This window comes from Rhinolophus ferrumequinum, chromosome X (genome assembly GCF_004115265.2).
Source record: "Rhinolophus ferrumequinum isolate MPI-CBG mRhiFer1 chromosome X, mRhiFer1_v1.p, whole genome shotgun sequence".
Classification (NCBI taxonomy): domain Eukaryota; kingdom Metazoa; phylum Chordata; class Mammalia; order Chiroptera; family Rhinolophidae; genus Rhinolophus; species Rhinolophus ferrumequinum.
In genome coordinates this window covers 52,443,188-52,587,366 of record NC_046284.1, presented here as the reverse complement: position 1 = coordinate 52,587,366, position 144,179 = coordinate 52,443,188, and the positions used below count along the sequence as shown (strand labels likewise).

The following is a 144,179-nucleotide window of genomic DNA, read 5'->3' as shown; positions in this document are numbered from 1 at the left end:
GGAGATTAATTGGTGGCCTTAAGCCAAGATTGGTGCTGCTTTTTTTTGTTTTGTTTTGTTTTTGTATTTTTGATATTTTCACCTTGTTGAGTGTGGGTTATCAGTTGTTTTTACATGTGAGTGTATTTTTTTCTTTGTTGTTTTTGTTGTTGTTGTTATTGTTGTTGTTGTGCTTGCTGATTTCCTTTGTTCAGAAATTGCCCTACACCAGGGCCCAGCCCAAGAGGCACAAGATTTAATACACCCAGAGGCCAACTCCAGATCAAACCAGAGTATTACTGGGTTTGACTTACAAGTGACACACCCAGAGAGAATTCTGTACAGGCACAAGACCCCATAGGGGCCAAACCACATCTGGGTGGTAAACCCTCACTGAGCAAATCATCCACAGTGGGTAGAGCCAAGTCTCACAACTAGTCAGCCTAGGAGTCAATCCTACCTCTGACAAGCAAAAAGCAATTAAAATTCAACTTTAACAGGACAATGCACACAGCACAAGGGTCACCTTTGGTGCACACACACAGGAGACTAGGGAAGTGGTGCAAGTCAAATATAAAGGACACATACTACATAAGGTAACCCAGCAAAAACCAAGAAACCTAGAGAATCTACCTAATACATTGAAGAAAACACAGAGACTCAGCCAGAATGGGGAAACAAAGAAACATGTCTGAAATAAAAGAACAGAAGAAACCTCAAGAATTGGAACAAAATGAAATAGAGGTAACCAACCTGTCAGAGACAGAGTTCAGAACACTGATGATTTGAATGGTTAAGGAGATTAGTGATGACAAGAAAAAGGATAGAGAAATCATACTGAACACCCAGTTAGAACTAAAGAATACAATAACTGAAATAAAGAACACACTTGAAGGAAATACCAGCAGGTTAGATGAGGCAGAGGATCGAATCAGGGACTTAGAAGACAAGTTAGCAGAGATCACCCAAACGGAACAAAAAGAAAAAGAATAAAAAGCTATGAGAATGGTTTAAGAGACCTCTGGGATAACATCAAGCACAACAACATGCACATAATAGGAATACCAGAAGGTGAAGAGAAGGAGCAGGGATCGGGACGGAGAAGGTGAAGGATCGAGAACATATTTGAAGTAATGATGTCCGAAAAATTCCCTAACCTGTTGAAGGAAACCGACATACAAGCCCAGGAAGCGCAAAGAGTCCAACCAGAATAAACCCAAACAGCTCCACACCAAGACACATTATAGTGAAAAATGACAAAATTGAAAGACAAAGAGAGAATCCTAAAAGCAGCAAGAGAAAGACAGCGGGTTACATACAAGGGAACTCTTGTAAGACTTACAAATGACTTTTCTACAGAAACTTTGCAGGCCAGGAGGGAGTGGCAGGAGGTACTCAAAGTGATGGAAAACAAAGGCCTACAACCTAGACTGCTTCATCCAGCAAGGCTATCATTTAAAATTGAAGGAGAGGTAAAGAGCTTCCCAGAAAAGAATAAGCTAAAGGAATTATTACCACCAAGCCAGCAATCCAGGAAATTTTAAAAGGGCTTCTGTAAACAGAAGAAAGATGAAAACAATCTAACTACAAATTTAAAAATGGCAATAACTATGGACATATCAATAATAATTTTAAATGTAAATGGCTTAAATGCTCCAATCAAAAGACACAGGAAGGCTGAGTGGATAAGAAAGCTAGACCCATGTATATGCTGTATACAAGAGACTCACCTCAGATCAAAAGACACACACAGGCTGAAAGTGAAGGGTTGCAATAAGATATTTCATGCAAAATGAAATGGGAAAAAGGCTGGAGTTGCAATACTTACATCTGACAAAATAGACTTTAAAATGAAGAATATATTAAAAGACAAAGATGGGCACTATATAATAATAAAGGGATCGATCCGACAAGAGGACATAACCCTAGTAAACATCTTTGCACCCAATATAGGAGCACCTAAATATATAAAACAGATATTGATTGATATAAAGACAGAGATCAACAGCAACACTATCATAGTAGGGGACGTCAACACACCTCTGACAACAAGGGACAGGTCTTCCAGACAGAAAATGAATATGGAAACAACAGCCTTAAATGACACATTGGACCACTTGGATTTAATTGATATTTTCAGAGCATTTCACCCAAAGCTGCAGAATACATGTTTTTCTCAAGCGCACATGGAACGTTTTCCAAGATAGACCATATGTTAGGCCATAAAACAAGTCTTGATAAATTTAAGAAAATTGAAATCATACCAAGTGTCTTTTCTGACCACAGTGCTATGAAATTAGAAATGAACTACAGGAAAAAAACTGGAAGACACACAAATTCATGGAGGCTGAATAACATGTTACTAAATAATGAATGGGTCAAGCAGGAGATCAAGGAAGAAATCAAAAGGTATCTCGAGACAAACAAAAATGAAAACACGACAACCCAAAATCTATGGGATGAAGTGAAAGCAGTCCTAATAGGGAAATTCACAGCAATGCAGGCCTACCTAAAGAAACAAGAAGAATCAGCAATCAACAGTTTATCTTCACACTTAAGGGATCTGGGAAAAGAAGAGCAAAATAAGCCCAAAGGGAGTACAAGGAAGGAGATAATAAAGATCAGAGCAGAAATAACTGAGAGACCAGAAAAACAATACAAAAGATCAATGAATCCAAGAGTTGGTTTTTAGAGAAGATAAACAAAATCGACAAACCTTTAGCCAGACTCATCAAAAATAGAGAGGACCCAAATTAATAAAATCAGAAATGAAAGAGGAGAAGTGACAACAGACACCACAGAAGCACAAAAAAAATTTTAAAAATTACTATGAGCAACTATATGCCAACAAAATAGACAATCTGGAAGAAATGGACAATTTTCTAGAAGCATACACCCTTCCAAGGCTAACTCAAGAAGAAATGGAAAACCTGAATGGACTGATTACCACCAGGGAAATTGAATCAGTAATCAACAAGCTCCCAACAAACAAAAGCCCTGGACCAGATGGCTTTACACGTGAATTTTACAAAACATTCAAAAAAGAATTATCACCTATTCTCCTCAAGCTATTCCAAAAAATCCAGAAGGAGGGAAGGCTCCCAAACACTTTTTACTAGGCCACTATCACCCTGAACCCCAAATCAGATGAAGACATTACAAAAAAAGAAAACCAGAGGCCGATGTCTTTAATGAACATAGACGCAAAAATCCTCAACAAAATATTAGCGAACAGAATTCAGCCATGCATTAAAAAGATCATACACCATGATAAAGTGACACTCATTCCTGTTATGCAAGTGTGGTTCAAAATCCACAAAGCAATTAATGTGATACACCACATTAGCAAAATGAAAAATGCAAATCATATGGTCATAACAATAGATGCAGAAATAGAATTTGACAAAATCCAGCAGGCATTTATGATAAAAACTCTTAAGAAAGTGGGAATAGAGGGACCTTATCTCAACATAATAAAGGCCATAGATGATAAACCCAGGGCCAACATCATACTCAATGGGGAAAACTAAAACCATTCCCCTTAAGATCAGGGAAGGTTGTCCACTTTCTCCTCTTCTATTCAACATAGTGCTGGAAGTTCTAGCCACAGCAATCAGACAAGAAAAAGAAATAAAAGGCATCCAAATTGGTAAGGAGGAAGAAAAATTGTCATTACGTGCAGATGACATGATATTAGAGAGAACCTGAAAGACTCCACCAAAAAACTATAAGAACTGATAAATGAATTTGGTAATGCAGCAGGATACAAAATTAATATTCAGAAATCAGTTGCACATGTATATACCAATAATAAAATATCAGAAGGAGAAACTAAGAAATCAATCCCATTTACAATTGCTTCAAAGACTGCAAAATACCTAGGAACAAATTTAACCAAAGAAGTAAAAGATCTGTACTCAGAAAATTATAAGACATCGAAGAGAGAAATTGAAGAAGATACAAATAAATGGAAAGACATACCATGCTCATGAATAGGAAGAAATAATATCATTAAAATATCCATACTGCCTAAGGTAATATACAGATTCACGCAATTCCTATCAAGCGACCAAGGACATTTTTCACAGAAATAGAACATATAATCCTAAAATTTATGTAAAACCATAAAAGACCCCAGATAGCCTGGGCAATCTTGAGAAATAAGAACAACGTGGGAGGTATAACAATAGCTGACATCAAATTATACTACAAGGCTACAGTAATCAAAACAGCATGGTACTGGCATAAAAACAGACAAATAGATCAATGGAACAGACTAGAGAGCCCAGAAATAAATCCATGCCTATATGGCCATTTAATCTACGACAACGGAAGCAAGAGTGTATGGTGGGGTAAAGACAGTCTATTCAATAAATGGTGCTGGGAAACCTGGACAGACACATGCAAAAATATGAAGTTGGGCCACCTCCTTACACCATATACAAGAATAAATTGAAAATGGATTAATGACTTAAATGTAAGATCTGAAACCATAAAACTCCTAGAAGAAAATATAGGAAGAAACTTCACAAACATTACCCGGAGTAAGATTTTTACTGATATATCTACTTGGGCAAGGAAAGTAAGAGAAAAAATAAACATGAGGGATTACATCAAACTTAAAAGATTTTTCACAGCAAAGGAAACTATCAACATAAAACAAAAAGAGATCCTACTGAATGGGAGAACATATTTGTCAATGATATATCCAATAAGGGGTTAATATCCCAAATTTATATATATAAAAAAAAAAAAAAACTCACTCAACTCAACTCCAAAAGAACAAACGACCCAATTGAAAAATTGGCAGAGGACATGAAGAGACATTTTTGTAAAGAGGACATAATGGATGGCAAACAGACACATGATAAAATGCTCAACCTCACTAATCATTAGAAAAATGCAAATAGAAACCACAATGAGATACCACCTTAAAATGGCTACCCCTGTCAAAATGGCTATCATCAATAAATCAACAAAAAACAAGTGCTGGCGAGGATGTGGAGAAAAGGGAACCCTTGTGCACTGTTGATGGGATTGCATATTGGTGCATCCACTATGGAAAACAGTATGCAGGTATCTCAAAAATCTGAAACTTGAACTACTTTATGACCCAGCAAGTCCATTCCTAGTATCTATCTGGAGAATAGATACCAGATAGATATCTAGGAATGGAATTTTCTAATTTGAAAAAATTTATGCACCCCTATGTTTATTGCAGCATTATACACAATAGGAAAGATGTGGAAACAACTGAAATGCCCATTGGTAGACGACTGGATTAAGAAACTGTGGTACATTTATACAATGGAGTATTATGCAGCCATAAAGAAGAATGAAATCTTACCATTTGCAACAACATGGATGGACCTAGAGAACACTATGTTAAGTGAAATAAGTCAGACAGAGAAAGACAAATACCATATGATCTCACTTATATGTGGAATCTAAAAAAAGAATGAATGAACTAATCAGAAATAGTCTCAGAGACACAGAGGAAAAACTGAGGGTTGCTAGATGGGAGTGGGGTTGGGGATAAGGGGGAAGGTGAGGGGATTAGAAAGCACAATCGGTAATCACAAGATTGCCACAGGGATACGAAAGTGTATTTGGGGAATGTAATCAATAATGTTGTAAAAATTTTGTAGGGTATCCGATGGACAATTGTCTCATTAGGGAGACCACCTCAGGGATGATGTAGATGCCCGATCACTGCACTGTACACCTGAAGCTGAACAATAATGAATGTCAACTACAATTTTATATATATTATATATCTATATCTATATCTATATCTATATCTGTATCTATATCTATATGTGTATATATTATGTGTGTGTGTGTATATATATATATATATATATATATATATATATATAGTTGCAAGAAGCGGAGTACAGCATTAGGAATAGAGACAGTGGAAATGTAATGGCAGTGTGCGATGTCAGAGGGGTAGTGGATGTGGGGAGGGGGGTTATCACTGTGTGAGAGATACAAATGATAAATGTCTAACTATTACATTGTTTTGTACACCTGAAACTAATAAAAATGTTTAAAAAATTAAATTATATAGACTTACAATTAAATAAATTAAAAGCAAAGGCAATAGATATTCAAAACTAAAAAACAAACAAACAGCATGGTACTGGAATAAAAACAAGACACATAGATCAATGGAACAGAAGAAAGAGCCCAGAATTAAATCATGCCTATATGGTCATTTAATCTACAACAATGGAAGCTAGAACTTATGGTGGGGTAAAGACACTCTATTCAATAAATGGTGCTGAGAAACCTAGACAGCCACATACAAAAAAATGAAGCTGGACCACCTCCTTACACCATATACAAGAATAAATTGAAAATGGATTAAAGACTTAAATGTATGATCTGAAACCATAAAACTTCTAAAAGTAAATACAGGAAGAAAGTTTACAGACATCACCCGGATTAAGATTTTTACTGATATATCCCCTCGGCAAGGGAAGTAAGAGAAAAAATAAACATGTGGGATTACATCAATGTAAAAGTTTTTTGACAGCAAAGGAAACCATCAATAAAACAAAAAGGGATCCTACTGAATGGGAAAAGATATTTGCCAATGATACATCTGATAAGGGGTTAATATCACAAATTTATTAAAAAAACTCACTCAACTCAATTCCGAAAAAACAAACAACCCAATTAAAAAATGGGCAGAGGCCATGAAGAGACATTTTTCTAAAGAGGACAAATGGATGGCAAACAGACATATGAAAAAATGCTCAACCTCACTAATCATTAGAGAAATGCAAATAAAAACCACAATGAGATACCACCTCACCCCAGTCAAAATGGCTATCATCAATAAATCAACAAACATCAAGTGCTTGCAAAAATGTGGAGAAAAGGGAACCCTTGTGCACTGTTGGTGGGATTGCAGATTGGTACAGCCACTATGGAAAACAGTATGGAGGTATCTCAAAAATCAGAAAATGGAACTACCTTATAATCCAGCAATTCCACTGCTAGGTATCTATCTGGAGAAATCCAAAACCCTAATTCGAAAAAATTTATGCTCCCCTATGTTTATTGCAACACTATACACAATAGGCAAGGCATAGAAAAACCGAAATGCCCATTGGTAGACGACTAGATTAAGAAACTGTGATACATTTATACAATGGAGTAGTATGAAGCCATAAAGAAGAATGAAATCTTACCATTTGCAACAACATGGATGGACCTAGAGAACATTATGATAAGTAAAATAAGTCAGACAGAAAAAGACAAATACCGTATGATCTCACTTATATGTGGAATCTGAAGAAAAGCATAAATGAATGAACTAATCAGAAACAGTCTCAGAGACATAGAGGAAAAACTGAGGGTTGCTAGATGGGAGTGGGGGTGGGAATAAGGGGGAAGGTGAGGGGATTAGAAAGCATAATCGGTAACCACAAGATTGCCACAGGGATAGGAAAGTCTATTTGGGGAATGTAATCAATAATGTTGTAAAGATTTTGTAGGGTACCCGATGGACACTTCTCTCATTAGGGAGACCACCTCAGGGAAGATGTAGATGCCTGATCACTGTACTGTACACCTGAAGCTGAAGCTGAACAATAATAAATGTCAACTACAATTTTATATACACATATATATACACATATATATACACATATATGTGTGTGTGTGTATATATATATATATATATATAGTTACAAGTGGAGTACAGTATTAGGAATAGAGACAGTGGAAATGTAATGGCAGTGTGCGTTATCAAAGGGGTAGTGGATGTGGGGAGGGAGGTTATCACTGTGTGAGGGATACAAATGATAAATGTCTAACTATTACATTGTTTTGTACACCTGAAACTAACAAAACACAAACAAACAAAAAGAAACAGCATGGACCTTGGAATTATACGTGTATCTGGAATGTGGTCTGTAACTTACTGCCTGTGTGATTTTAGGGAATACTTAATCTCTCTGAGCTTCAATTCCATCATGTGGTAGTCACTAGTGATGTTTGCCAAGTGTTTCCGTTTCTCCCCTGTTCCAGGCAGCTGGTAGAACTGCACATGTTGCTGGACCCCTTTTATATGCGTGGGGATGTGCATGTGACTCTTTCTGCCTAAGGGATGGGGGCAGACCTGTGTTATTTCTGGGACAGAACCTATGGTGGTTGGTTTGAGACCCTCCCCCCCCAAGAGCTCAGGCACAGTGACTGACCATTTTCTAGACCATGGCTGCTCTGTCCGTTTGTGTCTGCAAATCATTCCCATAAGAATCATTTAGACCCCGAAAATCCACCCTCCTGTGATCCATGTGCACACCTGCCATGGACATGAACTAGGAGTGAGGAATAAGCCACTGAAGTTGGGGATTGTCTATCTCCACGAAATATCACAGCCTCTCTTTTCTCATATCTCATCTCTAAATTAAAGTAACAGCTCAATTTTTTTTTTGACAATGCAATAACTTATATGGTGAGGTTATCATTGCTTGACATATACTAGGAACTGAAAATGGCGGCTATAACTATTAAATAATGGTAAAAACTGTTTTTAAAAAAAGTGTGAACAATTGGTATAAAATGAGAAATATTGCATCTGCTCATCCCTACAGCTAGCTAAGTTGCATCTAGCTCTAAGAGTGGGGCATCATACCTGTTGCTATAGATAAGACTTCCTAATGACTTGCACTTATGCACTTATTTCTTGTCATCATGATATCAAAAACATACCTTTAAATTGGGGGAATGTGAAGAATGAATAAGTGGAAAGATTAAACAAGAGAGAGAATGACTGACAAAATAAGATAAAATGAGTTGAAGAGCAATAAGTAGTTTCTTAATGAGAAGTACAGATTATAAATATTAGGAAACATATGTCACATTGTTCTTAGCAAACAGAGGTGTGAGGTATTCATGTGCTCAAATTAGTTTGAGCAGGGTCTACTAAAGTGTTTTCTGAAGAACACTAGTACCTCAAATGGGCTATTGGAAAATGTTCCATTCCCTTGTAAATTGAAGAAACTACCTGCTATAGACTGAATGTTTATGTTTCAACCTAATGGCCAACGTGATAATGCTTGGAGGTGTGGCTTCTGGGGGGAATTAGGTCGTGAAGGAGGTGTCCTCATAAATGGAATTAGTGCCGTTATAAAAGAGACCCCAAAGAGCTCCGTTGCCTTTTTTGCCCTGTGAGGACACAGCAGTAAGACAGTCATATATGAATCAGGAAGTGGGCTCTCACCAGACACTGAAACTGCTAGTGCCTTTCTTTTGGACTTTCCAGCCTCCAATATTGTGAAAAATAAATATCTGTTGTTTATAGGCCACTCAGTCCATGGTATTCTGTTGTAGCCGCCAGGACGAACTAAGTAAGACACCACCCCTCTGTTTGAGATTCAAGTTGTATATTATCTTTTAAAAGTACTACAGTAGGGAAATCCTTTTACCTTCATTTCTGTACATCCCATGTTTCTTTAATGGAAGAACACATTTTTGTTCTTGTTGTCTCTCGGACATAGTATCTTGTAGTACGACCTGGGAAGTGCTGAAATGGAAGAAAAATACGGTGGATATAATGTAATAAAAACCAGACAAGTGATAATGTTCTGTAACTAGTTATCAAACAATATTTAAATTACCCATAAATGTAAACACAATCCTTTATTTGCTGAACTTTACTCATTCAATACCATCGATATGATTTTTACAAAATGCAAGTATCAGCTATAACTTTACTTAGTATGTTTTTCTTAAAAAAATAACTGTTTCTTCCACACGAAGAAAAGGAGGGTATTTGCAAGGTGTCTAAGAAGGGATGGTTAGAACCACTACGCTGTACATCTGAAACTGACATAAAATAATATTGAATGTCAACTGTAACTGAAAAAATAAGTAATGTTTTTAAGAAAGGAAGCAATAGCTGAAACTAATAAAAATAAGAAAAAAACGGTAGTAATGGTTAGAAAATCAGAGCTGAGTGTCTCGTTGGACTTGTTTAAGCCATTTAAACATCCCAAGCGCAAATATATTAGTGAATCCTGCCCCACATGCGCTTGAAAAATACTACTGAGCAGCAAAGCAAATATAAAAAATAAATTCTGAATCTCGCCATGATATTTTCTTTCACACGTTTACTGAAAAAATTCAAATTCTTTTCAAAAGAGTCTCTTCTTCCTTCTATCGATAGAATCAAATAAGAGACAGAAATTAAGAACAGAGTTGGACTCGTCTGTACAAATCAGCGTCTAGGAGGTCTCTGGTATCCTTCATAACATCATGGTCAGAGGAGAGCAGAGTAGGCCATCATACTCTACAGACAGTGAATATTGCAGGGTGATAAGCAAGATCAGGGCTTTGATGTGGGGACGGGGACGGGAAAGGGGAAGGGAATTTCATCTCGTTTCCAGAGCCTGGCCACTGAGAGAAGTCCATGAACTCTCTCCTGCCACCAATTCTGTGAGAAAACTTCCAGTACCTGCTGGCGTTCTTACTACCCGAGTACCGCCCACCACAGTAGGATATAAATGAGTGAAAAGTTTGGGATCTGAACCAGTTTCGTCGAAATTCCCCTGGTACCAGGGTAAGGACGACAGTTTTAACGGTTTTCGGAACCTACGGGTCTGACTTCTCAGAAAGCTAAGCCGATCTTCAGTTCAGGAGAGTTTCCACACAAAGGGCAGACCTTCATACAGATTGTAGGGAGTCACAAGACTGCAGGATCCACGTAATCCACAGCTGTGCAACGGCACCCTACATGATGTCCAGGGTTTTGCGCGTCACGGGCCACAAGACGGAAAGACCCAAGGGTCAAGAGCCCTCAATCTTCGCGTGACTGAGAGAGCTGAGTCTCATGTGATCATCGTGTGATCATAGTGTGGTACGTGACCACAGGACATACATGACCAACAGTGATTGGGTAGCGGCAGTGCTCACGTGACTGCAAGGGCTTTGCCTGCCATATCATGGTCGGAGCCACGTAGCTGCTGACTTAGGTAATCACAGAGTTGTAGCCCACAATCTTCATGTGATAGAACTGGCTGAGCCTGACATGTGACCATTGGGGGATACATGACCATAGCACCCACATGACCCTGCAAAACTGTTCGTTTATGTGATTTTGAGGGCTGAGACTTCCACATGCCACTAGCTAGTAAGGGCCCTGTGACAGGAAGAATCCACATGGTGGGCAGGGTTTAGGAGTCTACAATGCTCTGGTAACTTGAAGAGCTGGATCTACCACATGACCATAGTAGCAACAGGTCCAGAGGTACCATGTGAGCCCAGGATTTAAGAGCTCATGGTGCTGATATGACCAGTAGTTCTGGGTTTGCCACATAACTGTAGTGTCCACATGATGGCAGTATCCATGTGATCACAGACTTAGGAACCCATAATGCTCACAAGGTGGGTCAGTTTCATGACAACAGGGCACAATGATAATAGGATTCTGCTCCTGATCTGCATGTTTTAGGAGAACATTCTCTTCATCAAACCTGGAGATCTGAAATTGTCCACGTTCCTGGGCTCCCCAGTGATTGGTGGTGCTTTCAGGTGACCTTCCTCAACACACAGGCTTTAGCTTCACCTGCCCCCACCTCTTCTTTAATGTGTTATGAGTGTTTTATACTAACACATGAAATTTAATACATAAATTAATACACAGCAGTGAAATAGGTCCTCCCTAAAACCATAACCATTGCCATATTCTAGCGACTACTTCAAAAGAGTAAGTTCTGGGTACAGGTAAGTGTTGTCGACTTCATTTCATGCGACTCTGAAGGAAATCTGTTTCTGGGTTCTCCTGATTTATGTTGTTTCAAAGCTCTAAATGTTTTCTTTCAGCTTATTTTCAAATACTAGGTTAGGGTAGAGTTTCCATTTACTTTGTGTTTGCATTTTTTCTGGTGTGTTTGCATCCTACAGGTCTTGCCTTCCAAGGTGCTACTTTTACCTTCACAAGTTTATTTTGCTGTCATAATATTGTGTAGGATATGCTTTCTCTGGATTCCTCCTCCGTCAGCCATTTTCTGAACTTTCCTTTCCCCTTACCTACAATGTGTCGGCTCTGTTCAATTTGATTTCTAAAACTAGCAGTTTTCTTTCTGTATGGGGCTTGCTCTTCTGGAATAAACTACCTATTAGATGGATAGTTCTGAAATCTTCAAGGGCTTAGTTCACTACACCACTCTGTTCTATTGCTGATTTTGTGCAGTTTTTTCCACTCGTAAATCAGAACCTGTGATGACTTCGCCCAAAGTTTCAGTTGCTCTCAAATCTATTTTCCCAGTTTAATCAAGAAACAATGATGTTTCAGATTAGAGTTGTGGCAGTGACAATGAAGAGAATTGGACGTGAACAGAGATGCCTGGGTGAGATGATCAAGGGGCGCTGCCTATGGTCTAATGTAAGAATAAAGAGGTGCTCAAAATGGTGTTTGGCTTGAGCAACTGGATGATGATTTTAAAGGAATGGGAAAAACTGAGAGATGAATGATTGGTAATGGCAAAAGCCATTTGGCTATATTAAGTTTGAAGTACCTATTAGCTAGACAAGTTGGATATATCAAAGAAATAGTCTGAACTGAGAGGAAAAGGTCTGCTTAGATGTCACTTTCTTTACAAAGCCTTTCCAAAATGTCTACTTCCCATCCCTTTAAGCCTGTTATCCTTGCTACCCACAGCATCCATCATCACTTCTATTGTAGCCTTCATCAAATTTATGTTGCACTTTCCTGTTTATTGGTCCATTTTCTATGTTAGACTGTGAGCTGCTTGTGGAATAGAAGCTATCTACATTCTTCATTTTTCTCCCTCAGGTTCCTTCCTGGCTCAGTGCTGACAGGCAGCTCTTCTTACTTATTCAATGCATGCATATAGCAAGGTAGTCAATTCCATTTCCTATAGCTCCAATTACTGAAAATTATTTTCTAAATTCAGCCAAAATTTGCCTCACTCTATCTTCTATTCAGTTGAGGATATACCTAGGAAACTAGATGTTATTAAATTACTTGTCTGAATACTGACTTTGATCATTTGCCTTAGATAATATGTGCTCTTATGTATGGATGAGCATACTTGTATTAGTCTTTCAAACCAAACATGTAATCCCAGCACTGTTCTCGCATGTAATATCTTTTTTTATTAGTTTCAGGTACACGAGACAAAGTAATACTTAGACGTTTATCATTTATATCCCTCACACTGGGTGAACCCCCCTGCCCCCATCCACTATACCTCTGACATCGCACACAGCCATTATATTTCCACTGTCTCTATTCTTAATGCTGTACTCTGCTTCTTGTAAGTATATACACACATATACATATATATGTGTATATACATATATGTATATATATATATATATATATATATATATATATATATATATAAAATTATAGTTGGCATTCATTATTGTTCAGCTTCAGGTGTACAGTGCAGTGATCAGGCATCCACATCATCCCTGAGGTGGTCTCCCAAATGGGACACGTGTCCATCAGATTCCCTACAAAATCTTTACAACATTATTGATTACATTCCCCAAATTAATTTTCAAAACCCCGTGGCCATCTTGTGGTTACTGACTGTTTTCTAATCCCCTCACCTTCCCCCTTATCCCAAGCCCCCCGCCCATCTAGCAACCCTCAGCTTTTCCTCTATGTCTCCAAAACTGTTTCTGATTAGTTCATTCACTTATTCTTTTCTTTAGATTCCACATATAAGTGAGATCATATGGTATTTGTCTTTCTCTGTCTGACTTATTTCACTTAACATAATGTTCTCTAGGTCCATCTATGTTGTCGCAAATCGTAAGATTTCTTTCTTCTTTATGGCTGCGTAATACTCCATTGTATAAATGTATCACAGTTTCTTAATCCAGTCATCTACCGATGGGCATTTCGGTTGTTTCCATGTCTTGGCTATTGTGTATAGTGCTGCAAAAAATATAGGAGTGCATAAAGATTTTTGAATTACAGTTTTGGATTTCTCAGGATAGATACCTAGGAGTGGAATTGCTGGATCATAAGGTAGTTCCATTTTCAGATTTTTGAGATACCTCCATACTGTTTTCCATAGTGGCTGCACCAATCTGCAATCCCAACGGTGCACAAGCGTCCCTTTTCGCCACATCCGCGCCAGCACTTGTTGTTTGTTGATTTATTGATGATAGCCATTTTGACTGGGGTGAGGTGGTATCTCATTGTGGTTTTTATTTGCATTTCTCTGATGGTTAGTGAGGTTGAGCATTTCTTCATATGTCTGTTTGCCATCTGTATGTCCTTTTTAGAAAAATGTCTCTTCATGTCCTCTGCCCATTTTTTAATTGGGTTGTTTGTTTTTTGTAGTTGAGTTGGGTGAGTTTTTTATAAATTTCTGATATTAACCCCTTATCAGATTCATCATTGACAAATATCTTTTCCCATTCAGTAGGATCCCTTTTTGTTTTATTGATGGTTTCCTTTGCTGTGAAAAAACTTTTTAGTTTGATGTAATCCCACATGTTTATTTTTTCTCTTACTTCCCTCACGCCAGGGGATATATCAGATATATCAGTAAAAATCTTACTCCGGGTAATGTCTGTAAAGTTTCTTCCTATATTTTCTTCTAGGAATTTTATGTTTTCAGATCTTACATTTAAGTTTTTAAGCCGTTTTGAATTTATTTTTGTATATGGTGTAAGGAGGTGGTCCAGCTTCATTTTTTTGCATGTGTCTGCCCAGGTTTCCCAGCACCATTTATTGAATAGACTGTCTTTACCCCACCATACACTCTTGCTTCCATTGTCGTACATTAAATGGCCATATAGGCATGGATTTATTTCTGGACTCTCTATTCTGTTCCATTGATCTATGTGTCTGTTTTTATGCCAGTACCATGCTGTTTTGATTACTGTAGCCTTGTAGTATAATTTGATGTCAGGTATTGTTTTATCTCCCACTTTCTTCTTATTTCTCAAGATTGCTGAGGCTATCCAGGGTCTTTTATGGTCCCAAATAAATTTTAGGATTATGTGTTCTATTTCTGTGAAAAATGTCGTTGGCAGTTTGATAGGAATTGTATTGCATATGTATATTGCCTTAGGCAGTATGGACATTTTCATTATATTAATTCTTCCTATCCATGAACATGGTATGTGTTTCCATCTATTTGTATCTTCTTTCATTTCTTTCTTCAGTGTCTTATAATTTTCTGAGTACAGATCTTTTATTTCTTTGGTTAAATTTATTCCCAGGTATTTTATAGTCTTTGGAGCAATTGTAAATGGGATTATTTTCTTAATTTCTCCTTCTGATGTTTTATTATTGGTATATACAAATGCAACTGATTTCTGAATATTGATTTTGTATCCTGCTACTTTACTAAATTCATCTATCAGCTCTAATAGTTCCTTGGTGGAGTCTTTAGGGTTCTCTATATATAGTATCATGTCATCTGCATATAATGACAATTTTACTTCCTCCTTACCGATTTGGATGTCCTTTATTTCTTTTTCTTGTCTGATTGCTGTGGCTAGAACTTCCAGCACTATATTGAATAGAAGTGGAGAAAGTGGGCAACCTTGCCTTGTTCCTGATCTTAGGGGGAATGGTTTTAGCTTTTCCCCATTGAGTATGATGTTAGCTGTGGGTTTATCAGATATGGCCTTAATTATGTTGAGATATGATCCCTCGATTCCCACTTTCTTAAGGGTTTTTATCATAAATGGCTGCTGGATTTTATCAAATGCTTTTTCTGCATCTATTGATATGATCATGTGATTTTTATTTTTCATTTTGTTAATGTGGTGTATCACATTAATTGATTTGAGGAGGTTGAACCACCCTTGCTTACCAGGGATGAATCCCACTTGATCATGGTGTATGATCTTTTTAATGTATTGCTGAATTCTCTTCACTAATATTTTGTTGAGGATATTTGCATCTATGTTCATTAGAGATATCGGCCTGTAGTTTTCTTTTTTTTTGGTGTCTTTGTCTGATTTTGGGATCAGGGTGATAGTGGCTTTGTAAAGAGTGTTTGGGAGTCTTCCCTCCTTCTGGATTTTTTGCAAGAGTTTGAGGAGAATAGGTGATAATTCTTCTTTGAACATTTTGTAAAATTCACCTGTAAAGCCATCTGGTCCAGGGCTTTTGTTTGTTGGGAGATTGTTGATTACTGATTCAATATCCATGGTAGTAATCAGTCTATTCAGGTTTTCTGTTTCTTCTTGAGTTAGCCTTGGAAGGTTGTAGGCCTCTAGAAAATTGTCGATTTCTTCCAGATTGTGAAATTTGTTGGTGTAGTTGCTCATAGTAATTTCTTAAAATTTTTTGTATTTCTGCGGTGTCTGTTATTACTTCTCTTCTTTCATTTCTGATTTTATTAATTTGGGTCCTCTCTCTTTTTTTTTAACGAGTCTGGCTAAAGGTTTGTCAATTTTGTTTATCATCTCTAAGAACCAACTCTTGTATTCATTGATCTTTTGTATTGTTTTTCTGGTTTCTATTTCATTTATTTCCGCTCTGATCTTTATTATCTCCTTTCTTGTACTCCCTTTGTGCTTATTTTGCTGTTCTTTTTCCAGATCCCTTAAGTGTGAAGATAAACTGTTGATTGCTGATTCTTCTTGTTTCTTTAGGTAGGCCTGCATTGCTGTGAATTTCCCTCTTAGGACTGCTTTCACTTCATCCGATAGTTTTTGGGTCATCGTGTTTTCATTTTCATTTGTCTCGAGATATCCTTTGATTTCTTCTTTGATCTCCTGGTTGACCCATTCATTATTTAGTAACATGTTATTCAGCCTCCATGAATTTGTGTGTCTTCCAGTTTTTTTCCTGTAGTTCATTTCTAATTTCATAGCACTGTGGTCAGAGAAGACACTTGGTATGATTTCGATTTTCTTAAATTTATCAAGACTTGTTTTGTGGCCTAACATATGGTCTATCTTGGAAAACGTTCCATGTGCGCTTGAGAAGAACATGTATTTTGCAGCTTTGGGTGAAATGCTCTGAAAATATCAATTAAATCCAAGTGGTCCAATGTGTCATTTAAGGCTGTTGTTTCCATATTCATTTTCTGTCTGGAAGACCTGTCCCTTGTTGTCAGAGGTGTGTTGACGTCCCCTACTATGATAGTGTTGCTGTTGATCTCTGTCTTTATATCAGTCAATATCTGTTTTATATATTTAGGTGCTCCTATATTGGGGGCAAAGATGTTTACTAGGGTTATGTCCTCTTGTCCGATCGATCCCTTTATTATTATATAGTGCCCATCTTTATCTTTTAATATGTTCTTCATTTTAAAGTCTATTTTGTCAGATGTAAGTATTGCAACTCCAGCCTTTTTCCCATTTCATTTTGCATGAAATATCTTATTGCAACCCTTCACTTTCAGCCTGTGTGTGTCTTTTGATCTGAGGTGAGTCTCTTGTATACAGCATATACATGGGTCTAGCTTTCTTATCCACTCAGCCTCCCTATATCTTTTGATTGGAGCATTTAATCCATTTACATTTAAAATGATTATTGATAGGTGTATAGTTATTGCCATTTTTAAATTTGTGGTTAGATTGTTTTCATCTTTCTTCTATTTACAGAAGTTCTTTTAGTATTTCTTGCAATGCTGACTTGGTGGTAATAAATTCCTTTAGCTTATTCTTTTCTGGGAAGCTCGCTATCTCTCCATCAACTTTAAATGATAGCCTTGCTGGATAAAGCAATCTAGGTTGTAGGCCTTTGTTTTCCATCACTTTGAGTATCTCCTGCCACTCCTTCCTGGCCTTCAATGTTTCTGTAGAAAGGTCATTTGATAGTCTTATGGGAGTTCCCTTGTATGTAACCCTCTGTCTTTCTCTTGCTACTTTTAGGATTCTCTCTTTGTCTTTAACCTTTGCCATTTTAACTATAATGTGTCTTGGTGTGTACCTGTTTGGGTTTATCCTGGTTGGAACTCTCTGCACTTCCTGGGCTTGTATGTCGGCTTCCTTCACCAGGTTAGGGAAGTTTTCGGACATTATTACTTCAAATATGTTCTCTATCCTTTGCTTCCTCTCTTCACCTTCTGGTCTTCCTATGATGCACATGTTGTTGCACTTGATGTTATCCCAGAGGTCTCTTAAACCATCTTCATTGTTTTTTTTTTTTTTATTTTTTTCTTTCTGTTGTTCTGTTTGGGTGATCTCTGGTAACTTGTCTTCTAAGTCGCTGATTCAATCCTCTGCTTCATCTAACCTGCTGTTAACTCCTTCAAGTGAGTTATTTATTTCAGTAATTGTGTTCTTTAGTTCTAACTCGTTGTTCATTATGATTTCTCTATCCTTCTTTATGTCGTCTCTAAGCTCCTTAAATATTCTTATCATCAGTGTTCTGAACTCTGTCTGTGATAGGTTGGTTACCTCTGTTTCATTTGGTTCCATTTCTGGAGGTTTCTTCTGTTCTTTTATTTGGGACATGTTTCTTTGTTTCCCCATTCTGGCTGACTCTCTGTGTTTGCTTTGATGTATTAGGTAGATCCCCTAGACTTCTTAGTTCTTGCTGAGTTATCTTTTGTAGTATGTGTCCTTTATATTTAACTTGCACTAATTCGTTCTTCCCCTCTACGTGTGCTCCAAAGGTGACTCTCGTGTTGTGTATGTTGTCTTGTTAAAGAAGATCGTTAATTGCTTTTCGCTTGTGAGTAGGTGGTGTTAACTCCCAGGCTGACTAGCTGTGAGACTTGGCTCTGCCCACCGCAGGGTGTTCTGCTGCATGAGGGTTGACCACTTAAATGTGGTTTGTCCTCTGTGTGTTCTTGTGCCTGTAGAGAATTCCCTCTGGGTGTGTCAAACCCAGTAGTACTCTGGTTTGGTCTGGAGTTGGCCTCTGGGTGTGTTGAATCTTGTGCCTCTTAAGCTGGGTCCTTTTAGGGCAATTTCAGAACAAAGCAAATCACCAAGCACAACAACAACAAATTAAAAATCAAATACATTCACATGTAAAAACAACCGACAACCCCCACTCAACAGGCAAAAGATATCAAAGATATAAAGACAAAACAAAAGAAAAAGCAGCGCCAGTCTTGGCTTAAGCCCACCAAGTAATCTACAGGTTGTCCTCTGCTGTACCAAAGAGTCCTCTGCATATTGCGCAGGCAGAGCCGGTCATCTGGTGCCCAGAGTGACCTTGGAACTGCAGATTTAGATGTGTGGGGCTGAGGGGTCTGGATGGTAGTTTCTACAAAGTCAGTGAAATTCCTGTCTTGCCTGCATACACGCGCACTGAGAGTAGCACCAACAGCCCTGTCTCCAGTTCTCCTGAGTCTTAGGGCACTTCTTCCGTGTGTGTGTGTGTGTGTGTGTGTGTGTGTATGTGTGTGTGTGTGTGTGGCAGGCGAGAGATTTCTGAGCTGCTGAAAGCCCAGAGCTGCGTCTGCCACTTCCTGTTGATCCCTGGGAGTGCCTCCGCCGTTGTAATTGCCTTGCATTAGGCAGGCCAGAAAGTGTGGGGGCTGGGGATGGAGAGGTCTTCTCTCTCCCAGCCCAGCTGTGTCACACTCTTCCCGCAGGCCAGAAATGTGGTGGCTGGGGGTGGAGGAGTCTCTTCTCTCCTAGCCCAGCAAAAATCACACTCTTCCCAGCCTCTTCCCTGGGTCAGAGCTGCACGCCAGTCTTCCCAAAGCCTAAGCACTAAGACTCCTCTGTAATCTGACACTACTCCTCAGTTCAGGGGCCAGTTTAAGTCTCTGGAAGTGCGGGGGTAGGATTGGAAGAGTGTGGGGAGGGTCCCACGTATGGAGTTTGTGTCCTTTGTCCAGCCTAGGGCCCAACTGGAGGTCTCACTGAGGTTACTGCCTCAAATGCTGGATATGCTGCTCCCTCGGTGGGAGAGATCAGCTGTGGGCACAGCGAAAGAGCCGGTCACCTCCTGGCTTTTGTGTTCTCTGTTCCCTCCTGGGATCCCCTGCGTCTCTGCAGCTGCGGATGCTGGGTGCGTTTCCACCACTGCAGATGCAGGCGTGTTTCCACAGCCGCAGATGCGGGTTGCGTCCCCACAGCCGCAGATGCGGGCTGCGTTTCCACAGCCACAGGTGCGGCTGCGTCTCTCCTCTGCTCCCTTCCCTCTTCCTCTGCTCGCCCAATTTGCCCACCTTCAAGTAATCCTTGCACAAGTCTCTTAGCTATTCTGCGTGATGAGCAGAGAGGCCTTTGATGGGTTATAGATGTCCCGTTTGTGATAAGATCCAGAGGAGAACTCAAAAAGTGCACCCTGCTGCCGCCATTCCTATGATGTCCACTCTTGCATGTAATATCTTACACTACGCCTCCCTAAATATGTTTTTGTATTCTTTTCCACAGCCAAATGCAGGATTTAATACTTATACTATTAAATTTTATCTTACTCGATTCAGTACTCAACTCCAGAAATGGAGATCTTATTGGATCCTGCATATGTATTTAAGTATCTTGACTTACACTTTTACCTCCAAGTGCTGAGAGACAGAAGTGGGTGTGGGGACAGAGCCCTAGAAAGCAGTTTCCAGGCTTTCGGCCTCACATAGAAAGGTGCTGGCTCAGGTAGTAAATGGCCATCGACTGTGATCAAATGGCCATCAGCTGTGGCTAGTTGGCCGTCAGCTGTAACCAGTGAGCCATTGGCCACTACTATAACTGCTGTGGCTATGCTAGCAAAAAGAATGGGGGCTAGCAAGAAGATGGTGGCTGAGCCTGCAAGCGGCGCAGTGAGGGTTGAGAATTGTGTGGCTCCCACTTCCTGTGTCTCCAACCCAGCCGCCGCGCGAATATAGTGACTCCCTTATCTATGACTCCGTGGGTGTTCCTTTTTGGCCTCACCGTGTCTTGCGTTCTTATGTGGGGAGTGGGAGTTGAGACCCTGCATGACACCCTGCACGACACCCTGCACGACACCCTGCACGACAAATGGCACAGCGAGCAGGGTACGGTGCCGGCCAAAGCTCTCCAAAAGGCGGTGGAGCAGTTTGTGCGTATGAACACTCAGTCTCAGGAAGACCAGGAGGAGCAGCTGCCAGAGAGCTGGAACCCCGTGGAGGGGTGGAAAGACGTGGACAGTTCCCCAACCAACAAGGCCAGAGAAAGCGAAGATCGTTTCAGCCCTGTGGGCTGGGAAGTGTTTGCTGAGGCAGCCAGGATGCCGGACTTGTAGTCCCAGGAGGAAACACTTGCTGAGTCCTCCGTGGGAGCTGAGGGTGAGGTCAAGGTCATCCCTCACCCCCAGGACAGCCGTGGCGAATGACTATGGACTATGGGGAATTGCCTTCCATCCCTAATTTAATGACTGTTTGGGAACATACCACCATGTAGTGGAACTGGCGGATGTTTGTTTTTGTGTCTTGACCAGCTGCCATCAAGAATATGTAAGCACCTTGACTGTGAGCCGCTGTTGTTCCAGCACTGTATCCTGAGAAGCCTGGAGAGAGTGGCAGTGCCCTGAGAGCCCTGGCTGAGTCCAGGAAGTCTGGCTGTGCCCAGAGAGAGTGGCAGTGCCCTGAGAGCCCTGGCTGAGTCCAGGAAGTCTGGCTGTGCCCAGAGAGAGTGGCAGTGCCCTGAGAGCCCTGGCTGAGTCCAGGAAGTCTGGCTGTGCCCAGAGAGAGTGGCAGTGCCCTGAGAGCCCTGGCTGAGCCTAGGAAGTCTGGCTGTGCCCAGAGAGAATGGCAGTGCCCTGAGAGCCCTGGCTGTGTCCAGGAAGTCTGGCTGAGCCCAGAGAGAGTGGCAGTGCCCTGAGAGGCCCTGGCTGTGCCCAGGGAGACTAGTGGTACCCTAAGAAACCCAGGAAGTCTGGCTGTGCTCAGAAGTACTGGTGGTGCCCTGAGAAATTCTGGCTGTGCCCAGAGAGTGGCACTGCCCAGAGAGCCTGGCTATGTCCAGAATATTGCATTCACCTCCAGGCTCCTCGCACAGGGCCCCTCACGGAAGACGCTTGTTGCATAGACTGTGAGGCGAGACCCTGTAGGGCTGGAGTGTGGGGACAGAGCCCCAGAAAGCAGTTTCCAGGCTCTTGGCCTCACATAGAAAGGTGCTGGCTCAGGTAGTAAATGGCCATCAGTTGTGATTGGATGGCCATCAGCTGTGGCTAGCTGGCCGTCAGCTGTAACCAGTGAGCCATTGGCCACTACTATAACTGCTGTGGCTATGCTAGCAAAAAGAATGGGGGCTAGCAAGAAGATGGTGGCTGAGCCTGCAAGCGGCGCAGTGAGGGTTGAGAATTGTGTGGCTCCCGCTTCCTGTGTCTCCAACCCAGCCGCCAGCGCGAATATAGTGACTCCCCTATCTATGGCTCCGTGGGTGTTCCTTTTTGGCCTCACCGTATCTTGCGTTCTTATGTGGGGAGCGGGAGCTGAGACCCTACATGACACCCTGCACGACAGTGGGGAGCAAAGCAAATGTGCCAAAGTCGGGCTCCAGGTTCTTGTCTACAACTACAACCCGAAAATAATACTGGTTAACAGAAAATTTATTTTATACTGGGCTTAATTTAACCTAGTTTATTTTTGGCCAAAAAAATTTTGTCCCAAAACTTTTAAAATCACTTTGTAGAGCGAGTCATTGGTGACTTCTCCAAGGATGTAGTGAACACCAGACCCATAGCCCTACTCCAACTTGCCACACCACCCAGTTGAAATGGTTTTAATGTTTAAAATTTGAATGACTTACCCAGTATTGATTAAAATTGTGTGGCTGATTTAATGAATCATTGATCTATTTATTTTGAAAAGATCACAGTAATTTGGTATCTTAGTGAATATTCTTATGATATATAGTTTTTGAATTCCCACCCCCAGGTTTAAAAACACAAAAATGGTCTTCTGCACAAGAAATGATCAATTCTAAACATGCTTACAATTCAATTTATTTTGCCTCACATTTTCTGTGGAAAAAAAATGCTTTTTTTGGCATGTGCAGAAAAGAAAATTTGCCTTGTTTGTGGCTAATTGACAGTCCATTTGCTCTACTCTGGTTTTTCACCGCCCCCCCGCCTTTTTTACCCCCTTCTTTTCACCAGTACACCAGATGTGTGAAGAAGAGGGGAAGTGATATGATAGCACCAAATAATCTTATACCAACAGTCTTGTGGAATCCAAGTTAATTTTGGGCCATCTAACTCCCTTTGGGACTATTCATTCAACCAGGTATAAACCCAACCAGTCATATTATGCTTCAGCTCATATTAACCATTTTATTAAAATCTCAAGAAAAACCAACTATTAAATGCCTTGCCTAAAGATACATCACCATCTAAATTTATTTACTTTATTGATAGGATTAACACATCAAGGGAATACTATAGCCTATATTTTCCTATCCCTGATGATTCCATGTTGGATTCTGATGACATTCCCACAAGGTCACACAGCAACTTGATGGTACAACTGAGACCAGATCCTGACATTTGGATTCCCAGGCTATTGTTATTCTTTCTACTATACCATGGTGATGCTCAAACGCTTACAGGAGGGGCTTATCATAAAAAAGGGAGCACTAGAGTCAAAAAAATAATCAAGAGGAACAAATTTAAAGGTAATGCACCCTCACAGCCCTCTCCCACTTATAAATTTTTCCTTCTTCTGTATATAGTTGATCATATTTCCCTAACTGAAAACTGAGCTCAAGTCTAAATATCAGCTTCTACTAAGCAAGACGTACAAGAAATAAAATTATTACAACTTTATAATGTGATTTCCCCAGAGGTGCAAACTGTTTACTTATTTCCCCTCTCACTCCCAAAGTAAAATAATCTTTGGATGGGAAATGATCATGTACATAAAACAATATGTAGAAATTAAACCACTTTAATATAATATAAACATTTCCAGAATATAGACTGATTTTTGTATCAGTGCTTTTAAAACTATACATCATCTAAGCTTATTATAGACTGTTTCGTTTTCCACTTTCAGAACTAGAAAATACAAAAATACACTGAAAATTAGATTTAACGAACAAAAAAATCAGTCTAAATTGCTTCATACGTTTTTCCTGGAGGAAATCAAGAAACAAAGAAACACACAACAACCATAAAATATCACCAACACTAACACAAACTCAAATAAGGAATGGAATCTGTAATGCCTGGTCATTCTTTCATTTAAAATAAATGATCTCCCATGTGTAAATAATTCACTATCACAGCAATTTGGTGAATAGAAGTAGAGACAGCCTCGTTAAGGTAAATTACATTATACATGAGAAACGTGTAATTTTGCTTTTCTTTTTTTGTTTTTAAAGAAAATGAGGAAAAGTAACTTCAGGAAAAAGCATACTGAATACTTTTACTTCACTTGGCTTTTGTTAGAGGTTAAAGTCATTATCCACTTAGGAAAATTCAAATAACATAAACTGCATGAAACCAAACTCTTCAATTTATTTCTTCAATTCAACCTTAAGAGAACAAAACAAAAAAAGTTCAAAATCCAAGAATAGACGCATCCCAAAGGATTCACTCTTCTGTCTTTTCTTCAACAGGTTTCCTTTTATCTTCTTGTTGTGTTCTTATGTTCTTCTTTCTCAGAGACTAGGTTTAGGTTCATTTGTTTCTTCCTTTAATTCAGTCTCAATTGTTACACACACACACACACACACACACACACACAGAATCAATCTAAGCTTTCCTGAACTGACACTGACTGTATCCACCTCTCTCTTTCTTTCTTTACTGAATGTTTTGTTGTTGTTGTTGTTTTGTTTTTTGTTTTGTCTAAACCCATACTCATAAGATGTCTTCATCTTCAGGTAAATACAACTTAAAGTTCAAAATCCAAGAATAGACTCATCCCAAAGCATTTCCTCTTCTGTCTTTTCCTCAACAGATTTCTTTTTCTCTTTCCTGTGCTTCCGTTCTTCTCTTGTAGAGGGTACACCATGACTTTTTTTCTTTCTTCGGTGCTTAAGCTTTCCTGAAGTGACGCTGACTTTATCTCCCTCTCTTTTCCTTTGTCGGATGTTCTTGTCCTTGTCTAGATCCATATCCCCGTAACTCTTTTTCCTTTTATGCTTGGACTGCTCTTTCTCTGGCCTTTCTTCGCCTTCCTCCAGGTGCCTTCTTCTCCTTTGATGTCTCCGTTTATGACCTTTTTGAGGGTCACTGGTATTGTTTTCTGAGGAGAGGTACTTGTAAACTTCACATTCTATACTGTATAAGCCAGAGTTATTTTCTTGCTGACTAAGGCTCAGGGGTACTGGTTTTTCTGGGAAATAGTCTCTGTTGGTTTGACAGTAGGTCATAGAGTCTAGTTTCTGTCTGCTGTCATGAGCTGGTAAGCAATGAGGTAACTGGTTTTCTACTGCTTGTGAAATATTGTATGATTCTGGGTAGGTCTGGAAAGTCTCAAACGGGAGTCTTTGCTCAAACATTCTATTTTTGGATCTGGACTCAACCATTTCTCTGTACTTATGGGTTTCCATAGAGCTATCACTTATCTTTCTGAAACAAGTCTTTGGCTCTAGTCCTCTGGCTTTCTGCACTTTGATGTAATCTTCAAGTTCATCTTGGAAAGAGTCATATGTCTTCTTTGAATAAGCTGGTAACCACTGATGTAATTGTCTTTCCACTGGTGAAATATTGTACGGTCGTTGGTAGGTCTGGGAAGTCTCAACTGAAAATCTTTGCTCATACATTCTTTGTCTGGGTCCAGAATCAACTTCTCTGTACCCATGTGTTTCCATAGAGTTTTCTCTTATCTTTCTGAAACAAGTCTTTGGATCTAGTCCTCTGGCTTTCTGCACTTTGATATAATCTTCCAGTTCATCCTGGAAAGAGTCGTATGTTTTCTTTGAATAAGCTGGTAAGCAATGAGGTAACTGGTTTTCCACTGTTTGTGAAATATTGTATGATCCTGGGTATGTCCGGAAAGTCTCACATGAGAGTCTCTGTTCAAACATTCTATGTCTGGACCTGGAATCAACCACTTCTCTGTACCCACGGGTTTCCACAGAACTCTCTTCCATCTTTCTGAAACAAGTCTTGGACTCTGGTTCTCTAACTTTTTGCACTTTGATGTAATCTGCATATTCCTCTTGGTAACAGTCTTGTGTCTTCTTTGAATTCTTCACGAGATTGATAACAGTGGAGTCTCTGCAAAGAAGACAGTAGAAAGTTCTTGTTACTAAACTATTTTATTCTGAATATTTTCTTTGCTTTCAAAAAGATTAGTCTGAAAAAAACAAACAACAAAACCACAAACAAACTTTAAAAACCTACCTCAGTATAAAAACTATAAATCATGACTTTTTATACCAAAAAGAAGCAGCAGGAATAGACAGATATCTCCTGGGTATCCCACAATTTTTTACACGTAAAAACATTTTCAGGCCTGGGAGGAAGATGGGTACAGAAAAGCAGACATATCTGTAGCACTTAAAATGTAAGGAATGTTGGGATGTGTGGGAAAGGACTGACAATATTTAATATCCTGAAGATGGTCTCATCTGAGTGTCACATTGTTTGAAAGTTTTGATTAGTCAGTTCCTTGAATAGATGGCTATTTATTCTGGAAGACTGAGGTTTTTTTTTAAGTCTAAATGAAGGTTAATTTGATGAGTCGGACGATTTAGCTCCTAAGTATTTAGACTCAAAATATAAATCTTTTCTACTAGAATAAAATAAAACAATGTAACAGAAATACTATGCTTTCATTTTAAAAGCAATAGACCAAATATACAATAGTTACGTGCTCCTCTGTCCTATTACCTGACATACTCAACCCCCAATTGTCCACTCAATCCGCTCCTCCTTAAAATAATAGAATAGAGTGGAATAAACTTTTACTGAGCTCCTACTATGTTCCAGGCCAGGCACCTTACAGGTATTTTTATATTTCATTATAACCACTGTGTATCAGAGCTGTCCAAAGTTACATAGTTGGTAGAAAAATAGATCTGGTACTCCAATCCAGATCTGTCTAACTGCAAGACCTTTGTTGTTAACTATTATACTGCACTGGAAGGATGATGACAAGATCACCGAATCCCTGGAACTAAGCCAACCTACCTTGATTATGTGAATTTGTATGGTTAGCTAGGGAATGATCCTTTAGCATCACTCCAAAGAAGAAAAATGCTGTCTGGTTAGGAGGGTACCAATCAGCAAGCTCTACCAGTACACTATCATGGTTAGAGAACTTCCAGGGGGATGCTACTAGAGTGCAGTATGTTACAAATCCACCAGCCATACCCAGGATTAACTCATAGGGAAATGAATGCCTAGAAAGTTTGTAAAATACATGCAAGGGTACTTGACAGAAGCCCTGGTCTTTGGTGTCACAGGAGCATTTTGGCAAAAAATACTTACTTAGTTTGGTGTTCACTTCCTTGCATATGGGACTGGAACATTTCTAAAGATGTAAAGGTGACGTTGCAAATATGACAAACGTAGGTTCTCATACTAAATGCTGAAAAAAACAGAGAGTTCAAATTAAGAAGATCAATATGGATACACTTAGAATCACACAGCTGGACAAGAAATTACTGGAGGTCATCTACTTGAACTTTCCCAATTTAAAGAGAAGTCCCAGAGAGGTCAAATGACTTGGACAAAGTCACAGAGCCAGTTAGTAATAGAGATAGCCTCTTAGAATCCATGTTTCTTAATTTAAAGCCCAGAATTCTTTACACTACACTGACACTGTTTCTCTACCCTTGGCATCTTTCCCTAGAAACTGCTATTTGCCTGCTTATTGTTGCTACGTGGAAGTGCAGCAGGCACTTCAAATTTAGCATCCTCAGCCAACCTTTGCCTCTTAACCCCTCAACCATCCTCTTTTGCCCCTAATTCTCTTTACACCCATCCAAAACCTGAAACATCCCTAAAGATTAAAGACAAATAAAAGCAAATTTTCACTCTCTTACCTGAAATCACTGTAGCGCATTAGTTTACCAAAAGTAACTTCCACAGACAGATTTTAGGAAGGAGAGAGGTTTAGTGAGACCCACTCTCAGGACAAAAGCTGAAAGCAAAATTCTAAAACAATACTGCTAGTTACCACTTCAAAAGAGTCAAGAACTATAGAATAGGTATACTAGTGAGCTCTCTATTCTGATTCTTAGGTAGAATTGGAAGCAGGGGATAATTTTTATTTTTTAAATCTCATCATCCTTCCCCTTTCTCTTTGATCAAAAGAAGCAAATTAATAAATTTCATAAGCCAAATATAAAAACAATCCCACCTTAAAAAAGAGGCAATAAATTGGTGGCTGGAGAGATTTTAGGGTCAAGCAAGGTCATCTTTTAAATCAAACAGTGACTTAATCATTTAAAGGATGCTAAAACAATCATTACCAAGTATATTCACCTTGTCAAAAGCAAAGATTATTCATAGAAACGAGAGACTACTGTCAAGAGGAAAGAAAGAAGAATATGAACTAACTTTGAAGAATATGAGGACTCTGCTCACTCTTGACAAATACTCTGTAGTGGGCCCAAGAGAGAGCTCAGCAGTTTATGTCAAAGGCTGAATGAATGATTACTCAAAACTATCCTCTCTCATGTGCTCTGATTTTGTGCTCACAAAGTCACTTTCCGACTAGAATTTGGTTCCCCATGTTCTTTGATACCAAAAAGAGGATACCCTGGGTGATAAATATGTTTTTAAAACTGTGGGAACTGGATATGTGTGTGTGTGTGTGTGTGTGTGTGTGTGTGTCTATATATATATATGGCGAGAGAGAGAGACAAAAAATGTATACACGTTTTAAGAAAGGAAACTATTAAAATTGTAATACTCAGTACAAAAGATGAATACAAGTCGTGTATACATTTTTTTCGCACCCCTGGTATATAGCTCCTCCTACCTTAAATCAATACCAGAATGACAATGTATGAACTTAAACTACAGTGTTTCCCAGAGTTCTCTGATAAGAATCACACCTGGGGTATTAGTTAAAAATACAGATCTCCAGGCCCTTTCTCTGGAGAACATGATTCACTGTCTCTGGGGCAGGGAATTTGTATTTTAACAATACCCCTGGTACTATCAGAGAATGTGTGAGAAACGTACTAACTGAATACCTTTCCAGTTCCTTGGTTATTTCTCAGCATCTTCCACATTTGTCTGTGGTTTGGTAAGTCCCTGATTTGAGACTGATCAACTTGGAAGATTCTGGAGTTCTTGCAAAGCTAAGGATTAAATCGGGGTTCTGCATGCTCGCAACAATGCTTTTCAGGAAATTGTAACTATCCTGATGCAACTAGTGTGGAAATTAAAGCTTAGATTCACTTGGCCAATACCATACATTTTGAGGGCACCCAAGTTAATGCAAGATATGTGGGAGTCTCAGTTTCCTCTCTATTAGTTCTTCCCAGTACTGGCTACATACACATTAGAACCATGTAGAAAACTTTAAATATAATCATATTACAGCTGCACATCAGACCAATTAAATCAGAATCTCTAGGGGTGGAACCAGGCTTTCTTTTTGAAAGCATTCTAGATGATTTATCTGCGCAGCCATTGTTGAGCACCACTGTCCTAGGTTATCAAGCCAATGATCTTCATTATGATTATAAACTCGGATTATATTTGAAAGGTTTTACATATTTGTTTAGTGCTTATAAAGTATATTATATCTAATGTTCTCCTCACTTCCTCCCTTTCTTCACAAATTCATCAGAAAATTATAATATAAAATTATACAGGGGTTTAGAGGAGCTGCAGGTCACATATGGGAGATCCAGAGTCTGTTCTGGAACTGTGATCTAGTTACTATTATCTTAGCCCTTGTCTTTTTCACACACTGACGTCTGTTTTCACAGCATAGATTAGGGAAGTGCATGTCTTTATAGTCTAACATTGTGGTTCTCAGTCTTGGCTCTGTATTGTAATCGCTTGGGAACTTAAAAAAAAAACAAAACACGAATGTGTAGGTCCTAGGGATTCTAATTTAATTGATTTGAGGGATGGCCTGAGCACTGGTATTTCTAAAAGCTCCCTGCATTATTCTAATATGTAGTCAAGGATGAGAACCATAAGTCTAATATCGTAAATGGGGAAAAATCAATTGAGAGCTACATGTAAGCAAAGAAATGCAACTTAATGGGGGATTTATCATATGAAGAAAAATTTTTAAATGTCCAATTTATCTGTTTTTATATTATGACAGGAGAACAAAATATTAAAAAAAAAAACCCTAACATTTGTTGAGGACTTATTCTGTTATGGGTATAATATATACTGCTTCATTTCATTCTTTTCAAATCCTGGGAAATAGCCTTATTTTCATTTTATATCTGAGGAATCTGAGGTGCAACTGGGCAAGTGACTTCAAACATGTCTCTGAATCTATATTTATCCCTGTACATGACTCTGCCTCTCAATAACTGCCTCTCAATAAACAATTAGCAAATATTGAGAAAAACTATATACTAGTTACCATATAAAGCACTGAAAAGGATATTAGAGAATATAATCCCTTGTCTCAAGGAGCCTAATTCAATTAACAGGTTATAATTAACGCACTTGTCCATGAATAGTAAAGCCTATGAGAAATCAGAAGAAAGGGAGAATACCAAGAGCTAGCGCAGTGAGAGAAGTTGTTGTGATGGATCTTGGAGGACAAGAAGGACTTGAATTGTAAAGAAAGCAGGTAAGGGCATTCCAGGTGAAAACAGTATCAGGGATGGCAGAGACGAAAATGAGCATGATGTGTTGAATTCTAATAATTTGTTTCACAAACACTGAGCACCTATGTGGCACCAAGCATCATGCTAGATGCTAAGGGTACAAGATGAGTAAAATGGGCTGGTTGCTTACAAATCCAAGTGAAAAACAGAGACACAAACAGAAGATTTCAATCTCATTTGGTAAAAGAGAGATATGCTTATGGGATACAGGAGCCCCAAGAATCAGAGGCATTGAGCACAACTGGGGGTCTGAAAAGGAATACTGGAAGAGATGATGCAAGATAGGCAGGAGTCCCAGTTTCCTCTAAATTAGTGGTTCCAAGTTAAACTTGGAAGGATGAAAAATAGTTAACTTGATGAAAAGAGTTGGTAAGAGTATAGCTGGCAGAGGAAAGAGCATAAAAAAGCAAAGAAGTGATTCCAAGAACTCCTTAAAATTTGGAATTGTTGTAGAATACAGTACAAGGGGGAGAACAAAAGGGTGTCAGATCAAAGAGAGACATACCGTGTTTCCCCGAAAATAAGACCGGGTCTTATATTAAGTTTTGCTCCAAAAGACGCATTAGGGCTTATGTTCAGGGGATGTCATCCATCCTGAAAAATCATGCTAGGGCTTATTTTCCGGTTAGGTCTTATTTTCGGGGGATCACGGTATATGTTATGCTAAGGAGCCTAGACTTTTTGTTCTGTGTTTTGGGAACTCTGAAGTCATTTAAGTGTAAGTGACACGATCAGCTGTGTGTTTTATTAGAGAAATCTCTCCTCTAGCTGCAAAATGGAGGAGAAATTTGAGAGGAGCAAGCCTGGAAGTAAGGAGACCACAGTTGTGTAAATATAGGAGACCAGGCAAGAGAGAAGTAGGGCATGGGCTAGAAAGGTCATAGTATGTGTAGAGAGGAACAGGGAGATTGGTGAAGTATTTAGCATTAAAACTGGCAAAACTTAGTGACTGAATGTGGGAGATAAGGGAAAAGGAGGAATATAGGGGAGTCAGTCTAAAATAACTCTCAGCATGTTGGTTTGGCAACTGAGTGGGTGGTGATCCTATTAACTCAAACTGCAAATTCAGAAGGAAGTGTTATTTTAGGAGGTGGAAGAATAAGCAACGGTTAGTTTGAGTTTGGACACACAGAGTCTGAGGTATCTGTGATATTTCCATGTAAGGGTGTCCAACAAGCAGTTAGATATAGGAGTTTGGAAGGCAAAAGATAGATCAGAATGATTTTGGAGAAGTCAGAGCAAGGGGATAGTTAAAACAACAAGAGTAAATGAGATCTTCTGAGGACAGTCTATGGATGGACATATGAATATAACACAATGACAAAACCTTGCAAAGTGCCACTTTTTAAACTAAGATGGTAGAGAAGGAGGGGGCCCTGAAAAGGTCACGAAGTAAAGGACAGATTTATAAGAATGAATAGGAGAGTGATGTCAAGGAGCTAAGGAAGTAGAAATTTTTAAAGAGGAATGACTAGTGAATGGAATAAAGCTGTCTATTGGATTTAGAAATTTAGAGGTCACTATGACCTTGTGAGGAATAGTTTCAGTGGAGTGGTGGAACAGTGGTGTGGAGGGCTGGGGGATGTGTGTCAACAAATGACAGTGAGTTGAGGAGTAACGGTGAAGACAGTTAAGAGTATATATATTTGGGAAAACAATAACAGCAACAAAACTTGGCTAAGAAGGGAACAGTAAAGTGTAGCAGTTAAAGGGGAACTCATGGTTAAGGGATGATTTGGTTAAGGCAAGATACTTGGTAATTCACATTTGATGCTCTATTTTTTCTTAATAAAATAAGGAATAAGCTTGCCTAATAGGTGTGAGGAGGGAGAGAGTAGAACAGTGGAAGAGAGTCTTGGATAGTGGTGTAGATTTAAAAATCATTGCTAAGAAGAAAGGAAAAGGAAAGGAAAAGAATTAAGTAGGATTAAAAGTCCATACAGGTAGGATACCAAGACTCTGTACAGGTACCCAATCTCTAGCCTTATATAATTTTCCATACCATCACTCAGTATCCTGAATATAAAAGTAGAAAAGGTGGGCTGTGCAAATGATCCAGAGTTAAAATCTTGCTATTAGGGAATGAGAAAATAAGAATGAGGTATAAGTAAAGCCTTTCAGAAGGTTGTTGCAGCATTAAAGTGTAAGATGGTGGTAGTGGAAATGTAATGGAAGGGTACACGGACAGAGAAATAGTTCTAAGAAGACTTGGTAAGACTTGCTGATGGATAGGATATAGGGAAATTAGGTAGTCAAAGATGCCCTCAAAGATTCAAGTGTAGGTGACAAATAGTGGTACTACTGACAAAGAAAACTTGGGAAATTCAAGTTGGTTTTAGAGAAGATTAGTAATTCAATTTTAGATATGCTGAGTTACAGGTGAAGATGAAACATCTAAGTGCAATAATGGGGCTAGAAATTAGTAAGATAAGCAAAACAAATACAATAAATCAAAAAATACATATATGCTTCAGTTCCGTATCGTTATGGTAGCCATTCCTGTGCTAAAATAAGGTCTGGGCTGGATAAGAGACATGGAGAAAGCAGTGAGGATGATGAAGAAAGAGAGAAAGAGATGAGATACAGTAGAAACACATATAAACAATAGCAGATGGAAAAGAAGGCAGAGACAGAAGGGAGAAGATGGGTGAAGAGCAAAATAGTTAAGGTAGCACATGTTAAATTGTTTTTGTCTTACCACTTTCTTACTTTTATAATAGGGGCTTCTGCTGTTAACTGTGATTCTCATTAGCTAATTTAAATTCTTCAGCTATTTTTTAATCCTCAAATGTTTACTGTTTTCAAAATGCAATAGTCAAGGCAGGGTTGAAAATCTGTCTTTTGAGCTCTAGCTTCAGAGATTAGTGTAAAATGACTTCAATGACTGGATTGATTTATGCTGATAATCAGCGGCCCCTTCCTGACCGGATGAAAATTTCATCCAAATCCTCCTCCTCTTATTCTAATAACCCTGAAACTTCAGAGTGCACACACTTCTCATAGCTGACTCAGTTCCAACTTTACCTAATACCACTAATGTCAGATACCTTCAGCCCAACGAGAAAAAACAAAAACAAAAACCTCTCAACAAGTGGAAGTTTGTCATTTCTACAAACATCTACTACTTTCAGAAGGCCTAAGACTTCTACTTCGACACTTGCCTAAATCAACATTCTTTAAAATCCTAGATTAAAACGCAGATCTCTGTGTAACTTTTGGGGATATGTTCAATCACATTAAGTAGGAAACTGAAATAGTACACAGGGTTAGCATTCAATATATAAAGATGAACAGTTCACTGGTTCATATGTTAGACTAATCTTTACTGAGGTAAAACTTTCTGGGTCTCATTTTCTAGAAAAACAACAGACAGAACTAGATAGACTCTAAGTTCTACTTATCTAAAATTCTATGATCCCATGAGTACTATCAACCTCCTACTCAACAAGAATAAAAGTGCATATACATAAGCTAGTATGTATTATAAAACATAAACTTCCTATAAAAGAGTTTTGTGATATTTTTTACTGTTTACCATTTGCATCTGATTTTGCTGGAAGAGGTTCCTCTCTTATCTTGTCTACAAACTTCTTCCTAGCTTCATTTCTTTTGTGTTTTTTCCCAACATAATGTTGTTGGGCCATTAATGGACTATTAAAGGAAGCAGGACAGAGCTTGCAATACTTGTTTGGATTATTCAAATCCAAAGCAGTGCTGGAAGAGGAAGGCATGGTCTTGTCTTTAATCCCACCTGGAGGAGGCTTGACAGCAAGGGGCTTCAGAAATGTTGACTCTGCAGTAGTAATAGGCACACCTGCTGAAACAGTCATGATGAGAAGTGATCAACATGTGTTCAGCTATTAGAGCTGCATTGATTATAAAGTATTAGGGAAATTCAGAATTCTTTTAAAACCCACTATCTTTGGACTTTTTCCACTCAGCTGTTGGATAAAGGTACTCAGACTAAAAATAATTTCCTTCTGTGAGAAAGGAAATTTGAATTCAAATCTGCCACCAAGTTTCTCCAACAAAGATACAGAAGCATCAGGCATTGACTAATTATATTACTTTGAAAAATCAATGAAAGTATGAGAGCTGTCTTAGGATGGTTCTTGAAATTAGTGAGGGTAAAACAGATGGTAGCTGAGAACCATACGATTTCACTGATATGTGGTATGTAAAACTGAAAACAAGAAAGGAACAAGACAAATGAAGAAACAAAAACTCATAGACACAGACAATAGTTTAGTGGTTACAAGAGGGTAAGGGGGAGAGGGGTGGTAGATGAGGGTAAAGGGGATCAAATATATGGTGATAGAAAGAGAACTGACTCTGGGTGGTGAACACACAATGTGATATATAGATGATGTATTACAGAATTGTTCACCTGAAACCTATGTAACTTTATTAACCGTTGTCACCACAATAAAAACTTTAATTAAAAAAAAAAGAAAAAAGAAACAGGTGGTAGCAACTTCTACTGTGTTTCCCCAAAAATAAGACCTAACCGGAAAATAAGCCCCAGCATGATTTTTCAGGATGACATCCCCTGAACATAAGCCCTAATGCGTGCTTCTTTTGGAGCAAAAATTAACATAAGACCCGGTCTTATTTTCGGGGAAACACAGTAAGTTGGTGTCTTTCTTGATTAGCAGTAAGTCATCCACACAGCCCCTATCAGTTTCAGCCAGGAAATGCTGCATCACAACTATATAGTGAATACACTGGTCTGAACACACATATGAGACAATGTTTTAGAAAGTACTAAAGCAAAAAAAGAATGAGAAAGATGCCAAGGGGAAGAAATAAGTAAGAGCTATGATGTTATGATTTGATTAGAAACTGGAGAGCTCAGGCTGCTGATTGTTGTTTCTTTATAGCCCCATAGCAAATCACTTGCTTTTGTCTGGATTTAATAAACTGTAAAGGAGAGGTCATAACATTTCTTAAAAGTTAGTTAGCAATTATAATCTCCACATTAAATGACAAAGAAACAGAAAGACATTAACTGGGCAGAAGAAGAAGAATCAGTTTATCGCCCAGAAGTGAAAGTCTCCCCGATAAAAAATGGATGGCAAGGTTGGGAAAAAATTACAGGGAGACCCTGTATTGAAGCTAAAGAGGTAAATGTAATCTTACCCATCTCTGGCTGTAATCCTGATGCAGATACCTGATCACACACCTCCATTAGTTGCTTCGATTTTTTAGCATGGACTTTCCCCACATAGTGAGACTGAGCAACAACTGGGGAGCTAAAAATCATGTTGCAGAGATCACAAAATTTGTTTCTGTCAACTACTTCACTCTTATGCACCTAAAATAAGCACAATCTTGTTAGAGAGATTCAATAAGTCAAAGTTTAGAATTACGACATCAACATAGACCACTCACCTGAAAACTTCTACCATCCATCTTCATTTTCTTACTAGGCACTTCATTTTGTTCTCCATGCATTTGAAAATAAAACATAACATTTTGAGCATGTTTTTCACTCTGAAAAAAATATATATGACTTTGTTTATTCAATAACAGAGGCACCCAAAATTTACACCTCTTTGAATTCGAGGACAACACCTATGAGTTATAATATATTTGGTGTGTACAAAGTTGATGAAAGAGCTTCACATGCTTTCAGATCTCTCAATCTCAGTGAGAAATGAAAACAATGCTATGACTTAGAGGCCGATAACATTTAGGCTCTTGTTTTTGACAGAGACTCCCAATTGCTGCCTAATATTCTTTTCCTTCCTTAGTTATACATCTTGGGCAGTATAACCAGCTGAAAACCTGCATGTTCCAGCCTCCCTTTCAGCAAGATGTAACCATGTGAGTAGATTCTGGCCAATAAGTTGTAATCTGAAGTGTTGGGTGGAACTTCTGGAAAGCCTCCTTTACAGGCTGGAGGATGAGCCCTTCTTCTAACTTTCTTCCCTCCTGCTTCTGGAATTAACATGTAAAGGTCAGTCTATGGGGTATCTTGAGGACAGATGCTAGTTCATCAGAGCAGAAAGACAGAAAATGTCTAGGTCCCTGATGATGTCATGGAGCTGTCATATCAGCCCTGCACTGCCTACCTTTCAAATTCTTTTATGTGAGGAAATAAACCCTTCTAGGTTAAGCACATTAGAAACCTCTCTGAACAAATGTATAACAAAATACATAACAACAACCAAAAACTTGGTGTAGGTAGAAGGGAATCGAACATTCCTGATCATGTATTGTAAGGCAATCACTCTCTATCCAGAATTTTAAATTGTAAAATATATCCATCATATAGAAAAGCACAGGAAATAATATAGCTGAAGCCCATAACCACTGTCGAGTTTTAACAGATGTTAACATTTTGCTATATTTCTTTCAGATCTCCTTTTTTAAAAAAGGTATCATTTTACATATACATTCCTGTCTCCTCATGCCCATAATCCTTCATCCTCATTCTCTCCCTATAGGTTACCACTATCTTAAAGTTGGTATCATTTCCTTCAAGCTTTTATTCTTTTACTACATATGCATGTACCCATGAACAGTCTTATATACTGTCATTTAAAAGTTTTTATGAACATGGAATCATTCTATTCATGTCCTTTTCAACTTGCTTTTTATAATCCAGTATTATATTTCTAAGATATGCCCATATTGATCCATATAGCTCTAGTTCATTCATGTTAAATGCTGCATAATATTCCACTCCATATGCTACTGAAGGAGTTACATGTCTATTTATTTTGCTGTTACAAGTATTTCTGTATTTATATCCCCTTATATACATTCTGAAGTGTTTCTTTAAAGTAGATACCTGTAAGTGGAATTTTTGACTTAAAAGGTATGAGGATTTTCAACTATAAACAGGTATTATAAAATTTCTCTCCAGAGATTGAAGATGGCAGATTGGGTAAATGCTGTGCCTGCTGCATCCCAGGATCACACCAAAAGTGCAAATAATTCTAGAATAATCAACCTTAAGAATCATCTGAACACTAGCTGAACAGAACCACTATAACTAAAGATATAAACAAGGCTACATCGAGAGTGGTAGGAGGGGCAGAGACACGAAACAGGCTGACCCCAATCCCACAGAGAGAGGTTGAATGCTAGGCAGGTCACCTCAGTGGCAGAGGTCCCCTGAAGAGGGAGGGGCTCCCCCCGCCCCACGAAGGGCTCCCGAGCCCAGGGGTCCTGTGCCAGGAAAAGGAGTTCCCATGGCATCTGACAGTGAAAATCAGCAAGGACTCTGTCCGCCCTTCCAAGTGGGGCAGAAGGTGGCTGGAAACGCAGACACCCACTTGTAGAGCGAGCACACAGACTCGCTTGCTAATGGGCACTCACCTGGTCTCTGGCGGAGGGGGTAGCAACTCGGGAGGCCCAGGGATGTGTGAGGAAAGACTGAACTGAGTGCCTTTGACGCAAGAACTGGAGGGACGGGAGCCAATGTTGACCCCGGGTGGAGCCTGCACACATGTGTCTTACAGAGGGGCACCATCGTTTCAGGGTTAAGCCCTTCCCCAAAGGGCAAGTCTGGGACCACATTGGTCTGGTGCAACCTGCACGTGCAAACTGCCTTGGTAACACCCTGGGTCCCTACCCTCTGCACAGCTGGTGCTATGTTGCCCAGGAAACTCGTGACTGTGTGACTGCTGGCCCCACCCCACAGTCTGCAGATTAAAGCAGGCAGAGTGCCTGTGGTGGCCCAGAAACATTTGCGGAGGACGTTGAGCCAAGACCTGCACTGCAGCATAGACAGGCCGTGGCTTGAGGAACCTGAGATGGTCAGTGACTGACTGATGTTCTCAGGGCATTTTTGTGGAGTGTTCCTGGACCCAGCACCAGGGCAGAAGCCAAGACTTCACTGAATTTGTAGAAACCACTGGCCACACCCCTTGGCTCGGTGGAACCCCGCCCCTCGCACCTAAAGCTGCATTGCCAGGGGCACTCTAGGCACCTGGGCCACAGGCCCCACCCCCAGAAGCCCTGGAGGAGGGTTTCTACAGCAGTGGACAATTGGACAATCTGCAATGGCCTGGGGAGATTTTGGTGGTGAACAGTGACACAAAAACTGCACCACAGACACTGGGAGACAGCTCTCAGGAATTTGTGACCCTGAGGTGGTGGCGGGCTGCAGTGGTCTCAGGGTGCTGTGCAAGGTGTTCACAGGCTGGGCACTGGCATAAGAACTGAATCTGCATTAATTTTGTAAAAACCACCAGTCACGTCTCGTGACTCCATTTGAACTCCACTCTGCCCAGCTAGTGGGGCATAGCTTAGGGCACTCTCAAAACCAGGTCAACCAGCCCGGGATGCTCACCTAAGGAGCCTGTCACAACAGCTGGGCCTTACGGGCACCTGGCAGGTGGCAACAGGCCTAGGGGGCCCTGGGCTTTTTGCTAAGCTTTCTCAGATCCATTTTTGGTAGCAGCTAGCCTCAGTTCACAGCAAGGCCACCCCCACATGCTTCAAGGTCCAGCACAGGTAGCGGCCAACCACATAGAGTTTTAGAGTTTTGAAGTTCCTACCAGGTAGCTATAGGCCAGTAACAGGCAAGGCTAAAATTGCCCTGTAGGGTAGCCTTGCCCAAGAGACACCAGAAACAACACACCAGAGGCCAGCTTCAGACCACACGAGAACACTACCTGGTTAGTCCGACAAGCGGCACACCCAAAGGGGGGTCTAAACAGGCACAAGAGCCCACATAGGTGAAGTCTCCTCTGAGGGGTCAGCCCTCACACAGCAGCTCATACACTGTGGGCACAGCCAATCCTCACAGTCAGTCAGCCTTAGAGTCAACCCCACCCACCCATGTGCCAAAAGCAATCAAGGCTTAACTACAACCGGAGGGCACACACAACACAAGGGACACTCCTGGAACACGCACAGGAGATCAGGGAGACTGTGCCATTGTATCACACAGGACACATACTACATAAGGCAACCCAGCAAAGACTGAGAGACACTGGAGATCTATTTAGTACATAGAAGCAAACACAGAGCACAGCCAGAATGAGGGGGAAGAAAAATGTCCCAAATAAAAGAACAGGAGAAACTTCCACAAATGGAACTAAATGAAATGGAGGCAACCAACCTACCAGAGACAGAGTTTAAAACACTGATGATAAGAATGCTTAAGGAACTTAGTGATAATTTCACGAAGAGTTAGTAAACATAAAGAAGGTCATTGAAACCATAAAAAAGAACCAGTCAGAAATAAAGAATACAATAACTGAAATGAAGAATATGCTAGAAGAAATCAATAGCGCACTAGATGAAGCAGAGTCAAATCAGTGATTTAGAAGACAAGGTAGGGTGGCCAGATGGCTCAGTTGGTTAGAGTGCAAGCTCTTAACAACAGGGTTGCTGGTTCGATTCCCACATGGACCAGTGAGCTGTACCCTCCACAACTAGATTGAAGAAAACGAACTGCCAGAGGGGTGGCCGGATGGCTCAGTTGGTTAGAGCGCGAGCTCTTAACAAGGTTACTGGTTCAATTCCCACATAGGATGGTGAACTGCGGCCCCTGCAACTAAAGATTGAAACGGCGACTGGACTTGGAGCTGAGCTGTGCCCTCCACAACTAGACTGAAGGACAATGACTTGACTTGGAGCTGATGGGTCCTGAAAAAAGACACTGTTCCCCAACATTCCCCAGTAAAAAATTAAAAAAAAAAAGAGAAGAAGAAGAAAACAAGGTAGCAGAATACACCCAATTGGAAAAAAACAAAAAGAAAAAAGAACAAAAAAATAATGAAGATAGTTTAAGGGACCTGAGGGACAACATCAAGTGCAAGAACATTACAGGAGTATAGGAAGGAGAAGAGAGGGAGCAAGGGATCGAGAACATATTTGAAGATATGACTGAAAACTTCCCTAACCTGGTGAAGGAAATGCACAAGCCTAGAAAGCGCAGACTCCCAAACAAGATGAACCAAAAGAGGCCCACACTGAGACACATCATAGTTAAAACGGCAATGGTTAAAGACAAAGAAAGAATCCTAAAAGCAGCAAGAGAAAGATAACTAGTTAGTTACAAGGGAGCTCCCATAAAACTATCAGCTGATTTTTTCTACAGAAACTTTGCAGGCCAGAAGGGAGTGGCAGGAAATACTCAAAGTGATGAAAAACATTGGCCTACAACCAAGATAACTTTACACAGCAAAGCTATCATTTAAAATTGAAGGAGAGGTAAAGAACTTCCCAGATAAGAAAAAGCTAAAGGAATTCATTACCACCAAGCCAGTATTATAGGAAATGTTAAAAGGACTTCTTTAAACAAAAGGAGAAAAAAAAAGTAATGAAGACCAAAAATACAAATGTCATTAACTATGTCCCTATCAATAATCAGTTTAGGGACGGCCTGGTGGCTCAGGCGGTTGGAGCTCCGTGCTCCTAATGCCGAAGGCTGCCAGTTCGATTCCCACAAATGGGCCAGTGGGCTCTCAACCACAAGGTTGCCAGTTCGATTCATCGACTCCTGCAAGGGATGGTGGGCTCCACCCCCTACAACTAAGATTGGACACGGCACCTTGAGGTGAGCTGCCACTGAGCTACGAGATGGCTCAGCTGGTTGGAGCACGTCCTCTCAACCACAAGGTTGCCGGTTTTACTCCCGCAAGGGATGGTGGGCTGCGCCCCCTGCAACTAGCAACGGCAACTGGACCTGGAGCTGAACTGCACCCTCCACAACTGAGATTGAAAGGACAACTTGACTTGGAAAAAAGTCCTGTAAGTACACACTGTTCCCCAATAAAGTCCTGTTCCCCTTCCTCCCCCCCAAAAAAAAATCTTAAAAAAAAAATAATCACTTTAAATGCAAATGGATTAAATGCTCCAATCAAAAGACATAGGGTAGCTGAATGGATAAGAAAACAAGGCCCAGCTATTTACAAGACACCCACCTGAGATCAAAAGACACACATAGAATGAAAGTAAAAGGATGGAAAAAGACATTTCATGCAAATGCAAATGAGAAAAAACCTGGTGTAGGAATACTTATATCGGACAAACTAGACTTTAAAATGAAGACTATACTAACAGGCAAAGAAGAACATTACATAATAATAAAGGGATCAATCCAACAAGAGGACATAACCCTAGTAAACATCTATGCACCCAACATAGGAGCACCTAAATATATAAAATAAATATTGACAGACATAAAGGCAGAGATCAACAGTAACACAATCACAGTAGGGGACTTTAACACCCCACTGACAAATGGACAGATCTTCCAGATAGAAAATCAACATGGAAAGAGCGGCCTTAAAAGTCACATTAGACCAGATGAATTTAATTGATATTTTTAGAGCATTTCACCCCAAAACAGCAGTATATACATTCTTTTCAAGTGCACATAGGACACTTTCAAAGACAGACCACATGTTAGGCCAGAAAACAAATTTCAATAAGTTTAAGAAGACTGAAATCATATCAAGCGTCTCTTTTGCTCACAGTGCTATGAAACTAAAAATCAATTACAAGAAAAAAACTGAAACATGAATACATGAAGACTGAATAACATGCTACTAAATAATGAATGAGTCAACAATGAGATCGAGGAAGAAATCAAAGATATCTTGAGAAAAATGAAAATGAAAACACAAGACCCAAAATCTAAGAGACACAGCAAAAGCAGTCCTAAGAGGGAAATTCATAGCAATGCAGGCCTACCTAAAGAAACAAGAAAAATCTCAAGTCTACAGTCTATCTTTACACCTAAGGGAACTGAGAAAAGAACAACAAAATAAGCCCAAAGTGGCTACAGGCGCACTCCCTGTGGCCCACAGTCCTGCCCGAGGGATCACCATATAATATGGATGAACCCAGCATTCGAGGCAGAGACCTACGGTGAGAACTGTGGTTTAAGCTCTTACTGCCAGGCAGAAAACAAAAAACAAACACACAGATCCTGGCCGACTCACCTCCCCTGACTCCTTGAGTTCACCCCATCCTCAAGCTCCCAGTGTTAGAGCAGGCTCCAAAAGAAACGGCAGCACTGCCAGATTGAAGAACAGAATATTTACAGCCCTAAGAATTGGGGCGATGGTCCCATAGCCGAAAACGCACATTCCAGCAAAAGGCAAAGAGCTGCAGGGGCGAGACAACTGGGGGCTGGTAGTTGCCATTGCTCTGACCCACGAACGTGCACCAGCTGCCTCTAACAGCCCACCCTACCACCACTTTTCTGGGCAGATCACTGTGAGGGCAGCAAGAGCCACTGAGACACACAGGCTCTGCATGGGGCTACAGGGGCACTATTGGGATTTCAGAAGCTCAGAACTCTATCACCCACCACATCCTCCCACGAAGGCAGTGACCTGAGACCCAGGTGACTTGCTCACAGAGGAGAAGCCCACCTTCGACCATGTGAGAAGCCAGAACAGCACAAGAGAAAATAAAACGCTATAGCATGAGAGAAAATAAAAGGCTGCGGCAGGATAGAAAATAAAACAATCCAGCAACACCAACTGGAAAGCAAAAGAAAGATCTCTTCACACGAACCTGCTGCAGAACCCACTCCTGTAGAGGCCTAGAAAGACAAATAATAATTCATTAATTGCCATGAATAACCAAGGTAACAAGGCAGCTGAGAAAGAAAATGAAAAGTCTCCATAAAATGAACTTACAGACATGGAAATATGTAACTTAAATGACAGAGAATTCAAGGTTGCAGTTCTGAAAAAAACTCAGAGATGCAAGAAAACACAGGTAGGCAGTTTAATGAACTCAGAAACACAATCAAAGAACAAAATGAATATTTTAGCCAAAGAGATTGAAAGTTTAAAAAAGAACCAAATAGAAATTCTGGAGATGAAGAAATCAATAAAAGAAATGAAGAATGAAATAGCCAGTTCAGGTAATACAGCTAAACAGATAGAGGAAAGAATTAGTGATAGCGAAGATAGAAATCTGGAAATGACACAGATGGAAGAAGAGAGAGACTTGAGAGTTAAAAGAAATGAAAGAACTCTACACGAACTTTCTGACTCCATCAGAAAGAGCAACATAAGAATAATGGGTATACCAGAAGGAGAAGGAAACAGTCTATTGAAACAAATCGTTGAGGAGAACTTCCCAAACGTGTGCAAAGAACTGGATCCTCAATTACAGGAAACAAACAGAACACCTCATTACCTCAATCCCAACAGGCCTTCTCCAAGGCACATTGCATTGAATCTGTTAAAAAATTAATGACAAAGAAAGAATTCTTAAGGCAGCCAGGGGAAAAAAAGCAGTAATCTACAAGGGAAAGCCAAAGAGGCTATCATCAGATTTTCTGCAGAAACTCCATGAGCCAGGAAGGAGTGGAATCAAATATTCAAACTATTGAAAGTAACAAATTATAGGAAAAGAATAATATATCCAGCAAAGCTATCCTTTAGATAATAAAGTCCTTTCCAGACATACAGGAGCTGAGGGAATTTTCTAACACACAACCTACATTACAGGAAATACTGAAGGAGGCTACTCGACCTGGAAAAAAAAATTCGCAATAATACAGAACCACGAACAATATTACGAACAGGCAGACAGAAGCAGGAAATGGTAACCCCTACGCAAAATAGGACAATATACACTTAAAGATAACATAAAGGGTAAAGAAGGGTAAAAAAAAACCATTTTGATGACATGTGAAAAAAGGAAAAAGAGAACAAAGACAACTTGCTACTGCTACTCAGAAATCAACTAACAGCATAAGTAGGAATAACTTGTGACAATAGAAACACAAATGGGGAAAGAGTAAAGGTCTGAATCTACAAAGGAAAATGGAGATAAGATGCATGCTGAAGAAAAGGACTACTGTGTATACGAAACTTTCTTTTACATAAACTTAATGGTAACCACTCAAAAAAGAAAAAAATCCAGAACTGACATATATAACATACCAAAAAAAAAAAAGAAAGAAAGAAAAAGAAAAATGAAACAGAGGAAAAATCATATTAGAACATCACCACACTAAAAGAACAGATAGCAACAAAAAGTTAAAGAAACAATGGAGATACCGAGATACAAGAAAACAAAAGACAAAATAGATATAGGTAATCCTCGTATATCAATAATCACCCTAAATGTAAATGGACTGAATTCACCAATAAAAAGTCACAGAGTAGCAGATTGGATCAAAAAACAAAACCCAACCATGTGCTGCCTCCAAGAGATGGATCTCAGCTACAAGGTCAAATACAGACTCAAGGTGAAAGGGTAGAAATTGATACTCCAGCAAATGGTATCCAGAGAAAAGTAGTTGTAGCTATACTGATATCAGATGAAACAGACTTCAGGATAAAAAAGGTAACAAGAGACAAAGATGGACATTTCATAATGATAAAGAGGACTATACCAAAAGAAGACATAACAGCCTTCAATATTTATGCCCCCAATTAGAGAGCACCAGAATATTATAATATACAAAGCAACTACTAACAGAACTACAGGAAGACATCGACCAAAACACAATTATAGTAGGGGACCCAAATAAATCATTGACAGCTACTCATAGGTCATCCAAACAGAAAATAAATAAGGAAATATCACCCCTAAATGACACGTTCGACCAAATGGAAATAATCGACATTGATGGAGCACTTCATCCTAGAACACCAGACTATGCATTCTTTTCAAGTGTACAGAGGTCTGACAATTAAGTTTGGGAACTCGTTGCAACAATGTTGCTAACCTTTTTGATATCAGAGGGATTATTCATTATGAATTTGTACCAACTGGACAAACAGTTAACCGAGTTTTCTATTTGGAAGTGCAGAAAAGTCTGCATGAAAAAGTTAGAAAACGTGAACTTTTCGCCAACAATTCATGGCTGTTGCATCACGACAATGCACCAGCTCACACGGCACTGTCTGAGAAGGAGTTTTTAGCCAGTAAACAAATAATTGTATTGGAACACCCTCCCCACTCACCTGATCTGGCCCCCAATGACTTCTTTCTTTACCCGAAGATAAAGGAAATATTGAAAGGAAGACATTTTGCTGATATTCAGGACATCAAGGGTAATATGATGAGAGCTCTGATGGCCATTCAAAAAAGAATTCCAAAATTGCTTTGAAGGGTGGAGTAAGTGCTGGCATCGGTGCAAAGATTCCCAAAGGAAGTACTTCAAAGGTGACCATAGTGATATTCAACAATGAGGTATGTAGCACTTTTTCTAGTATATGTTTGTGAACTTAATTGTCAGATATTGCACACAGAACATTCACAAGGACAGACCATATATTGGGACATAAAACTAGCCTCGGCAAATTTAAGAAGATTGAAATCATACCCAGAACATTATCTGATCACAAGGCTTTGAAATTGGGTATCAATGGCAAAAAGAAAGCAGGAAAACCCACAAATATGTGGAGATTAAACAACATACTTTTAAAGAACGACTGCGTTAAAGAAGAAATAAGAGGAGAGATCAAAAAATACACAGAAACAAATGACAATGAAAATACATCCTATCAAAATTATCTGGATGCAGCAAAAGCAGTAATAAGAGGGAAATTTATATTATTACAAGCCTATCTGAAGAAAGAAAAATCCCAGATAAATAATCTACATTATACATTAAAGAACTAGAAGAACAAATTAAATCCAAACTCAGCACAGGAAGGAAATGATAAAAATCAGAGCAGAACTAAATGAAATGGAGAATAAAAAGACAATAGAAAAAAATTAATGCAACAAAGAGCTGGTTCTTTGAAAAGATTAATAAAATTGAGAAACCCTTGGCTAAACTCACTAAAATAAAAAGAGAAAAGACACAAATAAACAAAATCAGAAATGAAAGAGGAGAAGTTACCATGAGCACAACAGAAATAGAAAGGATCATACAAGAATACTATGACGGACTATATGCCACCAAATTCAATAACCTAGAAGAAATGTACAAGTTCTTAGAAACATATACCCTTCCTAGACTGAATCACGAAGAACTGGAAAATCTAAATAAATCAATCAACAGTAAGGAAATGGAATCTGGGATCCAAATCCTTCCAAAAGCAAAAAGTACAGGACCAGATGGCTTCAATAGTGAATTCTACCAAACATTCAATGATGATTTAATACTTGTCCTTTTCAAACTCCTCCAAAAAACTGAAAAAGAGACAATACTTCCTAATTCATTTTATGAGGTCAACATTACCCTGATACCAAAACCTGGTAAAGATAACACAAAAAATGAAAATTACAGATCAATATCTCTGATTAATACAAATGCAAAAATCCTAAACAAAATACTAGCAAATCAAATACAACAATGCATTAAAAAGATTATTCATCACAACCAAGTGGGGTTCATCCCCCGGGCACAAGGATGGTTCAACATCCGCAAATCCATCAATGTGATACATCACATAAACAAAATAAAGGACAAATATCATATGATTATATTAATAGATGCAAGAAAAGCATTTGACAAAATACAACATCCATTTATGATTAAAAATAAAATGGGTATAAAAAGAAAATACCTTAACATAATTAAGGCCATATATCACAAACCCTCAGCTAATCTCATAATTAATGATGAAAAATTGAAGTCGTTTCCTCTATGTTCAGGGACATAACAGGGCTGTCCCCTATCTCCTCTGCTTTTCAACATAGTGTTGGAAATCCTAGGCAGAGCAATCAGGCAAGAGAAAAAAATAAAAGGCATCCACATTGGGAATGAAGAAGTTAAACTGTCACTTTTTGCAGATGACATGATCCTTTATATAGAAAATCCTAAAGACTCTACCAAAAAACTATTAGGAAAATAAACGAATACAGTAAAGTTGCCAGCTACAAAATCAACATACAAAAATCCATTGCATTCCTATAGAGTAACAATGAAATCTCAGAAACAGAAATTAGAAAAAAAAATCTTTTTGGAATTGCAACAAAAGGAATAAAATACCTAGGAATAAACTTAACCAAGGATGTGAAAGACCTATATGCAGAAAACTATAAGACAGTTTTAAAAGAAATAGAAGAAGACACAAAGAAATAGAAAGACATTTCATTCCATTCTCATGGATTAGAAGAATCAACATAGTTAAAATGGCCATATTACCCAAAGCAATATACAGATTTAATGCAATCCCCATCAAAATCCCAATGGCATTTTTTAAAGCAGTAGAACAAAAAATCATCAGACTTCTATGGAACCACAAAAGACCCCGAATACCAAAGCAATCCTAAGAAAAAAGAAAAATGCTGGAGGTACCACACTCCCTGACTGGCTTGTACTACACGGCAAAAATAATCAAAACAGCATGGTATTGGCAGAAAAACAGACACATAGACCAATGGAATAGAATTGAGCACCCAGAAATAAAACCACATAAATATGGACAGATAATTTTTGTCAAAGAAGCTAAAAACATACAATGGAGAAAAGAGCCTCTTCAATAAATGGTGTTGAGAGAATTGGAAAGCCACGTGCAAAAGAATGAAACTAGATTGCTATCTGTCACCATGTACCAAAATTAACTCAAAATGGATCAAAGACCTACATATAAGATCTGAAACAATAAAGTGCATAGAAGAAAGCAAAAGTACTAAACTTACGGACCTTGGGTAAAAAAAAAAAAAATGATGTTATGAATTTGACCTCAAAGGCAAGGAAAGTAAAGGCTAAAATAAATAAGTGGGACTATATCAAACTAAAAAGCTTCTGCACTGCAAAAGAAACCACCAGCAAAACAAAGAAGCAACCAACTGAATGGGAGAAGCTATTTGCAAACAACGACTCCCATGTGGGGCTAATATCCAAAATATCTGAGGAACTCATACAACTCAACAACAAAAAAGACAAACAATCCAATTAAAACATTGGCAGAGGACATGTACAGAACATCTCCCAAAACAACATACAAATGGCCAACAGATCTAACATTAAAAATTGCTCAACTTCACTAGCTATTAGGGAAATGCAAATCAAAACCACAATTAGATATAACCTCACAACTGTTAGAATGGCTATCATCAACAAGACAAATAATAACAAGTGTTGGAGAGGCAGGGGAGAAAAAACAACCTTCATATACTGTTGGTGGGAATGTAAATTGGTATAGCTGCAATGAAAAACAGTATGGACGTTCCTCAAAAAATTAAGAATAGAATTACCATATGACCCAGCAATCCCTCTCTTGGTTATCTACCCAAAAATTCTGAAAACATTTATACATAAAGACAAGTGTGCTCCAATGTTCATTGCAGCATTATTTATGGTGGCCAAGACATGGAAACAAAAGTGTCCTTCAATAGATGATTAAAGAAGATGTGGTATGTATACACAATGGACTACTACTCAGCCATCAGAAAAGATGAAATACTGCCATTTGAGACAACATGGATGGACCTTGAGATCATGATGCTAAGTGAAAAAAGTCGAGAACCATATGATTTCACTCAAATGCGGGATATAAAACCGAAAGCAACAAAGGAACACAACAAACAAATAAAGAAACAAAACTAATAGACACCGACAACAATTTAGTGGGTAAGGAGGGAGGATGGAGGTGGGACAGTAGAAGAGGGTAAAGGGGGTCACATATATGGTGATGGAAGGAGAACTGTCTCTGGGTGGTGAGCACACAATGTGATATATAGATGATGTATTACAGAATTGTACACGTGAAACCAATGTAATTTTACTAACCATTGTCACCCCAATAAATTTTATTTTTAAAAAAAGGAGACTCAAGGATGATAAAAAGAAAAAGAAAGCCCAAAGTGAGTACAAGGAAGGAAATAATAAAGATCAGAGCGGAAATAAACAAAATAGAGACCAGAAAACAATACAAATGATCAATGAAACCAAGAATTAGTTTTTTTTGAAAAGATACACACATTTGACAAACCTTCAAGCAGATTCATGAAGAAAAAAAGAAAAGACACAAATAAAATCAGAAAAAAAGAGAAGTGCCAATTGACACCACAGAAATATACTTAAAAATTAAGAAAATACTATGAGCAACTATATTCCAACAAATTAGACAATCTGGAAGAAATGGATGAATTTCTAGAAGCATATAATATTCCAAGGCTGAAACCAGAAAAAACAGAAAATCTGAAATGGCCGATTACTACCAATGAAATTGAATCAGTAAGCAACAAGGTCTCAAGAAAAAGTCCTGGACCAGATGGCTTCACAGGTGAATTTTGCCAAACATTCAAAAACGAATTAATATCTATTCTCCACAAACTATTCCAAAAAATCCATGAGGAGAAAAGGCTCCCAGGCTCATTTTACTACTCCACCATTACCATTACCCTGATCCCAAAACGAGACAAAGACATTATAAAAAAAGAAAACTATAGGCCGCTATCCCTAATGAACATAGATGCAAAAATCCTCAACAAAATATCTGCAAACCGAATTCAGCACTATATTAAAAAGATCATATACCATGATCAAGTGGGATTCAATCCTGGTATGCAAGGTTGATTCAATACCACAAATAAATTAACGTGATATCTCACAAAAATGAAACATAAAAATCATATTGTCATATCAATAGATGCAGAAAAAGCATTTGACAAAATCCAGCAGCCATTTATGATAAAACCTCTCACCAAAGTGGGAATAGAGGGGACATATCTCAACATAATCAAGGCCATATATGACAAACCAACAGCTAACTCAATGGGTAAATGCTAAAAGCATTCTCCTTAAGATCAGGAACAAGACAAGGATGCGCACTCACCACTTTTATTCAACATACCGCTGGAAGTTCTAGCCACAACAATCAGTCAAGAAAAAGAAATAAAAGGCATCCAAAATTAGAGAGGAGGAAGTAAAATTGTCCTAATTTGCACATTATATGATACTATATAGAGAGAACCCCAAACATTCCACGAAAAAATCTACTAAAACTGATAAATTAATTTAGTAAAGCAGCAGGATACAAAATTAATATTCAGAAATCCATTGCATTTTTATCTACCAATAACGAACTATCACAAAGAGAAATTAAGAAAACAATCCCATTTACAGTTGTATCAAAGAAATAAAATACTTAGGAATAAATTTAACCCAGGAAGTAAAAGACCTGTACTCAGAAAATTATAAGACACTGAAGAGAGAAATTAAACAAGATACAAATAAATGGAAACATACACCATGCTATGGATACGAAGAATACAGTTAAAATGTCTATACCACCCAAAGCAATATGTAGATTCAACACAATTCCTATCAAAATACCAGTGACATTTTTCACAGATATAGAACAACCAATCCTAAAATGTATATGGAACTAGATCTTCGGAGGGTATCATAGGAATGGCGGCAGCGGGGCGCACTTTCTGAGTTCTCCTCCGAATCTTATTACAAACGGGACCTATAAACCATCAAAGAACTCTTTGCTCATCACACAGAACAGCTAAGGGACTCGTGGAAGTATTACTTGAAGGTGCGCTAATTGGGCGAGCAGGGGAAGGAAGGAAGGGAGCGGAGTGAAAACGCGGGGGCCCCCGGCGGGATCTCGGCCGGCAGCGGCGGCGGCGGCGGCAGCGAAATCCGAGGTGGCACCCGCAGTTCCGGGCACGCATGGGATCCCAGGGCGGAACGGAGAGCACAGAGACCAGGAGGGCTCAGCTTAAGAGGCACAAGATTCAACATATCCAGAGGCCAACTCCAGACCAAACCAGATTACTACTGGGTTTGACCTACAAGTCACACACCCAGAGGGAATTCTCTGCAGGCACTAGAGCCCATAGAGGCCAAACCACATTTAAGTGGTCAAGCCTCATGCAGCAGAATGCCCTGCGGTGGGCAGAGCCAAGTCTCACAACGAGTCAGCCTAGGAGTTAACCCCACCTACTCACAAGCAAAAAGCAATTAAAGATATTCTTGAACAGGACAATATACAGAACACAAGAGTCACCTTTGGAGCACACGCAGAGGAGAAGAACGAAGTAGTGCAAGTCAAATATAAAGGACACATACTACATAAGATAACCTAGCAAGAACTAAGAACTCTAGGGGATCTACCTAATACATCAAAGCAAACACAGAGAGTCAGCCAGAATGGGGAAACAAAGATACACGTCCCAAATAAAAGAACAGAAGAAACCTCCACAACTGGAACCAAATGAAGCAGAGGTAACCAACCTTTCAGAGACAGAGTTCAGAACACTGATGATAAGAATGTTTAAGGAGCTTAGAGAAGACATAAAGAAGGATGTAGAAATCATAACGAACAACCAGTTAAAACTAAAGAACACAATTACCGAAATTAAGAACTCACTTGAAGGAATTACCAGCAGGCTAGATGAAGCAGAAGATCGAATCAGCAACTTAGAAGACAAGGTAGCAGAGATCATCCAAACGGAACAACAGAAAGAAAAAAGAATAAAAAACAATGAGGATGGCCTAAGAGACCTCTGGGATAACATCAAGCGCAACAACATGCGCATCACAGGAATACCAGAAGATGAAGAGAGGAAGCAAGGGATTGAGAACATATTTGAAGTTAATAATGTCTGAAAACTTCCCCAACCCGATGAAGGAAACCAACATACAAACCCAGGAGGTGCAGAGAGTTCCAACCAGGATAAACCCAAACAGGTCCACACCAAGACACATTATAGTTAAAATGTCAAAGCTTAAAGACAAAGAGAGAATCCTAAAAGCAGCAAGAGAAAGACAGAGGGTTACATACAAGGGAACTCCTATAAAACTATATAAATGACTTTTCTACAGAAACATTGAAGGCCAGGAGGGAGTGGCAGGAGATACTCAAAGTGATGGAAAACAAAGGCCTACAACCTAGATTGCTTTATCCAGTAAGGCTATCATTTAAAGTTGATGGAGAGATAAAGAGCTTTCCAGAAAAAAATAAGCTAAAGGAATTTATTACCACCAAGCCAGCATTGCAAGAAATACTAAAAGGACTTCTGTAAATAGAACAAAGATCAAAACAACCTAACTACAAATTTAAAAATGGCAATAACTATGTACCTATCAATAATCACTTTAAATGTAAACGGATTAAATGCTCCAATTAAGAGACATAGGGTGGCTCACTGGATAAGTAGCAAGACCCTTGTATATGCTGTATACAAGAGACTCACCTCAGAACAAAAGACACACACAGGCTGAAAGTGAAGGGCTGGAGTAAGATATTTCATTCAAATGGAAATGAGAAAAAAACTGGAGTTGCAATACTTATATCTGACAAAATAGTCTTTAAAATAAAGAACATATTAAAAGATAAAGATGGGAACTATATAATAATAAAGGGATCGATCGGACAAGAGGACATAACCCTAGTAAACATCTATGCACCCAACATAGGAGCACCTAAATATATAAAACTGCTTTATGTCAGTACTGACTGACATAAAGACAGAGATCAACAGTAACACTATCATAGTAGGGGACTTCAACACACCTCTGACAACAAGGGACAGGTCTTCCAGACAGAAAATCAATATGGAAACAACAGCCTTAAACGATACATTGGACCACTTGGATTTAATCGATATTTTCAGAAGATTTCACCCCAATGCTGCAAAATACACGTTTTTCTCCAGCGCACATGAAACATTTTCCAAGATAGACCATATGTTAGGCCACAAAACAAGTCTTGATAAATTTAAGAAAATTGAAATCATACCAATTGTCTTCTCTGATCACAATGCTATGAAATTAGAAACGAACTACAGGAAAAAAACTGGAAGACACACCAATTCATGGAGGCTGAGTCACTTATTACTAAATAAAGAATGGGTCAAGAAAGAGATCAAGGAAGAAATCAAAAGACATCTCGAGACAAACGAAAATGAAAACACCACGACCCAAAATCTATGGGATGCCGTGAAAGCAGTCCTAAGAGGGAAATTCATAGCTGTGCAGGCCTACCTAAAGAAACAAGAAACATCACTAATCAACAGTTTATCTTCACACTTAAGGGATCTAGAAAAAGAACAGCAAAATAAGCCCAAAGGGAGCACAAGGAAGGAGATAATAAAGATCAGAGCAGAAATAAATGAAATAGAAACCAGAAAAACAATACAAAAGATCAATGAATACAAGAGTTGGTTCTTAGAGAAGATAAACAAAATTGACAAACCTTTAGCCAGACTCATTAAAAAAAAGAGAGAGAGGACCCAAATTAATAAAATCAGAAATGAAGGAGGAGAAGTGACAACGGACACCGCTGAAATACAAAAAGTTTTAAGAAATTACTATGAAATTACTATATGCCAACACATTTCACAATCTGGAAGAAATGGATAAATTTCTAGAGGCGTACAACCTTCCAAGGTTAACTCAAGAAGAAACAGAAAACCTGAATAGACTGATTACCACCAGGGAAAATGAATCAGTAATCAACAATCTCCCAAAAAACAAAAGCCCTGGACCAGATGGCTTTACAGGTGAATTTTACAAAACGTTCAAAAAAGAATTATCACCTATTCTCCTCAAGCTCTTCCAAAAAATCCAGAAGGAGGGAAGACTCCCAAACACTTTTTACGAAGCCACTATCACCCTGATCCCAAAATCAGACAAAGACACCACAAAAAAAGAAAACTACAGGCCGATATCTCTAATGAACATAGATGCAAAAATCCTCAACAAAATATTAGCGAACAGAATTCAGCAATACATTAAAAAGATCATACACCATGATCAAGTGGGATTCATCCCTGGTATGCAAGGGTGGTTCAACATCCGCAAATCAATTAATGTGATACACCACATTAACAAAATGAAAAATAAAAATCACATGATCATATCAATAGATGCAGAAAAAGCATTTGATAAAATCCAAGAGCCATTTATGATAAAAACCCTTAAGAAAGTGGGAATAGAGGGATCATATCTCAACATAATAAAGGCCATATATGACAAACCCACAGCTAACATCATACTCAATGGGGAAAAGCTAAAACCATTCCCCCTAAAATCAGGAACAAGACAAGGTTGCCCACTATCTCCGCTTCTATTCAACATAGTGCTGGGAGTTCTAGCCACAGCAATCAGACAAGAAAAAGAAATAAAAGGCATCCAAATTGATAAGGAGGAAGTAAAATTATCATTATATGCAGATGATATGATACTATATATAGAGAACCCTAAAGACTCCACCAAGAAGCTATTAGAGCTGATAGATGAATTTAGTAAAGTAGCAGGATACAAAATTAATATTCAGAAATCAGTTGCATTTGTATATACCAATAATAAAACATCAGAAGGAGAAATTAAAAAACAATCCCATTTACAGTTGCTCCAAAGACTATAAAAAACTTGGGAATAAATTTAACCAAAGAAGTAAAAGATCTATACTCAGAAAATTATAAGACACTGAAGAAAGGAATGAAAGAAGATATAAATAGATGGAAACACATATCATGTTCATGGATAGGAAGAATTAATATAGTTAAAATGTCCATACTGCCTAAGGCAATATACATATTCAATGCAATTCCTATCAAACTATCAACGACGTTTTTCACAGAAATAGAACATATAATCCTAAAATTTATATGGGACCATAAGAGACCCCGAATAGCCTCAGCAATCTTGAGAAATAAGAACAAAGTGGGAGGTATAACAATACCTGACTTCAAATTATACTACAAGGCTACAGTAATCAAAACAGCATGGTACTGGCATAAAAACAGACACTGATCAATGGAACAGAATAGAGAGTCCAGAAATAAATCCATGCCTATATGGCCATTTAATCTACGACAATGGAAGCAAGAATGTGCGATTGGGTAAAGACAGTCTATTCAATAAATGGTGCTGGGAAACCTGGAGAGACACATGCAAAAAAATGAAGCTGGACCACTTCCTTACACCATATACAAAAATAAATTCAAAATGGCTTAAAGACTTAAGTGTAAGATCTGAAACCATGAAATACCTAGAAGAAAATATAGGAAGAAACATCACAGACATTACCCGGAGTAATATTTTTACTGATATATCCCCTCACACGAGGGAAGTAAGAGAAAAAATAAACATGTGGGATTATATCAAACTAAAAAGTTTTTTCACAGCAAAGGAAACCATCAATAAAACAAAAAGGGATCCTACTGAATGGGAAAAGATATTTGCCAATGATATATCTGATAAGGGATTAATATCACAAATCTATGAAAAACTCACTCAACTCAACTCCAAAAAAACAAACAACCCAATTAAAAAATGGGCAGAGGATTTGAAGAGACATTTTTCTAAAAAGGACATACAGATGACAAACAGACATATGAAGAAATGCTCAACCTCACTATCCATCAGAGAAATGCAAATAAAAACCACAGTGAGATACCACCTCACCCCAGTCAAAATGGCTATCATCAATAAATCAACAAACAACAAGTGCTGGCGCGGATGTGGAGAAAAGGGAACGCTTGTGCACTGTTGGTGGGATTGCAGATTGGTGCAGCTACTATGGAAAACTGTATGGAGGTAACTAAGAAATCTGAAAATGGAACTACCCTATGATCCAGTAATTCCACTCCTAGGTATCTATCCGGAGAAATCCAAAACTCCAATTCAAAAATCTTTATGCACTCTTATGTTTATTGCAGCACTATACACAATAGCTAAGACTTGGAAACAACCGAAATGCCCATCGGTAGATGACTGGATTAAGAAGCTGTGGTACATTTATACAATGGAGTACTACGCAGCCATAAAGAAGAAAGAAATCTTACCATTTGCAACAACATGGATGGACCCAGAGAACATTATGTTAAGTGAAATAAGTCAGACAGAGAAAGACAAATACCATATGATCTCACATATATGTGGAATCTAAAGAATAGAATAAGTGAATGAACTAATCAGAAATGGTTTTGGAGACAAAGAGGAAAAACTGAGGGTTGCTAGATGGGCGGGGGGTTGGGGGTAAGGGGGAAGTTGAGGGGATTAGAAAACAGTCAGTAACCACAAGATGGCCACGGGGTTTTGAAAATTAATCTGGGGAACATAATCAATAATGTTGTAAAGATTTTGTAGGGTATCCGATAGACATATGTCCCATTTCGGAGACCATGTCAGGGAAGATGTAGATGCCTGATCACTGCACTGTACACCTGAAGCTGAACAATAATGAATGCCAACTATAATATTATATATATATATATATGTATATATATATATATATATATAAACATATATATATATGTATATATAGGTATGTATACATTTACAAGAGGCAGAGTACAGCATTGGGAGTGGAGATAGTGGAAATGGGATGGCTCAGTGCAATGTCAGAGAGATAGTGGATGGGGGGAGGGTTGTCCACAGTGTGAGGGATATAAATGATAAACGTCTACGGAAAACAAACAAACAAACAAACAAACAAACAAACAAAACCTCATAGACAAGACAGACAATAGTTTAGTGGTCACCAGAGGGTAAGGGGGGTGGGAGGTGGGAGATGAGGGTAAGGGGGATCAAATATATGGTGATGGAAGGAGAACTGACTCTGGGTGGTGAACACACAATGTGATTTATAGATGATGTGATACAGAATTGTACACCTGAAATCTATGTAATTTTACTAACAATTGTCACCCCAATAATGTATATGGAACTATAAAAGACCCCGAATACCCACGGTAATCCTGAGAAATAAGAACAAAACGGGAGGTATCACGGTACCTGATTTCAAATTACACTACAAGGTTACGGTAATCAAAACAGAATGGTATTGGCATAAAAACAGACACATAGATCAATGGAACAGAATAGAGAGCCCAGAAATAAATCCAGGCCTATATGGTCATTTAATCTACGGCAAAGGAAGCAAGACTTTACAATGGGGTAAAGACAGTCTATTTAATAAATGGTGCTGGGAAAACTGGACAGATATGTGCAAAAAATGAAACTGGACCGTCTTCTTATGCCATGTACAAGAATAAACTCAAAATGGATTAAAGACTTAAATGTAAGACCTGAAACCATAAAACTCCTAGAATAAACTATAGGAAGTAAACTAGCAGACATTACCCTTAGTAATATTTTTACTGATATATCCCCTTGAATAAGGGAAGCAAAACAATAAATAAACACATGGGACTACATCAAACTAAAAAGTTTTTTCACAGCACAGGAAACCATTAAAAAAACAAAAAGAGATCCTACTGAACGGGAGAAGATATTTGCCAATGATACATCTGATAGGGGGTTAATATCCAAAATTTATTAAAAAGACTCACACAACTCAACACCAAAAATACAAATAAACACAATTGAAAAATGGGCAGAGGACCTGAAGAGACATTTCTCCAAAGAGGACATACAGATGGCAAATAGACATATGAAAAAATGCTCAACATCACTAATCATCAGAGAAATGCAAATAAAAACCACAATGAGATACCACCTCACTCCTGTCTGAATGTCTATCAACAATAAATCAACAAACAACAAGTGTTGGCGAGGATGTGGAGAAAAGGGATCCCTTGTGCACTGTTGGTGGAATTACAGATTGGTGCAACCACTATGGAAAACAGTATGAAGGTTCCTCAAAAAAATAAAAATAGAACTACCTTATGACTCAGCAATTCTACTCCTGGGTATTTATCCAAAGAAATGCAAAACACCAATTAAAAAAAAATATGCACCCCTATGTTCATTGCAGTGCTATTCACAATAGCCAAGATATTAAAACGACTGAAATGCCCATCAATAGACGATTGGATAAAGAAACTGTGGTACATTTATACAATGGATTATTTCTCAGCCATAAAAGAGAATGAAATCTTACCATTTGCAACAATATGGATGGACCTAGAGAACATTATGCTAAATGAAGTAAGTCAGACAGAGAAAGACAAATACCATATGATCTCACTTATATGTGGAATCTAAAGAAAAGAATAAATGAGCAAACAAAACAAATAGGCTCAGAGATGCAGAGAAAAAAACTGATGGTTTTTAGATGGGAGGGGGGTTTGGGAGTGAGGGAGAAGGTGAAGGGATTAGAAAATACAAATTCATAGTCACAAAATAGTCACAGGGATGTGCAATACAGTGTGGGGAATGTAATCAATAATGTTGTACAGATTATGTAGGGTGTCAGATGGGTACTGGACTTATCCGGGGGATTACTTCATAGACTGTGTAAATGCCTGACCACTGCGCTGTATACATCTGAAGCTGATGTAGAATAATATAGAATGTCAACTATAATTAAATATATATATATATTTAGTCACCGGATGTAAAGTATAGCGTAGGGAATATAGTCAATGGTATTTTAACAGCTATATACGATGTCAAAGGGGTAGTAAACTGGGAGGGGGGCTATCACTTTATGAGGGGTGTAAATGTCCAATCATTAGGTTGTTTTGTAAACCTGAAAGTAATATAAAAAATATTTTAAAACATTTATCTCCAAAAATGTTGAAGCAGTTTACAATTCCAAATGCAACATATATGAGTGTTTCTGTCTTCTTATATTCTCCTGAAGTGTTAAGTGCTATATTAATTTTGCCAGCATTATGGTTTTAATAAGCTAGCTCATTATCACCTTAACTTGCATGTCCTGTATGATCACTAGCGAAGTTGAGTATCTCTTTTACAGCCTGTTCATATCACTTTCCCATTTTTCTATTGGGTTGTTTCCTGTTTTAATTGATGTGTGGTCCTTTATCTATTCTAGACACTAATCCTTTGTTAGTTACATGAGTTATAAATTCCACTCAATCTGTGGTTTGTCATGTAACTATTACGATGATTATTTTGTCATAAAAAATTTGCCCTAGCAGATATCATGACTTATTTTAAAGCTATAGTAATGACGTGAAATTACTGTAGAGAGGAGCAAACAGAGCACTACAACAAAACAGAATAGACTCAAAACACACACACACACACACACACACACACAAACACACACGAAAATTAGTATATGATAGAGGTGGCACTACAAATCAGTGGGGTAAGGATGACCGGCCAAATAAATAGTGCTGGGACACCTGGCTATCTGTATTTTTAAAATGTTATTACCACCCTACATGTGTGAAAATCAGTATCAGATAGATTATACACTTTAAAGTAAAAATAAAATTTAAGAGTCTTAGAAGGAAATATGGGGGATGTCAATATGACAAAAGTACAGAGAATGGTTTCTTAAACATGTAAGTAATACATACAAAGGGAAATAGTAATAAGTACAACCTCATCAAAATTCAAAACTTCTATAGTACTGTTCTATTTTACATGTACAATAAATACTATACTGAAATAGTCTGACACTATTAACCAAGCTATATACCAAAGAGGAAAAAAAAATCACCTTTTCAAGTAGAATATTTATACGGAAATGCTTTCAAATATGTGGAAAGTCATGTATGGTTTATACTTATGATTTGACGAGCTTAAGCACCAAACTTACATATGGCAGTGAAATTTAAATTTAAAAATATGCTATGTTACATAATATGTTTTTTAGTCATTAAAATATTACAGAGGAAAACACTGTAATGATAGGACAAAGTGTCCAGAATATGCTCTTATATGAAAAACGCAAGTACAAAATAACATATACAGTTCTCTTTTATAAAAATGTGTGTGTGTGTGTGTGTGTGTGTGTGTGTGTGTTCAGAAAGCACACTGGAATCATATAAACAAAAGAGAAGTTAAATGATACAGCTGATAAAATTATGATTGAGTTTCATTTTCTTGTATTTTTGTACATTTTCTCCACTGAATAGCACTTTATAAGCCCATAAAAACTACTTTTCAAATTTAAATTCACAGGGTTCCAACTACAATTATCATAGAGCCCCTGGATTGTGTGTCTCTCTTTACTAACTCTAAATCTTTGAGCTATGGAGTCTGAAGATCAGCTAGGTACTCTCACATATCTGATTTCATTTAATTCTCACAAGTATAGTAAGAGAGATTTACTTACACACACCACGAATTTTACATGTTCAAGAAACATGCTGAGAGGTAAAGTGACTTGCCCAGGGTTACACAACAATGGTGAAGTCCTGAACCTAGGTCCTGCCAATCCACAGCCAACACAATTTCCCTATCTATAATTATAGTAATTGAATCCCAGTGAATATAAGGACTAAAGTATAGTTGCCAGTAAGATTTGCAATGGGCGAAACAAGATGTTTTAAAAAGTAGAGCTGGCATTATATTTCTTTTAAGTAAATGTATCTAGTACTTTTAGTAACCCAGATACCAGATATGAAAAAAATCCAATAGCTCATCATATGATGTAGATATCAGAGGCCATGGCAAATGAAAAGAAAAAAACACTGGACTGAAATCAGAAGAAATCATTTTTTAAGCTTAGTCATGCCAATGACTAGCTACAGAAAATCACTGTAACTCTGGGTATCAGTATTCTTTCTAGTCAATAAACCAAAGGAGTTGGAACATTAAACATTCACTCTTTTAGCTCTAGAATTCTATGGTTTCATGACTAAAAATATGTCGCTAAGTCAAGTACAAGACTGGTTCATTTTGTTTTATAGCCTTCATTTACTGTAAAGGAAGAATCTGGAGTTCTATAATATCCCTTAATTCACATTAACAGTTTCCTGCTCAAGTTTTATAACACTTCCCTTACATTTCCCACAGGGAAGGATACAGTGGCTTGATGAATACAAAGGGATACAGAAGGGTGTGAAGAAAATAAAACAAGCTTTGAAGTCAAAAATAATTTAAACTCAAATTCCCCAAACTTAAGCTAGTAGGTTACTGTCCCTCTCTGAACCAATCTCCTTATCCATTAAAGCGAAATAATACCACCTGCTTCACAGGTTCTTATAAGAATCAAAACAGATAACATAGGAAGTTTACCTGCTACATTTAAAAATTTACTTTAGACTCTATTCCCATTCCTTTTAACTTACCTCATAATGTGAAATCCTTTGTGATTCAAACTGTAGCACCACTCCACATACATTACAAAAGTTATCTGTAAAAAGTTCAGCCTTTTCCTGTTCATTCCAAGTTGCATCTGTGAACAAAACAAAGGGAGGAGAATGGTTAGAAGTAACATTTTCATTCTTCAACTATACATTGTTTCACATACCACCTCAAATCCTAGTGCTTGTGGAGCCACAATAATAGCTTTTTGCTTATCAAGTATGCAATTTAGTATGGGCATAGTAAGTCTGCCGCTAATGTGTGATATGGCAAGAGTTACTTATTTAGTGTAAGTCTAGGCTATATCTTTCCATAGGAAAAGTTATGGTGGTACCAGTAACTTCATGAGCTTCATGGAATGATTTGAGGCACCAATAACGACAGGCAGGATTAAAACACACAGCCTTGGAATTTTGTGTTTTATAGCAGACAATCCCAAGAGAGACGTTGTTATAAGACTGTCACGTATTTGGACTTATGGCTCCAATGTTATCAAAAAATCACGTGGAACTGAGACAGGTTAGTTAGCATGCCCCTAGGTAGACAGGGAGGTCCCCAGTGGAATAAACAAAGACAGCTATATCCCAAACCTCCAGGTTTTGAAATCCCTCCTTCACTCCAGGACAAAATGTAACAAGGCCTTGAGGTTAATCATAAAATTCCTTTTGGCCTGACAAACTGAGCAGATCTGATAGATAAGAGTGGGTTATTTTGCTAATTCCTTCAGGATGGGCAAGCAGAACAAACCTGGTAGACGAATTTCATTAAAAGGTGCCAGTTTCCTTCTTCAAACAGTTCCCCTTCCCCAAACAGGCAAGGGAAGATAAAAAAGTAAGAGCTTTTGCCTCAGGCATGGGGCACCCCCATTCGGGACCCCCTCCCGCTTGGAAGCTCTGACCCTTTGCTTTCAATAAATGATCCTCTTTTAAAAACTCTTAGCCTCTCCTGGGTCCGTGTTTCCATTTTTCGGTCTCATGAGACACGATCCCGGCACTCACTCACTCAAAAGTCCCCTACATCATTTGGGGACCCACAGAGACATATTCCTACTTCAGAACCACAAACAAACTTTGCCCATAGTGGGCAAGCATACTCCTTCATTGTACAAACACTAACACACTCATCTGGTCAAACAAGTTTCACATGCCCCCTCCAAAGCAATGTTCATATACTAACATCTAGAAATAATGCTATAGTATTTCTCACTATGATAAATAACACATACCAAAACTTTCTGCATTTATATTTGAGGTCCATATGTCTATCTAAAGTTCTTAACAGCTGCAATGTATTCTGCCAAAGTTTATTAGTTTATTTAATAGGGTATAAATCACAAAATATCAAAATTTTGCTTGTTATTTGGCTATTTAAATGAAAAAGCTTATACTCCATATACTTTCATGGCAAAATGTCAATTATATATTAAATGGATAAAAATTACAGAACAATAAATATAATACATCCAATTCCCAACGCTAACAAAAATTAAATATATACCACATATCAAAATATGGAAAATATAAATTAAATTTAAAAGTGGTTAACTTTGAAAAGTGGGGCTACAAAAGGAACAAAGGGAGAAAACTGAACATTTTATTCTCTGTACAACTGTCCTAATTTTTGCAAAAAGCATGTAGGACTTTCTATTTAAAAACCTTTAGGGATTTATTTTAAAAGTTATGTTGGGTATCTTCAACTAGGCTTAAATTTCCGTACCACTGTATGAACAACAAAATAAAAAGGCTTACTTTAAAAATTGCAGAGTTCAAGAATAACTGTAATTAGGAACATGTCAGAAATGACTTGATGAAAAGTTAAAAATTTATCCCTATAACATATAATATCTCTTCTGAATTATTTTTTAAAATGTAGGATTTATCTAACTTTGACTCTAAAATCAGCATGGTAAAGAGTTTAACCAAAATGTATTTCAGGACTTCCCTTGTTTCAGAATTAAACACTATATGCCATCTGAGCATAGTGGTAAGTTCTTGAACTTACTATTAAAATCTTTAACAATAAGGTAATATATTGTGGTGGCAATATAACTTACTACAGAAGGGAAGTTTCTTTTAAGAAGACAAAAGGAAACTACTAGACATTCGAGAATTCCTAAAATTTAACACTCATGTCTTTCCTAGATTAACCTTTAATTCCAGACTTCACCACTTCCAATAATCAAAGTTTGAAATGACACTCGAGTTGGGAACTACCAAGGATGAGTATTTTAACTCAGCCTTTCATTACAGGTTTCCCAGATCATTTCCATGAAGCCCATGAAGTTACTGGTGCCCCTATAATTTTTCCTTTAAAATGGGATTGCCTAGACTTAATTGCCTTTAAGTAGTTTCCTCAAACAAGTTCTTGGTCTCTTTATCTTTGTTAAATGTCATAATATTCCAGGCTCAAAATCACAGCCATTCTTCTCTCCAGCAAATCACAGTTTCAAATCAAATCTAGCTTATAATGTTATTTCATATCCATCTCTTTCTTTTCGTTTCCCATAACACTACCCTAGTTCAGGCCCTCAATGCCTTTGGGCATCATTTAGCTTTATTGATATTTACTGAAGTTAGTTTCAAAGTACTACGGTAGACATTTTGGAAAGAGATAAGAAAAAAAATGAGCACTTATTGAAAGCCTTTTATATGTCAAGCAAAATAACTCTAACAACTACCAATTTGTACAGGGATGCAAAGTACAATATAAGGAATATAGTAAATAATATTGTAATAAATATGTATAGTACCAGGTGGGTACTAGATTTATTAGGGGGAATCACTTCATAAATTATACAAATGTCCAACCATTATGCTTTACTGCTGAAACTAATGTAAAATAATACTGCATGTCAACTATAATTGGAAAGTAAGAAATATATAAATAGAAATTTAAAAAATAACTCTTTCACTTTTAGTTCTTAAAACAAATCTGCAAGGTTAAGTAGCATTTCCCACATTGTGAAGGTCAGGAAATTGGGACTCAGTGAAATCAAAATAATTTGTCACATGTGTTATTTGGTGGAGCTGAAACTTAAAAAACTTTGCCTTGATTTTTTTCTATTATACATACATAATTGTCCCACATGTTAGAAATGACAAAGCAAGTGAATAATTCCTAACCTCAAGGAATTTACAACTTAGTAAGGAAGATGTGTATAGAAAGAACTACGAAGTGTGATGAAACAATATGATGAATGTTTAAATAAAAAACATTTATTACAGTAAAAGACACATTGCTATTAACCCCCCTCAAAATACTCCCCCTCACTTCGAACACAGATGCCCATAGTTCTTGCCACTTTCTGAAGCAGTTCTCAAAGTCCTGTTTTGTGAGTGTCTTTCGTTAATCTGTCATGGCTGCCTCGACGTCCTGCATAGATTCAAAACATTTACCTTTTCATGGTCATTTTGACTTTGGGGAAGAGCCAGAAGTCACATATTGCCAGATCCAGTGAATAAGGTGGATGAGGACACACTGTAATGTTTTTGACAGAAATTGCCATACCAGAAGCATGTGTGACACAGAGCCTTTTCTTTGTGATAAAAATACAGTGAATGCTCCTGCCAAGTGCCATACAACGGAAAGGCAGGGATCTTCAATACGGGATGCAGCGTGTCAACCTTAGTGTGTGACAAGTTTCAACTTGTTCCATGCAGTCAGGAGTGAGCTACGGTTGAGAGAAGATGTGTTTTATTTATTTTTATTTTCTTGGAGGGGAGGATCTAATAGTAGTTATTATTAAACTTTTAAAATATTGACTTATTTACAGGCTCTTGGGTTTTTAAAATTTTTATTAGTTTCAGGTGTACAAAACAACGTAATAGACATTTACACCCCTCACAAGATGTGTTTTAAAGTGTGCTGTAAATCATGGATCATGAACAAATGCATTAACATGAAATAGGCAACGCTATCATGACAACGCTGTGTGTCACACATCACTTCTGGTACACGGCAATTTCCATCATGTAAAAACATTGTGGTGTGTCCTCATCCACCTTATTCACCGAATCTGGCACCGTGCAACTTCTGGCTCTTCTTCCCCTAAGTCAAAATGACCATGAAAAGTAAACATTTTGAATCAATTCAGGACATTGAGGCAGTCATGACAGTGCAACTAAAGACACTCACTTAAGATGACTTCCAGAACTGCATCAGAAAGTTGCAGGAACGATGGATAAGTGTGTTTGAAGCGAGGGGGAGTATTTTGAGGGGGATTGATGGCGATATGTCTTTTATTGTAATATTTTTTTAATTTAAATATTCACCGTATTTTTTTATCACGCCTCATATGATCCCAAGATCAAAATGTCATAAGAGCTATAAGACATAAGGTACAGTGGGTTCCTGCTGAGGAGTTTGGGGAAAGCTTTCTAGAGGAGAACAGGTTTTAAACTAAGTTTTAAGAGATGTGTAAAATTCAGATAAAAACAGTGAAATAAAGGTATTTGGTGGGGGGAGACAAGAGGATGAAGGACACCAACTGAAAGCTTGGAATGGGGCCAAACCATAATTGGCTTCATTAGGGCATCTGGATTTAATTCTGCATTCAACAAGGCAATATGGTAACTTAACATGGGAATATGAGTTAGGAATCAGTTACAGGCAAGAGGTCATGAAGCTTGAACCAGAAGAGGGCAGCAGACACAGAAAGAAAGGAATGAATATAAGAGGCATAGCTATCAAAACCAGAGGGTATGAAAGCCTGAGGTTAGAACTTGCTATGAATATGACAAGCCTTTAGATCCATTACACTTAACCTTAAGCAATGTTGTTCCTGATGCGAGAAGCAGAGCTTTGACCTTACATGCAATAAATTCACCTACAATTACTTGTCAATGGCAAATTGTGGGTGTAACATAATAAACGTGTGGATGTTCTGACTTCAGTGTATCAAAAATTAAAATACACAAAAATCTGAAATGAAAAAAGAAAATATTAGAGTGAGGATGCACATTAAAATGTACTTAAAACATGATTAAAGAAAATAAATAAAATGTCTTTAAAAGGATTTATCCTCATTTTCTTTAAATAGCATGCTTTCCTAATCAATTTAAATATGACTCTGAGAGGTGAACACACAATGTGATATATAGATGATGTATTACAGAATTGTACACTTGAAACCTATGTAACTTTACTAACCATTGTCACCCCAATAAACTTTAATTTTAAAAAAAGACACCCTCCTTTAATCTCTCATCTTGATATTCAACAGTAATAAAAAATATTATAATTATTGTTTAAAAAAACTACATTCAAAATTTCAGGAACAAATCTCCATGTAAAAGTCATTCTTAATCAGAGTTTCACATCAAATTCACATACACAGCTTTTCAAAATCATACATGCTGAATTAAAGTAAAAATCTCTGTGGTTAGTCCAATCCACCCACAAGTGATTCTGATAATCAATCATGTTGGGAATCACTGCCCTACAGGACAGGCTCAGATCCTTACACATAATGACTGTCCAATATCTGTTTGATGACTGAGCTAATTTATATAAAGGTCTCGTCACCTAAAATGATACTTATCAAGCTAACTGTGCTTTAGTCTAACCTGAAGAGATTTTTTTTTTTTAAGAAAGGAAGGAAAAACGGAAGAAAGAAAAATAGAATATGCCTTGGCACTACCTCAAATCCATTTAAATCTCCAGGGTTGAGGCCCAAAAATCTTTGTTTTTAAATAGGGTCCCCAAGGAATCTCTTAAACAGCCAACCTAGTGATCCTAGTTCAACCTTCCACTAAGGTAGTTCTCAACCCTGGCTACACATTAAAATCACCTATGTTGTTTTTAAAACATACCAGTGTCCAGGCTCTACCCCAGGCCAATTAACCAGAATCTCTGGGAGTGATTCCCAGTCACAGTTTGTTGTTTGTTTGTTTTGTTGTTTTAAAGCTTCCCAGGTGATTCTGTTACACAGTAAAGATTGAGAATCATTGTTATCTTTTTAGTAACCAAATTTTCATGTGTTTTTGTTGTACTGAAATCTGTTTTCTTAGAACAGGGTGTCTCAATCTTTAGTGTGCATCAGAATCACCTGGAAAGTATGTTAAAAGAGATTACTGTATCCACCTCCAGAATTTCTGATTCAGTGGTTCTGGGATGCAGGGCCCAAGAATATACATTTTTAAAAAGTTCCCTGGTGATGCTGTTGCTGCTCTTCACGGGACCACACTTTGAGAACCACTGTCTTAGAGACTTCACTGGTCCAAGTTCTATTCCTTGAAACAGGGTAAGTATAATCACTCTTCTAAAATGGCAATCCTTACATATTTTAAGAGAATTGTTGTTCTTTATGCCTTCCCTCCTTTAGCCAGTTTGTGAATTCATCCCAGTTCCTGTCATGCAGCATGATTTCAAGTCCCCTCACTAATTTGCCTAAATCCGTGCCTTTCATAAAGTGTAACATAAACACAATCACCCCAATGGGGGTCACTATAACAACAGACAAGTAAAATGAGATCACCACTTTATTTTTTAAATGATGGAGAAAACATCACCTTAACCATTTTTAAGCGTACAGTTCAGTAGTGTTAAGCATATTTACCTCCTTATTTTGAATATTCCTCTTCTATTAATATAGCCCAAGACAGCTTCACCATTTTTTGGTGGTCGCATCATACTGTTGACTCATGCTATGCTAACTTTTGACTAAAATATAAGCTTATTTTTCACCTGAAGCTACTTAAACTCTGTCCTTCCAGGACATAGTTATATAGAAACTTTTGTGAACCCCCAAACAGGCCCAATATAAATTTATATGTATCCCATTTACCTAGTTAAGAGTCTACCAATCATTCCAGCCTCTCAAGATCTTTTAAATCCTTAATCTGCCGACAGGAGGCTTTTGGAAGGTGGCTTTTTACTGAGAACAATTACATATATGATGGGGTATTGGTTTTCTCAGGCCACTCATACAATCAAATTCTCCTCAGGCTGCATTTACCCTAAATTTGACATGATTATGATGATTTCTACTTTCTAAAGGCGATGCCTGAGGCTTGGGGAGGTCAAGCAATTTGCCCAAAGTCACACACTTAGTATCAGAGCCAGGATTCAAACTTGTCTGCCCAAGATTTCCCTGAGAGCTGGTTTTTCAAAAAGGCCAAAGTCTTGAATGAGAAACTTCCTCTCTAGATTTGGCATATGTAAGAAACATACGTGATTCACAAAAGACACTAAATAAATTTTCCTTTAGACTCCCACTCTACCCTATTTGAGACATGATGTTTAGATTCCCAGAAATGAGAGAGAAAACTGGTGATAGTACAGATGTTTTCCAGCCTGTCTGGGGTCGGGGGAGGCCTAGAGGGCAGGCCAACCTCAAAGGAGGAGATATTAAATTAGGTGTCAGGTAAGCAAATGACATTGGCTGTGAGGAAGGTGGCTGAGACAGGAACTAATGTTTAGTGTCACTACATGCCAAGAACTAAAGTAAGTGTTCTTGCAAAGAACTGGGGCTTAGGAGCTCTTTCTGGTAGGAATGGGGACCAAGGTATATGTGAAGAAACTCTGGGATTCCTCTCATTCCTTCTTTTCTTTATATTTTCTCCATGTCTTTTCTCTTCCTTAACTAGTGAGAATATGAAACAAGTGCACGTATTTTTAATTCTTGGTTGTTAGATATGGGCTTATACTGATTCTTAATTCCAAAACCACTAAGAGTTGTAAAAAACACTGCAATGAGAGAGACTGCATTACAGTCTTTATTCTGCTATTAACTAGCTGTATGACTAAGAACATATCAAAACCTTTCATATTTCCATTTCTAAAGTTTCTTTTGTTCTTGACAATATATGGGTTGATCGCCACCAATGGGAAACGTATTTTAGATAGGAATGTATACAGAAGCAAAATTTTGGTGGGGTAGTTACAGAAGGACCCAAATATCTTAGCTGCTTCCAAATAATAAGTCTATCAGGAAACACAAAAAATTATTTGAAGTTTTAAGCAGGTATACAGTTCATCAGACCTCAAGAGACTAAAATTCAAAAGGTCTCAACATTTCTTCCCTACTCCTCCATTATCTGCATTTCATTGTCTATGTACTAACCCTGAAGCTAGTTCTCTCAGAAGTATTTCTTTGCAAATCCACACACAGCGTTTCTACTACCAAGTACAATGTTTTAGTCATTATAGCTAGTATCAAAAAGAAAACAAAATAGTATTATTTTGGTTATAATTTAGGTGTAAGTGGCTCAGTTTTCTTCCCTGACCAAGAAAACCAAATTCATGGCGGATTCTTGCATCTTTCAATCTAATTTGGTTAGAAGTTTGGAGAGCTAGCGTTAAAACATCTAACTAGATTACACATTAGAATATCCAATGACAAAATACTGAATTCTGTGAAGTGTGTCTTCATCTCTCATCTTCAGCAAATAAACTTCTTTGAACATGAGAAGATAAACACCTCCTGGTTAATCTTAGGCATATTTTACTATTCCCAGCATAGCACTTCTCAACTGTTCTTCATTCCCTGACCCATTTGAATTCTGTATGCTATCATGAACTTGGAAAAAAAAAGATACATGGAAAACAAGATTTTATACTCAGAATCAAAACTCAGCTTAATGCAGCTTGGCAGTACAATCTCAATGATGCAATGGCACTCTCAGCTATGGACTGGGATACACTGCCTTTGAAACATACAGGAGTTTCTGATGCTGATACCATTCCTTTGTGTTTTAACTTAAAACAAAAGCAGTGGGGATTAAGGAAGTACTATCAAAAACTAGGTTCAAAATGGGAAGAGAACCTAAGTCTGAAATGGAGTGAGGGCTTACACTAATAGGATATGCAAAAGATAAAACCAATATTTCATGCATGGTCCTCTTTACACTCAAGAGTATGAGGGTAAAATTTCTTTGCAGTGCTGTGCTCTATGGCCACAATAAACTGTCCTTTCTCAGATTTTCAAACGTTAACAAATTAAGTATAACTTTTAAATATGTTATTTTCCAGAAATTAGACACACCAAAAGTTCTTTGGAGCAGAGAAATATGGTCATATAACAAAACTGTGACCTACAGGTACAGAGTTTCAGTTTGGGACGATTAAAAAGTTCTGCAGATGGACAGTGGTGAAAGCTGCATAACGTGAATATACTTAATCCTGATTTGAATGTACTGAATTTCACATTTAAAAGTGCTTAAAATGGCCTTTTTTACATTATGTATATTTTACAAAAAAGTAAACTAAAATATTGGGGGGAAAAAGACAAAAGCACCTTCTTCTCCCTGAACCAAGGCATGAAGGGCAGTTGCTCCACATCAATCCTTCACTTTTGGGGAACTACATGAACAAATAATAAACCTTTGTTTTGCTACTATGACTCAACAATCCTCTGTTGAATATCATTTATGAGGGTTATTTCAAATAAACGAGTGGTTTGTAACAAATTATAAATGATATCTGATAAGAGAGTTCATGTATTCGATGCTCCTACATTTGATTCTATTTATAATACCTCTGGCTTTAGCCTTTGGTAAGAAAATGAATCAACCAATTTTCTATTAATGAAAGTGTTTAATCTCTTTATTTCCTCCCTACAAGAAATGTTTACATGACTTGAAAATATAAAACTTTCATAATAATTTGAAATGGTGGAAAAATTATGACCTATAGCATTGGGTAGCAGGAAAAAACTAAGCTTTTTAGTTGGTCAAACAGATTCAAATCCCATCTCTACCCATAACTATATAACCTGGAGCAAATTATTTAACTACTTTGAGCCAGTTTTTTTCATCTAAGGAGTACAGAAATATAATGTCTGTCCAGAACGTGAATATTAAAATTTAAAAAAATGATTAACGCATGTAGGCACTTGGTAAAGTTGCTTGTTTACTAATCCAGAAGCTTTGAACTTTCTACTTAATATTATACATAATCATCTTATTTCAGATCAGAGTAATTTTAGAGATCATCTAGTCCAGGGTTTCTCAATCTCAGTATATTATTGTTACTTTGGGCCAGATAATTCCCAGTTGTGAGGGGCTGGTCTATGCATTGTAGGCTATTTAGCAGCATCCCCAGCCTCTACTAACTAGAAGTTGGTAGCATTCCCCAAGTGTGACAACCGAAAATATCTCCAGACATTGCCACATGTCCCTGGTGGGGCAAAATTGCCTCCAGTTTATAAATGATTAAGCTTAATGTCCTCGTTTCAAAATGAGGAAGCTAAGGCCCAGAGAGGTTATAGGAAGTAAAGCACTGGGGAAGCTAAAATTTAAAAGATATGATTCTAGTTTCAGGTGGATTTGGACCATGAAGAAAATTCCAGTAGTCTGGGGTAGACATTAGTAACAGCAGAAGAGGTTCTTAAGTCAGTGAAATGCAAATGTGAGTGCTAATTATTTAGATTGTACAGACTTGGGTATTACTAAAATCCCGTTGATATAAAAATATCCAATACCTTTAGATATAACCTCCCTGAAATATTTTTGAAGAAAACGGATTTTTTAAAACAGCTGATTTGACCTTTGCAATCTTTTAATACCATCATAATCTTAGGAACGAATGAGCAGAGCTCGACACTAAGTTATAGGCAACTGTGGAACGGACAGTGCTATCCTTGCCAACATGTTTTAACTCTCTTTTTTCCCTAAAAGTCACACACCCCCATTGAAAGAGTTTTCAGAGATATTAACTGTGCCAGAAATAAAGATCTGTACCTGACAGCATTGTGAACACTCATAGCTATAATGCTATCTAGTTATCTTACTTTCTCAGGTTATAAGATTAGGACCTCACCTTTGAGTTTGGCAAATTTTGGTTATTTTACACAGATTATCACAACGAATAATAACAATAATAATAATAAAGGCTTTCCCATGGCACATTTACAATTTCAAAATACAATGGAACTAACAAAACAATTGGGAGTACTAGTTATATGTTTAATGTTTACTAAGTCCTTGACCTTATAATCATAAGTATTCTGTGGCTAGCTAACTCAGAAGACATGCTTGTGAAAAACTGAATTCAAATCCTGTTTAAATCCATTAATTTACTTGATCCCATGAAACTACTTTGCATCAGAAAGCCGCCATGCAGTTCATTCCAACCGGTTGGTAAATGTGAATGGATCTGCAAGACTGGTTTCAGGTGGAGAAGAATCAAAGTTCATATGCTAAAAGATATGTGATGAATACAGTAGGGGGCATGCTTAGTCAATATTTTCACATATTGACACCTAATAAAGACAAAAGGTCAGAAACTAAGAAATGGTCATTAACCTATTTCCAAAGATCCCCACCCTGCCAAATGCAGAGAATTAAAAATTAATTCTAACAGTTTGCTACTTATTCTTCCTAGATAGCAACAGATTTATAATATAATGTGTTTTAGTGTGCTTATAGTATATAAGCCACCACGGGCAGAGCATAGATTTATAATAAAAAAACAGAACAGTCCTGATGGTTTAGGAGTCTAACTAGTTATATTTAAAACTGTATTTTCCCCAGTTATTTATTTATTTATTTTATAATTTTACTATCAAGCACTACTTTGAGCTCCTTAATATAGCTGTGTCTAATTCGTCTTTATATTCTCAACACTGAGCACACTGAGCGACACACACACACATACAGGTGCTCAATAAGTTTTTCCTGAATAAATAAAGGAAAGGTTATTAGCTAGGTTTTCTTATGGTGGACTTGCAACTTGACTGAATATGGAGACAAAGGAAAGCCTTGTTCGATAATTGCTATGCAAAGTGTTTATTTCTGTTTTGATTTTTACTATGATTTATATCAGGGACATCGATACTGGGTGAAAATTCATTTTTGAGCCATTTAAACATTTTTTTAAAACTTCACTGAATGAAATATCAAATGTCCTGCAAAATCTCATGACTCCTCTTACCATGAATCCTGCGTAGGTATGTGTCTTTTCATATGTCTGTTCACGTGGTATTTCTTTCGCTTGTTGTTTTGTTTTTAGGCTGATTGCCCAATTTCCCATTTGTAACCTTTGAAAGCTTCTAATCTTCCCTGCTTTGCAATTTATAATCTCCACTGACATTTGCTCATTACCAACCCAAAACAGATGAGATCCTCAGGAATGTTAGCTATCCTTGAAAATGGATCAGCAAATGCTTTAGCAAGCCACTTTTAATGGTCCTATCTGGTGTGCAATTGTAATAATTAGAATCTTGATAATTATTTTGCCACTTTTTAGAGCAATCTCCTAACTCAGGTTAAAAAAAAAAAAAAAAGATATTGGCACACCACCAAGCAACATTTTTCTCTATTCTTCTTTGTCCATTATCATGACTGGCAACAATTTATGGCCTTTATAAATACCTAAATAAAAATATTTTGAGACTTAATAGTGTTTTGGGCAGTGTATCAATGCAGAACTGCAAAATCATGCTTCATACTTTCAAATCTGAATGAATCAACTTTGGAGTCTGGCTAGTCCAAAACCTCTATTTCAGAAATGCCAAAACCCAAATCCAGGAAGCTTGGGATCTGTTCAGCTGAGGTCACCTAATTTAGCAGATAAACTAACACTGTACCAGACTCTACACTAGGGCTCTCCTCATTTTACCAACTAGCAAACAGTACAGACAGGGTATTGCTGCTACTTTGGGAATTTGTATCTCTTCAAGCTGTTAATACTTACATATATTCAAAAATACTGTAACCAAGCCAGGGACAGAGCCAGGCAAAAAGCCATTTTCTCCATGAAACACTAGTCTTAAACCTTACTGTGAAAAGGCCATGAGAGATGAATTTAATTGTCATCTGGACCACCTACCTATAACATTGTTCTGTTCTTCTTGCTGGTTATATAAAGTTTAGTATAAAAGCGAAAAATCCAGATTTCATATTTTCATCCCAGAACAATTTACAAATCCAGGATGACTGAAAACATTATCTTTCAAAGGTTGCCTTCAATAAGAGTTAATGAATAAAAACATCATATTACAGTGTATTTCTAATTTCCATATTTAGTGACATTTATGTAATGCGCCTATGACACATATTGTAAGGGACTTTTTTTACTGCTTTGCCTTTCCTCCAAAGTGAAAGGTGTGAAAGGATATGGATAGCACACTAGGATGTATTATTCAAGATCACTTCTTTAGGTATATAAATGTTGAATAACTGTGGTGTGCACCTGCAACTAATATAATATTGTATGTTAGCTATATTTTAATTTAAAAGAAAATCAGTTTTATGGGGTAATTTTAATGGGGTGTCCTAAGAAAAAGAACTTGAAGTATTCTACTCTATTTTGGCGTCCACCATCTTTCACTTTGGAGGCAGGTTAGCAACATAAGGTAACACAGTGAATACTGGAATACGAAATTTACGATGGCAAAAGACTGAGATCTTGTCCAGTGAAATCGGTTTCAACCACCTAAGAAGCACTTCTAAACGCTGCTTTAAAATACATTTCAATGGCAAATTTTACAGTTTGCTATTAGTAGGCTATTTACAAGTATATAATACTTTGTGTGAACTAACACACTCATACTGAAACAGTCAAGAAATGTTAGGCGTAATGTGTTGGTAGGTAAAACAGCACTTAATAAAACCAAAACCACCTGAAAGATGGGCCCATAAACCTTGCTGTACAAGGTCACACCCTCAAATAACCAAAGAAAATTCTCCAAAGTGATTCCTGAAATCTGTGCTTCTGCCACGCTCTCTTCCTCTGCGTTCCTCAGTACAACTCCCTCCTCCACCAGACCCTAGGATGCTAAAATCCAATAGATCCTACTTGAAAGCTCAAGTATACACTCTAGCCTCCCCAAATACCTAACCTCTTCTCTTTAAATAATGCTACTGCCAGTTTCTACACTGTAGGATGCTGAATTTCACCAAAGGGGGTTTTCCTCCCTCTGATTTCTTTGGCCTTTCCTCTTTTGATCTCTGCCCCCTTTTGCCTTCAGTCTTCTTCCCTTTCCCTCATCCTCTGGTCCCACGGCACTTGCAACTTGCCTCCTCTTTTATGAAATCAAACCTCAGCTTCCTAGAGCATACTAAGGCGCCCTGGCTGGGAGAGAAATTATGTGGGGTTTTTTTTTCCCCTTCAAACTCCTGTCTTGTGAATACCTGCAGTTCCTTTTCCTGGGGGGGGGGCCATCCTTTTCGGGGAAGTAGGAAAGCCCCTCTCGGCTTCAGTCCATCTTGCACACTGTGGGATACTACGGTGGGGCGGGGCGGGGCGAGCTTGGCCTTAACTGCGCCACAGCAGGTGGGGGGTGGGGCGCTGGCGAACCGCGCCCAGTCCAATCTCGGGCTGACTGGAGAGGCAGCGAAGGAGATGGGGACGCCCCCACACCCCGGGACGGGAACTCACCTTCTCTGAGGCAAGGGCGGGTGTCTACTTTAAAACTACTGCCCCCCCTCCCCGCCGCCGCCATAGTGGAGCCGCCAGAGCCGCCGCCGCCGTCGCTACAGCCACCGGCAGGCGAGCGGGCAGAGGTGGAGGTGGCGGAGGAGGCAAGCACAATCACTGCCGCCGCCGCCGCCGCCGCCGCGCAGGCGGTGGAGGAGGAGGAAGAGGCGGCAGAAACGGTAGCTTCCTGAGGGGAAGACTCGGCAGCCAGCAGTGTGACTGTACTCCGCGCCGCCGCCATCGCAGCGAGGCGCGGACAATTGCATTTGCGCCTCGCTCCCGTTAAGATCCTTTAACCCCGCCTTCCTCTTAGCTCCGCCCCCTTCGCCCCTCTTTTCCTCACTTCAGCTCCAGCCTCGGTCTCGCTCCTACTGTACGCCAATAAGAACGCTTTAGACCCGCGGGCCGCCTCCCCCCTCCTCCCCACTGCTTGGCGTCAGGTGCCTCCCTTGGAGAGGAAGCGAAGACGGCCAAGGGCAAAGGGCAAAAAGCGCGGGATGTAAAAGCACGTGGACCTAACACACTGAGGCTCTCCCCTTGGAGGAGCTTATCTAAAACCAGTTGAAGGAGGAAAGAATGACTGGAAACCAATTGATTCCACCTCCAAAGTATCTGTAAAATACATCTCCTGTATTTCTTATAGCCTCAGAATACAGGAATAAGTGGCATCCTTAGTTATGACATATTTTCACCGAATGGAAATATGTGATAGTCTTGTGCTTGTCTATCAAACTACCCATCTAAATTGAAATAAAAACCTGGGAATCTGGTTCCCAACCAAAGAACTAGAATATTACTGATAATTTAAATCTCCTCACCATCTTTTACCTAACTCCCCCAAAGAAACCAATATCTTGACTTATATTTATTATTTCCATTCTCTTTTTAAATATATTCTTATCACATAGATATATGCCTAAACAATATTGCTTAGTTTTTTATTGTTTTCAAATTTCACAAAAATCTATGTCTTTTCTAGGTAGCATTTTGGGACTTGTTTCTTTCCCTAAACATTTTGTTTCTAAGCTTTTATCCATATAGCTGTAGTTCATTTACTGTCAATGCTATATAATATCCCATCCATTTCTCTGTTATTTCGGAATGTATCCTGGTACATCTGTGTAAAAGTTTCTTTTGAGTATGCTCTCCTTTCCACTCTCACTTGCATTGCCCTATTTCAAGTCTTCATCATCTCTTTCCAGAACTATTGCATCTATCCCACGGGCCTCCTTTCCTCTGATTTCAATCCCTCCAATTTATTTCCTATCATTTATCACTAGCTCCCTAATGCATGTTGGATAGTCAAAGGTCACAGCTTTGCACTGTTTCCCTGTCCTCATGTCCTTCCACTGCCCCCACCTCACCACTCTTTTACTTTATAATTCAGCAATATTAAATCTTCTTACAGACTCCTGCAAAGACTATGTTTTTTTCATGATGCAATGTTATTGTATATATTGTTCCCTCTTTCAGAAGTGTCCCTTTCCTTACTTTAGGCACCTGCCTAGTGAGCCTCTCTATCCCCCTTGAAACCGACATAACACATCACTTCCTCCAGGTAACCTGTTCTATCCCTGCTTAGACTTAATTCCACCCTCTCTGTGCTACACCTATATCTTGTGCATAGAAGAGAGGCACATAATACTGTGTGCCTCTCTTCTCAATAACCTGGGACCATTTTGAGACAAAAGACAGCTTATTTCATTTTCGACTCCTCATGCTCCAGAATAGTAAAGTTCTAGGGCAAAGGTTGCAAACCAGTGGACCTTAGCCCTAGGTCCCTAAGTCCCTAGATATAGACTGCATATATGTTTTGCTTAACTGCACAATTTTTTATTTACTTCCTTGTCAACATTTGAAAGTGGAATTTCATGCAAAAAAAAAAAAAAGTCTCATAAAAGCATTTCAAGATTTGACACTAGTGCTGTGCATTCCTGACTGGCAACAACTGGCTGGTGCTGAATAGCAAATTCAGAGACTTGGAGTGCTGGGCTCTTAAGAACATATCTCTAGATTGTTTTTGTTATTCAGTAATTTACCCAAGATTATGTGAGTCATCGGGTGGTTTCTCTAATTTTCTATCATGGCATCTGTCCCACTGGCCTCCTTTCCTCTAATTTCAATCCCTCCAATTTATTTCCTATCTTTTATCACTAGCTCCCAACTACTTGTTGGATAGTCAAAATTTACTATCTGTAAATCAGTGCAACATTTACTCATCAAAGAAATTAATTAATAAGTCATGCACAAGAAATATTCCACTGAAATAAAAAGGGAGTGTAATTTCATTACTTCTAATATGGGGGGAAGGAAATCCCTCAAAAGCATTGTGTCTCAAAATATGAATCACAGTCCACATTTCAAGAACTATTCAATCAGAATCTGAGGAATATGCATCACTCAAGATTCTGTCAGCAAAAAAGAAACGGCACTAAGTATTTCAAACAAAAGACTTTATTTTTTTTAATTTATTGGGGTGACAATTGTTAGTAAAATTACATAGATATCAGGTGTACAATTCTGTATTGCATCATCTATAAATCCCATTGTGTGTTCACCACCCTAGTCAGTTCTCCTTCCATCACCATATATTTGATCCCCCTTACCGTCATCTCCCACCCCTCATCCTCCTTAACCTCTGGTAACCACTAAACTATTGTCTGTGTCTATGAGTTCTTGTTTCTCATTTGTTTGTCTTGTTCTTTTGTTGTTTAGGTTTATATACCACATATCAGTGAAATCATATGGTTCTCTGCTTTTTCTGTCTGACTTATTTAGCTTAGCATTATACTCTCAAGATCCATCCATGTTGTCACAAATGTTCTTATATCATCTTTTCTTACCGCCGTATAATATTCCATTGTGTATATATACCACAACTACTTTATCCATTCATCTAGCGAAGGACATTTTGGTTGTTTCCACGTCTTGGCCACCTGCAATGAACATTGGAGCAACACGTGTCTTAATGTGTAGATGTTTTCAGATTTTTTGGGTAGATACCCAGGAGAGGGATTGCTGGGTCATATGGTAATTCTGTTCGTAATTTTTTTGAGGAACCTCCACACTGCCTTCCATAGTGGCTGCACCAGTCTGCATTTCCACCAACAGTGTATGAGCGTTCCTTTTTCTCCACAGCCTCTCCAACACTTGTTACTATTTGTCTTGTTGATGATAGCCATTCTGACTGTAGTGAGGTGATATCTCATTGTGGTTTTAATTGGCATTTCTCTGATGATTAGTGATGTTGAGCATTTTTTCATATGTCTATTTGCCATTTGTATGTCCTCTTTGGAGAAATGTCTCTTCAGGTCCTCTGCCCATTTTTCAATTGGGTTGTTTGTTTTTCTCTTGTTGAGTTTCATGAGTTCCTTGTATATTTTGGATATTAGCCCCTTATCAGAGGCACTGTTTGCAGAAATCTCCCGTTCAGTTGGTTGCCTCTTTATTTTGTCAATGGTTTCTTTTGCTGTTGAGAAGCTTTTAAGTTTCATATAGTCCCATTCGTTTATTTTAGCTTTTACTTCCATTGCTTTGGAGTCAAATTCATGAAATGCTCTTTGAAGCTAAGGTCCGTAAGTTTAGTACCTATGTTTTCTTCTATGCAGTTTATTGTGTCAGATCTAATGCTTAACTCTTTGATCCATTTTGAATTAATTATCGTATATGGTGACAGATAGCAGTCCAGTTTCACTCTTTTGCACGTGGCTTTCCAATTCTCCCAGCACCATTTATTGAAGAGGCTGTCTTTCCTTCATTGTATGATTTTAGCTTCTTTGTCAAAAATTATCTGTCCATATTTATGTGGTTTTATTTCTGGGTTCTCAATTCTATTCCATTGGTCTATGTGTCTGTTTTTCTGCCAATACCGTGCTGTTTTGATTATTGTAGCCCTGTATTACAAGCTAAAGTCAGGGAGTGTGATACCTCCAGTATTGTTCTTTTTTCTTAAAATTGCTTTGGCTATTTGGGGTCTTTTGTGGTTCCAAACAAATCTGATGATTTTTTGTTCTATTTCTTTAAAAAATGCCATTAGGATTTTGATGGGGATTGCATTAAATCTGTATATCGCTTTGGGTAATATGGCCATTTTAACTATGTTGATTCTTCCAATCCATGAGCACGGAATATCTTTCCATTTCTTTGTGTCTTCTTCAATTTCTTTCAAAAATGTCTTAAGGTTTTCAGCATATAGGTCTTTCACATCCTTGGTTAAGTTTATTCCAAGGTATTTTATTCTTTTTGCTGCAACTGTAAAAGGAATTGTTTTTTGTATTTCTTTTTCTGAGATTTCATTGTTAGTATATAGGAATGCAATGGACTTTTGTACGTTGATTTTGTACCCAGCAACTTTACTGTATTTGTTGATTGTTTCTAATAGCTTTTTGGTGGAGTCTTTAGGGTTTTCTATATATAGCATCATGTCATCTGCAAAGAGTGACAATTTAACTTCTTTATTCCCAATGTGGATGCCTTTTATTTCATTCTCTTGTATGATTGCTCTGGCGAGGACTTACAACACTACGTTGAAAAGCAGAGGTGGTAGGGGACAGCCCTGTCATGTTCCTGAACATAGAGCAAAGAGCTTCAGTTTTTCACCACTAATTATGAGATTAGCTGAGGGCTTGTCATATATGGCCTTTATTATGTTAAGGTATTTTCCTTCTATACCTATTTTATTAAGTGTTTGAATCATAAATGGATGTTGTATCTTGTCAAATGCTTTTTCTGCATCAAATGATATAATCATATGATTTTTGTCCTTTATTTTGTTTATGTGATGTATCACATTGATGGATTTGCGGATGTTGTACCATCCTTGGGCTCTCGGGATGAACCCCACTTGGTCGTGATGAATGATCTTTTTAATGCATTGTTGTATTCAATTTGCTAGAATTTTGTTTAGGATTTTTGCATCTGTATTCATCAGAGATATTGGTCTGTAGTCTTCTTTTTTTGTGTTGTCCTTACCAGGTTTTGGTATCAGGGTAATGTTGGCCTCATAAAATGAGTTGGGGAGTACTGTCTCTTCTTTAGTTTTTTGGAAGAGTTTGAGCAGGATTGGTATTAGATCCTCTTTGAAGATTTGGTAGAATTGACTAGTGAAGCCATATGGTCTTGAACTTTTGCTTTTGGCAAGGTTTTGGATGACTGATTCAATTTCGTTACTGGTGATCGGTCTGTTTAGATATTCCAGTTCTTTATGGTTGAGCCTAAGAAGGGTATATGTTTCTAAGAAATTGTCCATTTCTTCTAGGTTATTGAATTTGGTGGCACATAATCCTTCATAGTGTTCTTGGATGATCCTTTGTATTTCTGTGGTGTCCATGATAACTTCCCCTTTTTCATTTCTGATTTTGTTTATTAGTGTCTTCTCTCTTTTTATCTTAGTGAGTCTAGCCAAGGGTTTGTCAATTTTGTTAATCTTTTCAAAGAACCAGCTCTTTGTCACATTAATTTTTTCTATTGTCTTTTTGTTCTCTATTTCATTTAGTTCTGCTCTGATTTTTGTTATTTCCTTTCTTCTGCTGATCTTGGGTTTCACTTGTTCTTCTTTCTCTAGTTTTTTAAGGTGTAACATGAGGTTATTTATTTGGGATTTTTCTTGTTTCTTGAGATAGGCCTGTAATGATATAAATTTCCCTCTTAAAACTGCTTTCGCTGCATCCCAAAAATTTGGTAGGATGTAATTTCATTGTCATTTGTTTCTATGCATCTTTTGATCTCTCCTCTAATTTCTTCTTTGTCCCAGTCATTCTTTAAAAGTATGTTGTTTAATCTCCATGTATTTGTGTTTTTTCCTGCTTTCTTTTTGCAGTTGATATACAATTTCAAAGCCTGTGATCAGAGAATATACTTGGTATGATTTCAACCTTCTTAAATTTGCTGAGGCTGATTTTATGTCCCAAAATATGGTGTATCCTTGAGAATGTTCCATTTACACTAGAAAAGAATGTATAGTCTGATGTTTTAGGATGAAGTGCTCTATATATGTCAATTATGTCCATTTCATCTAATGTGTCATTTAGGGCTGCTATTTCGTTATTTCATTTCTGTTTGGATGATCTATCCATAGCTGTCAGTGATGTATTTAGGTCCCCTACTATAATTGTGTTTTGGTCAATTTCTCCCTTTAGTTCTGTTAGAAGTTGCTTGGTATATTTCGGTTCTCCCTGATTGGGGGCATAAATATTGATGACTGGTATGTCTTCTTGTTTTATAGTCTCCTTTACCATTATGAAATGTCCATCTTTGTCTCTTGTTATCTTTTTCACCGTGAAGTCTCTTTTGTCTGATATCATTATGGCTACACCTGATTTTCTGTGGGTACCATTTCTTTGGAGTATCAATTTCCACCCTTTCACTTTGAGTCTATGCTTGTCCTTGTAGCTGAGATGTGTGTCTTGGAGACAGCATATGGTTGGGTTTAGTTTTTTGATCCAATCTGCTACTCTGTGCCTTTTTATTGGTAAGTTCAGTCCATTTACATTTAAAGTGATTATTGATATGTGAGGATTTCCTGTCATTCTATCTTTAGTTTTCTGGTAAGGCTGTGTCTCCATTGTTTCTTTGCCTTTTTGTTGTTGTCTATTATTTCTGTATGGTGGTATTCTATGATGTTTCCCTCTGTTTCTTCTTTTATTTCAGTATATATTTCAGTTCTGGATTTTTCTTGAGTGGTTACCCTTAAGTTTAAGTAAAAGAAAGTTTGATATTTAGAGCATTCCATTTTCCTTAGCATGCTTACTTTCTCCAATCCCATATTCCGGTTCAGGCCTTTACTCTCCCCCTTTTTATGTTTTGGTTGCCAGAAATTGTCCCTGTTGATGGTGGTCGAATAGCCTCCTTTAGTATTTCTTGTAGTGCAGGTCGTGTATTAGAAAATTCCCTCAGCTTCTGTATGTCTGGAAAGGTCTTTATTCCTCTTTCATATCTAAAGGATATCTTTGCTGGATACATTATTCTTGGCTCATAATTTCTCTCTTTCAATAGTTTGAATATTTGGTTCCACTCCCTCCTGGCTTGTAGAGTTTCTGCTGAAAAATCTGATGATAATCTAATGGGCTTTCCTTTGTAGGCTACCGTCTTCTTTTCCCTGGCTGCCTTGAGGATTCTTTCTTGTCGTTGATTTTAGACAGCTTCAATACAATGTGCCTTGGAGAAGGCCTGTTGGGATTGAGGTAATTAGGTGTTCTATTTGCTTCTTGGAGTCGAGGGTCCAGTTCTGTCCACAAGTTTGGGAAGTTCTCATCAACAATTTGTTTGAATATATTCTCTGTTCCCTTCTCTCTTTCTTCTCCTTCTGGTGTGTCCATTATTCTTATATTGCTCTTTCTGATGGAGTCAGAAAGTTCTTGTAGAGTTCTTTCATTTCTTTTACGTCTCAAGTCTCTTTCTTCTTCCATCTGTGTAATTTCCAGGTTTCTGTCTTTGATGTCACTGATTCTTTCCTCCATCTGGTCAACTCTACTACTTAAGCTGGTTATTTCATTCTTCATTTCTTCTATTGAGTTCTTAATCTCCAGAAATTCTGTTTGGTTCTTTTTTAAAATTTCAATCTCTTTCGTAAAATGCTCGTGTTGTTCTTTGATTGTGTTTCTGAGTTCATTAAACTGCCTTTCTGTGTTTTCTTGCATCTCGTTGAGTTTTTTCAGAACTGCAATCTTGAATTCTCTGTCATTTAAGTCACATGTTTCCATATCTTTAAGTTCCTTTTCTGGAGACTTTTCACTTTCTTTCTGAGCTCTCTTGTTGCCTTGGTTATTCGTGGCAATTACTGATTTATTATTTCTCTTCCTAGACATCTACAGGAGTGCCTTCTGCAACAGGTTGATAAGAAGAGGTCTTTCTTTTGTTTTCCAGTACTTGTTGATAGAATGTTTTATTGTCTCTCCGACTGCAGCCTTTTATTTCTCTCACACGGTAGTGCTATGTTTTCTCTGCACTATTCCTGCTTCTCACACAATGGGGGGATTTCCTGAGAGACGGGCATCTCCTCGGTTAATCGTTCTCTTAGGTCACAGGGCGCAGTGTCCGTGTGGGTATGCGAAGAGCTTTTGAAGTTCCAAAACTCTTCCTACACCAGATTCAGAGCCCATATGTTTCAGCAGTTCTATTTACTCCTGCAGGGATTTGCCCAGATAGGTGGGGCCAGAGGTGGGGTGAGTTGTGAGAGATGGCCCAGAGCAATGGCGCTGAACACCACCACAGCCAGTCCTGCTTCCACATCTCCCTCCCCTCTGCCGGAACTAGTTGGGCTGCAAATCTTTGTCTGCAGTCCACAGTTCTCAGAACAGCAAATATTCTGTTCTTTTGATCTGACACTGCTACACTTCCACTTCTAGCACAGGGCAGGTGGGGGCGGGGTGAGCTCTGGTAGGGTAGGGAGGGTGCGGCTAGTCTCAGTGCCTAAGGCTTCTGTTCTCCGTTCGTCAGTGAGGGCTTAAACCACTGTTTTCAGCCTTCTTCCCTCAGGCTTTTCTCCGAGGTCTCTGCCGTGAGCGTTGGGTTCAGCCGTGTTATATTCTGCCCCCTCAGCCCTGTGGGCCATAAGCGGAGCCCTAGCAGTCCGAGTTCTTCCCTCTCCCGCAGCTGCGGTAGTTCCAGGATGGTCAGAGCTCGGAGCACTGAGCTAGGTCTGCGTCCTGCACCCTCGGGGCTCAGTCTCCACACTTCTCCCTTCTGTCCTCCCCCACTTGCACGATTCGCCCACCTTTCTGTGAATTCAGTAGTGGGCCTCTTCTTCTTGCCTTTCTGCTGTGCAGGGAGTCCTTTGTGGAGTTATTGTTCGATTACTTGTAAATTCCAGGGGAGCTTTACAGAGGCTCACCTTACGCCGCCATTTTGATGATGTCTCTCAAACAAAGATTTAATATGAGGAATCGGGTATTTTAAAAAATCAGAAAGATTAAAGGACTAAAACTCAGGGGACTTTTCCAAATATTATCAGCTAACACTGGGAAGCCTTGCTATGCTCTGTCTTGTTTTGCGGAAGGTGGAAATCTATCAATTACATTTCCCAGACTTCCTGGCCAGCAGGATTCTGAATATTGTCTAGGTCCCCCCGATAATATACATTTATATGATATTTTAAAACAGAATGGAGATAAAAGTCTTTCTTTTAAAAATATTTTTAAGTACAGCTAACATACAATATTATATTAGTTTAAGATGTACATCATAGTTATTCAACAGTACCCACCTAATACTATACATAGTTATTACCATATTATTGATTATATTCTCTATGCCAAAGATGTGACCACCATGATAAGTCCAGCAACCATCTGACACTACCATGCTATCACAATATTAACTATATTTCCTACGCTGTACATTATATCCCCAAGACTTGTTTGTTTTATACCTGGAACTTTGAACCTCTTATTCCCCTTTATTTTCTCCCTGCTTTTTAAAATGGTCAATTACAGTTGGCATTCAATATTATTTTATATTACTTTCAGGTGTACAGCATAGCAGTTAGTCATTTATATACGTTACAAACTGATCCCCATGACTAATACCCACCTGGCACTATACAGTTATTACCATATTATTGATTATATTTCTTATGTTTACTTTACATCCCCATGACTATTTTATAACTACCAATTTGTATATCTTGTTCCCTTCACCTATTTCCCCTTCCCCCACCCCCTCTCTTCTATAACCCTGAAAAATCTAGTACCCATATAATACCATACATATTTATTACAATGTTATCGACTATATTCCTTATGCTATACCCTACATACCCAAGACTGCTGTGTAACAACAAATTTGTACTTCTTAAATCTCTTCCACTTTTTCACCCATGCCCAATGACCCTCCCATCTAGTAACCATCAAAATGTTCTCTGTATCTAGGATTTTGTTTTTGTTTAATTTGTTTGTTTATTTTGTTCTTTAGATCCCACTTATAAGTGAAATCGTATGACACATGTCTTTCGCTATCTGACTTAGGACACTCAGCACAGCCCCCTCTAGGTCAATCCGTATTGTTGCAAATGGCGAGATTTCATCCTTTTTTATGGCTGAGTAATATTCCATTGTACATATATATATATATACACTCTTCTTTATTCATTCATCCATTCAGAAACACCCAGGTTGCCTTCATATCTTGGCTGTTATAAATAATGCTGCAATGAACATATGGATGAGCTCGTCCCCTCAAAGAAACATTTTGGGTTTCTTCTGGTAAATACCCAGAACTGGGATTACTAGATCCTTCTTTGTCTCTTGTTATAGTCATTTGAAAGCCTATTTTGTCTGATGTATGTATTATTACCTTAGCTTTTTGTTTGTTTGTTTCCATTTTCATGAAATATCTTTTTCCATCCCTTTACTTTTGGTCTGTGTGAGTCTTTCAACCTAAAGTGAGTCTCTTGTAGGCAGCATACATAAGGGACTTGTTTCTTATCCATCCACCTCCCCTATCTTTTGATTGGAGCATTTAATCCATGTACATTGAAAGTAATTGTTGGTAGATATGTAGTTATTGCCATTTTGTTATTCATATATATATTTTCATCTTAAAGAAGTCCCTCTAACATTCCTTGTAGTACTGTTTGGTGGTGATGAACTTCTTTAGCTTTTTCTTCTCTGGGAAGCTCCTTATCTGCCCTTTGATTCTAAATGATAGCTTTGCTGAGTAGAGCAATCTTGGTTGTAGGTCCTTGCATTTCATCACTTTGAATATTTCCTGCCAATCCCTTCTTCCTGCAAAGTTTCTGTTGAGAAATCAGCTGACAGTCTTAGGGGAGCTCCCTTGTAGGTAACTAACTGCATTTCTCTTGCTGCTTTTAAGGTTCTCTTTGTCTTTAACCTTTGGCATTTTAATTATGATCTGTCTTGGTGTGGGCCTGTTTGGGTTCATCTTGTTCGGGACTCTCTGTGCTTCCTGGGCTTGTATATCTATTTCCTTCACCAGGTTAGGGAAGTTTTCTGTGATTATTTCTTCAAATAGATTGTAAATCCCTTGTTCTCTCTCTTCTCTTTCTGGTACCCACATAATGTGAATGTTGGTATGCTTGATGCTGTCCCAGAAGCCCCTGAAACTTTTCTCATTTTTGTTTGATTGTTTGTTTTTTCTTTTTGCTGCTCTGATTGGGTGTTTTCTACTACCTTCTCTTTTACATTGCTGATTCAATCCTCTGCTTCATCTAACCTACTGTTGATTCCATGTAATGTATTCTTCATTTTCAGTATTGTATTCTTTATTTCTGACTGGTTCTTTTTTAGGTTTTCTATTTCCATTTTTATGTTTCCTATCTCTCTCCCTGAGATCATTGAGTATTCTTGTAACCAGTGTTTGGAATTCTGCATCTGGTAGATTACTTGTCTCCAATTTGTTTCATTCTTTTTCTGGAGCTTTGTTCTGTTCTTTTTTGGGAGACATGTTTCTTTGTTTCCCTATTTTGGCTGCCTCCTTGTGTTTGTTTTTATGTATTAGGTAGGGCTGTTGTCTCCTGGTCTTAGTAGAGTGGCCTTAAGTAGTAGGTGCGCTGTGGGGCTCAATGGCACAGTCTTCCTGGTCACTTGCACCACACATTCCAGTTGTGTACCTTGTGTCAGTTGTGTGTGCCCTCCTCTTGTAGCAACCTCTTGGTTGCTATTTGCACATTAATGGAAGGGATTGACCCTCAGGCTCACTGATTGTGAGGATTAGCCACGACTACAATGGAGGAGTTGTGGTGCAGGGATCTGCCGACAGAGCAGGATCTGCCTCAGCAGGGCTCTGGTACATCCCAATCTGCCCCTTGGGTGTGCCGTCCTTGGAGGCGGCTGGGTGATGCTCCAGCTGATTTCAAAGCTGGCCACTCGGCACACCAGCCCCAGGGCCACCTGGGCAGAGACCCACTGCAGGTCAAGTTTAGCTGCAGTGCCACCCAGCAGGAGCCAGAAAGCCATCCACAGATTGCTGCTGCCCATGCCGTGCTTGGAAGTGCCTCAAGAGGCCAAACTGCGAACCAAGGCCAGCTACGACTAGTGCCAGGCTTAGGGCTGCTCAGCCAGAGGTTCGGGACATGCTCAAGCAAGATGCTGCTTGTCTGGGTTCTGTGAACTTTGAGAGACGTTAGCAAAGTCTGTAGCAGGCAGTTTGTACAAGAAAAGTCACTGGACGTGGCTTGGGTGTGCCTGAAAGTTAGGCAGGGCAGGGTCTCAGGATCACCAAGCTGTGGTGAAAAAATGGAGTTAGCTAGCAGGATGCAGACTTAGATATGGCAGCTGCCTGTGTCTGCATGCTAGGAAGTAGGACTGCTCAACAAAGAAACAATAGCTTCCTCCAGATCCTCCATCTATGAGAAAGCTGCCCCTCTAGCCCTCATCTTGCAACCAGAAAACTTAGTTCCACCACCCTCACCCCCATGATCCTGTCACCTCTCCAGCTTGCTTCCCCAGTGCTGGAAGTTAGAGCCAGTGATTCTGTTGGTGAGTAAGTCTATGTGGGGTACCTTTAAGAGGAGCACCTGGGAGTGCAGTTGGCCTCTGTTTCACTCACCCACAGTCTTCGCTGGTTTTCTGTGGCCGTCCAGCAGCCACGGGTTCGCGAGGTACCTGAAAGGGGGAGTGGGAATGAATAAAGACACTCACAAATGATGATGGTGATGCGATCGATCGGTCTCCAGTGATGCTGAAGCACCGAGTTTACTATTCTTCACCAATTTATACTGTCTGTGTACATGCAGCTTAACAATCATGAGTATGCATTATCTCATTAAGAGTAAATTTATGACTTTTACATACAAACTACAAAATCCTTGAAACTTTCCCAAAGTCATTATCTCATGACAAAGCCCACCAATTATCCTGCTAGTCTTCAGTCCTCAGTGTCCGAGAACCGGTCACTCCCACCTCATTCCTCAGCAGCTTGCAAGCACCCTCCAGGTGCAGGCAGAGATAAACTGAGCCAGTCTGCAAGGCTTTAAAATAACAAGAAATCATGGCTCCCCACAGTTTTCACAAGCAGAAATCATGGAGACTTTTCTCTCTGGCACCAGAACTCTGGGCTGGGGAGAGACTGGGACCCTTTGTTCCTCTGGGGCAGAGGAACCTCTGCAGCCAAGATATCCTTTCAAATTTTTATGGTCACACATGGGTGTGGGACCAGTGTGTTCCACGTCTCTGCCCCTCCTACCAGTCTTGAGGTTGCTTCTTTTGTGTGTTTTTAGTTGTATGGCTTCGGTTCAAGAAGATTTCAGGCAATTCTTAATGATGGTTGTTTTGTAGGTTAGTTGTAATTTTGATGCGGTCATGAGAGAAGGTAAGCACAGCATTTACTTACTGCACCATCTTGACCAGAACTCCAAAAATCATTCTTTACATGGACTCTAACAGATATAAAACATGAATTTTTTCGTGGAGGCCTTAGCATTCTTCTGCAAGTCTTGCACCCAAAGGCTTTGGAGGACCTGTTAGTTTAGCCGTGGTTTTTTGCAGCCCCCTGACCTCTGTGTGGCAGTTAGAATTTCCTGTTTTTGGACTATAGCAGTAAACAAATATTTATTAAATTATGGAGTTACTTCTTCCTTCTTAGGCTCCATGGAAAATTTTGTGTCTGCTATTGAATCAAACAGTAAAAAAGAGGGAGAAGATACATTTCATACATTTATGAAATAAAAGAAAGCAGCTAATTTTCTACCCATTCCGCAACTCCATTTGGTGACATGCCATAACACCAAAATGCTACCATATCTCAATCACACACTATGACACTGACAACATACTTTCCTTTCCTCCTCTTATACTTATCATTGCTGTCTACGACAGTAATGCTATTAAGTGAATGCTAAAGTAATTTATTTCACAGGATAGAGGAGGTGGAATGTGACAGAGAGTAACATTGATGAAAGCCTGTGATGGGCTAGATGATTTCCATAATTTTCCAGTCTTTTCAGAACAGTGATGTTATATTGGACTCATTAATCCCATTTAAATAATGAAAATTCTTCCTAGTGGATATAACTAACTTGTCCATGGTTTTTAATTTAGTAAGTGAAATGATATGTTTACATCACTGGACCACAGGGAGGGAACCATAATAGCTAAAATGAGTTTTAAATGCCTAATCTTGAAATCATAGAAAGAAGGTGGGTGTGAGGTTGAGAAAGTGGATCTAAGATAGAGGTCAGAAGTGCCAAAAAGAAATAAAGGAGTATATCTTTGCATATCTGAGAAATCAGTAAACACACACACACACACACACACACACACACACACACGCACAAACATACCAGTGGTCCTTTCAGTATTTTTACGGTGAAACATAATATGCTTTGTGTGGAATAATATGAATTAAAAATTCATCATCACCATACACAGTACATTAAAAGGCATCGGAAAATGGAAGAAATATTAGAACATAACTTAGTAGTATATAACTAATGTGGTCAATATAAAAATGAATCTAAGGAGAAAATGGTATTCAATTTTATCAATAAATAAATCCAGGTGAAAAACAATGGCAATCAAGCATCCAAAGTTGTTCAACAACACTAAAATTAAAGAAAAGCAAACAGACACATTGAGTTATACACCTAAGAAAGACACAAAATAGCACATACATATACTGTGACTTAGTTTTAAACAAAATTATATACATATGAATGGATATAGCATTTGACTTATATACAAACACACAAAATATATCTGGAGCATATGTACAAAAACACTATGAGTAGATAGCTTGTGGTGAATCATGGTTAAGATGAAAATATAAGACAATTCATATATTTCATCATTGTGTGAGCAGTAATAATTATAGATAAAATTACAATAGCATAGGATGTATCTGGGAATTGATGTTATAGAAATGTATTTTTATTGACATAAAAAGTTGTCATATATATTTTATGCAAAAGAGGTTATACAGAACTTTTACATAAAATATATCCATGTATGCCTAATGTATTTGTCTCACAGTATACACCTTCATATATCCTCATTCTTTTTTTTTAAACACAATTACTTTATTGATTTCTTACAATCAAATACTGCCAACTAGCATTACTTCCACTCATACATCATTAAACACCACAGGATATGTCCTTGGTATTTTCAAATGATGCATTATACAATAAACAAAAAAGTTAGAATTTAAAATGCACCCTGATTAATTCTATAAACTGGTAATTTTTTTTAAAGCGTAAATAATAATTTTGTTCTTCATAAAATGGAAATTTAAATATTTCTCCTGATAGTCTTGAGGTTATCATTATGTTATGAGTAGTGCAAAGTGTGGCACACAGAGTTTCATCTAGAAAGGTGTGTCTTACACACCTCATTAAACAAATGAAATGTGCATAACAAAATGCGTACAGTCAATGCATGATAGAAAGCATGTTTGAAATCCAAGGCAGCCCCTCAGGCCATCATATTATTTAGGTTTTGCATTATCATTGATGGCATTATAGATTAATTACACATAACATAATTTTACACATTTTAACCCTGAAGATAAGAAAAATAGCAGTTGCTTGAAAAAATTATTCCAGGTAGCCATTTGGTTTGTATCAGGAGAAAGTGAACCTCCGAGGGTTTAGTGTCTGCCAAGTCTGGAATCCTTAGCTGAAGTCAGTAAATCAGAAATCCGACATATTTCACAGTGACTGTTTCCCAAGTCCTGGCAATGCCTCTTCTCCACAGTATGCCAGATGGTGAAGCATCTCCAGGATTACCCTTGCGTGTGGTTTGCCCCCCACCTTTTTTTTTCCCGCTGGGTTATCTGTGTTATTTCCTCATCTCACCTCTTCTATGGCCTTCCATTTTAATTATTCATAAGTCCTTTCAGAATATCCTCAGAGAGCTCCATAAGGGGAAGTTCTGGAGAAGGAAAATCCAAGGGAGGAAGATTGGGTATTAGAATATCCTTGACTTTACCAGTATTTGCTGCAAACTTCTGCCAGGTTGAAGAGGCTGTAGCAGTTTCTGAATGTGGTGGCAGGCTTCATAATTCTGACTTTTCTACAAAATCAGCATCTACATCCAGCTTCTTTTCAAATGGGTCTTTCAGTAGTCTGGAATTTTCAGCCTTTAGTTGTTTATTTTCTTTTCTTAATCTTTCATTCTCAGCCACAAGGAATTCCACATGCCTCTTTAAATCTGCAAGATTTTGTTTGCCTGCTCCTCTATAATTGTTTTATCATCTTTTGGGGCTTTGCTTTCAATGCACGGCTCTGTTGGCTCACTCTTCTGCTGAAGTAAAAAGAGTAGTGTGTCTGGATCCCTGTGAAAGACCCCCTGAATTTCAGGCAGGTGTTTCTGGGTGGAAAGGCTGTGCTTCTGAGAGAGAAGGAGGCTCTGGCCCTCTGCATCCTCCGCAGAGGGTCTGTGAGATGCCTGAAGCTGGGCAGCTGCATTCTTGTCCGTGCTCTGCTGGGCTTTCAGTCTTTCCCTCCGCTTTGCACGCTTCCACCTCTCCAGTATGAGGAAGAGCTGCTTCATGTGGCTATTCCTTTGCGGTCCCAGTGATAAATGAACCTGCTCAGACAGTGTCAGCTTCTTGGCTTCAGAAAGATACGCTGCAGCCTTTTTGTGACAAGAAATAGCCTCTTCGTATTTCCCTGCAGCTAACAAATGATCTGCTCTTCTGCTCTGTTGATGAGCCAGGTTTAGGGGTCCTTCCATTACTTCCACAGACCCAGGAATAAGAGGCAGCCGGAGGAAGGGGAGCCATGGCGCTGAAGCACATGGAGAACAGCAGGGGAGCGCGAAGCAGCTGCGGAGTCAGAAGCCCCTCTCTGCGCCCCAGGAGCAAGCGGAGGGGGCAGAGGGCCATATACTCTCATTCTTGTACTCTGCTCCCCACCCCCACCACACAGACACAGAACTTTCTATAATCAGTCTAGAGAGGGTCTGAAGGGAACATCCTACCATATAAATTAACAACTAGATCTCTACCAGAATCACTCTTAAGGCTCCTTATGCTACATAAACATCTAGAAAGTTCCAGAAAGTTCTTTTTTGAGAATGATAGAAAAGAGTATTCCATAACCTAAGTTTATATTCTATGATTGGTTAAAGAAAGCACATGTTTTTAGTTATTGGTTACTTAATGATCTAATGGAGTTTGGAGTCAGGGAATGATTTCAGCACTCTATTTCCTCTTATTTCATGTGCACCTCTGACCTCTGATTTTTACATTTTTATGTCATCCATTCTCTTTACATCACCAAGCAGCTCTTGCTTTAAGAGACATCAGCTGCCCTCTTACTTCCGATCTATGGTTGTTCTTTCAGCTAGAGATTGTTCTCAGCATTCAAGTGACAATGAAGTTAAATAAAACTAATACTGCAAGTAATAATGTGCAGTATTTTTTTAATTAAAGTTTATTGGGGTGACAATTGTTAGTAAAGTTACATAGATTTCAGGTGTACAATTCTGTAACACATTATCTCTATTTCACATTATGTGTTCACCACCCAGAGTCAGTTCTCTTTCCATCACCATATATTAGACCTCGTTTACCCTCTTCTAGAGCCCCTCTCTCTCCTTACCCTCCAGGAACCCCTAAATTATTGTCTCTGTCTATGAGCTTTTGTTCCTTCATTTTTTTGTCTTGTTCTCTTGTTCTTTTCAGTTTTATTCACCACATATCAGTAAAATCATACGGTTCTCTAATTTTTCTGTCTGACTTATTTCGCTTAGCATTATACTCTCAAGTTCCATACATGTTGTCACAAATGGTACTATTTCATCTTTTCTTATCGCCGAATAGTATTCCATTGTGTATATATACCACAACTTCTTTATTCATTCATCTATAGAAGGACAGTTGGTTGTTTCCATGTCTTGGCCAAGGTAAATAAAGCATCAATGAACATTGGAGCACACATATCTTTACAGATAAATGTTTTCAGATTTTTTGGGTAGATACCTAGGGGAGGGATTGCAGGGTCACATGGTAATTCTATTCTTAATTTTTTGAGGAACCTCCACACTGCCTTCCATAGCAGCTGCATCAATCTGTATTCCCACCAACAGTGTATGAGGGTTCCTTTCTCTCCACAGCCTCTCCAACACTTGTTACTATTTGTCTTGTTGATGATAGCCATTCTGACTGGGGTGAGGTGATATCTCATTGTGGTTTTTATTTGCATTTCTCTGATGATTAGTGATGTTGAGCATTTTTTCATATGTCTATTTGCCATTTGTATGTCCTCTTTGGAGAAATGTCTCTTCTGGTCTTCTGCCCATTTTTCAATTGGGTTGGTTGTTTTTCTGTTGTTGAGTTGTATGAGTTCCTTCTGTACTTTAGATATTAGCCCCTTATCAGAGGCACTGTTCGCAAAAATCTTCTCCCATTCTTTTGGTTGCCTCTTTATTGTGTCAATGGATTATTTTGCTGCGCAGAAGCTTTTAAGTTTGATATAGTCCCATTTATTTATTTTATCTTTTACTCCCCTTGCCTTTGGAGTCAAATTCATAAAATGATCTTTGAATCCAAGATCCATAAGTTTAGTACCTATGTTTTCTTCTATGGAGTTTTTTTTTTTAATTTATTGGAGTGACAATTATTAGTAAAATTACATAGATTTCAAGTGTACAATTCTGTATTACATCATCTATAAATCCCATTGTGTGTTCACCACCCAGAGTCAGTTCTCCTTCCATCACCATATATTTGATCCCCCTTACCCTCATCTCCCACCCCCACCCCCCTTACCCTCTGGTAACCACTAAACTATTGCCTGTGTCTATGAGTTTTTGTTTCTCATTTGTTTGTCTTGTTCTTTTGTTGTTTTTGGTTTATATACCACATATCAGTGAAATCATATGGTTCTCTGCTTTTCCTGTCTGACTTATTTCGCTTAGCATTATACTCTCAAGATCCATCCATGTTGTCACAAATGTCCCTATATCATCTTTTCTTACTGCCGAATAGTATTCCACTGTGTATATATACCACAACTTCTTTATCCATTCATCTATCGAAGGACATTTTGGTTGTTTCCATGTCTTGGCCAACGTAAACAAAGCTGCAATGAACATTGGAGCACATGTGTCTTTATGGATAAATGTTTTCAGATTTTTGGGTAGATACCCAGGAGAGGGATTGCTGGGTCATCTACCAGCAATGGTAATTCTATTTGTAATATTTTGAGGAACCTCCACACTGCCTTCCATAACGGCTGCACCAGTCTACATTCCCACCAACAGTGTATGAGGGTTTCTTTTTCTCCACAGCCTCTCCAACACTTGTTACTATTTGTCTTGTTGATGATAGCCATTCTAACTGGGGTGAGGTGATATCTCATTGTGGTTTTGATTTGCATTTCTCTGATGATTAGTGATGTTGAACATTTTTTCATATGTCTATTTGCCATTTGTATGTCCTCTTTGGAGAAATGTCTCTTCAGGTCCTCTGCCCATTTTTCTATTGGATTATTTTTGTTGTTGTTGTTGAGTTGCATGAGTTCCTTGTATATTTTGGATATTAGCCCCTTATCGGAAGCACTGTTTGCAAAAATCATCTCCCATTCAGTTGGTTACTTCTTAATTTTGTTGATGGTTTCTTTTGCTGTGCAAAAGATTTTAAGTTTGATATAGTCCCATTCATTTATTTTAGCTTTCAATTCCCTTGCTTTTGGAGTCAAATTCATAAAATGCTCTTTGAACCCAAGGTTCATAAGTTTAGTACCTGTGTTTTATACTATGCAGTTTATTGCTTCAGGTCTTATGCTTAGGTTTTGATCCATTTTGAATTAATTTTGGTACGTGGTGACAGATAGCAGTCCAGTTTCATTCTTTTGCACGTGGCTTTCCAATTCTGCCAGCACCATTGATTGAAGAGGCTGTCTTTTCTCCATTGTATGCTTTTTTTGCTTCTCTGTCAAAAATTATCTGTCCATATTTATGTAGGTTTATTTCTAGGTTTTCAATTCTATTCCAATGGTCTTTGTGTCTGTTTTTAGACCAATACCATGGTGTTATTGTTGACCTGCAGTACAAGCTAAAGTCATGGAATGTGATACTACCAGCATTGGTCGTTTTTCTTAGGATTCCTTTGGCTATTCAGAGTCTTTTGTGGTTCCATACAAATCTAATGATTTTTTTGTTCTATTTCTTTAAATAATGCTATTGGGATTTTGATGGGGATTGCATTAAATCTATATATTGCTTTGGGTAATACGGCTAATTTAACTACGTTGATTCTTCCAATCCATGAGCACAGAATGTCTTTCCATTTCTTTGTCTCTTCTTCAACTTCTTTCAAAAATGTCTTGTAATTTTCAGCATATAGGTCTTTCACATCCTTGGTTAAGTTTATTCCTAGGTATTTTATTCTTTTTGCTGCAATTGCAAAAGGAATTTTTTTTATTTCTTTTTCTGAGGTTTCATTGTTAGTATATAGGAATGCAATGGATTTTTGTATATTGAATGTGTAGCCGGCAACTTTACTGTATTCTTTTATTGTTTCTAATAGCTTTTTGTTGGAGTCTTTAGGGTTTTCTCTATATAGCATCATGTCATCTTCAAAAAGTAGCAATTTAACTTCTTCATTCCCAATTTAGATGCCTTCTATTTCTTTCTCTTGCCTGATTGCTCTGGCAAGGACTTCCAACACTATGTCGAAAAGCAGAGGTGATAGGGGAGAGCTCTGTCATGTTCCTAAACATAGAGAAAAGGGCTTCAGTTTTTCACTGTTAATTATGATATTAGCTGAGGGTATGTCGTATATGGCCCTTATTATGTTAAGGTATTTGCCTTCTATACCTATTTTATTAAGTGTTTTAATCATAAATGGATTTTGTATCTTGTCAGATGCCTTTTCTGCATCAATTGATATGATCATATGATATTTGTCCTTTATTTTGTTTGTGTGATGTATCACATTGATGGATTTGTATATGTTGAACCATTCTAGTGCCCCTTGGGTGAACCCAACTTGGTCGTGATGAATAATTTTTTTAATGCATTGTTGCATTCGTTTTGCTAGAATTTTGCTTAGGATTTTTTCATCTGTATTCATCAGAGATATTGGTCTGTAGTTTTCTTTCTTTGTGTTATCCTTACCAGGTTTTGGTATCAGGGTAATGTTGGTCTCATAAAATGAGTCAGGGAGTATTGTCTCTTCTTCAATTTTTCGGAAGAGTTTGAGTAGGACAGGTATTAAATCCTCTTTGAAGATTTGGTAGAATTCACTAATGAAGCCATCTGATTCTGGACTTTTGCTTTTGGGAAGGTTATGGATGACTGATTCCATTTCCTTACTGGTGATGGGTCTATTTAGATTTTCTAATTCTTCATGATTCAGCCTAGGAAGGCTGTATGTTTCTAAGAACTTATCCATTTCTTCTAGGTTATCGAATTTGGTGGCATATAATCCTTCATAGTATTCTTGGATGATCCTTTGTATTTCTGTAGCATCGGTGATAACTTCCTCTCTTTCATTTCTGATTTTGTTTATTAGTGTCTTTTCTCTTTTTATCTTACTGAGGCTAGCCAACAGTTTGTCAATTTCATTAATCTTTTCTAAAAACCAGCTCTTTGTCACATTATTTTTTCTATTGTCTTTTCGTTCTCTATTTCGTTTAGTTCTGCTCTGACTTTTATTATTTCCTTTCTTCTGCTGACCTTGGGTTTCATTTATTCTTCCTTTTCTAGTTCTTTAAGGTGTAATGTGAGGTTGTTTACCTGGGATTTTTCTTATTTCTTGAGATAAGCCTGTAGATATAAATTTCCCTCTTAAAACTGCTTTTGCTGCATCACCAAAATTTTGGTAGGATGTATTTTCATTCTCATTTACTTATATGTATCTTTTTTTTTTTTTTAAGTTTATTGGGGTGACAATTGTTAGTAAAATTACATAGATTTCAGGTGTGCAATTCTGTATCACATCATCCATAAATCACTCTGTGTGTTCACCACCCAGAGTCAGCTCCCCTTCCATCGGCATACATTTGATCCCCCTCACCCTCATCCCCCACCCCCCAACCCCCTTACCCTCTGGTAACCACCAAATTACGTTCCCCAGATTAATTTTCAAACCCGTGGCCATCCTGTGGTCACCGACTGACCTCCAATCCCCTCACCTTCCCCCCCACCCCCCACCCCTCCCGCCCATCTAGCAACCCTCAGTTTTTCCTCTTTGTTATATGTATCTTTTGATCTCTCCTCTTTTTTCTTCTTTGACCCAGTCATTTGTTAAAAGTATGTTGTTTAATCTCCACATATTTGTGGATTTTTTCTGCTTTCTTTTTGCAGTTGATATCCAATTTCAAAGCCTTGTGATCTGTGGGGAGCCATGATTTTTTGTTATTTTAAAAGCCTTGCAGACTGGCTCAGTTTATGATTAACATGTTTTAGCTTTTAAGGCATTATCTCTGCCTGTTTCTGGAGGGTGTTTGCGAGCTGCTGAGAAAGTAGGTGGGAGTGACCGGTTCTCGGACACTGAGGACTGAAGACTAGCAGGATAATTGGTGGGCTTTGTCATGAGATAATGACTTGGGAAAAGTTTCAAGGATTTTGTATCTGTATGTAAAAGTTATAAATTTGCTCTTGATGAGATAATAGCATTGAGGTTTGTTTAGTAGTTTCTGCTTTTCTGTGTTTTAGGTAAAAGATAACTTTCTGTGATGTAATACATTCCTTTATCTGCTGACTGTTAAAACTGCACGTATTCTTAGGGTATATAAACGGTGGTAAAAAATAAACTCGGTGCTTCAGCATCACTGGAGACCGGCCGCATCATCATAATTGTGAGTGTCTTTATTTAATTCCCACTCCCCCTTTCAGGATCCGCGTTGATTCGTGGCTGCTGGTCGGCCACAATTGGCGCCCAACGTGGGGCCTAAACACGGAAAAATCAGTGAGAAACACCGTACAGGTTGGGCCCAGCTCGGTTATAGAGTGTTAAAGGTACGGTGAGTAGGACACTGTCCCCTCGGTCAAATGAGTGTGTGAGTGAGTGATAGCTCCACGACTTCGTGTTACGGAGCTTGTTTGGGCCCTAATCTGAGGTTCCGGTTCTGTCATATGGCATAACGGCGATCAGAACTTCGGTTCTGCCTGGTCGGGGATTTATTCCGTCACGCCTTAGCTACGACAGATTTGGTCCCATAAGGGGCACGGCCAGACGGGCATCTGATTGATCTATTTGTGTGAAAGAAGGGCCGAGTTAGGGAAAAGAGAAATAGGTCACGCTATCAACAAGGACCGTTAGAAAACTTAAGAAAATAGGTCACGCTATCAGCAAGGACCTGTGTGTTAAAAAACTTAAAAAAATGGGTCACGCCAGCAGCAAGGACCTGTATGTTAGAGGACTTAAGAGATTACTTGCCGCCCGTGGCAGCAGGGTGAGCAAAGAGCAATTAGATAAATTTTTAAAATTTGTAAAAAAAGTTTGCCCATGGTTTCCAGATGAAGGTACCGTCAGCTTGGAGACTTAAAAAAAGGTTGGAGAACAATTACAAGGCTATTATAGTGTCCAAGGACCTCAGCGGGTCCCTGTAGAAACATTTGGATTGTGGACTTTAATTAGAGACTGCTTAGATCTTAAAAAAAAAGGCTGTAAGTTAAAAAGAGTAAAACAGGCAGAAAATGAGAAAAACCTTCCGTTTGCCGCTTCACTGGAAGAGCTGGGAGAAAGGGAGGGGGCTGATTATGCTGAGAACACTTTTCCATCTGCCGCCTCTCCGGAGGAAAAAGAGGAGAAAAAAGGAGTCAGATATACAAAAAAACTTGCTAAACATAATAAAGAGCCTGTTAGCCAGAAACCTCCAGATAAACACTGGAAAGATTTAGACCCTCAAGATCAAAAAGATTTAGTGGTGGCTGCAGCTCATAAGAGCAGACGGCTTGTAAATCCTATAGTTACACTTACAAAACAGATAAAGATGATTCAAGGACAATTAGTCGAGCTCAAAGTTGCTGTGGGTAAAAAAAATTGTCCTCTGGGTCCCCAGATTTCTTTAAGAGATCAGTAAAATCCTCGGGGTAAAGACCCCCCCGCCAGGATATGTTAAACCAGGATCAGATTCTGTTGTACGCTCCTCTCTTCAATTGGCTTGCAAAGAGACTCATAAACAGGGAGAGTCTTTAAAACAATTTGGAGTATATCCTGTCTTTAACAGGCTTGACCAGACAAAAAATGTGTTTAAAAAATGGAGGCCTTTTCAATAAAAACAAATAAAAAAAAATTAAAAGAAGCTTGCGCACAGTACGGTCCTATCGCCCCTTTTACAATGACAATTTTAGATATTTTGTCTAGTAAAGCATTGGTGGCTCAGTGGTAAAATTCTCGCCTGCCATACAGGAGGCCCGGGTTTAATTCCCAGCCTCCCCGTTAACCTTATAGTACAAGAGCAGCTTGATAAAGGCCATATAATTAAATCTACTTCAGCTAAAATTCACCCATTTTTGTAATTAAAAAAAAAACAAAAAAATAGAGATTGTTACAAGATTTTAAAAAAGTAAATAAAACTAGCCTATAAAAAGATATTAGTGGCGAGTCTTTCCCCAAGACATGACAAATAGCCCCAACTTGTGTCAGATGTTTGTTAGTAAAGCAATTGATAACACCAGAAAACAGTTTCCTTCTGTTTACATCATTCATTATATAGATAACATTTTGTTGGCCTGTAAAAAAAAAAAAAAGGGGTGTTGTTAGCTTGCTTTGTAAATATAAAAAAAAACCTTCTGGCCTCAGGTCTTATTATTGCACCCAAAAAAGTACAGAAAAGTGAGCCTTATTCTTACTTGGGATTTCAGTTGTTTGCTCAGTATTTCACTCCACAAAAAATAGAGCTTAAAAAAGATCATCTTAAATCTCTTAATGATTTTCAAAAGTTGTTGAGAGATATTAATTGGCTGCGCCCTTCTTTGGGATTAACTACTGGAGATCTTAAACCACTGTTTAAAATTTTAAAAAGAGATTCTGATCCGACCTCCCCCAGGTCTCTTACTGAGCCTACACGGAAGGCTCTCTCTAAGGTTGAAAAAGCCATTCAGCAAAAAATTCTCTTTATTTTGCCAGCAATTCTCTATCAATCATGTTACTGACATCCTTCCACTGCTCCTCAGGCTTTGGTCAAATAAAAAGACCCACTTACAGGCTTTTGGCAAGGCCCAGATCCAGTCCTCATATGGGGCCGAGGGCATGTTTGTGTTTTTCCACAGGATACAGAAGGCCCTCGGTGGCTGCCAAAACGATTGGTGCGACATGTAGACCCTCTACCTGCTGATGACATTGATGACCCTCAACAATACAAAAAAAGACCAGACGTATTGGGCCTATGTACCTGATCCACCAATCCTCCACCCTGCTGTATGGGATGGTCCTGAGATTCCAGTCTATGTCAATGACACTCACGCCCTAGGATTGCCTTCTAATGGACACATAAAACAACATTTAAAAAGTTTTGTAAATCAGGCACTCCCTACAGTCAGGTGGCTGATTTACAAGATGGGACTAGAGATTGGACCACTGTTGTTAAAACTGTTAATATATCTGCTTGTGTTCCTTCCCCATATACACTTTTGATTGAAAATATTAATGTACACTTTGTAAAAAATCAATTTAATGTTTCCTGTAATAATTGTTCTTTAACAAATTGTATTTCTTGGGTGCCGTTAAAAACTAATGTTATGATACTTAAACAACCATCTTTTGTTATGCTTCCTGTTAATATCTCTGGACCTTGGTATACTAAAAAAAATTTGACATGATGCTAATGTGTCTTTAGATATGTTTCGGCTTCATGATAAAATTCAAAATATGAGAGAAGCTAAACCCTTGAAATTTGATGCAGCTCAGGCTGCTTCTGAGTTTATTGATGCTCTTAAAAATGCTATGCCATCTATGCCTCATATTACCCATTCTGTTATGATTTTTCTTATATTGGGCATCTGTGTCTGTTTGGTTCTGTGCCTACTCCCCATCCTCATTAAATGTTTCATCAGCAGGATGTTAGACTTGCGAGCTGACATCCATCAGCTTGAGCTTAAGACAAGGCCTTAAGTCTCTCTCTCCCCCTTGTATGTATTGAAACGGGTTAGCCAATGACGGGTAAATCCTGGGAGGTCCTTCAACACCTAAGACAGGGCTTGTATTAAAAAATACAAGTTCCAAAGACGGGTTAATTGATAAGACGGTCCCGGGGTGCCTAAGACAGGCACCGTCACCTTATATCTCCTGTAATGTGGATTTTGCTTCTATAAAATAAAAAAGGGGGATATGTGGGGAGCCATGATTTCTTGTTATTCTAAAAGCCTTGCAGACTGGCTCAGTTTATGATTAACATGTTTCAGCTTCTAAGGCATTATCTCTGCCTGTTCCTGGAGGGTGCTTGCGAGCTGCTGAGAAAGTAGGTGGGAGTGACCGGTTCTCGGACACTGAGGACTGAAGACTAGCAGGATAATTGGTGGGCTTTGTCATGAGATAATGACTTGGGAAAAGTTTCAAGGATTTTGTATCTGTATGTAAAAGTTATAAATTTGCTCTTGATGAGATAATAGCATTGAGGTTTGTTTAGTAGTTTCTGCTTTTCTGTGTTTTAGGTAAAAGATAACTTTCTGTGATGTAATACATTCCTTTATCTGCTGACTGTTAAAACTGCACGTATTCTTAGGGTATATAAACGGTGGTAAAAAATAAACTCGGTGCTTCAGCATCACTGGAGACCGGCCGCATCATCATAATTGTGAGTGTCTTTATTTAATTCCCACTCCCCCTTTCAGGATCCGCGTTGATTCGTGGCTGCTGGTCGGCCACAGTGATCAGAGAATATGTTTGGTATGATTTCAATCTTTTTCAATTTGCTGAGGCTAGTTTTATGTCCCAATATATGGTTTATCCTTGAGAATGTTCCATGTGCACTAGAAAAAATTGTATAGTCTGATGTTCTAGGATGAAGTTCTCTATTAATGACAATGATGTCCATTTCATCTAATGTGTTATTTAGGGCTGCTATTTATTTATTTTCTGTTTGGATGATCTATCAATAGCTGTCAATAATTTATTTAGGTCCCCTACTATAATTGTGTTTTGGTCAATTTCTCCCTTTAGTTCTGTTAGTAGTTGCTTGGTATATTTCGCTGCTCCCTGATTGGGGGCATAAATATTGATGACTGTTATGTCTTCTTGTTGTGTAGCCCCTTTACCATTATGAAATGTCCATCGTTGTCTCTTCTTACCTTTTTTATCCTGAAGTCTGTTTCATCTGATATCAGTATTACTACACCTGATTTTCTCTGGATACCATTTGCTTGGAGTGTCAATTTCCACTCTTTCACTTTGAGTCTATGTTTCTCCTTGCAGCTGAGATGTGACTCTTGGAGGCAGCATATGGTTGGGTATAGTTTTTTGATCCAATCTGCTACTCTGTGCCTTTTTATTGGTGAGTTCAGTCCATTTACATTTAGGGTGATTATTGATATGTGAGGACTTGCTATCATTCTATCTATCTGGTAAGACTGTGTGTCCATTGTTTCTTTGACTTTTTGTTGCTTTCTATTATTTCTGTGTTACTATTCTATGATTTTTCCCTTTGTTTCTTCTTCTATTACATTATATGTTTCTGTTCTGGATGTTTTTGAGTGGTTACCATTAAGTTTATGTAAAAGAAAGTTTCATATTTAGAGTATTCCATTTTCTTCAGCATGCTTACTTTTTCCATTCCCATTTTCCGGATCAGGCTTTTACTCTCCCCCTTTTTATGTTTTGGTTGTCACAAGTTATCCCTATTTATTCTGGTCGAATAGCCTCCTTCAGTATTTCTTGTAGTGCAGGTCATGTGTTAGAAAATTCCCTCAGCTTCTGTATTTCCCGAAAGGTCTTTATTCCTCCTTCATATCTAAAAGATATCTTTGCTGTATATATTATTTTTGGCTCATAATTTCTCTCTTTCAATAGTTTGAATATTTCGGTCTACTCCCTCCTGGCTTGTAGAGTTTCTGCTGAAAAATCTGATGATAATCTAATGGACTTTTCTTTGTAGGTTATCGTCTTCTTTTCCCTGGCTGCCTTGAGGATTCTTTCTTTGTCGTTAATTTTTGACAGCTTCAATACAATGTGCCTTGGAGAGGCCTGTTGGGATTGAGGTAATTAGGTGTTCTATTTGCTTCTTGGATTCGAGGTTCCATTTATTTCCACAAATTTGGGAAGTTCTTGTCAACTATTTATTTGAATATACTCTCTGTTCCCTTCTCTCTTTCTTCTCCTTCTGGTATGTCCATTATTCTTACATTGCTCTTTCTGATGGAGCCAGAAAGTTCTTGTAGAATTCTTTCATTTCTTTTAAGTCTCAAGTCTCTTTCTTTTTCCATCTGTGTCATTTTTAGATATCTGTGTTCGATGTCCCTGATTCTTTCCTTCATCTGCTCAACTCTACTACCTAAGCTAGGTATTTCATTCTTCATTTCTTTTATTGAGTCCTTAATCTCCAGAAATTCTATTTGGTTCTTTTTTAAATTTCAATCTCTTTGGTAAAATGTTCATTTTATTCTTTGATTGTGTTTCTGAGTTCTTTAAACTACCTGTCTGTTTTCTTGCATCTCGTTGAGTTTTTTAAAAACTGCAATCTTGAATTCTCTGTCATTTAAGTCACATATTTCCATGTCTTTAAGTTCGTTTTCTGGAGACTTGTCATTTTCTTTCTGAGCTGTCTTGTTACCTTGGTTATTCATGTCAATTAATGATTTATTATTTCTCTTCCTAGACATCTACAGGAGTGGGTTCTGCAGCAAGTTGATAGAAAGAGGACTTTCTTTTGTTTTCCAGTATGTGTTGGTAGAATGTTTTATTTTCTCTTCGACTGTAGCTTTTTATTCTCTCTCATACTATAGTGCTATATTTTCTCTGCACTATTCTGGCTTCTCATCCTATGGGGTGATTCCCTGGAAGGCAGGTTTCTCCTCTGTGAACACTTTGCCTGGGTCATAGGGTGCCACGTGCGTGGGCGGGGTGGGGGGATGTGGAGAGCTTCTGAATTTCCAAAGCTCTTCCTGCACCAGATTTAGAGCCCATGTGTTTCAACTGCTCTGTTTACTCCTGAAGAGATCCGCCCAGATAGGTGGGGACAGGGACGGGTTGGGTTGTGAGAGGTGGCCCAGAGCAATGGCGGCGATCACCACCACAGCCAGTCCTGCTTCCATGGCTCCCTCCCCTTTGCTAGAACTAGTTGGGTTCGAGTCCGTGTCTGCAGACCACAGTTCTTAGAACTGCAAATATTCTGTTCTTTTGGTCTGACACTGCTACTGTTCCGCTTCTAGATCTGGGCAGGTGGGGGCAGGGCGAGCTCTGGGAGGGAAGGAAAGGGGCGGCTAGGCTCAGTGCCTAAGGCTTCCATTCTGTGCTCAGCTCTGAGGGCATAAACCACCGTTTTCAGCCTTCTTCCCTCAGTGTTTGCTCCGAGGTTTCTTCTGTGAGCGTTGGGTTCAGCCATGATATATGCTGTCCCCTCAGCCCTGTGGGCCTTAGGTGGAGCCCTAGCAGTCCGAGTTCTTCCCTCTCCCACAGCTGTGGTAATTCCGGAATGCAGTGACCTCAGAGCACCGAGCTAGGTCTGTGTCCTGTGCCCGTGCGGCCCTGTCTCCGCACTTCTCTTTTCCCTCCTCTCTTGCTCGCACTATTTGACAAAACTTTAGATGATTTCGGTAGTGGGCCTCTTAGTCTTGCCTGTCTCCTGCATGGGGAGGCCTTTGTGTAATTATAGTTGTTCAATTTGTTGTAAATTCCAGGGAGATTTCAAGACGCTCAGCTCATGCTGCCATTTTTATGACGTCTAGAATATTTTTTAAAGAATTTAGAACTAATCTTACCACCCAGCTAATAATTAGTTTTTGGATGTAACAAATGTCAGAATAAATATCACTGCAGCCATTTTTTTTTTTATTGCTAAAGGGTGTATTTCACATGGGAATTTTTAAAATACTTAGCACAATTATAGAATGCAAGATTTTATGCTATAGGAAGAGTCTGAGAATTCAGCTTGATGATATCTGGGGTGTGTGTGTACCAAATAGCCCAGATCCAGGTCTTTGTTCTCCTCTTCAACAGAGCCACTCACCACAAATTGTTTCTTCAGGATAATTTTTCTTTTAAAATTGTTCCATTCTAGAAGTGTTTGGGCAAGGGTCTGAATAGTTTTACAGGGCTGGGTTTTCCAAAACAACCCAAAAGCATCACAGGACATTTAATTCATTATAACAATAAGAATTGGCATTTATTGGGTGTTGAACATGATTACAGAGGATGTGACCTGCTCTGGGACACACACATGCTGACTCTCACTTTAATACTCAATCCAACAGACCTACTCCCTGAGTATTTTGTCTTGCCTTCAGAGACAGCACAGATGGCAGTTCCCCAGAAAGAAGGAACTTGCAAGTACATAGCAAGTTTATATAGTAATGGTTCTCACAGTCCTTCCCCAGGACCTATGGCCATTTACTTAGCTAATTGTACACTGAGAACAAATTACCCAAATGTTTTTAGGCTTTTGGACATGGGGTTCTAGTTGACATAGATGCCTGAAGACCTGAAGCATATTTAAGGCCTTCTTTTAGAAAGGGAGCATATGAATTAGCCCAGGACTGACTCACTATGGTTTAAATGAGTCTTTATGTCCAGATCTGGATCACTGTTGTTCTATTGAGTTCATGAAATAATTTGTTTGTCATCTCCCTGATCCACAAATATATAATTAGAATGAATATATATGGCACATGGCAGAACCTCCATATTGGTTCCTTAACCTGTAAGGAAAAACCTATCATTCTGGGGAAATCCAAGTAGAAGTTTCTGAAGCTGCTAACTCTAACCAAGGCAGTAAATCAAAAAAAAAAAAAAAAAAAAAAAAAAAAAAAAAACCATACAAAATCCTGTGGGGAGTGGCAGAAATGTACACCACCCTTAAAGATTTAAAGGATGCAGGGATAATGATGCCTATGATTTTCCCATTTAATTCATTAGTCTGGACCATAAAAGTCACTCCAGAGGGATTGTGGAGGAGAGTAAACTACCATTCAAACAAGTATTAGCCCCAAGTGCAGCTGCTATATTGGATGTGGTATCTTTGCTAGAACACATTAACACTGCTTCAGGTACATGATATGTAGCCACCAATCTAGCAACTGAGTTCTTTCCCATCCTTACCATGAAGAACATCCAGGTGCAGTTCACATTCACATGATTTGGACAACAGAATTCATTTATATAATAAATTGTCCCAGGGATAGGTTAACACTCCAATTCTGTTATAACATAGTTTGAAAAGGTGTGAAACATATCATCCACTACATAAATTACATCATGTTAATTGTATTATGTAAGAAAGAACTGGCAGGTACATTTGAGCACTCATTAAAACACATATACTCCAGAGGATGGGAAATAAACCATCACAGATTCACATCAGTGAAATTTTTAGGCCTCTAGTGGTTTTGGATATCCTGGGACAACCCTGTGAAAACACACGACATGTTATAGTATTTTCAGCCACCAACCATCAAGTAGGATAGATGGCAAACCCAACAGACCTCTTCAGATTGTGAAGGCAGTATTTTCCAACTTGAGAATACTGTTCTGATCCATTTACTGAGTGGTATGCAAGGGTATCAACTTTGATAGGGGCCTAAAATAGGAAAAGGCTCTGCAGCAAGTCCAAGGGGTGTAAGAAGCCCTGCCGCTTGGGCCATATGACCCCAACAGATCCTATGGAATTAGAGGTATATGTGGAGGGAATAGATGACATGTGGAATTATGGCAAACCTCAACAGGAGATTTACAACATAATCTCTGATATCCTGGAGCAAGGCTTGCCATCTACAATGAAGAATTAGACAGTATTTATATATAAAAAAGAACCCCTGGCCTGTTATTAGGCCTTGATAGAGAAAGCCCCTGATCCTTTTACACCAAGTGGACATACAGATAAAATTTCCCATCATGAGCTTGGTACTGTCAGACTCAAAATCATAAGCTTGAGTGAGCCCAGCAACAATTCACTGTAAATTGAAGTGGTACGACTGGGATTGGGCATAGGTAGGCCCAGAAAGCACAGTTAAACTACAGGAGGGGGTGGCCCAGGCTCCCAAATTTGAAAATTAATCTGGGGAACGTAATTTAGTGGTTACCAGAGGGTAAGGGGGTTGGGGGGTGGGAGATGAGGGTAAGGGAGATCAAATATGTGGTTATGGAAGGAGAACTGACTCTGGATGGTGAACACATAATGTAATTTATAGATGATGTGATACAGAATTGCACACCTGAAATCTATGTAATTTTACTAACAATTGTCACCCCAATAAATAAATAAAAAAAAAAAACAACCTCTTGCATCAGAGCCTCAGGCTTCAACTCATACTTATGGCCATGGGAGATACCTTATGACCAGCTAATAGAGAAAGAAACTGACCAAATCTGTTTTACAGATGGGTTGGTCCAATACACAGGTACAAGTTCAAAATGGAATGCTGCTACACTAAGCCTCACTCAGAGGTAGCCCTAAAAGACTTCCATCTTAAGCGTAAAGCTTCTCAATGTGCGTAGCTGTGAAGAGATCATCTGTTTATTCCACTTGGTTCAAAGAGATAAGACTCTATGTGAACTCACAAACAGTGGAAAATGACTTGTCAAGTTGGTCAAGCTCCTGGAAGGAGAAAGATTAGAATATCCAGTACAAGAAAGTCTGGGGAAGAGGCATGTGGATGGACTAATTTGACAAGTCATTTATGAGTTTTTCAAGCTGAGGCCTTAGATGCTGTGGAGCAAAGAAAATCTGTCCCTGTTCTGCCCTGTCTAAATCCCTGACCCATAGAGCTGGTGAGCAAAAGAAATTTTTTAATCTTACTAAATTCTATGATGGTTTGTTACACAGCAATAGATAACTGGAACAGTAGATATCAAAGTGACTTTTTTATGTCATTTTGAAGGAATGAGTGAAGGGTGAGGCCAGTTTCTAAAAGTGCCCAATGTAACAAACCTTCTTTGGTTTTCTAATTTTTTCCTCCCAGAGATAACGTAAGGAAGGCTTCATAGCTCCCATTTTGAAGATAGGCAATCTGAGTCACAGGAAGTAAGTTACATTTCCTGGGATTAACACACACACACACACACACACACACACACTAATCTGGGGACTATATATCTAAATATTGCTATTGTTTATTTTGCGATGAGAGGATGAGAGGCAGCAACACAGAAATTTCTTCTTATACAGATATATTTCTCCATTGCTTGGTTGGTATTTTTTGCCCTAATAATATTAATTTTGGTCATCAGGAAAAGAAACTCATATAAAATGTTAAAATGTAAGATAAATGGGGGTTTCAATTAAATCAGAAAAATGATTTTTTGCAAATGTATTTCCTTTACATTCAAAGATGTTAAATATGTATCATTAACAGAAAAAAATGAGATTATAAACACTGTTTACAAAAGGACTCCATTTTTGTTCAATCATACATCATTGTACATTTATAGGGTTTTTAATGGTCACCCACAGGTGGGGGAGCATCCCATTCTGTATCTCTGCCCCTCTACCTGTCTTGATGTGGCCTCTGCTTTATATCTTTAGGTATAGAGGTTCCTGTTCAGCTAGTCTTCAGATGGTTCTCGAGGTTGATAGTTCTATAATTTAGTTGTAATTCCAATGTGCTCATGGGAGGTACCTATGCTGCCATCTTGGACCTTCTCCCCCAGCAGTATTCAGTTTTATTGATGTAACAATAGCTAGAATTAAGGCATTGACACAGGAATAGAGAGAAGGGGACAAATTCAAGTGATAATTGAGAGTTAAGACTTGGCAGCTGAGTGGATAAAGAAGAATGATAAGAAGTAATAAAAAATGACTCCCAAATTTCTGACTTGGACTATGTGGCTGGTATTACTATTTGTTGAGACAGAAAATACTAAAAGAAAGAAAACAGAAACAGATTTGGGAGAAATTGAGGAAAGAAAAAAGGGCAAGACTTATTTTTTGTGCACAGTTTGATGTGTCTGAAGAGTGTCTTAGAAGCAACTGAGTGTGTGCAGGTGTATAGCTTAGGAACAAGATAAGCAGATTCAGATTTGTGAATCATCAGCTTATAGGTGGCATTAAAGCTAAGGACCTGGCTAAGCTCATGTAACAAGTGTGTATAAAGTGAAATGAGAATAAGCTGAAAATAAAACCCACCATGTAAAGGCTAATATATCAGGAACAGTTCAAGGAAAAACAAAACAAAACACCAGAAGCACTAGCCACACTGGATGTGAATCACAAGAAAGTGGTTTCACAGAATCAAGGGTAGGAAGTATCAACTTATGAAGAGTTCAGATAATGTAAAGACTAAAAAGTATCTGTTGGAGTTAGCCTTGGTAAGAGCCATTTTACTGAAATATTTTGGTGGGAAGGACTTTTGTTTACAGAAGGTTGGAGAAGGAATGGGAAGTGGAAAAGTGCAGTTAACTGTAACAGACAACTTTTAAAATTTTTATTAAATGTATTGGTTAGTAAAATTATATAAGTTTCAAGAGTACAATTGTATAATACATTATCTATATATTGCACTGTGTTCACCATCCAGAGTCAGTTCTCCTGCCATCACCAATTCCTTAAAAGCACAAATATTTGATTGTGAAAACAGTGATCAAAGAATCTTTCCATCTTGTTTATTGACTGCACTGAAAAAGCTAGTGGGTAGTGAAATGTCCAAGATCCAAGGAGGTGAGAAGACAATTTAAGGAGCAAGATCCTAAAGTCATAAGAGAAGGGGGAGTGCTTAGAACACAGGTGAAGGATTTAGTTTTGAAAAGGGAGGTCTCCATTCCACTGAACTTCTCAGGAGGATTGTAAGAATGAGTACACATACATATATTGTTATGAGGATAGGAGCAGGAACTTTAGGGAATCCCATGTTCTGGTGTCTGTTTTCTCTGACAAGTAGGAGATGAGGTCATTTAATGAGAGCAGAGGACTCCAGGAGAGTAGTGAATATCTGAAATAACTATTGGGTTAAAGGAGAAAGAGAGCCAATGAGGGACACATAGAAGCACTTCCTGATAGCACTAAAGGCCAAGCTGAGGCTGTAGGATTGTAGTTTGTAGAGGCACATGTGCTTAGATTAATGCTATTTTCCTTAACTATGATTATTAGCACCCTGAATGGACCTGGCCTACAAGCAGATAAACCAGCAGGCAGTCAAGGTCTCCCAGCTCCATGGGAATGCTACTTATCAGACAGCCAGTTCTGTACACTGGCTGGCAGTCAAGGTCTTCTAGCTTCTTGGGACACTGTGTGCATAACAGCAGGCCCACAGGGCCTACAAGATGATTTCTCCCACGGAATGCTCTTTGTTTTGTTGTACCTATATAACTTTGCTTCTTCTCCACCTGAGGGCAGAGCTCCCCACCTCCAGCAGGCCACCTCCAGAGACTCTCCCCAGTCTGTAAGTCTCAATAAACCTACGTGTTTCCCTGAAAATAAGACTTAGCCAGACAATCAGCTCTAATGCGTCTTTTAGAGCAAAAATTAATATAAGACCTGGTCTGATTTTACTATAATATAAGACCCAGTCTTTATAATATAATATAATGTGATGTAATGTAATGGAATACAATACAGTACAACATAACACAACATAACATAACATAACATAACATAACATAACATAACATAGGATAGCATAGCATAGCATAGCATAATGTAACATAACATAACATAATATAATATAATACCAGGTATTATATTAATTTTTTCTCCAAAAGATGTATTAGAGCTTTTTGTCCAGCTGGGTCTTATTTTCGGGGAAACACGGTATGTCCCACATTCAGCCATCCAGTGTGTTCTTTGGGTTTGAGGCTTCACAGGCACAAATCTTGGAACAACTTGAACTCCATCTGAACACACCCTCAGAACAGAACCGTCAAGAATGATGCAGGGCTGAGAGTATTAGCAAGAAAGAAGGTAAAGTTATGAATTGGCAAGACATGGAAGTGAAGACAAGAGATTGTTGATAGAGAAAATAGTCAAATACTTGAGGTCTCTTTGAGATCATATACTACTTTAACTTGAAATAAAAGAAAGAAGGAAGTGAAAAAAGTAGGAGATGGTCATTTAAAAGTAGCACTAGAGTCTAAGATATCAGAAGTATAAAAATTATGAGTGATGACTGTGACCAGGATGTAGCCATGAGATATCCCTGGTATGGAGAAAAGGTGAAGACAACTGGAATTGAGTAAACCAAGAATCTGTGAAGTTAGGGAGTTAGTTGATTTGTGTAAATGGATATTGAAGGCAGTGAAGATGAGAAAGACAGGATAGATAGTAAGAACATGAATATGGGGGAAATGACCAGACAGTAATGATCAAGTAGTGTAGCTGATTATATATAATCAGATGGCATAGAAGGAGGTTTTTATATTAGGGTACAAGAATGATTTGGAAGTGGCAATTGGGTCTGAATCATCTCTAGGACTGTGGTATGGGGTCTTGAAAGAACTATCAATTTTCTCATAACAGCTTCAAGAAAAGGAAATGTCCTCAAATGAGTGCCAAGTGTCAGTTGCAAGCATTCTGCAAAGAGATGGAGATTACAGTAGAGTTTTCATCCAATGGACAGGGTTAGGAGGAAAGGAAGTGTTTTGATTATAAAAGTATGAGGGACTGGGAGAGTTAACACTATGGGCAGAAGTAACAGATATAGGTATCTTGGGATTCTCTGACTTCAAATTTTTAGGAGGAGCTCAGGACCAAGTGTGGTCTCAGAATTTTCTATAGAATAGAAAAACAGACAGAAGAGGGTTTTGTTCCAAGATCCACTTGGTGAAATATTTGGAAACTTCAGAAGAATTCCTAGTTTAGAATAACAGACCCTCACTTCTAGGGGAGAAACAAAAGCAGCCTTCCAGGAAGTGGGGAGAGGTTGGCCACAACTCTGAAAAGGTCCTTACTCAATTGTACAGAGTTTAGGGAGTGGACGGAACTGGAGAGTGGTGCAGTGGAAAAAATTATGCAGAAGTAATATCTTTTTCAATGTATATATTAACCTTCATTAGGGACCTATAATAAGGGCTAAAATGATACAGACCAACCTGGCATATATAATTATATAAATTTCCAGAAAGTCTGCTCTGCTGCCTCAACTGGCACCCTTAATCCTCAGACATGTGTATAGTAAGTCCTCACTTAATGTCATTGATAAGTTCTGCAACTTTAAGCTAAACGATATATAACAAGATCAGTTTTACCATAGGCTAATTGATATAAACAAGGTTTAAATTCCTATAGCATTTCATCAATATTATAGTGAAACAACTTTGAATGAAATGACATTATTCAAGATCCTGCGGTACTTCTGAGGTTCTGCTTCAGCTTCACCCCTGATAAGACCCCTTAATCATTCTACACAGTTTCCAGAAGAATTTTGCATATTAAAAATGTCCAAATAGCTCTCACAAAATTAAAAATACCCACAAAAATTGGTAGAAAGGGTGCGTGTGGAGAGATTATATCTTACTTATAGAGATATTTCTATAATCATTCTTGGGACCTACACTTTATAAACTAAAACCTTTGGAAGTTTAGGAAGAGCACACACTCATTTCTGTCAAAGCCTCATTTAGAAAATATTTCAGTGCTTTTATTTTATTTATTTTTTATTAGTTTCAGGTGTACAAAACAAAGTAATAGTTAGACATTTATCATTTATATCCCTTACACAGTGATAACCTCCTTCCCCCAATCCACTACCCCTCTGACATCGCATACAGCCATTACATTTCCACTGTATTTCAGTACTTTTAGAAAAACTTAAATGGCACAACACAACCCCTTCATCATAACTCCATGCTTGATATGAGGAAATTAGGCATCATCCATATTATTTGGTAAAGTGCTGTGTATTCCAAATCAAAATAAACATGGACAAAAGAGAATGCGTGAAAGAAAGGAAAGACTAGCTGTACATGAAACACACGGAAGATGTAGATGAGAATCAATCTGAGACTCATTGTCACCCTTTCACTTTCAGCTCACAGATTATCTACTACTTAATATCCAATCCTTCTCACCCCACAAACTAATACAAACACACATCCTTTTCTGCACTACCTCTCTTTGATGGTCATTTGTACTTTTCTCAAGAATTCTTATAATGACTTAAGATACTGGATTTATACAGTTTTATAACAGTAATAGCTAGCATTTGTTAAGTGTTTTCCATATATTACATCATTATCATACAAAAAAATTAATTAAAATGTACTAGTGTTATCCCCACTTTTTTTCAGATTTGGAAACTGAGAGGTCAACTTGCCCAAAGCCACACAGCTAAGTTAAAGACTCAAGATTCCCATGTAGGTATGCAGGTTGTTACTACTAAATCACTATGCAACTGTGTCATTTTTACCAGCCTTTAATTGGAATTGCAAAAACACAGTGTAATAGTTTTTGGAATGATCCAAGATGGCTGAGTAGACACATGCTGTGCTTGTCTTATCCCATGAACACATCAAAATTACAACTAAATTATAGAACAATCAACCTGGAGAACCATCTGAAGTCTAGCTGAACAGAAGTTTTATAAATAAGGATATAAAGAAGAAGCCACACCTTAAATAATCTTTACAACATTGTTGATTCTATTCCCCATTCTGTATTTCGTATCCCCATGACTATATTGTGTCTACTAATTTGCTCTTTCTGTAAGGTGCCAGATGGGCACTGGACTTATCAAGGGGATCACTTCATAGATTGTGTAGATGCATGACCAATGTGCTGTACAACTGAAGCGGGAGTAAAATAATATTGTATGTCAATTATTTAAAATATTACATATATATATGTATATACATATATATATATGTGTATATATATATATATATACACACACACACATATATATATATGGTCATGAGAGGTAGAATATGGCATAAGAAAGATAGTCAATGGTATTGTAATAGCTATGTAAGATGTCAGAGGCGTAGTAGCTTGGGAGAGGGGGGTTATATTTTGTGAGGGGTGAAATGTCTAACTATTATGTTGCTTTGTATACCTGAAACTAATTTAAAAAGAAGAAGAAGAAGAAGCCACATCAAGACTGGTAGGAGGGGCAGAGATGCGAAATGTGCTGGCCCAAAACATCTGTGTGGTGGATGAAAATTGGGAGGGATACCTTGGCCATGGAGGTTCCACACAGAGGAGCAAGGAACCCTAGTCTCACACCAGGCTTGCCATCCAGGAGTACTGGGGCCAGGAGTGGAGCCCCCAAACATCTGGCTGTGAAAATAGTGGGGATTCCAACCATCTGGGTGGGATGGAGGGCTACAAGAAACCCAGACATCCTCTTAAAAGGGCGTATGCACAGACTCGCTCACAGGTACTTACCCTGGGCTCTGGCAGAGAAATGGCACACACAACCCACACAAGGAACACTGCTGGAGCACCTGGCTCAGATGACCAGAGAGATTGTGCCAGGGCCCCACAGGGCACCTACAACATAAGGCCCTCCAGCAAGAGATGTAGCAGAGCTACCTAACACACAGAAACAGAGAGGCAGCCAAAATGAAGAAACAAAAAAATATGTCCCAAATGAAAGAACAGGAGAAAACTCCAGAAAAAGAACTAAACGAAATGGAGGAAATCAACTTACAAGAGACAGAATTCAAAACACTGGTTATAAAGATGCTCAAGGAATGTAGTTAGAACTTCAACAGAGAGATAGTAAGCATAAAGAAGGACATAGAAACCATGAAAAAGAACCAGTCAGAAGTGAAGAATACAATAACTGAAGTGAAGAATGCACTAAAAGGAATCACCAGCAGACAAGATGAAGCAGAGGATCGAATCAACAATTTGGAAGACAAGGTAGCAGAGACACCCAATCAGAACAGCAAAAGGAAAAAGTAATTTAAAAAATGAGGAGAGTTTAAGAGACTTCTGGGACAACATGAAGAATAACAACATTCACATCATAGGAGTACCAGAAGCAGAAGAGAGAAAGCAAGGGATTGAGAACCTATTTGAAGAAATAATGACTGAAATAGTTCCTAACCTGGCCAAATAAAGAGACATACAAGCCCAGAAAGTGCAAAGAGTCCCAAACAAGGTGAACCCAAAAAGGCCCACGCCAAGACACATTATAATTAAAATGGCCAAGGTTAAAGATGAAGAGAGAATCCTAAAAGTAGAAAGAGAAAAGCAACTAGTAACTTATAAGGGGGCTCCCATAACATTGTCAGTTGATTTCTCAACAGAAACTTTGCAGGCCAAAAGCGATTGGCATGAAATATTCAAAGTGATGAAAAAAGATCTACAACCAAGGCTACTCTACCCAGAAAGGCTATCATTTAAAATTTAAGGACAGGTAAAGATCTTCCTAGAGAAGAAAAAGCAAAAGGAGTTCATCACCACCTAACCAGTATTACAAGGAATGTTAGAGGGACTTCTTTAAGACAAAAAACAAACAAGAGAGAGAGCAAAAAAGAACAAAAATATGAATAATAAAAGGCTAATAGTTAAGTATATATCAATAATTACTTTAAATGTAAATGGATTGAATGGCTCTTCAATCAAAAACATAGGGTGGCTGAATGGATATGCAAACAAAACCCTTACATAATTTTATGCTGCCTACAACAGACTCATTTCAGATTGAAAGACATACAGAGACTGAAAGTAAGGGCATGGGAAAAGATAATTCATGAAAATGGAAAAAAAAAAAAGTTGGGGTAGCAATACTTATACCAGACAAAATAGACTTTAAAACAAAGGAATTACATTTCTTGTAATACTGGTTTGGTGTTGCTAACAAGAGACAAAGAAGGACCCAGTAGTCCCTGTTCTGGGTATTTACCTGAAGAAACACAAAATACTACTTCAAGGGGACGTGTGCATCCATATGTTCATTGCAGCATGATTTACAATAGCCAAGATGTGGTGGCAGCCTGGGTGTCCATCAATGGAAGAATAGATAAAGAGGAGGTGGTACATATATACAGATGATGCCAAAAGAATGTATACACATTTTAAGAAAAGAAAAAATGTATTAAAATTATAACATTCATTATATACCGAAAACAAAAGATGAATACAAGGTCATGTGTATACTTTTCTTTGGCATCCCCGGTATAACGGAATATTGCTTGTCTGTAGATGGGAATGGGTTGTTGCCATCTGCAGCGGCATGAATGGACCTGGAGGGTGTTGTGCTGAGTGGAGTATGTCAGACAAAGAAAGACAGATGCAGTGTGATTTCACTTATATGTAGAATCTAAAGAACAAAATAAACAAACAAAACAGAAACACACATTCATAGATACAAAGAACACTTTGATGGTTGCCAGATGGGAGGGGCGTTGAGGGAGTGGGTGAAATATGGGAAGGGACTAAGAAGTACAAATTGATTGTTACAAAGTAGTCATGGGGGTGTAGGGTATAGCATAAGAAATATAGTCAATTATATTGTAATAATTATGTATGGTGTCAGATGGGCACTAGATTTATCAGGGATGATAGATGGTAGGGGGCTTCGGGGCAGGGTGAAAATGGTGAAGGGATTAAGAAGTACAAATTGGTAGTTACAAAATAGTCATGGGGATGTAAAGTAAAGCATAGAGAATATAGTCATAATATGGTAAAATCTATTAGGTTGGGGCAAACGTAATTGCAGTTTTTACAATTATTTTTAACCTTTTAAACCACAATTACTTTTGCATCAGACTAATATGTATTGTGTCAGGTACGAGATTAGTCAGGGGGATCACTTCTTAAATTATACAAATGTCTAAACACTATGCTGTACATCTGAAATTAATACAAAACAATATTGAATGTTAACTGTATTTGAAAATTTGAAAAGGGGGGTAAAAAGGTGAAGGGGAATAAGAGGTTCAAATTTCCAGGTATTGAACAAATAAGTCATGGCGATCTAACGTACAGCATAGGGAATATAGTCAATAGTACTGCGATAGCATACTACAGTATCAGATGGTTGCTGGACTTATTGTGATCACTTATTTAGGTATATAAACGTTGAACTACTGTGGTGTACACCTGAAACTAATATAATATTGTATGTTAGTTATATTTTTAATAAAAAATCTTTTAAAAACAGTGTAATATACCATTTATAGTATTCTTTCTACTTATAACTTTTTAAATAATATGGTAAAAATTTTATTTAAAATCTATTTTACCTAATAGATTTTACCATAGAGTTGACATACAATATTATATTACTTTCAGGTGTACTACATAATGATTAGACATTTATATAACTTAAAAATTGATCACCTCAATAAATCCAGTACCCATCTGACACCATAGTTATTACAATATTATTGACTATATCCCTTGTGCTATACTTTACATCCTCAGGATTATTTTGTAACTACCAATTTGTACTTCTTCATCCCTTCCCCATTTTACCCGCCCCTAACCCCCACCCAGCTGGCAAACATCAAAATGTTCTTTGTATCTATCAGTTTATTTCTGTTTTATTTATTTTGTTCTTTAGATTCCACATATAAGTGAAATCATATGGCATTTGTCTTTCTCTGTCTGACTTACTCCACTCAGCACAGTATCCTCTGGGTCCACCGATATTGCAGATGGAAGACTTCATTTTTTTATGGGGGGCTGAGTAATATTCCATTGTATATATGTACCACCTCTTCTTTATTCATTCATCAATTGATGGACACCAAGTTTGCCTCCATATCTTGGCTGTTGTAAATAATGCTGCAATGAGTAAGTGGATGCACATGTCCCTTTGAAGTAGTGGGTTGGGCTTCTTTGGATAAATACCCAGAAGTAGGATTACTGGGTCCTTCTTTGTCTCTTGTTATAGCTCCTTTTTTTTTTCAATTAAAGTTTATTGGAGTGACAATTGTTAGTAAAGTTACATAGATTTCCGGTGTACAGTTCTGTATTACATCACCTATAAATCACATTGTGTGTTCACCACTCAAAGTTCTCCTTCCATCACCATATATTTGATCCCCTTTACCCTCGTCTACCACCCCCCACACCCCTTACCCTCTGGTAACCACTGAACTATTGTCTGTGTGTATGAGTTTTTGTTTCTCATTTGTTTGTCTTGTTCTTTTGTTGTTTATATACCACACATCAGTGAAATCATATGGTTCTCTGCTTTTTCTCTGACTTATTTCACTTAGAATTATAATCTCAAGATCCATCCATATTGTCACAAATGGTCCTATTTCATCTTTTCTTACCGCCGAATAGTATTCCATTGTGTATATATACCACAACTTCTTTATCCATTCATCTATTGAAGGACATTTTAGTTGTTTCCATGTCTTGGCCACTGTAAATAAAGCTGCAAAGAACATTGGAGCACACTTGACTTTACGTATAAAGGTTTTCAGATTTTTTGGGTAGATACCCAGGAGAGGGATTGCTGGGTCATACGGTAATTCTATTGTTAATTTTTTGAGGAACCTCTACACTACATTCCACAGTGGCTCCACCAGTCTGCATTCCCACCAACAGTGTATGAGGGTTCCTTTTTCTCCACAGCCTTTCCAAAACTTTTTACTATTTGTCTTATTGATGATAGCCATTCTGACTGTGGTGCAGTGATATCTCATTGTGGTTTTTATTTGCATTTCTCTGATGATTAGTGATGTTGAGCATTTTTTCATATGTCTATTTGCCATTTGTATGTCCTCTTTGGAGAAATGTCTCTTCAGGCCCTCTGCCCATTTTTCAATTGGGTTGTTTGTTTTTCTCTTGTTGAGTTTCATGAGTTCCTTGTGTATTTTGGATATTAGTCCCATTCACTTATTTTAGCTTTTACTTCCCTGGCGTTTGGAGTCAAATTTATTAAATGCTCTTTGAACCCAAGGTCCATAAGTTTAGTACCTATGTTTTCTTCTACGCTGTTTATTGTTTCAGGTATTATGCTTAAGTCTTTGATCCATTTTGAATTAATTTTGGTACGTGGTGACAGATAGCAGTCCAGTTTCATTCTTTTGCACGTGGCTTTCCAATTCTGCCAGCACAATTGATTGAAGAGGCTGTCTTTTCTCCATTGTATGTTTTTTGCTTCTTTGTCAAAAATGATCTGCTCATATTTATGTGGTTTTATTTCTGAATTCTCAGTTATATTCCATTGGTCTGTGTGTATGTTTTTCTGCCAATACCATGCTGTATTGATTATTATTGCCCTGTAGTACAAGCTAAAGTCAGGGAGTGTGATACCTCCAGCACTGTTCTTTTTTCTTAAGATTGCTTTGTGTTATAGCCCCTTTTAAAAGTCTATTTTGTGTGGTATAATATTGTTCCCATGGCTTTTGTTTGTTTGTTTGTTTCTATTTTCATGCAATATTTTTCCATCCCTTTACTTTCAGTCTGTGTATGTCTTTAGATCTGAAGTAAGTCTCTTGTAGGCAGCATATGTATGGGTCTTGATTTCTTATCCATTGAGCCATGTTAGCTTTTGATTGGAACATTTAATACACTTACATTTAAAGTAATTGTTGATAGATATGTAGTTATTGCCATTTTATTATTTGTATTTTTTATCTTTTTTTTCATCTTAAAGAAGTCCCTCTAACTTTCCTTGTAATACTGGTTTAGAGGTGAAAAACTACTTTAGCGTTTTATTATCTGGGAAGTTCTATACCTGTCCTTAAATTCTAAATGGTAGCTTTCCTAGTTAGAGTAATCTTGGCTGCAGGTCCTTGCTTTTCATCACTTTGAATATTCTATGAAATCCCTTCTGGCCTGCAAAGTTTCTGTTGAGAAAACAGCTGACAATTTTATTGGAGCTCCCTTCTAGGTAACTAATTGCTTTTCTCTTGCTGCTTCTAAGAGTCTATTTTTGTGTTTAAACTTTGGCATTCTAATTATGATGTGTCTTGGTGTGGGCCTGTTTTGATTCCTCTTGTTTGGTATTCTCCACACTTCCTGGACTTGTATGTCTATTTCCTTCACCAGGTTAGAAAAGTTTTCAGTCATTATTTCTTCAAATAGGTTTTCAATTCCTTGCTCTCTCTCTTCTCTGATTCCCCTATGATGCAAATGTTGGTACTCTTGACATTGTCCCAGAGGCCCCTTAAATTGTCCTCATTTTTTAAAAATTAAATTAATTGGGGTGACATTGGATAGTTAAATTATATAGGTTTTAAGTGTACATTTCTGTAATACATTATCTATGTATTGCATTGTGTGTTCACCACCAGAATCAGTACTCTTTCCATCACCATATATTTGATCCCCTTTTCCCTCTTCTACCACTCTTCCTACCCGCTTACCCTCTGGTAACCACTAAACTGTTTTCTGTGTCTATGAGTTTTTGTTTCTTTGTTTGTCTTCTTCCTTTGTTGCTTTCATTTTTATATCCCACATTTGTGAAGTCATATGGTTCTTGACTTTTTCTGTCTATTTCACTTAGCATAATAATATCAAGATACATCATTCATGTTTTTGCAAATGGTAGTATCTCATTTTTTTAATTCTTTTTGCCGTTCTGATGCAGTGTTTTCTGCTACCTTAACTTCTAATTTGCTGACCTGATTCTCTGTTTTATCTAAGCTATTGGCGATTCCCTTGAATGTATTCTTTATTTTAGTTTTTGTATTGTTCATTTCTGACTGGTTCTTTTTTAAGTTCTCTATCTCCATTTTTGTGTTTCCTTTCTCTTTGTTGAAGTTCTCACTGAGTTCATCTACTCTTCCCCTAAGTTCACTGAGCATCCATATTATCAGTATTTTGAACTCTGCGTCTGAAGATTGCTTGTCTCCATTTTGTTTAGTTCTTTCTCTGGAGCTCTATTCTGTTCTTTTATTTGGGACATGTTTCTCTGTCTCTCCAATTTTTGCTGATTCCCTGTGCTTGTTTCTATGTATTGGGTAGAGCTTGTATGTCTCCTGGTCTTAGTAAAGTAGCCTTATGTAGTAGGTGTCCTGTAGGACCCAGTAGCATGGTCTCCCTGGTCACCTGAGCCAGGTGCTCCAGGTGTGTCCCTTGTGTTTGTTGTGTGTGCCCACCTGTTGTAGTTGAACCTTGGTTGCTGTTTGCATGTCTATGGGAGGGATTGACCCTTGGGTTCATTGGTTGTGAAGACTGGCTGTGACTACAGTGGAGGAGCTGTTCAGCAGGGTCTGACCTTATGGAGCAAGATTCACGTTAGCAGGGCTCTGGTGCCTGTCCAGTCTTCCCTTTAGGTGTGTCACCCACAGAGACAGCTGGGTGGCACTCTGGCTTGGTCCAAAGCTTGCCACTGGGCATGCCAACCCTAGGGTCTCATGGGAGAGGCCATGCTGCAGGCCAAATTCAGCTGTAGCCTGTGCCCTGCCCAGGGCCACCATAATGCACCTCAAAGCAATCCACATATGGGTGCCACCCGAGATGGGCTTGGAGGTGCCTGGCAGAAGCCAAGCCACAAACTGAGGCCTGCTGCTACTTGTGCCAGGCTTGAAGCAGCTCAGCACAAGGTACAGGGCTTCCCAAGGCCAGAAACTGCTGTTTGGGGTATTGTGAACCTTTGAGAGATTTTAGGGAAGTCCACAACATGAGCCAAGACAAGCTGTTAGTATGTAAAAGCCACTGGAAGTGGCTTCATGGAGCCCACAAGTTGCATGGGACAGGGTATCAGGCAATTACCATGTCAGGGTGAAGAGTGTTAGCCAGGTTGATAGAGACTCAGATATGGCAGCTGCCTGCATCTGCACACCAGGCAGGGAAAGGGCTCAACAAAGAAATAATGGATTCTGCCAGCACTTCTGTCTGGGATAAAACTGCCCCTCCAGCTCTCACCCTGAAGCCAGACAATTCAGTTCCTCCCCATTTGTCCCTAGAGCCTTTTTAGCTGCTGCCTCAGGACTGAAGTTCAGAGCGAGTGAGTCTATCAACAAGTAAGTCTCTGCGAGGGCACTTTATGATGAATGCCTGGGAGTGCAGCCATCCTCCATCTCACTCAGCCACAATCTTTGCTGGTTTTCACAGCCAGAAGTTGTGGGGACTTCTCTTCCTGGCACTAGTACTCTGGGCTGGGGAGCCTAGTGTGGGACTCGGACCCCTTTCTCCTTTGGGGGGATCACCACAGTCAATATATCACTCCCAATTTTTAACCTCCACCTGTGGATGTGGGACCAGCCCACTCCATGTCTCCTCCCCTCCTACCAGTATCGAGGTGGCATCTTCTGTATGTCCTTAGTTGTCAGAGTCCTGTTCAGCTAGACTTCATGCGATTCTCAATGATTGTTTTTCTGTAGTTTAGTTGTAATTTTGATGTGCTCTTGAGAGGAGACAAGCACAGTGTTTATGTACTTCACCATCTTGTGCAGAAATTATAACTTTTTGTTAAGAAGATTTATTGCTAATAAAATCACACAATTTTAGTGCTAAAATAGATGGTAATAATTCTTTTTTGTCACTCATTTTATAGACAAAGGAAATGAGATTACTAGAGGAAAAGTGACCAGCCCAATAATATATAGCTTACTGGTGTAAGAACTGAGAATCTAACCCATCTTTCTCTCTGACTGCAAAATCTCACTACTATCCACAAGATATTTCTTCCAGTGGTCTACCGCAGTGAGTGCAAGTCCACCGACAGTAACTTTCTTTGTTTGTTTTATTTTGTTTTGTTTTTTAACAGTAACTTTCTTTGAAATAAGGTTTTGCATTAAACCTCTGTCTTCATCACTCATTTGCACAAAGAGGAGACCTGCTATAAAATTTTTTAGCTAAACCATTAGTTGATAGGACATAAGAGAAGTAATTTTTGATGAGGAGGAGGAAAGAAGGAAGGAAGGATGTACAAATGGAGAAAGACAGACCAGGGCAGACACCAGAGTATCTGTCTCAAAGTAAGGGAACAGAATAAGAACAATGAATAACTAGAGAAATAAAGTCTAAAGAGGTATTAAAGCTAGTACTGGAGTGCTGATAAAGAAAACTAGTGGTGGGTGGTAAAAACAAATATCACCTACCTCTTATTAAATGAATGTACTTTGGAAAGTGCTTTGCTATTTACAAAGTGCTTTATGTAAAGCACTTCCTAAAGAGCCTGCTGCTAGTAAGCATTAAATAAATGTTAAATTTATTTTTATTTCTTTTCCTTATATCTTTCCTTCTTAAAAATATGTTGAGGAGAGAGGAAGGGGCGGGGCCCGGAGAGGATTGACGTTTGACGAGCGCTGCCAGGACCTGGGAATTAATGTTGGCTCTTTCTTTCAGTCCTGGAGACCGGTGCTGTTGCTCTCCCGGCTTCACAGATACGGAAACTGAAGGGCAGAGAGGTTCGGCTGGCGTTCCGAGTAAATGGTGGCGCTGGGTTTCAGATCATCCTCGTTTTGGGGAGCTGGTGGAGCAAAGTGTGCATAATGATAAGGCCCTGAAGAGTAGGGAGCACAAAGTTATCACCGCCTCACATGTGCATGCTTAGGTACTTAGAGCTCACAAACCCACTTTTCATAACCACTTTCTTCACAGTGGGCTTAGCGCTAGAGAGCATGGTCTTTATGGATGGCCAGATCTGAAGACACGTCCTGGGTCTGCTAACCAACAGCTAGGAGACTCGTGGATTACTTGAAGCTAAGGATTACTTGAAGGGCCCATTTTAAGAGGCACAAGATTCAACATATCCAGAGGCCAACTCCAGACCAAATCAGAGTACTACCGGGTTTGACCTACAAGTCACACACCCAGAGGGAATTCTCTGCAGGCACTAGAGCCCATAGAGGCCAAACCACATTTAAGTGGTCAACCCTCACCCAGCAGAACGCCCTGCGTGGGGCAGAGCCAAGTCTCACAACGAGTCAGCCCAGGAGTTAACCCAACCTACTCACAAGCAAAAAGCAATTAAAGATCTTCTTGAACAGGACAATATACACAACACAAGAGTCACCTTTGGAGCACACGCAGAGGAGAAGAAAAACGTAGTGCAAGTCAAATATAAAGGACACATACTACATAAGATAACCTAGCAAGAACTAAGAACTCTAGGGGATCTACCTAATACATCAAAACAAACACAGAGAGTCAGCCAGAATGGGGAAACAAAAATACACGTCCCAAATAAAAGAACAGAAGAAACCTCCACAACTGGAACCAAATGAAGCAGAGGTAACCAACCTTTCAGAGACAGAGTTCAGAACACTGGTGATAAGAATGTTTAAGGAGCTTAGAGAAGACATAAAGAAGGATGTAGAAATCATAACGAACAACCAGATAGAACTAAAGAACACAATTACCGAAATTAAGAACTCACTTGAAGGAATTACCAGCAGGTTAGATGAAGCAGAGGATCGAATCAGCAACTTAGAAGACAAGGTAACAGAGATCACCCAAACGGAACAACAGAAAGAAAAAAGAATAAAAAACAATGAGGATGGCTTAAGAGACCTCTGGGATAACATCAAGTGCAACAACATGCACACCATAGGAATACCAGAAGGTGAAGAGAGGAAGCAAGGGATTGAGAACATATTTGAAGCAATAATGTCTGAAAACTTCCCAACCTGATGAAGGAAACCAACATACAAGCCCAGGATGTGCAGAGAGTTCCAACCAGGATAAACCCAAACAGGTACACACCAAGACACATTATAGTTAAAATGGCAAAGCTTAAAGACAAAGAGAGAATCCTAAAAGCAGCAAGAGAAAGACAGAGGGTTACATACAAGGGAACTCCCATAAGACTATCAAATTATTTTTCTACAGAAACATTGAAGGCCAGGAGAGAGTAGCAGGAGATACTCAAAGTGATGGAAAAAAGAGGCCTACAACCTAGATTGCTTTATCCAGCAAGGCTGTCATTTAAAGTTGATGGAGAGATAAAGAGCTTTCCAGAAAAAAATAAGCTAAAGGAATTTATTACCACCAAGCCAGCAATGCAAGAAATACTAAAAGGACTTCTGTAAATAGAACAAAGATCAAAACAACCTAACTACAAATTTAAAAATGGCAATAACTATGTACCTATCAATAATCACTTTAAATGTAAACGGATTAAATGCTCCAATCAAGAGACATAGGGTGGCTGACTGGATAAGAAAGCAAGACCCTGGTATATGCTGTATACAAGAGACTCACTTCAGAACGAAAGACACACACAGGCTGAAAGTGAAGGGTTGGAGTAAGATATTTCATGCAAATGGAAACGAGAAAAAAGCTGGAGTTGCAATACTTATATTTGACAAAATAGACTTTAAAATGAAGAACATATTAAAAGATAAAGATGGGCACTATATAATAATAAAGGGATAAATCCAACAAGAAGACATAACCCTAGTAAACATCTATGCACCCAACATAGGAGCACCTAAATATATAAAACAGGTACTGACTGACATAAAGACAGAGATCAACAGTAACACTATATCATAGTAGGGGACTTCAACACACCTCTGACAACAAGGGACAGGTCTTCCAGGCAGAAAATCAATATGGAAACAACAGCCTTAAATGATACATTGGACCACTTGGATTTAATCGATATTTTCAGAACATTTCACCCCAATGCTGCAAAATACACCTTTTTCTCAAGCGCACATGGAACATTTTCCAAGATAGATCATATGTTAGGCCACAAAACAAGTCTTGATAAATTTAAGAAAATTGAAATCATACCAATTGTCTTCTCTGATCACAATGCTATGAAATTAGAAATGAACTACAGGAAAAAAACTGGAAGACACACCAATTCATGGAGGCTGAATAACTTATTACTAAATAATGAATGGGTCAAGCAGGAGATCAAGGAAGAAATCAAAAGATATCTCGAGATAAACGAAAATGAAAACACGACGACTCAAAATCTATGGGATGCCGCGAAAGCAGTCCTAAGAGGGAAATTCATAGCTTTGCAGGCCTACCTAAAGAAACAAGAAACATCACTAATCAACAGTTTATCTTCACACTTAAGGGATTTGGAAAAAGAACAGCAAAATAAGCCCAAAGGGAACACAAGGAAGGAGATAATAAAGATCAGAGCAGAAATAAATGAAATAGAAACCAGAAAAACAATACAAAAGATCAATGAATCCAAGAGTTGGTTTTTAGAGAAGATAAACAAAATCGACAAACCTTTAGCCAGACTCATTAAAAAAAAGAGAGAGAGGACCCAAATTAATAAAATCAGAAATGAAAGAGGAGAAGTGACAATGGACACTGCAGAAATACAAAGAGTTTTAAGAAGTTACTATGAGCAACTATATGCCAACAAATTTGACAATTTGGAAGAAATGGACAATTTTCTAGAGGCGTACAACCTTCCAAGGCTAACTCAAGAAGAAACAGAAAAGCTGAATAGACTGATTACCACCAGGGAAATTGAATCAGTAATCAACAGTCTCCCAACAAACAAAAGCCCTGGACCAGATGGCTTTACAGGTGAATTTTACAAAGCGTTCAAAAAAGAATTATCACCTATTCTCCTCAAGCTCTTCCAAAAAATCCAGAAGGAGGGAAGACTCCCAAACACTTTTTACGAAGCCACTATCACCCTGAACCCAAAATCAGACAAAGACACCACAAAAAAAGAAAACTACAGGCCGATATCTCTAATGAACATAGATGCAAAAATCCTCAACAAAATATTAGCAAACAGAATTCAGCAATACATTAAAAAGATCATTCACCATGATCAAGTGGGATTCATCCCTGGTATGCAAGGGTGGTTCAACATCCGCAAATCTATTAATGTGATACACCACATTAACAAAATGAAAAATAAAAATCACTTGATCATATCAATAGATGCAGAAAAAGCATTTGATAAAATCCAACAGCCACTTATGACAAAAACCCTTAAGAAAGTGGGAATAGAGGGATCTTATCTCAACATAATAAAGGCCATATATGACAAACCCACAGCTAACATCATACTCAATGGGGAAAAGCTAAAACCATTCCCCCTAAAATCAGGAACAAGGCAAGGTTGCCCACTATCTCTGCTTCTATTCAACATAGTGCTGGAAGTTCTTGCCACAGCAATCAGACAAGAAAAAGAAATAAAAGGCATCCAAATTGGTAAGGAGGAAGTAAAGTTATCATTGTATGCAGATGATATGATACTATATATAGAGAACCCTAAAGACTCCACCAAGAAGCTATTAGAGCTGATAGATGAATTTAGTAAAGTAGCAGGATACAAAATTAATATTCAGAAATCAGTTGCATTTGTATATACCAATAATAAAACATCAGAAGGAGAAATTAAAAAAAACAATCCCATTTACAATTGCTCCAAAGACTATAAAATACCTGGGAATAAATTTAACCAAAGAAGTAAAAGATCTGTACTCAGAAAATTATAAGACACTGAAGAAAGGAATGAAGGAAGATATAAATAGATAGAAACACATATCATATTCATGGATAGGAAGAATTAATATAGTTAAAATGTCCATACTGCCTAAGGCAATATACATATTCAACGCAATTCTTATCAAACTACCAACGACGTTTTTCACAGAAATAGAATATAGAATCCTAAAATTTATATGGGACCATAAAAGACCCCGTATAGCCTCAGCAATCTTGAGAAATAAGAACAAAGTGGGAGGTATAACAATACCAGACTTCAAATTATACTACAAGGCTACAGTAATCAAAACAGCATGGTACTGGCATAAAAACAGACACATAGATCAATGGAACAGAATAGAGAGTCCAGAAATAAATCCATGCCTATATGGCCATTTAATCTACGACAATGGAAGCAAGAATGTACAATGGGGTAAAGACAGTCTATTCAATAAATGGTGCTGGGAAACCTGGACAGACACATGCAAAAAAATGAAGCTGGACCACCTCCTTACACCATATACAAAAATAAATTCAAAATGGCTTAAAGACTTAAATGTAAGATCTGAAACCATGAAATACCTAGAAGAAAATATAGGAAAAAACTTCACAGACATTACCCGGAGTAAGATTTTTACTGATATATCCCCTCGCGCGAGGGAAGTAAGAGAAAAAATAAACATGTGGGATTATATCAAACTAAAAAGTTTTTTCACAGCAAAGGAAACCATCAATAAAACAATGAATGGGAAAAGATATTTGCCAATGATATATCTGATAAGGGATTAATATCACAAATCTATGAAAAACTCACTCAACTCAACTCCAAAAAAACTAACGACCCAATTAAAAAATGGGCAGAGGACTTGAAGAGACATTTTTCTGAAAAGGACATACAGATGGCAAACAGACATATGAAGAAATGCTCAACCTCACTAACCATCAGAGAAATGCAAATAAAAACCACAATGAGATACCACCTCACCCCAGTCAAAATGGCTATCATCAATAAATCAACAAACAACAAGTGCTGGCGCGGATGTGGAGAAAAGGGAACGCTTGTGCACTGTTGGTAGGATTGCAGATTGGTGCAGCCACTATGGAAAACAGTATGGAGGTATCTCAGAAATCTGAAAATGGAACTACTCTACGATCCAGTAATTCCACTCCTAGGTATCTATCCGGAGAAATCCAAAACTCCAATTCAAAAATCTTATGCACTCCTATGTTTATTGCAGCACTATACCCAATAGCTAAGACATGGAAACAACCGAAATGCCCATCGGTAGATGACTGGATTAAGAAGCTGTGGTACATTTATACAATGGAGTATTACGTAGCCATAAAGAAGAAAGAAATTTTACCATTTGCAACGACATGGATGGACCTAGAGAACACTATGTTAAGTGAAATAAGTCAGGCAGAGAAAGATAAGTACCATATGATCTCACTTATATGTGGAATCTAAAGAAAAGAATAAGTGAATGAACTAATCAGGAACAGTTTTGGAGACAAAGAGGAAAAACTGAGGGTTGCTAGATGGGCGGGGGGGTGGGGGTAAGGAGGAAGGTGAGGGGATTAGGAAACAATCAGTAACCACAAGATGGCCACGGGGTTTGAAAATTAATCTGGGGAACGTAATTTAGTGGTTACCAGAGGGTAAGGGGGTTGGGGTTGGGAGATAAGGGTAAGGGGGATCAAATATATGGTGATGGAAGGAGAACTGACTCTGGGTGGTGAACACACAATGTAATTTATAGATGATGTGATACAGAATTGCACACCTGAAATCTATGTAATTTTACTAACAATTGTCACCCCAATAAATTAAAAAAAAAATATGTTGAGGTAAATCAGGTCCGGAGGTGTCGTGCCTGTTTTAACAGCAAGCTGTGCCTCATAGTAGAAAGAGAATGAACTTCAGAGTCAGACAAACAGGACATGAATCCGTTTCAATCATTTATTAGTTGGTGCTGTGAAGATAAAAACCCAATTCCATTCTGAGAAAGATAGTCAAGTTATTTTTTTCCTGAATTTGAATGGTTTTCCCTGAAAATATTCTAGGGAGAGGGCTGAGATCCTCACGAGAGCTCCCAACATTCTGTTTTCAAATTCAGATGAAAACTTTATGGAAAGAGGGGCCAGACTTTCTGTGGCACAGATTTGTATATTTTCACCTTCTCAGTGCCCTCTTGAGATTGTTTTCTTTCACCTCTTTATTCAACAACCACGCAAAGAAATGAGCCTTCTATTATCAATTACACATTTGGCCAGAATGCAAGTGCACGTGCCAATATAAATACAGAACGCAACAGAGGAAAATAAAAGAGAGAAGTCATGAGTGCTGCATTTTGCAATTTATAACTGATAATGTTAACATCTCACATTTTTTTAACACAAAAAAAAGCACTATTGCTTTACATTATCCCAAGAAAATGAAAGGGCTTCCTGTGTGATTGGTAACGAGGAAGAAACTTTTCCAACCCCTTAAAATCAAGCTGAACCTTACTTTAAGGAAATCAAAAGCAGAAGATGGCACCAAAATGGATGAGCAGTGGATTTTGACAAGGTAAAAGATGGTTTTCCATATTCTCTGGTACCATATCTAGTTCCTTGGTTTAGTTGTTCAGAGAACTGTGGTAAAAAGGCTCAGCAGTAAAGAGAACCATTTTCAATTATTGGTGCTACTACATGGTGTAGGAAATTGGAATGGAAACACGGATGCCATATAGTTGCTGTCTCTGGGACACACTTATAAATGACTGTCTAGGACCTATGATCATCACCTCTATATAACCATCCATTATCTTCTTGGTACAGTCTGAGAACTTCTCAGAGCCAAGAAGTAGGAGAAAACCTCAGGAACAATATTTAGGATGTGTAGCATGTAAATGTTCACGTGGGCGAGTGCCGGTTCCTGTGTCTGCAAGCACTTCTAACATAATTTCACAACCTAGATGATTTATCAGTCTTGTCTATTATTATTGCCTTAGAGCGGATGCTTCTTTGAGCATATTTGAGTATCATGATGTCATGGAACACTCATTTTGTTTTAAGCATGGGAATGTTCTAAAAGGTTTGGAAATCAAAGGATATGTAATTTGAATAACAAAATGGTTCTTTTTAGCTGACTAAGGTATAGGATATGTGAAGGATGAAAGGAGAGATAAAATTGATATGCCAGAGTGAGGAGTTTTCATGTAACCCAGTATGTAGTAGAGGAACATGGAATGGCTTCTGAGTGATAAGATCAGTGCCATGTTTTTAAAAATAAATTGGTATAATAATATTAATAGCTAACTCTATTAAGCATGCTTTGTACTACTGTGTGTGTGTGTGTGTGTGTGTGTGTGTATGTGCCGGGTAATCTCACAGCAAACCTAAGAGATAAGTGCTACTAAAATCCTCATTTTTTTACAAGCAAGAAAATGGAAACACAAAGGATTAAGTATTTTGCCCACTGTAACATGAGCAGTAAGTGATAGAGGCAGAATTCAAACCCAGGCAGCCCAGCTCCCCACCTTGTTATTAACCTTGTCTGATTCTCAATACTGAGTACAAATAGACTAGAGAACTTTTAAAATATATTCATATCTGGGCTCCACCAAGACAAAATAAGACAAAATCTCTGGGGATGGGACCCTACCTAGCATCTGTAGTTTTTAAAAGTGTCTGGGTGATTCTGATGCATTGTGAGGTTCAAGAATCACTTCACTACATTCTGCTGTAAGTGGACAAAATGCATTAACATGTTCGTTTAAAGAAGAATAAAGTAGAATCTCTTGAACCTACCCCTATCCACAGATTATCACAGTTAGACTTTTGGTCTATGCATATATAGAGAAATGACATTTAAAACATGTAACAACTAGCACAGGACAGATGCCAAACAGAACAGACAGTGGTCATAAACAACTAGTGTTTTGTAACCTCAGTGTGTACTAGTTGAATTTGTTAAAATATACATACATATGTATCTGTACATATATATCTATATACATAAATATGTATGTACTAATATATATTACAGATATTTTCAAAGTCAATAAAAGGCATCTACATTACCCTTTTTAGTAGCTGTATCATTTTTCACTGTATGGAGTTAGCACACTTTAATCAGTTCTCTGGTTATGTCTATTTTTTTTTCTTATTGGAATTGGACTCAAGTGTTCCCTTTAGACTTGCTGCACATTTTGTATTGTGAGTTGATGCTCCCTAAACAACCAAAAAGTAACAGAAGACTAGGCATTAGTTCAAATAGACTAGAAATGATTTCAATTTGTAGATGAAAATCAAGACCTTCACTCACATTTTTTTTTCCCTAGCAGCTGTAGGCCAGCCCTGCAATTGACACTCATCTTGCAAATAATATATAAATCCTCTGGCCAGGACAGCTTGCTGTGGGTCCAGGTCTCATAAAGTAGGGGACAATATATTTGCTCTTTTGCTCACTGCACCTGTTTTGGCTTCCATAGAGATTTTGCCTGTGGTTGAACTTCTGACTGCCCTCTTTACCTTGTCTTTCTGCATTTTGGTCCTCCTTGAATTTCTTAAGCATGTCTACCTGTGCTTCTCCCCAGGCTTGCCCCATCACATGCATTTATCAATCATATGTCTTCTGCTTGCAGGCTTGGTTTGTGATTTGATCTTTGCCTTGACTTTTTTTTAAAAAAAATGTTTTATTAGTTTCAGGTGTACAAAACAATGTAATAGACATTTACACCCCTCACAAAATGATAGCCCCCTTTCTCCAATCTACTACCCCTCTGACATCGTATATAGCTGTTACAATTCCATTTGATTTGGGTGTGATTTCAGGTTTCTAGCTAATTTCCCACCTAGATAACCATGCACTGCATATCCTGGACCCTTGACTTCCGGCCTGTTCTTTACCCTGTCTCAAAGCTGTGGGTGTCTGTAGTATTATGGGAATAAAAATCCTACTAACAATAGAGAGTATTCCCTACATAGTATAGAAATGAATGAACTATGTTTTATTATTGAATGAGCATATTCAAGTTACATGCGCATAAACAGTTTGTATGAGAATATAAAGTCGGGCATTTTCACACACATTTGTATAATTTGTAGCCATATATAACACATGTCCTTCAAGTTTTATGGTATCCTTATGTCTCCTATAAGAGAACATAACAGGACAATTTGTATATATATATTTTTCATATAGTTCATCTTAAATTCACTTGAGAATTGAGATAACTATTTGTTTTAGTTAATTACCTTCACCCAAAGGAATAATAGAACCTCTCTTATCTCCTCTATAAACAAATGGTTACAGCCTGAGACAAACACAGTTAAGCTATCAAGGTGGCAGGAAGACTTTGCTAGATGTTTACTTTCCAAGTCAATAAAATACAGAACCTTGAAGAGAGTTATTTACATTCCTAAAGATTAGAGTACAGGCTCTTGGTTAATTTGGTCTCCCAAAGAAAGATTCTTAGAAGGGGAAGGCAAGTAATCTATTCGTCCTTTATAAAAAGGCACAATAGTTTTTATTTACTCGTACAATAGCTCTGTCATTGACAACAGTGGGACTTCAGACCCAAAGAGTAGTTAGGCAGACCCAGAGAGCTGCCTAAAATGCAGCAGCAAAATCATCCACAGAGCTGAAAAGACTCAGGAGATCTTATCTTCCAGGTGTGATCTTAACTCACTGAGCACAAGTAAGATATAAGATTGCTCCTAAATTCTCCAACAGCATCCCAGGGGCCCAAAAGTCTAGGAGCTGTCTATTTCCCACCAGTATCAGATAATCCACTCATGCCCCTAAGGCACTCATTACAGTGATGTTTAGCTTTCTGTTAACTTGCATCATTTCTTTGTTTCAGACAAGTCATTTCAGTAAATAATTTAACTTTCCTAAGTACATTTGTATCAAGGCCATTTGTCAGAAGAGGTACATGTATAGGTGATTCATGCAGTGTTATGGTAGTCTAGACATGTTCTTCACATCTGTCAGTCTTCATGTTTAGTTTAGTACATTTCCTTGTAACCGACATACTAAATCTCAGAAATCACTCATATTCATGATTACTGATGTCTAATCTCATGATCTTCAAATCTCAAAATGCTTAATGAACCTCTGGCCTGCATGATAGATTTGAGAAATGACAAGTACTTTGGACACTAATACAGATTTTGCTCAAATTTGTTGTAAGAGAATGTGTCACTTTGTGCTCTGGCAGTGAATAACAATTTTAAAAGAAGACAATTGTTGAAGTTTCCAAACAACCTAGCTGAGTGGTTGTTACTAGTAGATTAACACACTTTATGTAGATTATGCCAAACAGGCTCTTTGCCTGAGAAGAGATGGATCCTCTAGTTTGTTTCATGTTTGTACTAGAATAAGGGTTAAAATTTCTTCTAATGTATGAACATGACTTAAAGGTACAGGCAGTGATAACTGGACTCTCACCAGGAGAATCAAAACTAGTGGAAGAAAAACAGGGGGGTGGGAAACTGGGATCAAGAGGAGGAAGGAGAGGAGCCAGAGAAAGAGGAAGAAGGGTAGAGAAAGAGGGAATGTTGATTTTTCAACTTTGAGGAGTTGGCAAATATCTCCAATGTGGAATGCATGGGTGGAGGCCAGAGACAAAGAAAAAAACAGACATAAATGGTCTTAACACATAGAAGCCAAACTAAAATTATTTACCATGTCCATATTTACATGTACAAATATAAATGAGTTTAGAAAAAAATGATGCCAACTTAAGATTTCAGATGAGTCAGAAAGGTTGGCATTCTAATGGCTTTATCAGGGTCAGATAAATCCTAAGAATAAGGGGAAAAAAGGCAACTGGTGACATCATAGATTGTCACTGCTTGAAGGAACCAATAATAAGTTAGTCTAACTCACTCCTTTAATGAATGAAGAAACTGAGGCCCAAAATGAAAAGATTTGACAAAATTCAGACATTTAGGAATAGAACTTAGCCTTTTAAAATCTTAGGATATGCTTGCTTTTTAAAAGTTGTCAAAATTTTTTTCTGCTTATTTTTTACATACAGCTACTTTTTTTAAAGATTTTATTGGGGAAGGGGAACAGGACTTTATTGGGGAACAGTGTGTACTTCCAGGATTTTTTCCATGTCAAGTTGTCCTTTCAATAGTAGTTGTGGAGGGCGCAGTTCAGCTCCAGGTCCAGTTGCTGTTGTTAGTTGCAGTGGGTGCAGCCAGGGGGCGCAGCCCACCATCCTTTGCGGGAGTCAAACCAGCAACGTTGTAGTTGAGAGCCCACTGGCCCATGTGGGAATAGAACCGGCAGCCTTCAGCGTTTGGAGCAGGGAGCTCCAACCACCTGAGCCACCGGGCCGGCCCAACATACAGTAAATGTATCTATTTACTATGTTTAAAAGACTAGAAGTTCATGGATTTGAATTTAGGACAATCTTTAACAATCTTTAATATCAGAGGAAATGCCCACTTTATAGCTCAGACTGGAAGAGTTTGTCACACTCTCATCAATAATGAGATATTTAAAGTGAAGGGACAGAAACTAAAGCTAACACATCAACTCCTCATCAATAGAAACTCTAAGGTAAACATGAAAATATTTGGAGAAACCACTAAATGTATTTTGTATTTAATTTTTTTCTTTTTTTGTTGTTGTTGTTGTTGTTGTTTTTGGAAGGGAAAACGAGATCTGGTCTCTTTTATAAAAAGTGTCAGTGAGAACAAGGTGCAAAATGAATATCCAGGGCGAAGAGTGGAGAGGAAGGACTGGCTACATTGCAGATGTTAGACATGTTTTCCTATGTGCACTGTAAAGGTATGGGTAAGGATATGATTCAGTAGCATATTCTTCTCTTCAGTTCGTAAGTGCCTTGCATGAGAAGTGCCCAATAAATATTTTCTGGAATGCATAACCTTTATTCTATGAAAATGATATTGTTCCTATACCAGAAGAAGTGAGAGAGAGAGGGATAGAGAGAGAGAAGGAGAGAGAGAGAGAGAGAGAGAGAGAGAGAGAGAGAGAGAGAGAGAGAGAGAGAGAGAGAAGCTCTGACTAAAAGACCAAGTTTGTCTGGGGTTGAAAAAGTTGAGAGCCACCCCTCCTAGGTAGGAAAAACAAAGCAGTAGTGACCCAAATAATAGTATGGCTAAAGCAACAAGGCCAAAAAAAAAAAAAGTGAAAAAAGAAAAGAAAGAAAGAAAAGGTATACAGATTGGGAAGGATGATATAAAACTGTCTGTTCACAGATGACACCACTGTCTATGTAGAAAATCTGAAACAATAATTAAAAAAAAAAACCCTCCTGGAACTCATAAGTGGTTATAGCAAGGCTGCAAGATATAAGATTAATATACAAAAGTCGAGTGTTTTCCTATATACCAAAAATGAACAAGTGGAATTTGAAGTTTAAAACACAACACTATTTACATTAACACCTTCAAAAATGAAATACTAAGATATAAATGTAACAAAGTATGCACAAGACCTATATGAGGAAAACTACAAAACTCTGATGCATAAAATCAAAGAACTAAAAAAAATGAAAAGGTACTCCATGTTCAAGGATGGTTAGGAAGACTCAATATTGTCAAGATGATAGTACCTTCCAATTTGATCTACAGATTCAATGCAATCCCAATAAAACTCCCAATAAGTTGCTTTTTAGTAACAATCTTTTATTAAAGTTTATATGAAAAGGCAAAAGACCCAGAACAGCCAACATAACATTGAAGGAGAAGAACAAATTTAGAGTACTGATGCTATGTGACTTCAAGACTTACTATAAAGCTACGGTAATCAAGACAGTGTGGTATTGGTGAAAGAATTGACAGATCAATGGAATAGATTAGAGAGCCCAGACATAGACTCACATAAATAAAGTCAAGTGATCTTTGACAAAGGGCAAAGGAAATAGAATGGAACAGCAGCAGTCAGTTCAACAAAAGGTGCTGGAACAATTGGACATCCACATGCAAAAAAATAATAATAAAGTAATCTAGACACAGACCTCACACTTCATCAAAATAACCAAAATGGATCAAAGACCTAAAAGTAAAATGCAAAACTATGAAATTCCTAGAAGATAACTTAGGAGAAAATCTCCATGATCTTGGGTATGGTGATCCCTTTTTAGATACAACACCAAAGACATAATCCACAAAAGACATAATTGATAAGCTGGACTTAATTAAAATTTAAAACTTCTGCTCTGCAAAAAAGTGATATCAAGAGGATTAGAAAGCAAGCCATAAACTGGGAGAAAATATTTGCAAAAGGCACATCTGATAAAGGACTGTTATCTAAAATATACAAAAAAGTCTTAAAACTCAACAATGAGAAAACAAATAATATAATTAACAATTGGGTCAAAGAGTTTAACAGACACCTCAGCAAAGAAGATATACTGATGGCAAATAAGCATATGAAAAGACGTTCATTATCAGGAAAATGCAAATTAATAAAACAAGATAACAATACATATCTATTAGAATGGTCAAAATCCGGAACACTGACAACACTAAATATTGATGAGGATGTGAAGCAACAGGAACTCTCAAATATGGTTGGGAGACACATCTTTTGGTTGAGGGTAGCTACCAAGAGCAAATAGTTTTAGTTAGTAATAGTAAGCCAAGCGCTAACTCTCCAACTATTTATCATGTAAGTGAAGAATATAATGAAGACCAAGACCATTACAGAATAGGAGGCTAAGTTAAACAAGATGGAAGTCAGCCAATGAGCCTCTCAGCTATGTAACCTCCCAGGAGTCCACAAGGCCAGACAGCTAAAGAAAATAAACACTGAGCTCTTGAAGCTTGATCCTAACCGTGGTCCTGTGTCTCCTCAGGATACTAAAGCCTCATTGACCAGTTCTCATATACATTTTTTAAAAATGTAGCCCTCAAAATAACTCTGGGAATGATGACATTTTGGGTGGATAAAAAACTTCTTTATACTTTTCTTCTTTCTTGAATATTTCAGTAATCTGCATCTCTCATTTTTTGAAAAATAGTAAACTCATTAGTTAAACTATACAGTAGGTGTTTTATTATCATTTTCATACAAGGAAGTGAAAGTTCAGAAAACTTAGAGAATTTGATCAAAATCACACAGCTACCATATATTGGAACAAGTATTTGGACCCAAGTCTGACTTCAGATCCCACACCCCTTCCATGATATCCATCTTGTCATTGGTAAGGGGAGATTGAAGCTCAGAAACATGGCCAAGTCTCATGCCATGCTTTTCTACTCTTTCTATAACCATCAGCTTCCAAAGCTATCTTGTAATAACATTTTTAATTTTCAATTTTTTTATTTTTAAATTTTTTCTTTGACAAATTTCTTATTAAATAATTGCAAAAATAATACAGAGAATTCTCATATACACTTCATGCATATTTTCCAAATGTTAGCATCTTTCATAACAGAAAAATGATCTGAGTCAGGAAATTAATACTGGTACAAGCTTCCTTAGGGATATCAAGGATTACTCTATTACATACAATTAGCAATTAGGCTATGTTGTGTAATGGTTAAGAACAGACAGACCTTCCTCTATTACTAGCTAATTGTGTGACTTTTCATAGTGTGTGTAAACTCTGATTTGATTTCCTTTTCCATAAAACAGAAATATTAAAATCACTTCACTGAGCTATAATAAAAATTAAATTGGATAATATCTGGGAATCATCAGCACCTGGTAAGAACTCAGTAAAAGTTAACTGTTATTATTATTATTACAATATCCCTCCCTCAGCTTAGTCATTGGCATTGAGGGGAGAATCCTGCCCTGCCCACAGGAAGACAACCATTACCACTTACCAAAGACCACTCTTATACCTCACAGCTCACTTGTCCATTGCATACAATGTAAGGGATGAGGGAATTCATTCTATAATTAAGTCTCATAATTATATAAATATGTAAAATATATACAATTTATTTATTCATGAATGTTACATATGTTCTACTATATGTAGAATATTGCATAATACATTTTTTTAAATATCAATTATACCATTCCATTTTTAGATGAAATTTACATAAAATCAAATGCTCACATCTTAAACATGGCATTCAATCAGTTTTGGCAAACGCATGCACTTCTATAACCTACACCCATATCAAAATAAAGAACATTTCCATCACCAAAAAAGTGCCATGACTCTGCAGTCTATCTGCCATCCATCCTTGCCCCCAAAAGCAATCAGCAATATGATTTCCACCACCAAAAGTTACTATTAGATATTCTAGAATTTCATATAAATTAATTTGTAGAGCAATTTTTTGTGTCTGACTTCTTTTACTCCGAATAATGCTTTGGAGTTGTATCCCATGTTGTAATATCAGTAGTGAATTCTTTTTCATTTCTGAGTCTTACTCCATTGTATGAATATACCATAATTGCTTTATCCATTCTCCCGCTGATTGACATCAAGGCTGTTTCCAGTTTTCGGCTATTATGAGTGAAAACCACTATTAACATTCTTGTACAAAGCTTTCTGTGGATGTTTTCATTTCTCTTGGGTAAATACCTAGGAATGGAATTAGTGGGCTCTAAGGTACATTCATGTTTAACTTTTAAAAGAAATTGATAGTTTCACATCATTCTAATTAATGCAGTGCTCTTAACAAACAAACAAACAAAAAAACCATCCATTATACTTGAAGGGGTAAAGAGGAAGGCATGGCTCAAAATAACATGGATTAAAAAGGGCTAGACAGATGAAGAGTGACTGCTAATGGACATGAAATTTTGTTTGGGATGATGAAAATTAGATAATGGTGGTAATTGCATAACTCTATGAACATACAAAAAAAACAGTGAATCATACACTTTAAAAACACATTTTTTTGTACATTAATAATATCTTAATAAAGCTGTTATAAAAAAGTGATACTTTTACATTGACTAATAAATAAATTCTGTAGGTCAGACAGTTCTTCATTATTGTCTGGTTCTCTTACTACTTCTCTTCCCAGAGCTCATTGTGGTCCATATCTACAGTGACTAATTGTCACTAGGACTCTAAAATGTGAGTAAGGACAGAGAAATCATAGCTTTTCTTGGATGCCTCTCCAGGCCATCTCAGGTATGTCCAAAGAAATAGCAGTTACTCATTTGTGCAGTGGCAAGTTTAAGTAATGTTACGAGGTCAGACAATTACATTTATGAAGTCATCCTAGAAAAAGTGCTACGTATATCATTGCTGAATATCACTATGGTCACTTTGGAAGTATTCCCCTTAGGAAGCTATGCACCAATGCCAGTGCCTAGTCCACTCTTCAAAGCAATTTTGGAACACTTTCTGGAATGGCCATCAGGGCCGTTATCGTACTGCCCTTGGTGTCCTGAAAGTCATCAAAATGTCTTCCTTTCAATATTTCCTTTATGTTGGGTCAAGAAAGAAGTCATTGGAGTCCAGATTAGGTGAGTAGGTAGGGTGGTCCAATACAGTTATTTGTTTACTGGCTAAAAACTCCCTTTGCTTTTGTTCATTGGTGAGCTCCTTCGGGACCATTTTCGCACACACCTTTCTGATGCCAAGATTTTCAGTTAAGATTTTCCTAACTGTTTCTCTGTCAATGTTTACTTGGTCTGCTATGCTTCTGATAGTCAGCCAACAATTTTAACACACAATTCAATAAATTCTTGCAATGCTTTCATTAGTTCTGCTCGTTACTAGCCGCCCTGACCTCTCTCCATCAGTGACGCATTCTCCCCCCTCAGAAAAACATTTAATCCATTTATTGTCTACAAATATCGGCTACTTAAATTGAATGTTATACTCTTAAAATATCCATGTATATATTACTTTTGTTCTTTATAATTACTGTATAAATAATACATTGTTATAGTAAAATATTTCAATCTAAAATATGCAATAAAATACTTATGTAAATTCCATAATCCAGTGTTAACTGTGTTAATATTTTAGTATACATACTTTTATACTATTTTCTAACCTATGGGAAACCTGTTGTTTTCTTCATGGCATTATCCCCATAAGCTTGGACTAACATGACTGATTTCACTTCCACTCTTGCCAAGTTTAACAAGAAATTAAATGTTTGTTCATTGTTCTAATTCAAGCTCAGACATTGTCGCTATGGCACACAAAAACACACAACAATAGTGAATGCAACTCAGCAAGACACCACCACGTGTCAACACGAACTCAGCTGTGAGATGCTGATATACCAAGGTTATGAAACCTTACTGAGCTGTTTGTACAGTACTGCCAATGTAAGTGCATGATGGTAAGTTCACAAACTTAATTGTCAGACCTTGTACCTCATGGCTGAATATCACTTCAAAGTACACCTCTTGGAAAGCTATGCACCAATGCCAGTGCCTAGTCCACCCTTCAAAGCAAATTTGGAACTCTTTTTCTGGAACGGCCATCAGAACTGTCATCGTATTACACTTGATGTGCTGAATGTCATCAAAATGTCTCCCTTTCAATTTTCCTTTATCTTTGAGTAAGGAAAGAAGTAATTGGGGGCCAGACCAGGAGAGTAGGGAGGGTGTTTCAATGTATTCATTTGTTTGCTTACTAAAAACTCCCTCACAGACAGTGCCGTGTGAGCTGGTATATTGTCATGATTTCAGAGCCATGAATTGTTGGCGAAAAGTTCAGGTCATTTTTGTCTAACTTTCTCACACAGCCTCTTCAACATTTCCAAATAGTAAACTTGGTTAACTGTTTGTCCAGTTGGTACAAATTCATAATGAATAATCCCTTTGATATCAAAAGGTTGGCAATATCATTGCAACAAGTTTGTGAACTTAATTGTCAGAAATTAGTTGTGTGTGTGTGTATATATACCAGAGTGCCAAAATATGTATACAAGTGGACAGTTTGGTCAACGTTGCTCAAACAGCCTTAATCAGCAATGTCTGGAGGCTGATGGTTACCACTTTCAGCAATTATACGAGGTCTGACAATTAACGGTTGAGAACTTGCCATCATGTTCTTACATTGATAGCACTATACAAACAGCTCAGTAAGGTTTCATAACCTTGATATACCAGTGTCTCACAGCTATGTTTGTGTTGACATGTGTCTGTGTCTTCCTGAGTGGTGTTCATTATTGTTGTTGCATGCTTTTGTGTGCCATCGTGACAATGTCTGAGCTTGAATTACAGCAATGAACAAATATTAAATTTCTTGTTACACTTGGCAAGAGTGGAAGTGAAATCAGGGACATGTTAGTCCAAGTTTATGGGATAATGATGCCATGAAGAAAAAGACAGTGTACAAATGGATTAAACGTTTCTCTGAGGGGAGAGAATGCGTCAATGATGAAGAGAAGTCAGAGCGGCCAGTAAAAAGCAGAACTGATTAAAACATTGCCAAAATTCATCAAATTGTGCATCAAAATCATTGGCTGACTGTGAGGAGCACAGAAGGCCAAGAAAACATTGATAGAGAAACAGTTAGGAAAATCTTAACCGAAAATCTTGGCATGAGGAAAGTGTGTGCAAAAATGGTCCCGAAGGAGCTCATGGATGAACAAAAGCAAAGGAGAGTCAAGACGAACAAAAGCAAAGTTTGCCAAGACCTTTTGGAGAGGCAAGACGATATTTTGGGCCGTGTTATCACTGGTAATGAAACATGGCTGTACCAATACGACCCTGAAACAAAGTGTCAAAGTGCACAATGGAAGTCAGCCAATTCTCCACACCAAAAATGTTTCATCACTCCAAATCAAGAGTCAAAACAATATTGCTAAACAAGCTGGAGCATCACCAGGTGTCTCCAAAGACAACACACACAAAGGGCTGATTAAACAGGCACCAGAGCTTTGCTGAGTCAGATCATGCTGTGTAGGTTTAGCCCATGTACCATAACTCCTCTGCTGTAATCACAGCCAGTACTCACAACCAATGAGCCCAAGGCTCAGTCCCTTCTATTGACATGCAAACAGCAACCAAAACTCAACTACAACAGGTGGGCACTCACAACCCACACGAGGGAAACACCTCGAGTATGTGGCTCAGATGACAAGGAAGACTGTGCCACTGGGCCCCCCAGGACACCTACTACATAAGGCCACACTACTAGGACCGGGAGGCATAGCAGCCCTACCTAACACATAGAAACAAACACAGGGTAGCAGCAAAAATGGGGAGACAAAGAAACATGTCCCAAATAAAAGAACAGAACAAAGCTCCAGAAAAACAAGACCCTTAAATATGCTGCCTACAAGAGACACACTTCAGATCAAAAGACACACAGAATCTTAAAGAAAACTAAACAAAATGGAGACAAGCAATCTATGAGACACAGAGTTCCAAACATTGGTTATAAGGCTGCTCAATGATTTCAGGGAAAACTTCAACAAAGAGATAGAAAACATAAAAATGGAGATAGAAAATATAAAAAAGAACCAGTCAGAAATAAAGAATACAATAACAGAATTGAAAATACATTACAAGTAATCAACAGTAAATTAGATGAAGCAGAGGATTGAACCAGTGATGTAGAAGATACGGTAGTAGAAAACGCCTGATCAGAACAGCAAATATAAAAAACAATTTAAAAAATATGAGAATAGCTTAAAGGGCCTCTGGGCCAACATCAAGCATAACAACATTTGCATCACAGGGATAAAACCTTCCCAAATTTGATGAATTACATGAATTTACACTGCCAAGTAGCTCAATGAACTCCAAGCAGAATAAAGAGAAAGAAATTCACACTGAGACACATTATAGTCAAATTGTCAGAAAATAGAAAAGAATGTTGAAAGCAACAAGAGAAAAGTGACTTGTCACATACAAGGGCTACTCAATAAGATTAACAGTCCATTTCTTATCAGAAATCATGCTGCCAGAAGTCAGTGGGATGACATTTTTAAAGTGCTGAACAAAAACTGTAAACCAGGAATTCTATGCCCAGAAATGTTGTCCTTAAAAAGGGTAGGACACTAGATTTCCAGTCAAGATGGCAGAGTAGGTAAAAGTTGTGCTCACCTCCTCTCAGGACCACATCATTTACAACTAAACCACAGAACAACCATTATTGAGAACCACCTGAAGTCTAGCTGAACTGAAGCCCTACAACTAAAAACACACAGAAGAAGCCCCCTGGAGACTGGTAGGAGGGGCAGAGACATGGAACAGGCTTGTCCCACACCTGCATGTGACCATTGAAAATTGGGAGGGATATCTTGGCTGTGGAGGTTCCCCCTTGAGGAACCCGGGGTTTCAGTGCCAGGGAGAAAAGTCTC

At 38.2% G+C, this 144,179-nt stretch overlaps 1 protein-coding gene and 1 pseudogene across 4 annotated transcripts; both read right to left on the bottom strand.

Moving 5' to 3' along the window:
• Positions 1–24,682: 24,682 nt before the first annotated feature.
• Positions 24,683–76,028, bottom strand: ZMAT1 (zinc finger matrin-type 1). Of its 4 annotated transcripts, none has more exons than XM_033103896.1 (7): positions 75,725–76,028; positions 61,390–61,496; positions 35,968–36,069; positions 35,716–35,890; positions 34,112–34,393; positions 27,251–27,350; positions 24,683–26,035 (listed from the first exon to the last, which is right to left on the bottom strand). In XM_033103896.1, exons 1-7 carry the CDS (start codon positions 76,002–76,004, stop codon positions 24,712–24,714), a joined length of 2,370 nt encoding a protein of 789 aa, XP_032959787.1. In that variant the 5' UTR covers positions 76,005–76,028; the 3' UTR covers positions 24,683–24,711. The 4 variants fall into 4 exon arrangements, with proteins under 4 accessions (XP_032959787.1, XP_032959801.1, XP_032959795.1 ...); XM_033103910.1 differs by having other exon boundaries at positions 34,328–34,393; XM_033103904.1 differs by having other exon boundaries at positions 34,112–34,390.
• A 15,503-nt stretch (positions 76,029–91,531) lies between these two features.
• LOC117037992 (nuclear receptor-binding factor 2-like) lies at positions 91,532–132,525 on the bottom strand (annotated as a pseudogene).
• Between the last annotated feature and the right edge of the window lie 11,654 nt (positions 132,526–144,179).

Coding starts and splice junctions, on each gene's coding strand:
- ZMAT1 (XM_033103896.1), bottom strand. CDS start 76,004: ATGGCGGCGGCGCGGAGTACAGTCACACTGCTGGCTGCCGAGTCTTCC. Junction 36,070..61,389: donor AAAGGATTTCACATTATGAG/GTAAGTTAAAAG, acceptor TATTTTTTTCAG/AGTGAAAAACATGCTCAAAA. Junction 26,036..27,250: donor GGAAGTGAACACCAAACTAA/GTAAGTATTTTT, acceptor TCTTCTTTGCAG/AGACTCCACTGTTATCAATC.